The sequence below is a fragment of the Stylophora pistillata genome, chromosome 8 (assembly GCF_964205215.1).
Source record: "Stylophora pistillata chromosome 8, jaStyPist1.2, whole genome shotgun sequence".
In the NCBI taxonomy this organism is placed as follows: Eukaryota; Metazoa; Cnidaria; class Anthozoa; order Scleractinia; family Pocilloporidae; genus Stylophora; species Stylophora pistillata.
In genome coordinates, this window is record NC_142526.1 from 26029069 (window position 1) to 26148569 (window position 119501).

General features: G+C 38.4%; 8 protein-coding genes, 1 long non-coding RNA gene and 3 pseudogenes across 21 annotated transcripts; 6 read left to right on the plus strand and 6 right to left on the minus strand.

Moving 5' to 3' along the window:
* Positions 1-9639: 9639 nt before the first annotated feature.
* Positions 9640-12973, minus strand: LOC111335414 (glutathione S-transferase 1). The gene is made up of 4 exons (XM_088731012.1): positions 12861-12973; positions 11767-11885; positions 10952-11068; positions 9640-10253 (listed from the first exon to the last, which is right to left on the minus strand). Exons 1-4 carry the CDS (start codon positions 12933-12935, stop codon positions 9857-9859), a joined length of 708 nt encoding a protein of 235 aa, XP_088587138.1. The 5' UTR covers positions 12936-12973; the 3' UTR covers positions 9640-9856.
* A 3525-nt stretch (positions 12974-16498) lies between these two features.
* Positions 16499-34674, minus strand: LOC111334149 (arginyl-tRNA--protein transferase 1). Of its 4 annotated transcripts, none has more exons than XM_088729494.1 (16): positions 34518-34674; positions 34297-34360; positions 32406-32468; positions 31545-31630; positions 30866-31150; positions 30671-30774; positions 30102-30218; positions 29075-29203; positions 28578-28706; positions 27492-27524; positions 26514-26580; positions 19233-19347; positions 18785-18884; positions 18550-18667; positions 18116-18180; positions 16499-17465 (listed from the first exon to the last, which is right to left on the minus strand). In XM_088729494.1, exons 1-16 carry the CDS (start codon positions 34606-34608, stop codon positions 17358-17360), a joined length of 1674 nt encoding a protein of 557 aa, XP_088585620.1. In that variant the 5' UTR covers positions 34609-34674; the 3' UTR covers positions 16499-17357. The 4 variants fall into 4 exon arrangements, with proteins under 4 accessions (XP_088585620.1, XP_088585621.1, XP_022795585.1 ...); XM_088729495.1 differs by having other exon boundaries at positions 34277-34360; positions 34518-34602; XM_022939850.2 differs by lacking the exon at positions 29075-29203.
* On the plus strand, positions 20107-21632 carry LOC148725670 (uncharacterized). Its single transcript, XM_088729497.1, has one exon. It carries the CDS (start codon positions 20464-20466, stop codon positions 21616-21618), a length of 1155 nt encoding a protein of 384 aa, XP_088585623.1. The 5' UTR covers positions 20107-20463; the 3' UTR covers positions 21619-21632.
* Positions 21696-25369, minus strand: LOC148725671 (uncharacterized; annotated as a pseudogene). The gene is made up of 2 exons (XR_015990375.1): positions 24204-25369; positions 21696-24115 (listed from the first exon to the last, which is right to left on the minus strand). The product of XR_015990375.1 is annotated as an uncharacterized LOC148725671 (transcript).
* Positions 34675-34733: 59 nt separating the features above from the next.
* Positions 34734-38154, plus strand: LOC111334175 (mitochondrial import inner membrane translocase subunit Tim13). Its single transcript, XM_022939870.2, has 3 exons — positions 34734-34939; positions 37147-37215; positions 37517-38154. The coding sequence occupies exons 1-3, from the start codon at positions 34808-34810 to the stop codon at positions 37625-37627; spliced, it is 312 nt and encodes a 103-aa protein (XP_022795605.1). The 5' UTR covers positions 34734-34807; the 3' UTR covers positions 37628-38154.
* Positions 38155-41935: 3781 nt separating this feature from the next.
* Positions 41936-58327, plus strand: LOC111334164 (homogentisate 1,2-dioxygenase). Of its 2 annotated transcripts, none has more exons than XM_088729496.1 (15): positions 41936-42053; positions 43181-43246; positions 45115-45203; positions 46217-46322; positions 48972-49028; positions 50437-50528; positions 51754-51788; positions 52291-52370; positions 52911-53010; positions 54358-54482; positions 55102-55206; positions 55444-55570; positions 56025-56077; positions 56852-56980; positions 57322-58327. In XM_088729496.1, exons 2-15 carry the CDS (start codon positions 43184-43186, stop codon positions 57457-57459), a joined length of 1299 nt encoding a protein of 432 aa, XP_088585622.1. In that variant the 5' UTR covers positions 41936-42053; positions 43181-43183; the 3' UTR covers positions 57460-58327. The 2 variants fall into 2 exon arrangements, with proteins under 2 accessions (XP_088585622.1, XP_022795597.1); XM_022939862.2 differs by lacking the exon at positions 41936-42053 and adding an exon at positions 42955-43106.
* A 4781-nt stretch (positions 58328-63108) lies between these two features.
* Positions 63109-77516, plus strand: LOC111335045 (mitogen-activated protein kinase kinase kinase 7-interacting protein 3 homolog). 6 transcript variants are annotated; one of them, XM_088729501.1, is made up of 10 exons: positions 63109-63219; positions 67753-68068; positions 70325-70368; positions 71214-71318; positions 71749-71848; positions 72797-72865; positions 74144-74194; positions 75233-75289; positions 76306-76410; positions 77069-77516. In XM_088729501.1, the coding sequence occupies exons 2-10, from the start codon at positions 67843-67845 to the stop codon at positions 77176-77178; spliced, it is 867 nt and encodes a 288-aa protein (XP_088585627.1). In that variant the 5' UTR covers positions 63109-63219; positions 67753-67842; the 3' UTR covers positions 77179-77516. The 6 variants fall into 6 exon arrangements, with proteins under 6 accessions (XP_088585627.1, XP_022796632.1, XP_088585624.1 ...); XM_022940881.2 differs by lacking the exon at positions 63109-63219 and adding an exon at positions 65566-65844; XM_022940889.2 differs by lacking the exon at positions 63109-63219 and adding an exon at positions 65566-65844 and having other exon boundaries at positions 77072-77516.
* Positions 63348-66642, minus strand: LOC148725672 (uncharacterized). The gene is made up of 2 exons (XR_015990376.1): positions 66472-66642; positions 63348-65274 (listed from the first exon to the last, which is right to left on the minus strand). It is a non-coding gene; the product is annotated as an uncharacterized LOC148725672 (long non-coding RNA).
* Positions 77517-80543: 3027 nt separating the features above from the next.
* Positions 80544-92912, plus strand: LOC148725673 (uncharacterized; annotated as a pseudogene). The gene is made up of 8 exons (XR_015991115.1): positions 80544-80687; positions 81228-81323; positions 82064-82196; positions 82583-84282; positions 84452-84541; positions 85967-86074; positions 86794-86840; positions 88005-92912. The product of XR_015991115.1 is annotated as an uncharacterized LOC148725673 (transcript).
* Positions 92913-99267: 6355 nt separating this feature from the next.
* Positions 99268-100351, minus strand: LOC148725674 (uncharacterized; annotated as a pseudogene).
* Positions 100352-102524: 2173 nt separating this feature from the next.
* Positions 102525-104295, plus strand: LOC148725675 (ADP-ribose pyrophosphatase-like). Its single transcript, XM_088731194.1, has 3 exons — positions 102525-102683; positions 103112-103225; positions 103702-104295. The coding sequence occupies exons 1-3, from the start codon at positions 102543-102545 to the stop codon at positions 103807-103809; spliced, it is 363 nt and encodes a 120-aa protein (XP_088587320.1). The 5' UTR covers positions 102525-102542; the 3' UTR covers positions 103810-104295.
* Positions 104296-104843: 548 nt separating this feature from the next.
* LOC111346047 (uncharacterized) lies at positions 104844-115945 on the minus strand. Of its 2 annotated transcripts, none has more exons than XM_022953333.2 (3): positions 115760-115945; positions 115092-115161; positions 104844-109760 (listed from the first exon to the last, which is right to left on the minus strand). In XM_022953333.2, exon 3 carries the CDS (start codon positions 109739-109741, stop codon positions 105902-105904), a length of 3840 nt encoding a protein of 1279 aa, XP_022809068.2. In that variant the 5' UTR covers positions 109742-109760; positions 115092-115161; positions 115760-115945; the 3' UTR covers positions 104844-105901. The 2 variants fall into 2 exon arrangements, with proteins under 2 accessions (XP_022809068.2, XP_088587319.1); XM_088731193.1 differs by having other exon boundaries at positions 115786-115944.
* Positions 115946-119501: the final 3556 nt, after the last annotated feature.

Sequence of the window (119501 nt, forward strand, 5' to 3'; positions counted from 1 at the left end):
GCGTCCACCAACATGGCGGCAATGACGTAACGTGCAAACCACCTATTATTGTTATCAATGTTCCCGCTATTTTGAGAGGAGGACCCGTCAAGATACCGCTTGTTCTTTCCGATAATATGCGAAGGAAAAGAATTACGTTTTAAAGTGTCGGAAAGTTTCTTAAGATCTTTTTGAAGGCCGGAAGAGGTGTTGTTGAAAGAGGTATTATTGAAAGAACTTTCAAGCCGTTTTAGAATAATAGCCGACAAAAGGGAGTTTAAAGTAATGTGTATTACTGTCACTCAATGTTCCGGGTATTTTAAGAGGAGGACCCGTCAAGATACCGCTTGAAAGAGACCGAAAGAGAAAGAAAGAACTTTCAAGCGGTATCTTGACGGGTCCTCCACTCAAAATAGCCGGAACATTGATGACAATAATACACGTTACTTTAAACTCTCTTTAGTCGGCTATTATTCTAAAATAGCGAACCTTAAACTCCGGCAACTCACTAAGCGCTTATGTAAATCGGACCTAAATATCAAACTAGTTTTCACTTCTTTTAAAATTAAAAACATGTTCCGTGTTAAAGATCGTACTCCTGTTGCTCTAAAATCCATAGTAGTTTATCAATTTTCTTGTGCGCGATGTAATTCCCGTTATATTGGCGAAACTAGTCGCCACTTCTCTACTAGGATAAAGGAGCACACGGAAAGCGATAAAAACTCGCATATTTTTAAGCATTTCAACACATCTCCTTCTTGTAAGAACAAATACTCCCTTTCTTGTTTTAGTTTTTTGGATTCTGCTAACAACTCAATTGATTTAAAACTCAAAAAAGCTTTGTATTAAAATAAGATCAAACCTGAACTTAACAAACAATTACAGCATTATAACACTTTTCTAGCGTTTTAGTTCACACCTTTGATGTTTGGTGTCACGTTGTAATTAGTACCCACTTTTGTATTACATCATACTGTAAATATTTAAAAAAATATTTAAAAAATCGCATATTTTAAAGCATTTCAACACATCTCCTTCTTGTGAGAACAAATACTCCCTTTCTTGCTTTAGTTTTTTGGATTCTGCTAACAACTCAATTGATTTAAAACTCCAAAAAGCTTTTTATTAAAATAAGATCAAACCTGAACTTAACAAACAATTACAGCATTATAACACTTTTCTAGCGTTTTAGTTCACACCTTTGATGTTTGGTGTCACGTTGTAATTAGTACCCACTTTTGTATTACATCATACTGTAAATATTTTATTCATCTATTTATCTGTTATATAATTACTCATGTTCAGTTACTCATTGATTGAAGATGGCATAAGCATGCCGAAACATGTCTCTCAAAAACGTTGTCTACTTCTTACTATATCAATAAATAATAGTAAGTTTAGAGCCACATGTCCCGCGTGTATACAACGTCCGCGACACGTTTTCTTTTGTACATGAAATCAACCTCAGTTAAGTTCACGGTCTCTTTCGATGTTTAGAGGTTGTTCACTAGTATACCTCTTGATAAATGCATTGATCTAGCGATCACATACATTTATCAAGGTAACCCTGGTCTTAAGATAAACGTCGTTGACCTAAAAATGCTTTTTACCTTCGCAACAGCAGAGACCGGTTTCTTATTTAGGGGCGGTGTGTTTTATGATCAAATAGATGGGGTTGCCATGGGGTCCCCGCTCGCTCCAGTACTTGCAAACTTCTTTATGGGACATCATGAAAAAAACTGGCTAGATAACTATTCATCCTCTAAAGTTCTGTTCTACAGACGCTATGTTGATGACACCTTTTGTTTGTTCGATAGCGAGGAGGACGCGCTCGTGATATTTGATTTTGTCAACACCAGGCACCCACCCTGGTATTTGTTTCACAATGGACAGGGAAATTGATAAGAAATTATCGTTTCTAGATATATTGCAGGGGTTTCAATAAAATTCGGTTATCGGTGGTTTACCGCCGCCTGTTGGACCTCTTACCGCCGTCTGTTTGGATTTCATTCATGAAAATTAAAAGTGATTTTAGTGGTCACAGCCGCCTATTAAACCTTCAGTGGCCGCTTATAATTAACAATTATTCCACGAGCGCGCGTTGGATATGCGATGATAGATAGCCAACGAAGCGCTACGCGCCTCGTTGGCTATAATCATCTCATATCCAACAAGCGAGAGTGGAATAATTGTTTTATTAAAAAAACGCCCCCAAGAATCTTCTCGACTTTATTTTGTGAGAAGAAACCGGATTTAACAATGTACAGAAATTAGATTATGGTATATTGGCTCATATACCATAATGGCTGAGCCAATAAAAAGTCTTGAATTGCATTATCCAATGATCCAGTTTTTAATAATGAATGTTATTGAAACCCCTGTATTGTTATACAACAGTCATCCATCCATCGTCACCAGTGTATATCGCAAGAAGACGTTTACTGGTCTTCTTACTAATTATTTCAGCTTCGCCTCTTTGATTTACAAACTGGGCTTAGTCAGAACATTGGTTGACAGATTATATATAATCAATAATTCCTGGGCTGGTTTTCATCTGGATTTTACGAAGCTTATTTTCTTGCTACGTAAAAACTATTTTCCATCTTGGGTCATAGACGGGATCATTTACAGATATCTAGCTAAGAAAAATAATCCTTGTCTTACTGGGCAGAACGCCTCATCTGACTCCAGAAAACCTTCTTCGCACTATTAGAAACTTCCTTATGTTGGCCGGTTTTCAAAAATCGCACAGACTAAGTTAAGGCAACTACTCAAACGTTATTGTAAAGCTGATTTAGATGTTAAGTTAGTCTTCAGTACGTTCAAACTCAGAAACATGTTCAGTGTGAAAGATTCAGTACCGTTAGGTCTACGTTCGCGTGTCGTTTATAAATTTTCGTGTGCCGATAAATGGCTGTAATGCCAGTTACATTAATTGGTGAGACCACTCGCCACATTTGTACACGAGTTCGTGAGCACCTCTTGTCGGACAAGTCTTCGCATATTTATCGGCACCTGCAATCATCAAGGGCCTGTCTTGACTCTTGTGATACAGAATGTTTCACGATCTTAGATTCTGCCGCCTCAAAATTCCAAATTAAGATCAAAGAAGCATTGCATATTAAGGTGGTAAAACCCATTCTTAATCAGCAATTGAAGCATCTAGATTTGTCTCTTTCCATTTAATTATGTTGTTCCTTTTGTCTTTTATGTATTTATTTATATCATTATTATTTTTTTTTTGGTCCAGTTATGGGCGAGCTATTTTAATTTTTCGCGTATTTAATATTCAACCGTTAATATAAAACCGTTAAAAGCTCACATGCAACTGAAGATGACGTGCGAATGTCGAAACATGTCTTGTAAATTTAAATTTTCTTTTTTGAGAACAATAGTAAGGTTTTTATGAGCGCATTTAAGAATCTCAATGTGCTTACATAGCATAATAAAAATAAAATATAACAATGATACTAACAGTCAGTATTACCTACACTAACAAAAATAAAGTTAAATGGGATAAAAACCTATGTAGTGTTTCACAATACTAAAAATAAAATTTGCGGAATAGGAATATTTTAAGGGAACATTTAAAAGACAAAAGAGAAGCTGCAGATTTAAGAGAATCAGGAAGAGTATTCCATAATGTAGGTGCATGGAAGGAGAACGTACGTTCACCGTATGTCACAGAATTTATAGTGGGGGCAGTAAGAAGTGATTTGGAAGATGAACGTGGAGTACGTGGTGGATGATATTCTTGTAACAGGGACGACAAATAGACCGGAGCAAGTCCATGAAGAATCTTAAAAGTAATAAGAATAACTTTAAATATTATACGTGATTCAATTGGCAGCCAGTGTAGTTTTTGAAGAGCAGGTTTGATGTGATCATATTTTTTAGATCCGGTAATAAGACGTGCTGCAGCGTTTTGAACTCTCTGGAGTTTGTCGAGTTCCCGTTTCGGTAGACCATAGAGGATACTGTTACAGTAGTCCAGTCGTGATATTACGAGAGCATTGACTAATAGTTTAAGGTTTTCATTAGTGAGGTATCAGTACGAATGCGCCCTATGGATCTGATGGCATTAGTTCCTTTTCTGCAGGTCTCATTAATGTGGTATGTCTGTGATAGATTTTTATCTAAAATAACACCAAGATCACGGACTTTCTTAGTTAGTTCAATGACGGAACTGTCAAAAAAGAGCTTCTCAATGTTAGGTGTCTTGGTAAATCGGGAGGTGAATAAAATAAGTTCAGTCTTTTCATCATTACTTCTTAGCATATTTTGGGTATTCCATCGCATTACGTCCTCAATGCAGCCGTTTGGAGGGCAGTCATAGACGGGGCCTGATTTGCGGGATCGGTAGTAATATATAATTGAGTGTCGTCGGCGTAAAACAAAGATTCGAGATTGTGGCGAGCAATGACATCTCGCAGAGGGGCAATATACAGGGTGAAAAGTAGGGGTCCAAGTATGGGACCTTGTGGGACACCATAACGAAGAGCGCGAGGAGTGGACACTTGATCTCTAATACTGAATTATTGATTGACGACGGTTTTCAAGGTTCGATTTAAACTGAACCAGTTCAGCGTCAGTTGTGAGAAACCAAAGTAGGATTCGAGTCTTTCCACCAGGATCACATGGTCAGTGGTGTAAAAAGCCGCCGATAGATCAAGAAGGACTAATACTATATCTCGACGGCGGTCAATCGTTCTCAGAATGTCGTTCGTCAGACGGAGCAAAGTTGTCTCCGTAGAATGGTGTTTCCTATACGCAGACTGCATAGTGGGTAGCAACGGTTGTAAGATTCAAGATAGTTGTATACTTGTGTTGCTGCTACCTTCTCAGTAACTTTGCTAAGAAAGGGAATATTAGCCACCGGACGATAGTTCTTAAAATTCTCATTGTCAAGATTGTCCTTTTTCAGACGTGGACGAACATGTGACAACTTCAAGGGTGAAGGAAACTTCCCTGTCGATAGCGACTGATTGAGCTTTTTCGAGCTTGGTATGTGCTCCAAACCTATATATTGTTAAAACATTGCTCAAAAAGTAATAAAAATTGCACTAGGTTGTTAGAACCGCAAAAAAATGCTCCGAACGCCAAAAGTTGCTCAAAAGTTGCCGAGCACAATAGGGACAGGCATAAAACGGACTTTGAGAAAGTCTAACCCGGTATGTGTTTTTTTTTCTTCGTTGCATCTGTGTGCGCGCGTTTTTTTAATGAGAAGCTTCGGATTCGCCTCAAATTGCGATTTAAAAAAAAGATTCTTGTTGAGCAAGCCGCTATCACTGAAATGGCTACGAGCTTTCCGAGAAGAAAATGAAAGTGTTCAATCCTTCCTACGGCTCATCAGTTGCTACTGAGGCGTCTTTAAAAGATTCCTATGCACCTAAATGTTAATTCATCAGTCGGCATTTGCACAACTACAGGACTTTTTTTGTTGGTATCTGAATTGTTGTTGTTGCTATTACTTTTCTCGGTGTGGTTGTTTTTGTGCTGTGAATTTAAGGGTAGTAATGAAGGGGGTCTTACATATTATTGATATATACAACCGTGTCTGCACATTTCACGAACGATTCAATGCATGAGAAATCGGTTCATTCCAAATGGAAAAAAAAATTTTTGAAGAAAATTTCTTTTTCAGTGGTTAGGAAATTTATACGGCAAAGCACTGCCTTCAGTCTGCCGTCTCCTTTCTCTGACCGCCTCCAAAATCCTTTAAAAAGGGAGGCTCAGCAAAATCTTCCCTGAAGCAGAATTATCGTCGTCGAGGTATATACTCGAGAACTCAGTGCTCCGCTAAGGAAACTTCAGCAAAATGTCCACTGTTTTAATCATTGCTGAGCTCAGCAAAGCCATTGGCGAGGTTGGTAAGTCGAAGAAAGAATCATTCTCGCAAGACCAAAAGTCTGAATTGACTAACTCCAGATATTGCCTGTTCTCTCGAACTGAAAATTATTTTCAAAAGGTTTAGTTGTGGCTGCATATGGCCGGGCCGGCCGGCGGAGTTGCATACGGCCGGCCGGTGGAGCTGCATACGGCCGGCGCAGTTCAAAGTAACCAATTCAGTAAGTGTCAAAAAGAAAGAAGGTATTGGAATGGCGTTGTCGTTGTAAGGAAGTTTTAGCTACTTTATTTAGCTACTACTTTAAAGAAGTGAAATAAAAGCTGCTAGACCCGTTTCCTCTCGGCTCGAAAGAACCTCGCTGGTCCTAAACTTAAACTTTTTTCGGTTTATTTGTCAGGTCATTCGTTTACTTTTATAAACATAACAACAAGAAAGGGGCAAATAATAGCAAAGCGTGAGCAGTCGTTAATTTGCACCTCGTTTGAATGCAGTGTATAACTTACTTTTTACACCCATTCAAAAATAGGAAATGCAATAGAACGGAACAAGTTAAAAACAAGCTGAAACACTATGTAGCGTTTAAACGCAACCAGAGCTGACATTGGTCAGACCATAGCTGAGCGAGGACGAAATTTGGAGATAAGTTGCTGGTTTCAACGACCCTTCAACGAGCTACTTGCTCGGTAACGTGAGCATATAAAACTCTTGATGACGAAAAAAGTAGCGACAAACAGTACTTGACAAGCCAGGAAAATATCGTTCAAGGTCCTCGTTAAGTACCTTCAATTTTTTTACGAAAAAAGTTAATCATATCCGTGAACTTCCCCTCCTCCATCGCAAACAATGTTGAATACAGCCGCCTGATGAGGACATCAGTAACCTCTATACTGAATAGGTGGGATATTTTAGGGAAAGGGAAACAAAGACATAGGCTGTTAAGAGAAAACGTCTACGTACAATTGTAGCTCAAGTAAACCAAGCTGCGTCCCGAGGCAAAGCGCACTCTTACATCACATCTGTACATCATGTGCGCGAGTAAGAATGCCTACAGTTAACTGTTTTCCGTCAAAATATTTTACGCTCCTAGAGGGAAGTTTGCAATTCGCCAGCCTTGTCAGATATTCTGAATAATGAATAATTTTATAGGAGACCGTGACACTGAAATCTAGAATGGATGATTCTTGCCGAAGAGCTGTAAAGATTAGCCCATGAGAGGGCTAGAAAGGCACTGGACAATGGAATTTGTGTTCTATTTAGGATTATAGAGAGGAAATATCCAGATCGCCACAAAGATCACCTGTAATAGGGGAATAGGGTTCCTCTCAAGAAAAGCAAAAATATTGGCTTATTGAAGGTCAACAATAGTTATTATTAAAAACTGGATTATTGGATAATGCAATTCAAGATTTTTTATTGGCTTAGCCATTATGGTATATGAGCCAATATACCATGATCTAAAATCTGTACATTGTAACATCCGGTTCCTTCTTACAAAATAAAGTCGAGAAGATTTGTCCTATATCTTGGGGGCTTTTTTTTAATAAAACAATTACTCCACTCGTGCTTGTTGGATATGAGATGATTATAGCCAACGAGGCGCGTAGCGCCTCGTTGGCTATCTATCATCTCATATCCAGCGCGCGCTCGTGGAATAATTGTTAATTATTAAAAACTAGATCATTGGATAATGCAATTCAAGACTTTTTATTGGCTTAGCCATTATGGTATATGAGCCAATATACCATAATCTATAAACATGGTAAGCGTACGTGTCAGCTTAAAATTAAAAGAGAGCTAAAAATTTAATAAAATTTAATAATTTAATGCAGCGTTTTTAATAAAATTAACCCACTCGCGTTTGTTGGATATGAGATGATTATAGCCAACTCGGCGCTACGCGCCTCGTTGGCTATCCATCATCTCATATCCAACGCGCTCTCGTGGAATAATTGTTAATTATTAAAAACTAGATCATTGGATAATGCAATTCAAGACTTTTTATTGGCTTAGCCATTATGGTATATCAGCCAATATACCATACTCTACAAATATGGTAAGCGTACGTGTCAGCTTAAAATTAAAAGGGAGCTAAAAATTTAACAAAATTTAATAATTTAATTTAACGTTTTTAATAAAACAATTATTCCACTCGCGCTTGTTGGATATGAGATGATTATAGCCAACTCGGCGCGTAGCGCCTCGTTGGCTATCTATCATCGCATATCCAATGCGCACTCGTGGAATAATTGTTAATTATAACATAACCAAAGTAAAACGCGCGCTCTGATTGGTCAATTTAGCGTCCCCCATTTGCCCATGGGTGTACGCTGCTGACGTGAGCAAATGCAAAGACTATTTTTCCGCGCGCGCTTGTTTTTTTCTGGTCACGTAATTAGGTTTGTTAAACAAAAGGGAACTCTTTAGCTACAATGTGTTAATGTTATGTTATAAAACAAATGGTAAACACCACAGCGTACACTATTGAGTTATGGATGCACTTGGGAGGTTTGCTAAGCACTCAAGAAGCTAGAGTCGCTCTCGGCTATCGCATCGAGCGACTCTTACGCTTCTTTCGTGCTTAGCAACCTCCCGCGTGCATCCATGACTCAATAGTGTACGCTGTGGTGTTTACCATTTGTTAATTATAGAGAGGAAATATCCAGATCGCCACAACCATCACCTGCAATAGGGGAATAGGGTTCCTCTCGAGAAAAGCAAAAATATTGGGAGAGAGTAATGAAAAACTTGTGCTGCATAATCGATTACGGATCGTACACATGCCGTATAAAAGAGGCAAAGGTCTTTTGGTGGAACGTGAGCTCTTTTTAGCTGAACCAGGAAATAGGTTCTCTTTGCTGCTTTCTTGGTAATCTCAGTTATGTGAGCGTTCCATTTCAAATCTTCGGAGATGATAACACCCAAGTGTTTGGCTTGTTCATAGGCTGACTATGGCTTGTTTAACCAATTTCATGTGTTTACCATCTATTGAAACTGGATCGAAATCCCTTTGAACTGAAGGGAAACCAATTCGCAGCTCTTTGCATTTGTCTGTGTTTAGTTTAAGCCTGTTTTTCTTCGACCACCCTATTACTTGGTTCGTGGTATTTTGAGCTCCACTGGGGTGACCTTTCTTCACAACTTCTGAGGCCGTCGTATCGTCGACAAATTTCCATAGGGGGGCGTTGGTGATCGCGAACTCGTCTATCATAGTCAGGAAAAGCCAGGGACCTAATTTATTCTTTGATACCTTAAATAAAGTATGTATAATAATAATAATAATAATAATAATAATAATAATAATAATATAATAATGTTGAAGTGATAATTGTTCTTACACCTCTAACCATTCTTGAGCCCTCATTTCAAATGCAGAAATGCTATTACTAACTAATCTAGCAAAATCCTTTTCCCCCATCCCTCGAAAAAAAAAAAACCCAAGTGGAACATAGGACTACGCGAAAAAGCACAATTAAGGTTCCTTTGGGCAACTTTCATCTCGTAGTTTTAGTGACAGGGGCCGAACTCTTTCAGAGTATTATTAATCTCTGGTCGTCGCTCAAAGCAGTGCCCCTTCACTGAGTTCACACCGTAAAAATATACCGTAAAAATATTCCGCAAAAAAGATAGAATTTTCGTGCAAGATTAAAAAAATGTGAGTTCAAAGTCTTTAACTGGGTGTAAGAAATCAAACCCCTCTATCAGAAAACAAAAAAAGAATATTACCCACTAAACATGAAATTAGCCAGGATCTCTCTGCAGTTCAAGGAGTGTAAAGAGCAAGGAAATGAATAACAAGGTATGGCAAGAAGGGACCACGTTCAAACGCACCCTATCCTGTCTGCATCCTGTCCCGATCTCTTGTTACAAATCTTTTTACCACAGGAGGATGTTTCTCCCTTTTTTGTCAAGATAACAGCAGACTGCTAGTAGTTTATATTTACATTAATGAAACAACCTTTGAGGCAATAAATAAGTTCCTAATAAATGAAGTATGCTTTAAGCTGTTTGTAGAGAAATATGTTCAAGCAATTAGGTGAGATTCCCATCACCCACGGTCTTCAGATCTGAGGCACTGCCATTCAAACTATACAAACTCTTCCGAACCATTTCTTCGTGATTATAACTGACATCCACATAATCACCATTGGACTTCATACTGCACATCCATGACCTCAGCCTTGGCCAGGGTGTTAGGTCAAAACTCACCAGCTCCAACAAAGAGAGGACTACAGCAACCCAGCAATCTGCAATGGTGGATGAGTTACCACAGAGGAACTCATGGTGAGACAGATAGTGTTTTTCTAAGACATCCAGGTGAAAGATCACCTCATTCTTGCCAAATTCTACTAGAGATGAGTTTTTTCCCTTGGCCAAGGCAACTTCTGGCCAGTTTAAGCTTGGGAAGACATAATTGTTTCCAACATCCCTATGAAAAATGGTTTCATTATAGAAACAGATCAGTTGATGAAGTATTTAGTTTGTGTATTATGGTCTACACTACCTGCCCACAAGTTTGTTGCTTGCTGTTGTTTCAATTAGTCCTACAAATTTTCACGAGTAGTATTTTGATTTGTTTCATTTCATTTACTACAGGGTACCCTTTATTCAAATCTTGTTTTGCTGTTTTAGTCAAACATACCTGATCATAAGAGTCAGATAATACTAATTAAACAGATTGAACAGAACAAAGAGATCAAACAGATCAATTGGAACATTTATCTACAACATTGGAAAGGGTACTTGCTTGCCGTGCCCTCCTTCAATAACCTGGATTTGTAGTCATGTAAGCATGAAGCTTCAGTTGGTGGCAGGGGTTGCAAAAAAATGAGAGTCAAACTCTCCTTGAGCTGGTTCAGTTCTATTCTTAACCTGCATACTAATTTTCCCTAGCTACAGCCCTTTCTGCTATAAAACATATTTTTTTTGTGTTAGAAATTTCTAATGCAGGGTAAACCATTTTGGGAGGGGATCTAATTTTACACCTTGCCAATAAATTTATGGGTCACCAAAGTGAGCAAAGAGCATGACTTTGTCTTTTTTTATATAATTTTTATGTACAGAGTGGAATACATTGGACAGCTGACGATTTTAGAAAAATGAACCTCATCTAGTACTGTATAATACCTCAGTAATGTAGTGGCAGCCCAGTTAATGACCGACTCTATCAGTAGTCTTTCATTGTCTTTTCCAAAACCTGCATAGTTTGTGTATTTCTCTGCCAAGTAATAGACTATAGCTTGGCTATAAAGAGAAATAATAAAAAAAATTAAAAATTGTAAGAAATAGACAATTTTTTTGAGAGACATGTTTCGGCATGCTTATGCCATCTTCAATCAATGAGTAACAGAACGTGAGTAATCATATAACAGACAAGTGGATGAATAAAATTGTCTAAATCATATAATTACTCACATTCTGTTACTCATTGATTGAAGATGGCATAAGCATGCCAAAACATGTCTCTCAAAAAATTTGTTTATTTCTTACAATATTTATCATACTTGCTACTACTACGACTTTATGGAAAAAAAATTAAACATAAAAAGAAGGAAACATAAGACAGTGTTAAGTTGCTCCTGAAACTTGATCCTCCCAGTTCCATCACTGAATAGGAGGCCCTAATGCTCATTTGACTATGACTCCAGCTAAGCTGGCCTAAAAACATATATATTGGCAGTGTGACTGACACACACCTATAATGCTCGTGATAACTCAGGTTACTTGTGTAATTGGTTTCATTATCATTGAGTAGATTGTGTCAAAAAATTGTGATACAGTAGGAGATACATTTTCCAAGTCGAAGGTATATTTTCAATTGGTAAATATTTCTAAACCTCAGCTATTCATGGATCAAATTTTTCCCCACTGAGAATAGAGGCTCTTCAATCTAAAACCCTTCTAGCCGCCTAGTAAAGATGAGCCTTATGATAAAAGTTTACCTCCCATAAATATTATGGTCACCATCTTGCAATAATGGCACAGTGCCAAGGGGGCTTCTTCTTTCAAAATCTGAAGGCTTACTCTCATCCAAATCAACCATCATAACTGGAATTCCATTCTAAGTTAGAAAGACAATTAATAATAACCAATAAGATATAATAAAGTTTACAATGCAACCAGGTGGACAATCTGAAAAACCAATAAGTAACAAAATACACAATCCATATGATCGTCCTTGAAGCATTATGACAAAATCACTAACTAAGGCCCTGTTTACAAGCAAGGAGGGTAACCCTTGTGCTAGGGTTACCCTAGCAGGAGGGTCAAAGATAGCCCAGGTTTACAAGCAAAATTTCACAGGTAGGGTTACCCTACCACCCGGGACAACTTACCTATGTTTGGTAACCGCATGCATTGTTATCAATGTTCAAAGGGTCTGGAAACAAGTAAAAAGTTTTCCCGGGATGGCGAGTTATCCCCAGCAGAGCGTTTACGAGGCAGCTAGGGTAACCCCAGCTGCCTTGTAAACACGTCGATGAAAAAAAGAAGAAATGTGGGAGCGTTAGGGTAACCCTCCTGCCAGGGTAACCCTAGCATTAGGGTTACCCTACCTGCTTGTAAACAGGGCCTAAGTTAATTTTAACATCTTCCTAACTGTCATGTCAAAATCTTTAGCTTAGTTCATAGTTATCAATTCGTAGAAATGATATTCTATCATTTTTCTAGAAGAGGAAACTATCATTTTATATGTAGTTTTCGTTGATGTTTGTCCAAATTTTCTTAACTTGGTACATTTTACAAGGAAATTCACGGTGAGCTGGTAGCAGATAGATGAGAGAATCTATCATCAAATAAAGGAAGTTCAACGGTTGAGGTTCCAAAGTCAGTTAACCTTCTAACTGTTTCGCTATAGAAAATTCTTAATTCTAGCCATCAGAAAAGAAGTAGAGCCGTAGAAAAAGTGCCTTTATTGGAGTTTTGAGGAAAACTGTGGTTGAAAATTTGGACTGACCAAGCGATCACCCAAGAGAGCAAAACACACGTCTCTCTCGACGAGTCATTAATCTGAAGAAAACTTATTTTTGATACGCACCTGTTTTAAGTAGAGCCAGACAATGCGGCATGAGACACTGTTTCGTTTCATAAAAAACGTCGGCCTCGTCGCCATTTTGAAATGTAGTACTTCTTCCTTATTAACCCCAGATCTCGCGCAAATATCTCCGGAAAAAAGAGGGGACGGGTGAGGATTGGTAGTGAATTGAATATTGATCAAAGTTTCTTGATTGCGTGAAATTTAAAATAAATTCACAAAATAAACCCCTGCAGAAAAAAATTGAAAATTGAGCACCGGCTTTTACTGGAGCTATGCTTGGAAGGAACTCACTTTATTACAATTCAGGGTTGGCGTAGTGGTGAGAGCGCTCGCCTTCCACCAATTTTTCCCGGGGTTCGATTCCCGGACCCGGCGTCATAAGTGGATTGAGTTTGTTGGTTCTCTACTCTGCTCCGAGAGGTTTTTCTCCGGGTACTCCGGTTTTCCCTCTCCTCAAAAACCATCATCATTTGAATTTATTTAATTTAGAGTTTAATTAGATTTACACACGACCCCACAAGCTGTTCAGCTTTAAACATTATCGTGTCTAAATAAAGGTGTTATTATTATTATTATTATTATTATTATTATTATTATTATTATTATTAAGAACAACCAAGCGTCTATCAATCGGTCCGTCCTCCGTCCTCCATTCCACAAATCTATTCATCTTTGTATCCATTTCCTCCCGTGCCCAGCAATCGGACAGTTTAAACGTTTCTAATTGTCCATTTTACAGTTACATGCTTGGTTGCCAAGCCTTTGAATGGGAGTGAGGCTAAGGGTGACCTTGTTATGATACAGACGTTGCTGCTTTTCAGATGTAAATTACTTTGTTATCATGCTAAATAGCTGCTGGTCTCTATCACAGCAAGGTCACCTTCAGCCTCACTCCAAATCAAAGGCTTGGCAACCAAGCACAGAACTGTAAAATGGCCTATTCTGTGAAAGCGATGTCAATATTGTTTTTCCTATCGAAACTGTCTTTTTCACATGTTTAAACATTGTTTTGCGGTGATTCTTTCTGTAGTACTCCAGATTACAATCAACATGTATTTTCTTTCATCAAAAAAAAAAAAAAAAAAAAAAAAAAAAAAAACCACTCTGAGTTTCACTGTGCATAAATATTCATTTCCGAGAAGTCTCGTTTGAAAAGGTGAGGGAGTGACGCAACCATGCTTTGGGGTGACGGAACTTCACTGGATGCGACGTAACTTGAGGCGGTCGCACAAAGGGCGAGGTTACCTGTGACCAATAACGATATCCTGCAAAGTGTTTAAATCCCTGTTCTGCTTACAAGTGGCACAAAAGACGAATGATAAGCAAAGAAGGATCGAAAATTAAGTCGAAGACACGAGGAGCCGGCAGGAAGCCTTTCTTCAGTTTTGAAATGAGACACAGCCCCCCCCCCCCCCCCTTGCTGGTCGCGTAATTTTGCGGCAAGATCATAGTAATTCGCAACAGGAATCTCCAAGAACTCAACTTCCATGCATCTCTGTTTCCCTTGTCTTTGGGATGGCTACGGTCATCGGGAGATGTCACAATTTTGAACCCAACAAAGCGACTTTAAAAATGCCTAAATTTTTCATGGTTGGATCTAACATATTTAGACTTCTGAATAATCGTTCGCGCGTACTGTGGCTATTAAGGTCAAAGCCATATCAAACACCACTTTGCATCAACATTTGCAAAACGTCCATGTTAAGATAAGTTATACTGACTATTTCTAGCTTGTTTGTTTGTTTGTTTGTTTTTTTTGCTAAAGGTGATTCTATTTTGCATCGTGCAAACCCAAAGAAAACGTTGTTCTCATTTTGTTCCATGTTAAGGCAAGTTATACTGTTTGTAGCTTGTTTGTTTGTTTGCCAAAGGTGATTCTATTTTGCATTGAGCAAACCCAAAGAAAAAGTTGGCCTCATTTTGAGGTGAAAGGTAAATGATTGCAAAACGAATAGAAAGTGAAGAAAACAAAAACAAAACACAAAGGAATTTAGGAACAGGTTGCAAAAGAGATCTAAACCGCTCCCTGTTGGCCTTGAGGACAGAATCAACCATCTTATTAGGGAAAATCAACGACAAGCTGTCAAGCAGGATTCTGGTATGTCCGGTAGGGGTTCTCGTGCTTGGTGGTCCACTGTCAATACCATTACTGGAAGAGTCACTCAGCCCCAGTTGATCAGCTCAGTTATTCATCCAGACATCATAAATAAATATTTTTGTAGCATAAACTCTGATCCTGAATATATAGCCCCTGCACCAATTGATATTCCTGATGATGCGAGGATACCTACAATACCTCTTCACGTTGTCACACATTTTCTTTCTAAGCTTAAGAGGACTGCTTGTGGCCCGGATGAGCTCCCATACTGGCTTTTTAGAGAATTTGCCCATGATCTTGCCCCTGTTGTCACCGATGTGTTTAACAGCTGGCTGCAACAACATAAAGTACCATCCTCTTGGAAGATGGCAGACATCAAGCCTATACCTAAGGAGTCTCCATTGACTTGCTGCACCCAGCTTCGGCCAATTTCTATAACTGCTATTATCATGAGACTTTTTGAACGATTGGTCTATAGGTTTGAACTTTCCAGTATTTTCAATGATTATATTGATTTAGATCAGTTTGCCTATCGTGGTGGTCATAACTCTACTATGGCATTAATTAAATGTCAACACACATGGTTAAAGTGGCTTGATGATAACGCCGATTTTGTTAGATTTTTTTCCTTTGACTTTAGTAAGGCCTTCGACTCTGTATCACACAATTCCCTCTGTAGTAAATTAAAGCAAGTTAACATTAATCCATATATTATTAATTGGCTTATTAGTTTTTTAAATCATAGAAAGCAGAGAGTTGTTGTCGATGGTCATAGTACTGAATATGTTTCTATAAATAGGGGTGTTCCTCAAGGTACAGTCCTGGGGCCGGTCTTATTTTCTATTTTTATTAACGATATCAAAGCTGTTAATACTAATAAGAATCTTCTAGTTAAATTTGCTGATGATATAACTATTAGTTTACCAATCGAGGCAAATGTAGGCTTAGATGAATCCGAAAGGAAATCCTATCCTTTATTGAATGGTCCGAGAAGAACTGCATGAAAGTCAACTTGACGAAAACATGGGAACTTCTCTTACGAGGAAAGACTTCCAAGACGCCTCCTGAACCACTCGAGATCATAGAGAGGAAAGAAAAACTGAAACTATTGGGTGTTACCTTTGCGCAAGTGCCAGTTAATTGGGACACTCATATTGATTATCTACTTAGTAAGGCTAGCAGTAGGTTGTATATTTTGAGAATATCTAAATATTATGGCTACCCTATTGAGAATTTGGACTTACTTTTTCAAAGTTTAATTCTTTCAGTTTTTACATATGCTATTGAGGTCTGGGGGTGTGCTTTTTATTATAATAGTAAATATTTAAGTAGAATTGATAAGCTCTTTGCCAGGTGTTATAAGCTGGGTTACTGCTTAAAGCAACACAGTATCTTGGATATCCGTTGTAATAGAAATAAGAAATTATGGCAAAGGATCTCTTCCACCAACACTGCGTTGAGCGATCTCTTACCTCCCCAGAGAACACGGCAGTTGAGAACTAGGTCGCATAATTATATTTTGCCTAAGGTCCAGACAAGCCGTTTTAAATCAGTTTTTATTAATAGATGTCTTTTCAAGAGTAATTAATACCTTTCTTTTTCCTTATTCATTTCATTCATGTTATTCATGTTAATTGTAGCACGTCTGTTTGCACAATAATTCTTAATAAAGACCTTTATTATTATGATCGTATCTGTATTTTCAGGGCAAAGTAGCCAGTCTGCAAAAGCAATGAATTCGCTCTTTAACAAATCTTTCTATCCCCACATGTAAGCCCCGTTACTACCCTACCCGCACCCCGAACCCCGAAATTTTTCTCCACGCTACTTCAAATTCTCGGGAGAGCCCTGCGCCAGATTAAAGTTTAAAAATGTTACTTGTCCCGCTGGAAGTCAAGTCATTCGCAAACCACCCACCACTTGACACCTTCGTCTATGAAGTGGGTCTTACTTTGCGCAGTTTAAAATAAAAGTCAGGAAAATAGTTCTGGACTTTTAAACTATACCACGTGTACATGTTTCTCCTAAAACCAGAGTAAAAACCATGTTCGACAGTTACCTCATACACTAAACAAAAACCAGACATAAACTTCTCATCAGTTAAACAAGGCAAATCGTTCTACTAAGACAGAAGGTACTCTCCTCTCTGGTCTTATAAAGCAAACCAAGGCAAGGCTAATGCGTAACACCCCAAATCAGCTATTGTCGTTTATAGAGCGACTTTCCCTTTTGCTTGGCTGTATTTAGTTCGCAACATCTTTTCTTGAATTAAAATTGGAGGCTTCCTTAAAGGAATCCTTAGAGGCTCTCGCCTTGACGCACCATTCTCTGAACAATCGTATCCAAAATATGGCGGCAAAAGCAACCCGTGACAACCACGTCTAGAACCTAAGCACATTTTAACCGGATCTAAAGAGCAGCATCCTGGACAAAACCTCAGGTCCGACGAATTCCGCGTACTCCTGAACCTCCTCGCGATCATTCGGACTTCTAAGAGCTACATACATCTGCCAGGAGAGAAACAGCAGCGACTGTTAATGGTATTCCTTAATATTCGTATGATCATATATTCATTGTATTCCTTAATATTGTGTTACACATTCTAGTCTTCTTCGTAGCCCTTCTTAGGGATATAACGCAAGCCTCACCCGAACTAGTTCTCGTGCGGCAGCATTGCGTGAGATCCCAAAGAACGGCAGCCTAGCCCATGAAAAGGCCCTCTTTGTTGGCGCTGCAGGACGCGTGTTTGTGTGCGCGCGGGATTATCAAAGACTAGTCAGGAAGAGGTTTTCCGGGGTTCTGGCACTATTAATGACGCACCATTCTCTGAACAATCGTATCCAAAATATGGCGGCAAAAGCAACCCGTGACGACCACGTCTAGAACCTAAACCCCTTGAAGGCCTCTCGCCTCTCAAGACCTCATGCTCTCCCGCAGGCGAAGAACGCTCGAGCCGTAGCAAAATGATGTTGGTTCTGCTGGATTAAAATGAGACAACAAAAGAGTAGAGGAAGGGCCGGGAAGGAGAACGGGAGAGGGGGGGAAGGAAGGGGGAGGAAGAAACGGAGGATGAAGGGAAGGGGGAGGGGAGGGGAAGGGAAGGGGGAGGGGAAGGGAAGGGGGAGAGAAAGAGTATATATACAAGGTTGTTGATTACCTGGTATGGCATGGCTGTCCGATCAAAAAGAACACGCGCGTCTTCCGCAGTTGCTTTGGGAGGTTCTACAAAAGTTGTGAAAAAAAAACACGAATAAAGGTCAAGACAAACTAAGTGCGATGAGAAGTCTCTATTACCTTTGTTTACAAAGCAAAAAAACTAGCTCAAGTATTATACAATTGCAAACGCAAATAAGATTAGAAAAGACGAGATCGTAAGCAGGTTTGTTACAACGGGAAAATGTTTCGCTTCCGCTCTTCAGACGATTATTTTTAGGGGAGGGAGAACTCATAACAATACTAAAATTTCTCCCAATGAAAACGACATAAAAAATGTCCCTAGCCAGAGCTTCACCCCACACCTTCAAATCTATCGTTTAATAAAATACTCCTCATTCCCCTCTCCCTCCCACTCACAGATTTACCATGTCTCACCTTCGTCTGAGTCGTCGAGCCGAGAATAATTACTGTGATCGAGCTTAGGAAGACACTGTTTAATGGGAATCCAATTGAACGTCTCTGGACAGGCCAGATAGGATGGTGAGTAGTTTCCCTGGAGAAAGAAAACACCACAGCGACGTAAAGCACTTTCCGATTGACTGTCGTGAAACTTACCTCAAAAAATATAACCAAGAGCCAAGTTATTTCTGTCGTAGGTCAACGTACTCACCTTGTATCTCATTTTTGGACACGAGTGTATGTAGAAACCCATGTAGTAGTTCTGAATGGTTGGGACGATTTTCTGGAGGTGGCGAGTAAAGTGAATTTCCCTAAAAGAGAAATAGAAAGCTATTGGTTGTACATTCCAAAAGATACGCGATAGGGCGCGGTAGAAAACGTGGGACGAAGCCTGAGAAATGTTTTAAACTGTTCACATGATTTTTACGGTTGTAGAACTTGCAACGTGTTCATTTTCAACTGAAATGAAGGAATTAAGAAACTGGAACTAAAAAATGGTCTCCGGCAGAAAGTGCTAGGGAAAACGATTTGCCAAGCTGCAAATGAAAAAAATTTATTGCCGATCTAAAATTCTAGGTTGAGTGCCGAATAAGTATGGTCAGAAAAAAGGAAATTAGGGTGAGCATTTTTAAAGATAAAATTTTAAGTTTACAGATTACCTCAGAGCGGAATATACTCCCAGAGATAAATGTGAATAATCAGGATCGTAAAAGAGATACACGGATGAAACGCAGCGAGGAAGAATATCCAGCACTCCAACCGCTATCAGTTTATCTGACACAAAAGATTAACAAATTTAGTACATACCACACAAGTAAATAGTTGTGTAGTAATTGTAAGAAGTAATTGTAAGTAGTTCCATGCAAGCCAATCAGCGCGCGCTTTTCGCGCGCGCTGATTGGCTTTCATGGAAGCAACCTCGTTCCCAGTATCCTCAATTTAGGGAAAAGGCTCTTCGAACGAGGTTGGCATGGAAGTGAACAGTTAACAATTATTCCACGAGCGCGCGTTGGATATGAGATGATAGATAGCCAACGAGGCGCGTAGCGCCGAGTTGGCTATAATCATCTCATATCCAACAGGCACGAGTGGAATAATTGTTTTATTAAAAAAAAAAAAAAAAACGTCCCCAAGATATAACACAAATCTTCACGACTTTATTTTGTAAGAAGAAACCGGATGTTACAATGTACAGATATTAGATTATGGTATACTTGGCTCATATACCATAATAGACCTTATTCATAAATGGCCGCCGCGCGGGAACGGACTGGTTTCGAATGCATGAAAGCGAGGCTTGGTAGGCCAGAAAATTCTTGGAGGGCACATTTCTGACCGTATAATTTCTCAAATAATATTGTTGAAGTAGTCTAAAGGTTTTGAGGATATTGGCAGGAAAAATATTTCTTAGTCACTAAACGGGATATCCCTGAGTTAAAGAAAGATTTCCGCGTGAAGAGCCTTAGAGATGCCGACAAATTGCTGTGTCCCGCTCTGTACGAAGAAGGACAAGCGGGACAAGGAGACGGGTGAAAAAAATTTCTTTTTTCCGTTTTCCAGAGGAGGAAAACCTAAAAAAGCGATGGCTTCATGCTATAAGAAGAGATATCGGAGCGAATTTTTCCTTAAATGGGGCAACTAGAGTTTGTTCCAGGCATTTCAGGAAAGAAGATTTGCAGAGAAGTCTTAGTGGAAAAGTTAGCCCCACACCAGGAGCTGTGCCGAGTCAATTCGTGTGGAAGCGAAGTTCGCCTCGTAAACGAGCACCACCGACACCACGCTGTACGGCTACAACAGTGACAAAAAAAAAAAGCGCTTGAAGTTAGGGAGGCTGTGGATTCTTCCACCGAATGCAGCGAAATTATCAGTGAGCATGCTACATCAACAAATATGGCGGACTTAACAGTGGAAATGGAAAACACAACACAGGAGCGTGAGTGCAGCACTGATTTTGTCAAGAAATCAGAAAAAGATTCATGCATAGCTGAGCTTAAGGACAAAGTTGCCGCAGCACTAACGAATAATGAAGAACTGGAGAAAGTGGTTTCAAAACTTAAAGAAAAAGTTGTGGATCTTGAGCGGAAATACGAGAAATGTGAGGAGCGGTTGTTTTCCTTTAAAAACATCGCCTCAAATGACTCACTAGTAGCATTTTACACCGGCTTTCCAAACTACCAAACAATGATGGTCCTGTACGAATTTTTGGATCCTGGTGAGCAGGGTGAGAACATTAACTATTGGCTGTCTGGAAAAGGTTTTGATGGCACCCCCAAGTCTGTGAAAAAAGGAAGACCACGGATCTTAAAACCAGTGGACGAGTTCCTTCTCACTTTGTGTAGGTTGAGGCAAGGTTTTGCTGAGTTGCATTTAGCCCAATTATTTAATATTTCTCAGCCAACTGTTAGTCGCATCTTTATCTCCTGGATAAACTTTTTGTATTTAAAACTTGGCCATATTAATATCTGGCCATCCAGAGAACTAGTTAATGAGACAATGCCTGATGATTTCAAGGCAAAGTATCCTACCACAAGGGTAATCATTGACTGCACAGAGGTGCGCTGTGAAATGCCTAGTAGCCTCCTTTTAAATAGTGAGCTCTTTAGTTCATATAAGAACCATACCACTTTAAAGGCATTAGTGGGGATTTCACCTAAAGGGGGTTTCACATTTATTGGGCAGCTGTATACTGGAAGCATATCTGACAGGGAAATTGTAGAGCGGAGTGGCTTTTTGAATCTTCCCTTTTCGAAAGGAGACACTGTGATGGCTGACAAAGGCTTCACCATTGATGATATTCTTCCCCTAGGAGTCTCCTTAAACATCCCCCCTTTCTTGGGAATGTCTGAGCAGATGTCAGCCGAAGATGTGATTGCAACACAAGAAATTGCTAGCTTGCGAATCCATGTTGAGAGGGCCATTAACAAGGTGAAGAATTTTCGCATATTTGATGGGGTTATTCCATTCACCTATTTTGGGGTAGTAAATCAAATGTGGTGTGTGTGTGCAATGTTGTGCAATATGCATGATCCCCTCATCAGTGCTTGACCTATTAACATAAACTTAATAAATACCCCTCGTTGTTAATAAAAATAAAATTTGTGCTGTTTTTCCTATGTAAGAGATTGGTGTAAACACAACATGTATTTTAATGCCTTTCAACACTTGTATATGTTGTAGTTCAGTTTTATCCTTGGTTCAAATTTTATTTTCCTTTGTTTCCAACTCATTATCATACATAAACATGACTGAGAACAAAGGAAAATAAAATTTGAACCAAGTATAAAATTGAACTACAACATATACATTTCATTTCTTAAGTCCACATAACTTCTTCTTTCAAATTTGTTCCTATTCAATAGTTTAAGGACATTACTTGAGCAAAATTTTTCTGATCATATTTTGTGAGGAAATTTGAACTGTAACTCTTTCCAACCAATCAAGCTCTAATAAAATATTATTATAACAAATTCACCTTCTTAGGTTTATAAGAAATTATATACTGGTAGTTGTCATAAATATTTACAGCTGAGAGATTCTATCAAACACAAGTCTACCTTTGAAGATCACTCACTTTCACAATTGAGATTATAAGAAGTTTAGCTGGTAATCACTGTCATAATTGATTGGAGCTTGCAAGTCAGCTGATCTTTGATACAAAATGTGAATATTGGCAAGTTGTATCAAAGTTAGGTGTATGTGAAATACATCAATACATAATTATTCAACTTTTCATTCAAGCAACTATTTACATTGTATATACAGCACTGAAAGAAGTAGAAGTGGTAGTTAAGCATCTTGCAAACTCACTTGCTGCAATTTTAATAAAATGGTAAAGTAATATGTGCGCAGCTTTTGCTTCAGAGTTTCCCAGTAAGCAGCATCAAAGGGAATTCTTTCCACCGAAATTCCCTTTTTTGTGTAGACAATGAAGTCACACCATCTTGCCCCACTCACACCCATTTGGCCTTGCACTTGAGTATAGTAAGCATGATTCTTTTTCAGTTTGCATTGTCCATCGAAAGCTGCACAAAAGAATTTTGGGTCTTGACAGGCTTCTAGTGGAGTGACTTGAAATTTTGTTTCAGGACACTTCACTTCAGCAAGTCCAAAATGATCATAGTATCCAAAATCTACAACCCTGCCATCTGGTGAGCACCCAAGAAAAGGCATATTCAGGGAAACAACAAAACCACTCTTGAGAACCTTAACAGGTGTCTTTCGTGCAAGCATGATTTTCTCATATTCCTGGAGAGCAACCGGTTCATATTTTATACCATGCTCAACATACCTTGAGGTAAATGCTTTCGGATTGATGAGATCCATTGCAAACTTATCATGATTCCTTTGTCTTTTTGAAATGAGGTCAAACTTTGAAGCAGTGAATCAAAGCTTTCGCTCTTTCTTCCACTGTTCTGACAATGTTTGACCTCTTGTGGCTCCTTCAATCTTGTTTATCATGTTTTCATCAACAACAAGGGAACTAACAAGTGTCTCTTCAGAATGACTGAGGTTGTCAGGCCTGACAAAATCACTGCCTGAGTTTAAAGGGAACCTGGGATAGGTTAACTCTGCTTCATCCATGTCAGCTCTTGGAATAGAAGAAATGTCAAATGTAGCCACAAAGTTTGCTTCAGTAAGAGTCAAGTGGTAGCTGCAAAGTGAGCCAATTTGGCTTTCACCAAATTTGGTCATAACACAACTTTTGGGAGTGGAATCATCTTTTGCCAGAACTGCTAAACCCATTTGTGGATTTATATTTTGAAGGGCTTTTTTCAGGTTAATTTCTGCTTGGACGTCATGCACAGGGTTTGACCTTGCATCATACAGTAAGCACTTCAATCCTTCTCTCCTTTTGGTATCATCTAACCGTGTTTTTGAAATGGTAACTTCCATTACCGGTTGAGCAGATATTTTGTCCCCACGACCCTTCTTGTGCCATCTTTGAAGCTGGGATGTGCTGGCGAGATCCGGTTGTTCATCATCCTCCTGGCACAGATCTTCTGTGCTCTTGCTGTCAAATAAACTAAACTTGCACGCTTTAAACATTAAAGCAAGAATGTGGTTACAATATCCCACTTTGCCAGCTTTGCATGAACAGTTGGCATGTATGACTTGACCTGAGACAATGCACATGGCAAAACGAAGATCATGTGGAGCTTCACTTTTCCTGAAACTGTGATAACAATTCGCTTTCAAATAAAAATACCTTTGATCACTGTTCGCCTCAATTTCCTTTAGGTATTCGTCCTTCAGAAATGTTTTTGCCTTCTTTAAATTAGTTGGAATTGAGTGGTGCTCGGCATTTGCAACTCGCTTTCCAGAATTTGCCACGTGCTGGTTCATTTCGGCTCTTGTGAAACACGGCATCCTTTCAAGCGACTTTCCCCATCCATCGCTCGGGTATTTCACACTTGAGGTGACAGGAGAGACATAATCGTTTGGTAGTAAACTCGAAAACCTTGCCTTCCTTTTCGTGTAAATTTTATCTCCATCAGGGTCAACCAGCATTTTATCCCTTCCATTTTCAACATAGTCTTGGACTCTGCAATATAATAAAGCAATAATTCTCAACTGCACGTTTTCGTAAACTCTAAACTCCATGTGATATCACTCACGAACTTAGCTCTCACCGTTTTACGAGCTGTGCTTTCGTCTTAAGACCCTTGAGTGAATCGCCACGACATCTCAACCAAAACTTTAGCTCGTCATTTTTCAGTGAAGAAGGATTTCTACCAGCTAAGGAAGCTCCAGGAATATCGTCTTCTGTGAGTATCACGCGCACAGTTCCATCATAAGATCTGTGAGAAGCCATTGTGGTTTTGTTTTGATCTGTGAACCTTGGCCTACCAAGCCTCGCTTTCATGCATTCGAAACCAGGCCGTTTCCGCGCGGCGGCCATTTATGAATAAGGTCTATGGTTAAGCCAATAAAAAGTCTTGAACTGCATTATCCAATGATCCAGTTTTTAATAAAGAGTATTAGTATATTCTAAAACAGTGGATAGCGTTGAAGGCGCGCTCTGATTGGCTAGTAAAACTCCGAATATCCTTTGCTATTTACCTCCGAGCAACTCGGGAAAAAATAGCGTCCCGGTTTGCATCCGTGAAAAGCAAAGAAATCACTCAAATCAATTTTGGTGGTGTATATTATTTCACTGTTTTAGTATATACTAAAACAACTACTCACCTCAGGGAGTAGATGAGACAAAATCGCGCGTCGAGGGTTTAATTTCCGACCAATTTCGTTATATTGAATATAGGTATATACCCGGTGGATATATTTGCTCTCTGCCGTTTTGAAAGTGAACGGAGGAGGTTTCACGTTAATGAAAAATGTGAGTAAACAGTGTATTCTAACAACAACAAACATATGAAACATATGTGTGAACTGCGGTTATGAGACGTATATGAGAACGATCCTTCGCAGTAAAGCACTATTTGAGCAATAGTGAAAATCAGACCTGAAAAAAATTTCAGGCCTGTACGGGATTCGAACCACTGACCTCTGCGATACTAGTGCAGCGCTCTACCAATTGAGCTAACAAGCCAACTGGGAGCAGGCCATCAAATTAATTCGATATAAACCCGTAGATGATAAATCAAACAACAACAAACATATGAAACATATGTGTGAACTGCGGTTATGAGACGTATATGAGAACGATCCTTCGCAGTAAAGCACTATTTGAGCAATAGTGAAAATCAGACCTGAAAAAAATTTCAGGCCTGTACGGGATTCGAACCACTGACCTCTGCGATACTAGTGCAGCGCTCTACCAATTGAGCTAACAATTGGTAGAGCAATTGGTAGAGCTATTGGTAGAGCTAACAATTGGTAGAACAATTGGTAGAATTAATTTGATGGCCTGCTCCCAGTTGGCTTGTTAGCTCAATTGGTAGAGCGCTGCACTAGTATCGCAGAGGTCAGTGGTTCGAATCCCGTACAGGCCTGAAATTTTTTTCAGGTCTGATTTTCACTATTGCTCAAATAGTGCTTTACTGCGAAGGATCGTTCTCATATACGTCTCATAACCGCAGTTCACACATATGTTTCATATGTTTGTTGTTGTTTGATTTATCATCTTCGGGTTTATATCGAATTAATTTGATGGCCTGCTCCCAGTTGGCTTGTTAGCTCAATTGGTAGAGCGTTGCACTAGTATCGCAGAGGTCAGTGGTTCGAATCCCGTACAGGCCTGAAATTTTTTTCAGGTCTGATTTTCACTATTGCTCAAATAGTGCTTTACTGCGAAGGATCGTTCTCATATACGTCTCATAACCGCAGTTCACACATATGTTTCATATGTTTGTTGTTGTTTGATTTATCATCTACGGGTTTATATCGAATTAATTTGATGGCCTGCTCCCAGTTGGCTTGTTAGCTCAATTGGTAGAGCGCTGCACTAGTATCGCAGAGGTCAGTGGTTCGAATCCCGTACAGGCCTGAAATTTTTTTCAGGTCTGATTTTCACTATTGCTCAAATAGTGCTTTACTGCGAAGGATCGTTCTCATATAAGTGTATTCTAAGTATTAGCAACCGCGTACTTTGAGGCAAAGCTTCTTTACTCTTTCTCTGAGGTAAAACAACTGTATTGTATTGACTTTATATATTTTAAAACACTTTGTTAAGTGCGTGAAACTTAAGTGCAAGAAGTGAACACGGCAAACGGCAAACGTCAAGTGGCCGTTTCTCGTATGCCGTTAAACGTCATGTGCATTAGAGACATTTAGCACCGCTTTTACGTGATACGGTAAATGTGAAAAATGGCGGGAGAAATAAGGTCACGTGGTCACTCTTGTCGCTCACGTTTTACGTAGATGCGGTGCTAAATCTCTCCAATATCTCTATTACGGAACAACCGCCCGGCAACATGGAATCTCTTTGTTAAGTAAATACTATTTACATAGCTCGTACGTGAGCTCCAAACAGAATTACCTACCGTCGAGAAAATATTGTTGATGAAACGATCCAAAGCCCATCGGTGGGGCTCCTGGTCCTCTTGTGTGCTGAAAAGTATTTAAAGCACACACTTATCAGACGGAGATACTCAAAGATTTAACTTTCCTACCTTGGTAATGAACAAAAATAATGCCCAAACGACTACTTCCAGGTTTCATTGTATTTAATTTCTTTTATGATACAAAAAGTGAGTCATCTTTATCGTGAAGTTGATCATATACGTCCATTGTCCGGACGAAAGTAGTCTTGCAGGGGTTTCAATAACTTTTTTTTATTAAAAACTGGATCAGTGGATAATGCAATTCAAGACTTTTTATTGGCTTAGCCATTACGGTATATGAGCCAATATACCATAATCTAATATCTGAACATTGTAACATCCGGTTTCTTCTTACAAAATAAAGTCAAGAAGACTTGTCTAATATCTTGGGGGCGTTTTTTTTTTAATAAAACAATTATTAAAAACTAGATAATTGGATAATGCAATTCAAGACTTTTTATTGGCTTAGCCATTATGGTATATCAGCCAATATACCATAATCTACAAATAATGGTAAGCGTACGTATCAGCTTAAAATTAAAATGGAGCTAAAAATTTAATAAAATTTAATAACTTGATTTAACGTTTTTAATAAAACAATTATTCTACTCGCGCTCGTTGGATACGAGATGATTGTAGCCAACGCGGCGCTACGCGCCCCGTTGGCTATCTATTATTATCTCATATCCAACGCGTGCTCGTGGAATAATTGTTAAATATAAGTCCCAAATACGAGAGAGAGAGAGCCTGCTTGCAGGCTAAACAGAAGATAGTAAGAAGTCTTCAACCCTTTTACTCCCATAAGTGACCAAGACAGAATTTCTCATTACGATATCAGTTCAATTTCAAGCACACAATTGCTGTATTTATCATGATTTGAGTCTTGTAAGCAACGCTGTGTATACAATGCAAACATACCTCGAGAGGAGAGTCAACCAAGAATCTTTTGAACTGAAATAAAAAGAAAATTCAAAATATTCTTCTTAACTCCATACATAGTAACTTGATGAAAAATGATCTTAACCAGAAGTCCAATTTAACATCTCAGGCTTAATGCATCAAGTTCGTGTGGTTATCCTAATTATGATTATTAATAATATATCAAAATAATTTATTTCCCTCTGTAAAATATCAGCATCCCTTCTGCTGCTTGCAGTCGTTTTCTATCTTTCAAATACTGTGGAATTATTGAATATATATTTTTTGTACTAACAATTGCATTTTTATTTGTTCAACTCCCTTTAAAAGGAGTAACCTTCCCTTCCCTTTAACTTTGCTCTTCTCAGGGAAATGAAAGATATGACATAATTTGTGGAAACTTCTCACAACTGCAGCACTACCTCCTCCCTGAGACATCCATATGGTTCAATTATGGAATGAGCACATTCTACATTTGTATACATGTTTCAAAAAATTTTTTTTGCCCTGGGGTACAATCATGAGTTTTATATCAAAAGTACTGATTGGATAAGTAAACATTAATATAGTAATTAAATAGAAAAGGTTGTCAATCCAATGTGACCACACAAAATAGCACTATATTCCCCATATAATACACAAATATATATAGACATTTATTAACTCATGGAAATATATCTTAAGACTAACTTCTGGAGTTGGATGGGTGGTCACTTCAAAATCCAGTGGATGTAAATGGAATTGAATTCAAATTTCCCTTAGATGTCAATAAATTAAGATATCTCCTGCAAAATACTAAGTTTGAGGAGCTTTCTGTACAATTTAATGATGATATAGAGTACTTGTTATCTGAGTGTTGCAAAACCAAAACCAAAACCAAAACCAAACTGAATGCAACAGTCAATGAAAACAAAGAAAAGCATCACAGTGAGAGCTCACAGCTGAAGCAAAGAAATAGACCAAAGTAATTCAATTGGTTGAAAAAGTAGCACAAGTTTTGTAGACAAATTAATGAGCAGGGTAAGGAAAAACTGAAAAAGGCCTGGATGACTCACAAAAAAAATACTATTATTAGCTGCACCTAACCTGCGATTCACCACATTCACCAGGGCGGTCCTTGTGGATGGCTATTTGATATTTTGCAAAGAGAGCACAAGTCTGTTGGTATGTTGTTCTAAATTCATCACACTGCAAATTCACTCTCACCAATTTGACCTGAGAATAATAATTATTCACAAAAATGGTCACTTTTCAAATACTGACTTGAACAAATCTGATTTCTGATTTATCTGACAAACACAAAAAATTTGCAATCCTTAAGACTTAATATCAAGTTGAAATTTTATTTTCTTAATGGCATTCTTGAGATAAACCTTTGGTGAACAAAATTTTTGAGCCATATTGCATATTCACTATCCCTGAAGCTGTAATTTTGCAATGCAAATATAATTTAATTCACTCTTTCATGTGGGACATGTTTTAAAATGACTAGGTAAATTGGGAAGTGAGGTTTTCATGAAATGCATATGATGGAAAAGAAGTGACCACCCCTCCTTCTTTTAATAAAATTTTCAACTCAATACCCTTTTATCTGTGCATTTTTCAGGGGGGTCCCCATGAATAGCTTGCTGGTATTTAAAAAACAACTCTCTGGTCTCTGGCAAGGTTTCAATGAATTGCTGGCTGTTTCGATTTGATGGGATCAGCTTGATCTATGAGTAAAGTAAAGTCATGTTGACATGTTTAAATATTGAGAAAATCTTCACAAGTTGATTTTCTGGTTGTGTACTACAGGTATGACCACCTAAATGTACATAACCACATGAGCCAACCGGCAGAAGCATCTGCCTTTGTAACATAAATAGTATATTAAAGTGCTTTTTGACAGATGATGATTTTCAGTTGATAACAAAGGAATATTAATTTTGGGAAAAGAATCCAAATGGCTCTTGACAGAAGTTTTGCTTCTGATTGCTAGCTCACTAGCTACTGTCCTTTACTTTCTCAAAAAATAAAATGGCATAGCAGTAATAGTATCCCTTGATAAGAAGTCTTACCACTGACTAATGCAGGACACTTGTCATCATTGTAATAAGGTCACACAGAGTAAAAAAAGTAAATCATTCAGTGATTGAATATATCTTATTAACCAAGCACGAGGGCCATACTGGGAGAATATTGGCCTGAGGTCTTTTTTGTACGGACCGAGCTGCACTTGGTCAGTACAAAAAAGACTGAGGGCCGATATTCTTCCAGTATGGTCCCGAGCAAGCTTGGTTAATAAGAGATTTATTATACGACTGAAGTTCAAAGGGACACAAGTGCAGTATCATTTGGGACCATTCGGGACAGTGCCCGGTCCAATACTTAGAGAATATTGGACCGGCAATAGAGCATTTTGATTGGTTGATGTTAGTTATTGGCCCTCTGACTGCCCGAGTCGTGTAATAAAATCTGATAACAATCAGCATGAACTAATTTAGTACACTCCTGAATGGAATTTATGTGGGTAGATGGTATACAACAGGAAGGTGAGATATCATTATAATCAACCACAAAAAATCAGTCTGTTTATACTATCTATATTGACAAAAAGAACAACACATGTACCTGGAGATTGTGAACTGGTGATTGACTGGGCAATCTGTCAATCATTAAGTCTTCTAATGATTTAGTAACAGAGACTCTGGTATTTTGAGAACTGGATGGAGATTCTGAATCAGTTTTCTGGTCATTGAAATGAAAAACAAATCTGGGAATCAACATCTGCATTTGGAGAATCACTGATCTTCAGTGAGTCATAAACATTTGGTTCTTATATTGCCATGAGGATTTTTCTCACTTCTCCTATTTTTGTCCTCTTTCTCCACCCTCCCCATCCCAGAAACAAGTGTTCTGAAAATTTCATTTGGAATTTCTTTTTTGATTACACTGCTGTTTAAACAAATAAACAGATATTATATCTGTAGTTCTTAATTCTGTATTACAAAGGTTGTTTTTGCCTGACTTAAGAGACTATAACATTACCAGACACAGGTTTGACTGGCACCTCTCTTGGGTGTGGTCTCTGTTACCCTCCCTTCTTTGGGAGAGTAGCATGGGCTCACTTGTCCGATGACAGCTGATTATCAACTGAACCCTAAATCAAACAAAGAAAGATTTTCTAACCATGAACCAACCTGTTCCTCTTTCAACAATGCAAGTTTCTTCATTTTCCTTTCTTGACGAAGGATTTTAGCTTTGCGACAAGGAGGCTTGCTTGGATCATGTCCTTGACCAGGTGCTATGAATTTCAAGAAAAGGCTATGTGTAAGTGAAGCATGACAAAATGCCACAATACAACAAACAGAAGAAAAAATTCGAAGGAGATTCACCTGGCGTCTTGCCTTTAACTGGCTTGGTTTTCTTTGTTGATTCAAATGCTGTTTGACCTGTAGATGCTGATGCCTGTAAATCCACTGTTCCCTTTGTAGTCTTCCAATCCTTAACTCCACTTAAATTTTTCTTTCTTAATTCATCATAGCTAATATCCCTAGCCTTGACTGATTCAGATGGCTTAATTCCAGGTAGAGGTTCCACAAAAGCTGCTTCATGAGTATCATCCAATCCTCCAGAAGGGTACCCAGCTGCATCTTTGCCTTCAGCCTTGGAACTTGACTCTGAATTTTGAAAAATGTCAAAGTTAACTTTGTCATTCATGGGTAGTCTGCCTTTGTGAACCCAGACAGTTTATCCCAGTTGTAAGGAGGAGAGTTGGCTGCCGAGCATTTTGAGCAAAAATACTTGGTTTCAAAAACATCCATTTGACAACTAAAAAGTGGTATTGATGAAGAATATAAGACCCAAAGGCTTTGTGGGGAATGTTTGAAAATTTAATAATCAAAGGGTAGATCTTTTTTGGATCATACTGTTCTCTCCAGCTCTGGATAGCTTCCATCATTCACCACATGCAGAACATGTATACCCATAATGCCATTGGATCTCACTGTTCATTAATTAATGAAGCTTTTTATGTTAAACTGTTTTACAATCAACTTGTCACATTACAAATACCAGGTTTGGGAACTGTAAGGAACTTGGTCATCTTCTTAAGAACTTTTTTCTGTGATTTGCTTGGGTTGAATGACAATGCATCACATCTGCATGAAATAAAAAGATCAAGAAACTCACAATTTTAGGTAGTGTGGTGTAATGTAACACTTGTTAATTATCTGGGAAACCCTCACCAACAGTTGTGGGTGGTTAGTACTCCCCAAGACCCTCTCTCATTTTCTTAAAAATTCTTAAATGGTTGAAAATAAATATGCTATTTTTCTAGCAAGAGGAGTATAAACTAAGGAAAAAAACTGTGCCCAAGGTCTTATGGGTGGCCAAGAGGATTGAGAGCAGTAAATAAGATTTTCATTTCTTTACACTGGTTTGCTTTTTTTTTCTATTTTTCTGTGAACAGTATGAAAAAATTCTGGACCATGGTCAGAATCATAAAAAGCTGACAGAAATGATTGTGAGTGTGCAATTAGCCAATCAGGTTTGAAGATTTAAGATTCTGGCTCATTGAGACACTTCAGAAAAAAATTATGTGTGAAAATATAAGACAAAAAAGTAGTTTAATTGGTAAGAGTAACCAACTAAAATATGAGAGTGCACGCGGGTGATAGCCCTCCCAAAGCTTTAGGTTTAAAATCTGCAATTTCCATTATAGCAGTTTACCCTTGAGGATAAGGTTTATCACACAATTTCTATTATGCCAAATATATTACTCAACAACACAATCACCTTGTTGCTAAATTTCTTTTATCATCAAGACATGTATTAGTCTTACAGATCAAGGTTACTTCTATTTGCAATCACAGTATGTTTAATTTTAATAAGTACAGGTGATAAAGTGAAAATTAAATGGGAGGTTAAACCTACTTTATGGTATAAGATGGACAACACATTTTTTTCATGGTTGGCTTGTACACATATTGTCCACTCCTACAATAGACAAACAAAACAAACACAAATTAAAAAAAAAAAAAAAATCAATTGCTGTACAGTTGAGGGTTATAATTAAATATTATACTTGGTCTAACCTGTATCTTCCAAATATGATAACAGGAGGAAAGTTAAACCGTGTGGAATCATGTTTGAAAATGTAATTATCATAAAAATAAATATATCTTATTAGACATTTTGTTGTGTGGTATCGCTGAGTATTTTTACGAGTTGTGCCGTATTTTGAGGAACCCATAGGGCAAGTCAAAATACAACTAACAAGTAAAAATCCTCAGCGATACTACACAACAAATTGTTTAAAAAGAGATTTATTATCCAACAGGCCAAATTTTTATTTCAGTGCGGGCGAATTTTGCAGATATTTCTGGAGTACAAATATTATGTGATATTTATACTCATCTAGCGCGTTATTTGTACTCTACGAAGCACATTTGGATAATAATAACACATATGTTGAGGTCAGAGTTATCATTGAGGCTGTTATTCATGCATTGTGGATAAAAATTTTTAAAACCATGGCACTTCTTATTTTTCTTTGTGCCAAAGTGCTGAAAATATCAAGATAATCAAAGGTAAAGGAAAACAAATTTTATACAACTGTTTCGAAACTTACAAGGAACAATTTCAAGAACACCATAATGGGGTGATCATGATTTAAGGTGGATCGTACTAGTTTCCTCGTGCGGGGAACAGATAACTCTTGCGTCACGTGCAAGAGAACTTTGCGAAAGAAGCGCGAGATTAAAAGACGAAAATTTACAACAAAGATGGTGGCGCAAGGATTTTTTTCTACTTTTGTGAGAAGCTCACCTAAGAGTGTGTATTTGATGTGTTGAGCGGCCACTGTGAATGCAGCAGATAGAAACTAAGATAAAAAGACGATTTTCAAAGAAGTAAAGGTTGCTTTACTTCACATCTAAAAGAAATAATCAACCGATATGAAATCTTGCGACGGCGAAAAAAGAAGAACTCAAGTGAAGGATAATCTACCTGAAGTGGATGAAGACTTTGAAACTTAAAGGAAAATAATATGATATAGCCAGAAGTCGTGTGTAGGATTTTTAAGATGAGCCCAGGAGGCTGTCTTTGACAGCGCTGTTTAACAATTTTCTTAGCAGTAAACGTCTGTAAACATCTGTAAACATCAGATCGTAGGCGCTCGCGTGAGCACACGCAATTGTCAGCGGTAGCTATAACAGATCATGAGCAAATGTCGATCTTATAGAATCCAGATTTTTAAATGCGCGAGAACACGCGTGGAAATTGCTAAACTCACGAAAGCTATTGCATGAAAACAAGTCCGGTGACCCCTTCTTTTTATTGTTCCAATATGATAATAACGTCGAAAGGAATCATCAGAAAAAAAAAACTAGAAAATTCTACAGAAGGAAATTTGTGATGTGAAAAAATTACCTCTTTTCTAGATTTTCTAAAATTCCGCTCCGCAGAATTTTTTAAAAATCTTTGTGCATTTTCCTTTTCAAGTGCCAAAAGCAATCACTGAAAAAAATCACGGTCTCACGGGGTTAGTTTTAGAATTATTTAAGCCACAAGCTAAAAAATGCGTCTAAATAAGCCTATGAAAGCGTTGCCATGGAAACTGCTAGTGACGAAATGACACCTGTTTTTGGATAACCAATGATTATATAATTCAACCCCGTAAAGTGTTCAACTGGCCTTGGTCAGCCTTTCTTTTGTATTCTTTCAAAGTTACAAACCATCAAAAAGATGAAAACCGGTACGAGCCACCTTAATTAGGAATGCATAGCAGTATCAGTGATACATACATAAAATTGTTTCCACAAACCTTCTCCATCCCCTGTCGATGAGATCTTGGTAATCCAAACTAGTCATCGTGTGGGCCCACATACCTTAAAGCAAAGTGTAGGGAAATCTTTAAACTTCTCTTCACAGAGAAGTTTCGATTCTCCAACTGAAACTTTGGAGAATAGACGGACTATCGAACGTGATGTGATCGCCGCGACGAAAAATATGTTTAATCAGGTATGCGATGCATTGATTACCTACCATGTGAGTAGTTGGTATTAGAGCTTCCACAATAGCCACAACGATGACCAGAATCACCCCCAAAATATTCAACAATGCTGTGGCCCGCCATCTCTGGGTGACGAAACGTTGCGTAGCCCAAGAAAGGTTAGAATGAATGAATGAGGTATACGAAAGAGTAGGGTATATGACGTAACCGCAGTGCAACTTGCGACTCCGCGGGCCAAGTTATAGCTCATATCGTGGCTCAACTTAGCGTGCCCATGGAAAAAGCTAAGGCGTCGAGGAAGAGTGGTCTGTAAAAGCACAATATGTCGGATTTTGGCTTTTCTTCGTCATCATCTTCGAGTTCCTCAAGTGGAATGAATGGCACTCAACGAGCTGAACTGATGGATCAAGTCAAAAGTCAGCTTTTAGTAGCAACCTTACAAGAATTACTTTCGGTAAGAAACAGATTAGAGTCGTATGGAGGGAACCCTTAACGCAACATGTGCGCTGAGGCACAGCTTAATATTCTTAACGCCCATTTTACGTTTTAATTTATATCCGAAATTTCAATATATCTGAAGGTATAGTTTTTTGTTCATGGTTGCCGAGAGCAGTTGTCCGTTTCAAAGGGTCATTGAAAGATGACGAAACTTGGGGTCTTTTGACTGCTACTCCAAAGTACATGAAAATTGTTGGTATAAAACTTTCCAGTGAAAGACATGACTGAATAGAGAAGCGCAAAGGAGAAATAAGTTGTCTTGTATTCTTTAGTTGCTCTGGAATAAAAGCACTGTTAAAATCAGGGCTTATTACGTGACGTCACAAAATACGCTGAATTATTGACTGACACATCTTGATTAGTCCTGACTCACGAACTATTGTAGAAAAGATGCCCAGATGACCTGGCCATACACAACTTTTATTTCCTTACTTCATAAAACAAATAAGTTCTATGTTGCTGTGTGGCTGTCCCTGAACAGATCACATACATTGTGTAATGTTAAAATGAGTTGGAACATCAGTGACACCTGTGGCTGCACTTAATGTGCGACAATTTGTTCTTATCACATTTTGGCCTCATCAGTAATATCTATTAATATTTAAAAGACTCACAGTAACCTGAAATCTACAGTGTCTTTGTGCATAAGATCACATCTACTAACCCTGTGGTTAGTTGACCCTTTAATCCTGAACTAGAAGGGGCTAATGTAGATGCATGTTACTTCAGATTCTGATGGAAAAATTCAAATAGTACATCCACTCTTGCAAAAAAATTCCAACTATTATCACAGTATACACTTTTGAATGCTTCAGAAGTGTATTATTATTATTATTATTATTATTATTATTATTATTATTCAGGGTTCGACACTTGGCTACCTGCATTACTAGCCACCAGGGCTAGTGATTTCTAAAATTTACTAGCCCGAAACACAACTTGGTAGCCCCGATCAATTTCCCCTAAGGTCTACCTCAACCCCAAACATGCAAACCTTCCTCTAAACTTATTGGCAAAGTCTTTCAAAATGATAAAGAATGGTGTTTTTTCTTTCGTTGTGATAACATAATGTGCTATTTAAGGATAAAGCTAAGTAAATTTCAAGTGCGAGGCAATGTGCAACATTGGTAGGGAGAAGACTGGGGAAGACACTGACCATCAAGTGCAGAGTCTGGGATCTAGTGATGTTTACAATCGACACGCAAGACAAAAAAAGATGCCAGAAGATGAAAGATTTATGCCTTCCTATTTAAATTCAAGGGTGGGTGTGCAGCTCCAACTAGGAGCCCGAGTATTTAATGCTGTCCGACAAAGTTACACAGAGTAGTAAACAACTAGTCATCACCTCTCGGGCTAAAATGTTTTGTGTGCCACTGCCTGATATGAACACCCAAAAAACCCAATGGGTAAAATGGGAACATATTCCCCATCCAAATGCAGGCGCACTGACCTCTGGGGGTTAGAGGTAAAACAGCTTAATTACATGCAAGATAAAATTTAACATAAAACTAGAAAAGTTCGAGAGCTGAGATGAATACATCACAATTGTCAAACCTTAAGTACGCCATACAACAAAAGACTCAATTAACACCATAGCGACCCACGTGCTAACATACCAATAGGAAAATATTTACATTTTTTGTCACTGCCATTTACAGTTTAGCTCTGCCGAATGTAAATACATTTCTTTATTGTTATTATCATTACAATTTAAACTTTGTTGATTTTTTTTTTAATCAACTGTGAGCTTCAAGTAAACTAATTACACATAATTTCTTTCAATTTTTCTACTAGCCAGCGGGCTATTAAATGAGGTTTTTTACTAGCCCGACCAAATTTTTACTAGCCTCATTATCATCATTTTACCATAAAAATGCTAGCGGGCTAGCGGAGATGTGGAACCCTGTTATTATTATGACTATTATTATTATTTGGGAGGATCAGGAGATATGATCTATGTTTTGGAGACTTGTTGGGCAATCTGCCCATTTTGTGCTTCTGTTTTGCTAGGCAACAAGGCTGGTCTTGGTTTATCAAGAATTGTCTTATTCCTTTCATATAAGAAATTTCTGCACAGAAACTGAACATCTTGGATCTGATGGCTATAAAATTTACTTATTGGAAGGCTGTTCATATCTGATTTTTCTGTTTGTCTTTTATTAGAAAATGTCAGAAAAATGCTTCAAAAAGTGCATTTACAAACCAGGAGCAAAGCTTGATAATTCTGAACAGGTAAGGGAAACTTTATGTTTAGCATTAGATAACTGAAATAACTACCCCTTAGCAAACAACATGAGCTGCAGTTACATTTGACCACTTGACAACTGTCAAGTACAAGGTTTGTGAGGAAAAATATTAATAGTAATTAACATTTTTCCTCACATTATCATCATCATTGTTTTTACAGAATGATATTTTACCAGAAGAATGCCATAATACTTACAATACATGCCCTGAAAATGTGTTCTATTGCTTAAATATTGCAACTGGGAACCAAGTGAAAGTTAAATGGATCTCTGTTTTTACCTTTCAGAAATGTATATCTTCATGTATGGATCGATACATGGATGCTTGGAATATTGTGTCAAAAACCTACCAGAACAGACTAATGAAGGAACATTCCAATGCAGGAAATTTTAATTGAAGAGACTTGCCTGACCTTATTTACTTGTACTGCTTGGAATATTGTGTCAAAAATCTACCAGAATAGATTAATGAAGGAATATCCCCATGCAGAAAATTTTGAGTTAAAAAAACGTACCTGACCTGACCCTATTTACTTGTACTGATTTACCTTGTTAGTTGTTACTGAACTCATATGATGCATATTGCATCAACTAATTTTTTTTTTTTCATATTCAAGTTGGATCAGCTGTCATTTAACTTATGAAGCATTGCTAACTCAGACACTATGGGAGGAATTAAGACAAATTTTTCATGGGGAAGATAGTTTATTATGGTATTGTTAGTTTATGCACAAAGTCAAAAGCTAAAACAATGTTTTAATCAAACCAACAGTATACCTAGAGGTGGTGAAAACCCCAAACTGTGTCCTTCCTCTTTCTTGAGGATATACTGTACGAGTATACTACCTCTTTATAAAGAAACCAGACCTTATTGGGTTCAAAGCTTAATAGGTCACTTAATAGAGATAGCATTCATCTTAAGTTCCACAGGTTTTTACCTCAATGTGTTTGAGCAAATATTTTCTCCATTCACCCTTGCATGTACATAAACCTTGAAAAGACAACACCTACATCTTATAGCATTAGCCTTCTGTGAGATGTTATTTTCTCTTGTCTCAGAATCTTAGACCAAGTGAAAAGCTTATAAAGAATGTCTATATGGAAGGCTATGTCATTCTGCCAAGATGTCAGATTCTGTTCTGCTAACTGAGGGGGACATGGGGGGTTCTGAATACTGCAACACCACAAACAAAATAGAACAGTCACTTGTGAAGGTGTAGTCTGATCGTCCGGGTGAGTGTAGTCCTGAGAAGGACTGTTGTCGGTGGTAGTGACTGACGTTTCGACAACCTGTGCGGAAGTCATCATCAGAGTCAAGTGAATGATTGTTGTCAGTAGAATGTTCTTATTGTAGTTCGTGTGAAATGATCGGTTGGATTTGCCATGATGTTATTGGCTGTAAGACTCAAGTGACGTAAGTCGGTCGTGATTGGTCTGTTTCGATCTGTCGGTAAAGTTAGGTCGTTCTTTTTCGGTCGTTTGTGATGCTTATGTCGTGAATGAGTCGTTTGTATGGAGCGGGTAGTTGTTGACATCTGTTTAGGGGAGTCTGTTCTAAGTTAATAAACCAGCTTTCCAGAGTCAGTCGTTGAAAATAGTCAGTGCTGTAGGTTAGGCATTGCGCAGAGTCCCAGTCAATGTTGTGGTTGGTAAGTCGATGGTGTTCAGCAATGTGATTGCTGACATCACCTTTCCTCGTCGCCCGTCTGTGTTCAGTCAGTCTTTTTGTGAGGTTTCTGCCAGTCTCACCGATGTAGGAGGCTTGGCAGTCGGAACAATCATCCTATAAATCGTTCCCTGTCTGTTCCTCGGTTCGTCTTTGTCTTCCCGTTGGTTAGTAACTGACGTAGTGTGGTGATGGGTTTGTGGGCGACGCGGATATTGAAAGGTAGTAAGATGCGCGAGATGTTTTCAGACATGCCTTTTATGTACGGTATGGTTGCTGTAGTCGTAGGGGTTGCGGTGTCGTTTGTTTCGGTAGTGGTAGTGGGTCGGTGAGTGTTTCGTCGGATGAAGTCGTTGTTGTAGTTGTTCTTCGTAAAAACACGGTGAAGGTATTTGTTCTCGTCGGATAAGCTGTCTGTCGAGTCGCATACTAGTTGTGCGCGTCGTGTTAGAGTTCTGATAGTTGTGGCTTTGTGTGATGTAGGGTTGTAGGATGACTCGTCTAGTAATCTGTCGGTTTCCTGTAAACCCTTCTTCACGCAAAGGTGGCTCGTACCAGTTTCCTCGCGCGGGGAACACGTCACTCTTGCGTGACGCGCGCGAGAGAAACGTGCGAAAGAAGCGCGAGATCAAAAGATGAAAATTCAAAACAAAGACGGCGGTGCGTGGAATTTTTTCTTCTTTTGTGAGAAGTTTACCTAAGAGCTTGTATTTGATGTGTAGAACGGCCACTGGGAATGCAGGAGATAGAAACTAAGATAACGAAGACGATTTTCGGAGAAGTAAAGGTTGCTTCTCTTCACATTTAAAAGAAATATTCAACCGATATGAAATCTTGCGACGGCGAAAAAAGAAGAACTCAAGTGAAGGATAATCTACCCGAAGTGGAAGAAGACTTTGAAACTTCAAGGAAAATAATATGATATAGCCAGAAGTCATGTGTAGGATTTTTAAGATGAGCTCGGGAGGCTGTTTTTTACGGCTGTTTAATGATTTTCTTAGAAGTAAACGTCTGTAAACATCAGATCGTAGGTGCTCGCGCGAGCACACGCAATTGTCAGCGGTAGCTATAACAGATCATGAGCAAATGTCGATCTTATAGAATCCAGATTTTTAAATGCGCAAGAACGCGCGTGGAAATTGCTAAACTCACGAAAGCTATTGCATGAAAACAAGTCCGGTGACCCCTTCTTTTTATTGTTCCAATATGATAATAACGTCGAAAGGAATCATCAGAAAAAAAACTAGAAAATTCTACGGAAGGAAATTTGTGATGTGTGAAATTTGCCCTTTTTGTCGATTTTCTGAAATTCCGCTCCGTAGAATTTTTTAAAAATCTTTGTGCATTTTCCTTTTCAAGTGCCAAAAGCAATCACCGAAAAAAATCAGGGGGGTCACCGGGTTAGTTTTCGAATTATTTAAGCCACAAGCTAAAAAATGCGTCTGAATAAGCCTATGAAAGCGTTGCCATGGAAACTGCTAGTGACGAAATGACACTTATTTTTGGATAACCAATGATTATGTAATTCAACCCCGTAAAAGTGTTGAACTGGCCTTGGTCAGTCTTTCTGTTGTATTCTTTCAAAGTTACAAACCATCAAAAATATGAAAGCCGGTACGAGCCACCTTAAAGCTCTCTATTAACGAACGATCTACTCGGACGTGCCCTCGACTTCGCGTCTAACTACACGAACATCTCCCCAGATGATCGCCAAATCGTCCTACTTGCTAAAGAATCACTACTATTTAGCAATGAGACCCCTTGGCAGAAGAAAAATTCCAACGGCCTTTTCGACGTCACCATGGGAGGTTATGATGGAGCGGAGACATGTGAACTAGTCGGCTGCTACCTCCTATCACAGCTTGCGACTATACCAGAAATTAACATCGGACTTTACCGTGAGGACTGCCTTGCAGTTATAAACCAGACGCCCCCAAAGAGTGGAGAGAATTAAGAAACAGATTTGCACGATATTTGCCCAAAACAACCTTAGAATTACCATCGAGGCAAACAAGAAAATCATCAACTTTCTCGATGTAACGCTTGACCTGACTACCAGCAGATTCGGACCCTATTCAAAACCAGCAACTACCCCTCTATACGTACACAGCAAGTCTAACCACCCACCTTGCATACTACGAAACATCCCCGAAGTAGTCAATAAAAGACTTTCTGAAATCTCTTCTGACGAAAAAATGTTTAACAAAGCCGCACCTCCCTACCAAGACGCGTTACACACTGAGTGGCTACACATACAAGCTGTACTTCACTGAACCGGAACCGCACCGACCGCAATACCAAACCAAAAGGCGAAGAAACATAATTTTGTTTAAACCACCATTTAACAGAAACGTCCAGACCAACATTGGCAGAGCGTTTATTAACCTTATTGACAAGTGCTTTCCAGTCACCCACAAACTGAGGAAAATTTTCAATAGAAACACCATTAAACTGAGCTACTCATGCACACCCAATATGAAATAGATCATAGACGGGCATAACAAAACCACAATCAGGAACGCAAAAATGTCCGAAGAAAGCCGCCCCCAAAGATTGTGCAACTGCAGGAACGAAAACGACTGCCCTTTAGGAGGGAAATGTTTGCAAAGCTAGGTTGTCTACCAAGCCACAGTCACTACCAGGAAAGAAACTGAAACGTACGTTGGCCTCACAGCGACAGATTTTAAGACTAGATGGCGCAACCACCGAATGTCGTTCAACCACGAGAGACGGCGAAATGACACAAAGCTGAGCAAGTACCTGTGGAAACTCAAGGAGAAGTGGGAAGACTATTCGATTTCATGGAAAATTATTGCTAGGGCTAGAGCATATTCCAATGCCACAAAACGTTGCAATTTATGCCTCACTGAGAAATTTTTTATCTTGTCTTATCCACACGAAGCCTCTTTAAACAAGCGAAGTGAAATAATACCCAATTGTAGACATCGGCGAAAATATATTCTCAAGTGTTCTTAACGCTATTATCGGCGCGCGCACGGTTTTCAAGATTTCAATTTTTTAAACAATGTCATGTGATCACGTTGCTGAGTTAGAGTTAACCGTCACGATGCCTCAGTGTGTATGGAGTTTGACTGATGAGTGGATCAACTTTTGTTGGTCTACGAAACAGGCTGTATTAAAATCCATATGTGCGTAACGTGAGTAGTCCATTTGCTTATATATCTATATATATATATATATTTAACAATTATTCGCCGAAGGCGAGGTGAATGTCGTCGAATAATCCCCGAGACGAAGTCGAGGGGATTATTCGACAATATTCACCGAACCTGAGGCGAATAATTGTTTTAGTATAATTTCAGAGCTGAACAACAGAGAAATTTCTAAAATTATAACATTTTAGTAACATTTATTAACATTTTAGTTTAACATTTTATATAAACCGCGCGGAGCGGTTTATATAGCGTCATATAAGGAACCACTCAAACAATCAGATTGCTGGAAACTCTTTGTTCAGCTCTGAAATTATACTAAATATATATATAGGTATATGTGAATTGTAGCCAGTGCTGGCTACAATTCACAATTAGTATATATATATAATTTTTTTAATTTTTCTCTTCAAACTACCGGTAACAGCAAAGTAACAGTACACTGCCTTGAGCAAAAATTTATCCAAGCTTTTGCTGAGGTCATGATTTCTTATTCTCGTATATCTTAAGGAACGATTCATAATGATTTCAGAAAGAGGAAAGACTGCTGCAAAATACTTCATTGAATTCAGGGTTGAATGTTGAAAATATATTTTGCGTTTGTTGAACACATGTCAAGAAGTGATACCTCTCACTTTTGAAAGACGATTTCTTTCTTGATAATAGATGCTTTAGGGTAAAGGAGAAGCAATTTCTTTATGTAATTTTTCTTCCACGAATTAATTCTAAAAAAATTTACGAATAGCTGATTATTAAACAAAAATAAAGGAAAAATTGGAAAGAGGGATTTTTTTTCGAAGAATATCATATTTTATTAAAATTCTCAAACCTAAATCGTTGAGTAGCAATCTCGTCAGCAATCTCTACCTCGAACAGCTGTCATCGTGACACCGTAGGTGAAGGACTGGGAAGGGGAGAGGGGAGTGTTCGTAGGAGTGAACAGAATTCACCAATCAGGAAACACATAAACACGTGGCTGATGGCTTTTATCTAAAGTTCCATAGCTTCAGTTCCGAAAACAAAATGGCGGAACTAAAGGTAACAATTTCTGAAATGATATTCACGATTGTCAGTCTAAAGAAAGTACTAATAATGTGTGTTATTCTGCTAAGTACATGTCAGGTTTTGGTAATGAGTTTGCCTCTGAAGCCGTGCTGGATGCGCTTCCGAAAGGACAGGTAAGTCCCTATGTGCAAGCCTCAGTCAATTTCTAGTTATTCTGCGAATCAAAATGATCAAATTTGGCAAGGTTCTCGTTACAACCTCGGAAACGCGTCTATCCGTGGTTCTGAAAGAGTTTAAGATAGTTAGCTTAACCATTATGTCCTTTTACAACTGTTCGTTTATCTCGTGGCCAAAAATAATTGTTGTCATGTAATTCTCATATCCTTTTGATCTAATCAAAAGTCTGATTCATGAAGGTAACCTATTGGTCTCCTAATTTGTTTCTTTATTTTTATTTATTTATTTTTTTCTTTCAACAAAGAACTGCATGTATAATATCATGGGTTTATAAGGAAATCTGGCCTCGTAATCTTTCGGAGAGTGAAAAATTATTATGCTAAGACGCAGGACTGTGTTGGTTATCAGAACCCACTCTTTTGTCTGTTAAAGTGTATGGAGCTTTTTTTAGACAGATTGAGGTTATTGAAGCATTGTGAACCAAATAGTTGAAATGATGTAATCCTGACCTTTAAGGTTACCGTGCACCTTCAGGGTTGTCTCGCGTGCAAGCGATGTAGCGCGTCCGGTTTAAACTGTAGATATCTAAACCCCTACATCAAATTAAAGCTTATAGGACTGGCTATCAGTCTATACCAAAAATTTTGAAAAAAATGAATTGTCGAATTTTTCTCGACTTCTAAATGCGAGCGCCCGAATCACCTTTTGAACGTTACATGTCAAAGCGAATTTTGTTTTTCGCTTATTTAAAGTGCACCTAAACCCTAAAAATTTTTTTCGCTTAACGAAATAAGCGTATTTTTTGGAGTATTTCTGTGCGAAAATTTTTTTATTTGCTCAAATCTTCAACTTTCTGTGCCCAGTCAAAATACGGAAAATTGGCCGCCATCTTGCCCCACGACCGAGTTTAAAGAGGAATGGCTCTAGCGGGTAATGTGACGTCAAATCGAGAACACGAAAGTCTGCATTTCACACATTTTCACTTGTTTGGGAAGGTTGTAGTCAATATTGTCCAAAAATATGCCGACTAAGTGTGTTGTAGAAGGATGTAGCAATGGGCGAAATTTGCAGGAGGGTATCGCGCTTCATACTTTCCTCATACAACACACCTACTCGGCATATTTCGGACAATATCGATGACAACCTTCCCAAACAAGTGAAAATGTGTGAAATGCAGACTTTCGTGTTCTTGATTTGACGTCACATTACCCGCCAGAGCCATTCCTCTTTAAACTCGGTCGTGGGTCAAGATGGCGGCTGATTTTCTGTATTTTGACTGGGCACAGAAAATTAAAGATTTGAGCAAATTAAAAAATTTTTGCTCAGAAATACTCCAAAAAATAAGTTTATTTCGTTAAGCGAAAAAACATTTTTGGGTTTAGGTGCACTTAATTGTGTTGCTCCGGGGTCCAAAGTGCTAAAAAAACGTGTCTGCAATTTGCCACATTCAATTTAAGTGAAAAGTTACAGAACATTTTTGAAACAGGATTAAAGAAATGTGGAGTGATTGTATAAAAATCGCTCTTGAAAAAAAAAGGATTTAGAAATAAAAAATTCGGAGACACATTTTTGTTGTTTGTTTGTAAAACTAGCTACTGTCAAAATTTGAGAGCAATCGAACAAATTCCGTCTGACTTGTAGCTCTTAAAAGGTGATTCGGGTGCTTGGATTTAGAAGTCGTGAAAAATTAGACAATTCATTTTTTTCAAAATTTTTGATATAGCCTGATAGCCAGTCTTATAAGCTTTAATTAGATATAGGGGTTTAGATATCTACAGTTTAAACCGGACGCACTACATCGCTTGCATGCGAGACACCCTTGGAGGCGCATGGTAACCTTAGTTAACTTGTTGTCTATTTTCAGAATGCTCCTCAAAAATGCCCATATGGTTTATATGCTGAGCAACTCTCTGGGACAGCTTTCACTGCCACAAGAGAATATAACTGCAGAAGGTATGATTTATTATGTATCAAATAATTCTCAATCCAGACGAGTATGATAATCGATTTTCCTCTTGATAGTGCTGATATGATAGAGATTGGTTAAAATTAACATAATGCTGATATTATAGGGATCCTTCAGTACCAGGTTTGATTCAAAGTCTCTCGTGAGCTACATGTAAATATGATTGAGCCAAGGGAAAGAGTACCATATAACCCCATACATTAATTATGCATTCCACTTCATTGTCTATCACAACAAAACTTTAAAAGCAAAGTCTACTAGTCTGAATGCATAAGTAATGTATGGGGTTATATGGTACTCTTGCCAAGCCAAGATTTTATTCAATTGAATGAGTGGAGGAATTGGGAGAGATTTCTGTTTTACCCTATGCTGTTCTCAAACAAAGCTGTAGTCCTAAAGGTGATCTATTGTTTTGCCATAGTTTTTTTTTTTTTATCCAAGAACTGCATGAATAATGAAGTATGGTGCTGTGCAGAAATGTTGCCATGGATTGCTGCTGTGAATAGTCAAAACCCAAAAAAGCATGTCTGAACACTGAATGCATGCAATGGAACCAACCTCCTGTGCTTAGTTTCTCTTTAGGATCCATGTAGTAGATAATTATTTTTAAGGTAGCATGATTGTATGATTGTGTTTGTATACTAAGTAGTGTAGAGTAATGTAATGTAAAATTTTGATGCAAGACTTATTTGAGATGCACAGAAAATGAAAATATAAGTATGAAAACTATTTAAATACAAAAAGAAATTCTGAACTCTAGCTGGAATTATTTTTTTGATGTGAGTATATGAAGAAGCAGAAGCTGGTCAGATGTGAGATCAAGAGCACATCTTTATGCAGAAGCAGCAACAGTTCCTGGTGTTTTTAAGTTAGTACATTCACATGTCATGATCTCCAGTGTGATTGGTTCTTACCAACTGTTAAACAATCCTGAAAATATCTAAGACATTCACATTTTCTAAGTTTGAAATTTATTTCAGGTTCTTTTTAATCACTTTAGCTGGTTATACCGCATCAGACCATCAGCTGTGCACAAGCCTTTTGAGAAGATAGCTCAGGGAGATCTGACACATTCCTGGGATGATTGTGACCCTAATCCTAATCAGGTTGGCTTTTAGAATAAATTTTATACATTGACTTTTTTAATTTAACCAATTGCTATGAAAAGCAAATTGTTTTCCATGTAAAGTTTTCTAAGAAAATTAGCAATAAAGAAATATTGTTTGAAGATTGTTTTAATTGTTCAAATAGTCAAGCCTGATTTAGCACCAGTAATGTAAGCAAAATACAAGTTTTGTTTGGACAATGAACTGCTGGTGTTGGTGAATTTTATTTTACACTCTGCTATACTGAGAGAGGGGTAATTTTTGTGTTGTAGTTTGTGGATCAGCAGGGTTTTCCTTTTCAAAGAAAGTTGAAGTCGGATGAAAGGGAAGCAGGCGGAGACAATTTGGGCGAGTAGCGCCCAACCTGAGTGGCGAAGGCGCGAACAACTAGGGGGGTCCGGGGCATGCCCCCCCCCCCGGGAAATTTTAAACATTTGAGCGCTCTGAGATGCAATCTGGTGCATTTTGGGTGCTTAAATTAAGGAAATGAACAGGCTTAACAACACAAGAAATGACAATGTATTTTATAAAATCCAGCCCTTTTCTAGCACGTTGATTGGCAATACCGGGCACATTGCTTATAAATATTAATGTAAAACAACACTCGAATCGACCTGGAAGAATTTCACATAAAGATATACTGACACAGAAATCAAAGGTAAACAAAAATACGAACACCACAGAAAATATTTCGCAATTAATTGCATCCCACACGATCGCCTGAGACTTACTTTACTTCGGACTTGGCCCAAGATAATATTTGTGATGCTTTGGCTTAGTGAGAATAAGTAGTTCCTAGTTAAAGTATATCTGTTCTAACTAAAACAGTTAAAAGCGGATAAATCAAGAAGATAATCGACCTTTCAAATAGTAATTTATTTAAATGCAAAAATTGAATAATTTACGTATCTTTAAGCTTGAAGGGATGCCAGTGATACATGACTTGACCGCGCAAACTTGTACTGAATGTCACGTACCAGTACACGCGCAAAAATTCTACTTCGTTTTTTGCTGAAATATGTACTTTTTATCGATTTCCGTTTCTTATACGTCATTGTCAGACAACATACAAAGTGTTTATTATTTATCTAAAATATTTTAAATTATATAACAGCAAGGACTCTTTTAGTCGCCGGCGACGGAGCCGTTCGCAGGCGGCGAAAATCGCCGGTCGCCGGCCGAAAAGGAAAACCCTGGATCAGCAGTCTTATATTTACTTAAAGTTAAGATTGTATGACTTGTTTGTGTTCTGGTTGTCATCATTGTCATTTTCATTATCATTATAATGATTACAATCATCATCAATATCATGATCATCATCACCTCCACTCACATTAAATGGGAATAGTGAGGGTAAGTCTGTACTCAAGTTAAGTGGCTCACCCAGCTGGAGCTTATCCCATTTTCCCTGACATGAACAACGAATATTACCATCCCCCCTTCCCTCTCCCCATGCGAGGTTACCCCCCCCCAGCATTTCTTCAGTCTTCCTTGACAATTCACTAGTATGCGTTTATACTCGTGCATGGTGAGAGCCACTGCTAGAGCAAAGTGTTTTGCATAAAACACAACACATTGACCTGGTCAGGCCTAGAACCTGAACCTATAATAATAATAATAATAATAATAATTCAACATTTTTATAGCGTAAACTATTATATAGATAATCAGTCGCACTTTACAATCAGTTAAGGTGAGATCAGATGTCAGAATTCATCAGCCGCAATATGCAGCCACTTTAGTCCATGTATTGATCTCACCTTCCCTCCCCAATTCACCCTAGATTAGACACTACCCAAAGATAGACCACAACACCGGGCACTATGTGCCCTACTCTTTTCGAAGAGTGTGTGGGTTCTTTAACGTCCTACAGTTTTTATCACATATAAGGGCTTGTGAGACGGGACCTCCATTTATTGTCCCTATCCGAGAAGACTAGAAAGTCTAACCATTTACAGATATTATTACAAAGACAGCACTTTCTTCTCAGTTATTTAAAGACCCTGAGTGTTGGTCCGGCTGGAGTCGAACTCTCGACCTCCCGCACAACAGTCCAGCGCTATACCAATTGAGCTAACCGGGAGGCGGTTACCTATCCACCCTATCTGCCTAACATTCAAAACGTGAGCTTTTTGACTCTTTACTGTGGCTGCAGTGTCGTCATTCAGACACGAAGAGACTGTTACTCTTTCATTGTCAAAGGCTAACTGAACTTTATTAACAAACATATTACATAATTATATAGAAGTATATGAGTTTACTGACTTGTAGTAATTTTACAGCATGCAGGTATTTCCAGTATAGTAGGATTACTGTGTGTAGTACATTTACTGAATTAAAGTTCAAAGTGCTCACCTTACAACCCATACTAGGTTGTTGTCAATAATTAATATAGGTACATGTATAATCAATACACTACAGTGGCCAATTTACAATTTCAACTTAGTTGACGTAACCAAATTACCTTGTTGTCCCCACTGATGCAGCACCACAGTTTCTTTAGAAACTTATCCCCTTTATTCATTTTTCCACCTAAAGCTAAGCGCACTAATCATTTAATGAACAACTTAAAACACTGCATTAATTAACACTTTGACAAACCTGCAACTGACAGAACTTTTCATACTGTGGTCTTTCTCTTTGCCTCAGTTGCGATGGAAACCATTTGATATCCCTCCTGAAGGAAGCAATATTGACTTCACGCAAGTATGTGAATTAAGGTGTTTATTATATATCAAGTATAACTCTGACCTAAACAAAATTTGTGTCTGGTGTTGCTACAATTCACTACTTTTAAATCCAGATAAAACTAAACTATTAGTGGTAGGCGTGCCGCAATTGCTACACCAGTTACCTGATTTTACGATAACGCTTTGTGGTAAACAAATATCACAGGTCTATACCTGTGGCAAAGGATCTTGGAGTGTTCTTTGACCAGTGTCTCTCTTATGATGAACATGTACGTAAAACTGTTGCTAGCTGTATGAATAGACTGATTCAAATCAATAGAATTAAGCATTTACTTGATAGGGAAATGCTGTTGTTAATTATTAATAGTTTTGTTTTTAGTAGGCTGTTTTACTGCTCCTCAGTGTGGAGCAATACTTCTGCGACTAATATTCATATGCTTCAACTTGTTCAAAATTTCACAGCCAGGATTATCTTGGGACTCCGCAAATATGATCATATCTCTCCAGGTTTAAGATCGCTTCGATGGCTAAATTTCAAACAAAGACTTATGGTCAATGATGCAGTTATGATGCACAAATGTCTCAAAGGACGGTCACCTTGTTATCTGTCAAATAAATTTTCAACTAGAGCTACTATTCATGATAGACAGACGAGATATAGAGATAGTTTAAATATTCCATCTAGTAGAATCAATTCTGGCCAACGCGCCTTTTATTATCGTGGCGTAAAAGTATGGAATAATTTAAGTAAAGATTTAAGGCAAATCATGAGTACTAAGGTCTTAAAGAGACGTTTAATTAATGAACTGATTTGTAACATGAACGATCTTTGATGATAATTGTTGTTGTTTGCATATTGTAATTAAGTAATATATAAGTAATATGAAAGTATATAGTTATTAAGTTATTTATTTAGTTTTTACTATTTTTAATATTGATGCTGAAAAGCCCTTTCCAGGGATGCTCAATAAAGCGTATATATGTATGTATGTAGGTATGTATGTGAGTAATATACAGTGAATCAAGGGAAGTCTCCATAGAGGACTTCACTGAAAAAAAAAAAACAAGGTTAAAAAGTGACCAGTCTAATTAATGCTATAAAGCAGAACAAAGCTACTCAGTGAAAACCTGGGAACAATGTGTTTCATTCTTGAAATATGGCCCCTCACTGCATCCTTTCATATGCTCACCCTTTTCTTGAAAATGAAGCATAAGTAACCAAAAAATCTGAATAAAAACATGGAGCAGTGTTTTTTTTTTTGTAAGATATAACTGTTCAGGCAAGAATTTTGGCAATAACAGAAACTAGACATGTTGTTGTAACCCTTCAATATTTTTAGTGGTGATTGATCAAAGTGATTCAGATTTTGATTAGCCTCAGTCTTTCTTTATTTGGAAATTGTGTAATTTATTTTCATTCTTAGGGTTTGCACACAATATGTGGAGCAGGGGATCCTCACACAAGGCATGGTGTTGCAATCCATGTCTATGGCTGTGATATCTCTATGAAAGACAAGTGAGAAACACAGAATGGATTTGATATGTCTTTAGTTAATTGTCACTAATTACTGGTATTGATGATAATAACTCTGGGCTCAACTTTTTTCAAAAGCACCACTTGGTTACCCAAAATGGTAAGATGTATGCCACAAATAAAATTATCAGTTGCCCGAAAAAAAGAGGCAGAAAAAAATGCAGTTTCTGCAAAATTACTTGGTCAATGGCTGACCACATGGCTTGTCTTTGGAGTAAACAGCTTACATTCTTTTTTTGGCAATTCACACAACATTTCAAGGCTTAATACTTTTCCACTAAGAAAAAAGAGGCAAAATTTTGCAGAAGAATACAACAAGACATTGAGTATTATTTTATGAGGATGTTTATCTCACTTTGAATACAGACCATGTTAGATTACCTGTAGGTTATGAAATCTTTCAACTTGCTACATGAACCCCAAACACATAGACTTGGGTTGCTAGTTCAGTTGGAATTCCAAATGTATCTTTGTTGTGACTCTGATCTTTGATCCCTAACCCTTTATTAACTCCCTGAAGTGATTAACCTGTTACTTCTACCTATAATATCCATACCTGATTGAGCAAACAAATAATGAGAATGCTCAAACTTATCAAGTAGAAGTTGTTACCTTGACTGAACACCAAATTCTCGTAACTAATTTACAAGGAAATGTGCAGCAGCTAGAGGGGAGAATTCATATTCAGATCTTGGGAGTTAAAGGGTTAAGGGTGTCTAGCATCTACACTGTATTTTTCTCTTACAATATCAACCCTGTCAATCACACAGAAAGAAACTCGCAAGAAAAAAGTGATTACCCACTAAAGAGGCTCTCTCCTTCTCAGCAAGTCAGGAAATGTATACAGAGCAGTATGGAGATATGCATACTGATGTTAGGGGGTAAAGGGTCAAAGAAGTCTGTTCATTTAAACTAACTGCATTTAAAAATCAAGTCAGAGTCCTTGACCTATCAAATGTTATATTGAAAAATAATTGTGAAAATTGTGAGTAATGTAAAACCTAATTTTATCAATTTTAAATTGTTTGTATATAGTTTTTCTTCTCATTATTATTATAATTATTAGTTTAGTTTACGTAGTAGGTGTCCCCAATTAGTTTTTACTTGTAAAAACTAGAACGATTGACATGTTAATAAAGTTATTCATTCATTCATTCATTCATTCATTCAGTAAATATGTTTTCATGATAGTTATAATTTATTTCAGGTGTTTCTATAATGCTGATGGGGATTTCCTTATAGGTGAATATTTCTTTCTCTACTTACTAGATAACTCTTGCTGGTGCAGATAGTGCTTTTCTGAAGTTATCCTTCTGTGGCTGTGTTTCATTTAACCCTGTAACATCCTAAAATTCCATCTACTTTTATCTACAAAACATGCTATACAGCATCATTTTATTTCATTCCATCTCATCCAAACCAATCCTGTCCAGTCTCCCCTCCCATTCGATATGATACAAGCCTGTCCCATCTCATCTTATTATCCATCCCATGCATTTCATTTAATCTCATATTAATTGCATTATGTCAAACAAATTGCATTGCTTGAATTACAAAGAAGCCCTTTGAATCCAATAAACCATCTGATTGTTTATTTATTGAATAAATGAGATCACTTAATATATTCTTTTGGTATCCCACAGTGTACAACATCACTAATCTCAACACTCACTGTCTGAGTGCTCTAGATGGTAACTGTTAAATACATATTTAGTTTCTTTACATAATTCTTTGTCTGTTGCAGTTCCACAAAAGGGGACCTTGATGATAACAACAGAATTTGGCAAAATGGAAGTGAAACCAAATGAAATTTGTATAATCCAGGTAACTGCACTTTCACCATCTTCTCTTCGCTTTTTTTTCTGTTTTTATTATTATTATAATAATTACTATTTTTTTTAACCTGTGGCTTTCAGCCCATCAGTCCTATGAGCTGTGATTATCAGTTTATATAAAAGATATTATTAAATATATATTGATTATAAATTTGCCTTGCTATTTCTATGAGCTGTGGGGTAGATGGGCAATTCCTTGAGAACAGAGGAAATTGTCACCTAAGTTCAGCTATGTGGATATAACACCAAATCAAGTTTACAAGAATTGAGCCAACAACAAAATCTTTTGTCATCTTAAATTGGAATCCATTAGCTTCCAGACTGGTGCTAGTGAAAGAAGACAGTGTTTAATTTTCTTCAAGGTTCAGTACTTAAACTCATTCGATAGGTTGTATAATTGTTTGTGTTTTAAGATTGTCATCGAATCTTTTAAATTGAATCTTTTCTAAATTAAAATTTAGTTTGAACCACATTACATAATTATTTTAACAATATTTTCTTTGAATATGATCTTTCATTCATTTTGCAGCAAGGAATTAGATATTCAGTGGAGATCAGTGAACCCTCGAGGGGATATATTCTGGAGGTGTTTGATGCCCACTTTGTGTTGCCAAATTTGGGACCAATAGGTACTGTAATTATGGAGCTTTAGAAGAGATATTCAGTTCAAGATATGCTCTAGGTAGCAGATTGTTAATGGCTGTTTTGTTACTAGGGAGGGAGGGGTAGGGACATGTTAGACACTATATTTCAGTTTTGAGGGGGAAGGAGGAAGGGGCTTAAATTGTAAGAGCTAAATTGTAAGTATGTGATTTAATGATGAAAAGTTAATTTCTGATAGTGTGATGATTTGGATCCATAAAGTTAACGACTTCACCCATTAATAACCCTTTAACTCCTAGAAGTGATAAAAATGTAACTTCTCCCTGTAATGGCTGGACATTATTCAGCACAGGTAATGAGAATACTTGAACTTATCAGGTAGAAGTTTTTCTCTTGATCTTGCACCAAATTCTTATCACTTATTTACAGGGAGAGGTGCATTGGTGATTAGATCTTGGAATGTAAAGGGTTAACCCATGAGTGACCAAAACAGTATTTCCCATCACGTTATCAATACAATATCAAGCAGACAAGTGATGAGAATAGAGAATAATTAATATTAGTATATATTAAAACAGTGGATAGCGTTGAAGGCACGCTCTGATTGGCTAGTCAAACTCTGACTATCCTTTGCTATTCACCTCCGAGCAACTCGGGAAAAAATGGTGTCCCAGTTTGCATACATGACAAGTGAAGAAATCACTCAAATTAATTTTTGGTGGTGTATATTATCTCACTGTTTTAGTATATACTAAAACAACAATTCACCTCAGTGTTGGTGGTTAGTGATGGATTTTTACCTCGTCGCTTTGTGGCTCAGTAAATATCCACCACTAACCACCTCCACTTTGGTGAATAGTTATTAAATATCAATTAGGTGATTATAAATTGATCCAAGACCAAATTCTCCAAATTAACCACATAAGGATTGTAGAGCAGATGGTAAGGAAAATATCACTAATTGTTCTTGAGAGGGAAAGTGTGAACAGCATGTTTTATTGTTGAAATGATAACTGTTATTTATATAAGAAGAAAAAATCAGAAGAAAAACTCTTTAGGTAAAGTAAGTGGTAAATTTACTATTTATTAAAAAGCATAATTATTAAGTATTGTGTGTTTGACTAAGTTATGGAGTGCTTGTCTTTTAAAATGTGGATCACTCTTTGAAGCTAACCATTCAACAAAATGTGGATTGCTCATTGAAGCTAGCCATTCAACTGCAAACTCAAATGACCGTTTGGGCTTTGAGACAAATCATATTATCAGTATTATTTTCCTTCAAGCTCTACTGCCAGCACCCACTTTCACATTGAAACTTCCAGTGAAAAAATATAAGTACTGTGTGACTGACTAAGTTATTGTGTACTTGTCAGGTGCAAATGGACTGGCTAACCCCCGGGACTTCTTGACACCAGTAGCATGGTATGAGGACAGAGATGTGGAATCTGGTTTCTCTGTGATCAGCAAGTACCAAGGAAAGCTATTCAAAGCTATACAGGTATTGCTATTTGTATCTAAAACAGCAAATGGTTAAGATTCCTGTATCACTGAAGTTTCATTTAAATCTTACTTGTGAGGAGGGAAATGAAACTCCACTTTTTTGGTTAAGGAGGAGAGTTGAACAATTTTGAGCTTAGTTTTGAAATGAAGCAAAATTAGTTTAATTTTTGAATATTTAGAAACTCAGCTGTCGCAGCAAGGGACATTGTTACTTGATGAAAGTTGAACCAAAAAAAAAAAAACACTGCAAAACAGTTGGTCTTGTTAGGATTTTATCATCCTACGATAGACGGACAAGAAAGAATAACTAGACAACATTAAAAGTCAACTATTTTCCTAAGGATCACTTTACATGTAAAAGGATATGCTATCAATTGAAGGTGGCCTTTATCTTACCAAATTTCCTCAATCATACCTCTTGTTTGACAAACGTGAACATGAGTGCCATTCCTAGAGTCATCTGTTCTTAAATGATGAAACTCAAGTCAGTAGAGGATATCCCACAAGTTGTGCCCTCATAAGAATTTGTGGAGTAAGAGTAAGATATCATTGGTAAGAGTTTTTTGAAATGGTGCAATCTCATTTCCTAAATTTCGAACGTTTATGGAATTTTTCAGGGTCATTCTGCATTTGATGTTGTAGCTTGGCATGGCAATTATGCTCCATACAAATATGATCTCAACTGTTTTAACGTCGTGAACACGGTCTCTTTCGACCACATTGTAAGTATAGTCCCAATTTCGCATTAAATGTAATAATAATTGATCATAATTTATTATTTATAATGTGCAAATTAACACTGGGATATGATCAAATGGGCATTTCAATGTTTTGCAGGGGACTTAAACAGACTGCTCGCAGCAAATGTAACCCACTGTTTCAAGTATTACGCACTGTGTATTACTCTGGAATTTGTTTTAGATGCTGGAATTTATTATCCAATGTACTTTTGTTTCCAGGATCCTTCTGTCTTCACTGTTCTGACTTGTCCCAGTCTAAGACCAGGAACTGCAATTGCAGACTTTGTTATATTTCCACCAAGGTGGAGTGTGGCTGAAAACACATTTAGACCTCCTTATTATCACCGTAAGTTACTACGCTGGGGTCTCTCAACGATTTCATACGTAAAATTTATGTAATGTTATCCTCAGTGGTAGATATTTGACGCGAACGCGAAAGAACGGACAGGTGACTTCTCGCTCGTGATCACCCCGTGGCAAGTTGAAGAAAAAACGAAAAGTTGAGAACTCTAACGAGTTTTGATAAAAAAGCACTAGCGTTAACTCACAGAAATGCATTTACCTGCTGGATTTAACAATAGATGTTTGAAGCAATTGGGCTTGCAGGGGGGGAATGGATGCAGGGGGGGAATGGATGCAGGGGGGGAATGGATGCAGGGGGGGAATGGATGCAGGGTAGAAAACGGTCTCAATCTTCTATGGGATTTATTGCTATCAGAGAAAATGTTCACCGTGCAGAAAGTCTTCAACGCCTTTACGTTGTTATTGATGTTGAGTGTTTTATACTATTCCTTACCCAGGCAACTGCATGAGTGAGTTTATGGGCTTGATTTTTGGTAAATATGAAGCGAAGGTAGGTCAGGAATTTTAATATTTGTTTGACAGCAGCAAGCCGTTTTCTGTCCCTTGTTAAAAAATTTAGAGAACCAGGTTTGAAATAGAAGCGGTTCTATGTTTATAAAGGTGCTGATTGTTTCAGTGTTGAAACAAATGACTCGTAAGGAATAAAGGAGAGGAACAGTTGCAAGTCCCCCCCCCCCCTACCTCCCCCTCACTGAAATAATGGGTGAGTCAACGGCTGCGAAATCAGAACTTCAAAAGAATCGTTCTTCTTCATACTTAGGACATTTTTTCCATTGAGTAGCGTTACCAAAATCAAAGGTCAACACTCATGTAGGAGTCGAAGAGAATTAAAGTTGACTCCTGTGAACGGCAAGGGATCAAATCCTGATTGGGTTTCGTTTGACTTTATTCTGACTTTATTCTGAGTAACTTTAGACTGATGTCTTTAAGATGGCCATTTCACATTATCATTTTAGTTGGTAAAACCGAATTATCTTGAAACTCCTTCCCCCTGCCACTCCACCCCTCCATTGATGCAGCACCACAGTAACTTTAGAAACTGACCCCCCTTGACTGGTCACTTTCCAAGAGCAATTACAGAGTGAAGTTAGGCAAAACCAAAGCTATACATAATTACTATTAAAGACGTCAAGTTGAAAAATTACTTTTTGTCCATCTTACCCCAGGTTGGAAAGATAAATGAATTCGTATGTTTTACGGGGCAAGGTTCGCAGGTTGACAAATACATTAGCCATGCCAACAATCTCTTACTCTTGCATTTCAGGAAGAAGGATTTGCTCCAGGGGGTGCTAGTCTGCATAGTATGATGACCCCCCACGGACCTGATAGAGATTGTTTTGAGAAGGCGACAGAAGCAGACTTGAAACCTCAACGAGTCGCAGATGGTACTATGGTATGTACAACAAACACTACAGCGACCTTTAACTGTACCAATGAACGTCGATCAACGCACTGAGGAGTTCTCACGAATGCAAACATTACTTAGAATCCCTGAAAATGTGAAGTAAAGTCGGAAGTGTTAAACAGTTGAAAACATGACATAAGTCAGTGGTATAGTCAGGGGGTGTACCCAAGGATGGTAGAGAAACCCCTCTTTAAATCGAGAGTGACTAATGTTTTTTGCAATAGGGTTTGTCGTGATTAATATTTTGCATTCGATTGGTTGAGTAGATTATAGCGAACGTAAATGCACTAATCAGATTCCTTCACCAGTGTGCTTATTTCTCTTGCCAGGCGTTCATGTTTGAAAGTAGCATGAGCATGGCGCTCACTAATTGGGGAAATGAGACTTGCCAGAAGGTGGATCATGATTATTACAAAGTGTGGCAGCCATTACAGAAACACTTCGACCCCAACAGGAAAACACCTTGATGGACAACAAACTATCTTAATGGTCGTAATATTGCATCGGGTTCTGACTGACTAATTTATGCGCATTCGTTTAGACATAACATAGTCACATTGGAAGCCAAATGACGATAGGAAAACATTATGAAGGATCACAGGTTCTCTGAGTGTCGCATCGGTTCTTGCCCGACTTATCTTTAAATACACTTAGACTCAATATAATCGCAGTATTTAACTTTTACACAAGAATAAGGGAACGTAGACTGACAAAGGAAAAATCGGAGTGAAGAGAATCAAACAAATGGCAATGCAAGTGGAACTGGTATCTTTGACGTCATGAAGTGAGATGTTGTTTAGATAAATTACTATTATGATCATTGTGCCCGCAAAGAGGGCAAGTTTGCATACAAATGTACGACCGACTTTTTAATATTTTAAACCATACAATCTCTTTGACGGCGCTAGAGTAATAAGCGTGTTACACATATGTAGTAGAATGTCCTTATAGTGAAGAATTTCTGCATCTCAGGTTGTAAATTTGATCTGATCCGTGAAACTAGAATGAGATATGGGTGGAAGTGCTTTGTAGTTTTCCTTAGGTCGTGATAGTCACTTGGTCACTTTCGTGCGGAAGTGCCCTCTTCTCTTCCCCTCCCCCCCTTCCCCATACCCTTGAACGTTGACTTCACTGTAGAATTCCAACTTGATGTTCCAACTAAACGAGAAACACTTTGGAAAATGGATTGGACAGCTGTAGCCAAAAAGACAGGTTTAATGGTTGAGGTAGTTTAATGTGCCGTTTGCTGGTGTGATTTTAAGAGCATTATAAGACTATTTATCAAAGTTGATGTGTATTGATACGACGAATAAAGGTTGATAGTTTTTAAAGAAACTGTTTGGGGCTGCGTCGGTGGGAGTAACGGTACGGTGGCCCACAAGTGCACACCGAATTCTAAATCTCCACACCGAATTCGAAATCTCCACGCCGAATTCGAAATCTCCACGCCGAATTCGAAATCTCCACGCCAATTCTAAATCTCCACGCCGAATTCTAAATCTCCGCACCGAATTCTAAATCTCCACGCCGAATTCAAATTGCTCACACCGAATTCCAAAGATCTGGGAGACTGGACCGAGTATTGTTTCATCAAATTGGCATTGCTTTGGCCCAGGGCGTTTAGTAGCCCATCTGCCGTTAGAATGTCTTTTGAAATTTTCTGTAGGTAGTCAGGCAAGACCGCGGTTTCGATCCTAATCTTGTGGATCTCGTCAGTTGCCGATTAACTAAATAGACTGGTAGAGATTCGTTCTCGGTATCAGTCACACTTGAGTTGTTTCACAACCATTTCGTACTTGCTTTGTTTCTATTGACTCTTACTTTTGGCAAATTGTATCCATGATCCTTTCCGTTGGGGCATATGTTGTGTTCTTCGTATAGGCTAAGATGCAATATTTTGAGCAGATACTGCAATGTTTTTGCGGGGAGAGAGTTTCCTGCATTGGTTTAGTGTTGGTCTTCAATGATTACTCTGTTTTTGGGGTAATATATTGCTTAGTTTTAAGTGAAATTGATGTTTTTGTAGTTAATTGCTCAATGTTATTCGTTAATGTGGATTCCATGGTACTTTTGCCAAAAACACAAAATACCTTCATACTCGTATCCCCTCATTAAAGTAATGCTTTATCGGTAGCTTTTCGAGATCAAGCTCGATACCGCAGTTGGAGCAAAATCGGTTAATCGATATCGTTGCGCCACAGTCATCACATTTTAACGCTACTGTTCTAGTCACCATTTTCTTTTCCCCATAATTCAATTCGATGAAACAATACTCGGTCCAGTCTCCCAAATCTTTGGAATTCGGTGTGAGCAACTTGAATTCGGCGTTGAGATTTAGAATTCGGTCTGGAGATTTAGAATTCGGTGTGCACTTGTGGGCCACCGTAGTAACGAAATAATTTGAATATATCAACAAAGTTGAAATGGTAAATTACACAACCCACAATTCCCCTATTCGGTCCGACGAAGGGCTAACCCTCGAAACGTCAGCTTTTATAATCGTAACGGTGGCCAATTTACCATTTCAACTTTATTGTTACGACGGCATAGCTCTCCATGGAATATCGAGTTCAGAATTGAAAAGGTCTCAGTTACTGCTCCTTTAATTTTGAAGTTTTGCATGAAGTGCTGCTTTATCCCTTTAAACCCTAAGAATGACCAGCATTTAATTTCTCCTTACAGTAACACAGCTGAGTCATTCATCAAGATCACGAGAATGTAGGCAATGATCACCAACCCAGAGAACTTTGATTGGAGTGACCAACATCTGATTTCTCTTTACAGTAACACAGCTGAGTCATTCATCAAGATCACGAGAATGTAGACAATGATCACCAACCCAGAGAACTTTTTTTTTTTTTCTTTTTTTTATTTTATTTTATTTTATTTTTTTTTTAATACAGCATTGTTTATTACACTTACACATGTACTTACACTATAATTACTTTTTACACCATGTTTAAACTACATTAACTTACACTACTTACAATACATATATAACAATACAGTTACACTAGTCAAATTTAATTACAGTTGATCTATTTACCACATTATTGTTTGCATGTTAATTGTCGAGTAACTACAGAAAAAATTTCCATTTGTTCCTGAACTCCTTCTCGTTATTACAAGTGACAGCAATATATTTTTCTAGATAAATTTTGTCGCGCACAAGTGAGACGAAATCATCGAAACGGCAATTTATGGTATTTAAAGCGTTAACATATAAAAAATATTTGCCTAGAATAATGAGATGGTTGAGGGCTAAACAGTAGGTGTGACAGAGAACTTTGATTGGAGTGACCAACATCTGATTTCTCTTTACAGTAACACAGCTGAGTCATTCATCAAGATCACGAGAATGTAGGCAATGATCACCAACCCAGAGAACTTTGATTGGAGTGACCAACATCTGATTTCTCTTTACAGTAACCCAGCTGAGTCATTCATCAAGATCACGAGAATGTAGACAATGATCACCAACCCAGAGAACTTTGATTGGAGTGACCAACATCTGATTTCTCTTTACAGTAACCCAGCTGAGTCATTCATCAAGATCACGAGAATGTAGACAATGATCACCAACCCAGAGAACTTTGATTGGAGTGACCAACATCTGATTTCTCTTTACAGTAACACAGCTGAGTCATTCATCAAGATCACGAGAATGTAGGAAATGATCACCAACCCAGAGAACTTTGATTGGAGTGACCAACATCTGATTTCTCTTTACAGTAACACAGCTGAGTCATTCATTAAGATCACGAGAATGTAGGAAATGATCACCAACCCAGAGAACTTTGATTGGAGTGACCAACATCTGATTTCTCTTTACAGTAACACAGCTGAGTCATTCATTAAGATCACGAGAATGTAGGAAATGATCACCAACCCAGAGAACTTTGATTGGAGTGACCAACATCTGATTTCTCTTTACAGTAACACAGCTGAGTCATTCATTAAGATCACGAGAATGTAGGAAATGATCGCCAACCCAGAGAACTTTGATTGGAGTGACCAACATCTTATTTCTCTTTACAGTAACACAGCTGAGTCATTCATCAAGATCAGGAGAATGTAGGAAATGATCGCCAATCCAGAGAACTTTGATTGGAGTGACCAACATCTGATTTCTCTTTACAGTAACACAGCTGAGTCATACATCAAGATCACGAGAATGTAGGAAATGTTCGCCAAACCAGAGAACTTTGATTGGAAAACAAATTCTCCTTGCCAGTACCGAAAGAAATGGATTCTGATGTTAGGGTGCACGGTAGTTAAAGGTGATGAGGATTTGAATCGCAGATTTCGACTTGCAAAACTACTTTCAACGTAAAGGAGATCATTAAGAAAGAAAAAAGCTTGTCAATGTGAAAAAAAAAAAATAAAATGGAGAATAGAAATAAAAAATTGACCGATTGTGGATTGTTTAAGCTGGCAAATATTGGTACAGATTGCAGTTAATGAATCTGAATTTTTTGGGGGGTAATTCTTCCTCGGACATAAACCATGACGTGGCTCTTTTAATTTATCTTTATATTAACTCTGATAATCATTCAAGTGTGTTTCTTTAGCGCCTATGAATCAAAACAGTTCATCTAGGTGATAAATATGTTTTTCAAGGCAATCCTAGTAATCGCGTTAAATTTTCTCCCTCGCGTATCTCAAAATAAAGGTTGGAATTTTACAATCACAACATAAACAAGGATGAACTTAAAGATCCCTCAGTATTTTGGCAGTAAAGTTGAACCTCTATCAAGCGTACACCCTTGGGGACCGCTTATATACAACTTGACCGCTTAATGCAGGTTCCATACAAGACGGGCTTTATAGAAAACGACACAACTCCATTTTACGCCATAATGGAGCACTTCATGCCCATAATCTTGCTAAAAATTACTACTTACTTAGATTTTGGAAGAGAAACATGGCTTAAGAATTACTTGAAAGATTATTCTTAGTTTTATTAGAGTAGTTCGGCTTCAAGTGTCCGTTCGATACGGGTGAAAGAAAATACAACGAGGCTTCTGGGATTATATTAAGGGTGACCGCGACCTCTTAATGGCGGTGACTGCTTAGAATAGCTGAAATTTAAAGTGATTAGGGGGAAACCAATTCGGAACTTTAGCAACCTGCTACTTCAATTCATACAGGGTGACCGCTTCATACAGGTTAGAATTGTATCATTGAATAAAATCTCGCATTCTGATTGGTTAACGAAGCGAGGTATTTAACGTCGAATTGCGAGTTGAAAACGAAACTAAATGATATTGTTTCGCTTCTACGTGTACATAATAACTTTGAATAAAGCTTATTTTTTTTCTCATTTCTATTTAATTATGCGATTCAAGGATTCATTACTTGACTCATGAATTCCGCGTTAAATTGTACTTGAAAACCGATATCGCACGAATCGCTTCGCTCGGTTTTCGCGTGCGCGCAATTGAATGCGGAATTCCCCTTGTCAAGTAATGAATTTTCCTATAGACTGTAGTCAGGACAAGGTAGAAAGCTAAGTGATAAGGTGCAACATATACATTTGGAGGGCTATCGTTTCTTGTCTACTGATCAGTGATATGGCCCTAGATCGTTAACATCGTTATCTGCAATAACAATACAGGTGGAACGAGTATTGCAATATTTTGACTGTACAATAACGCCTTATATCAGTAACATTATTTACTACAATCGCACAATTGGAACGAGTGTTGCGGTAACGTTTATTGGTTATTTTTAACTTCAGGACGCTAGAAGAAAATAATTAGAAATATTGATTGTTGCCAAACCTATTTTCCGAGGAGTAAATATAGAAAGTGATGTATGCCGGAATTATATACTGAACTAAGTAACGTGAATCATTGTTGGTATCCCGCCGACTAAGAGGTCTGAAAAAAACACGAGGCACCGACTAACTCCACAAAAGATGCCGAAATTGTGAAGGATAGTGAGGCTTTTACCTTATTTGAGAGTACAATCGTCGTACGCGTGTACAGCTCTGACCAGTTTCTGAAACGGCGATGACGCAGTAGCATGACGTGGCTCTGGCCGGAAAAAGGGCGGAACTAATCACGTGAGAGCACTGCATTCATAAGCAGGACGTATAGAAACTAGTACATACAGTCAGTTGAGATAAAAGTACCTTTATTATAATCATGGTTCAACAAGAGATTAGCCGCAATTTGCAATAACGTAACAAGAATCAAAACTTACAGCTGGAAAAGGCAGTTTTGGTATGGTAGTCATTTGTAAATCTAAATTAAACATAAATCTCCTTTTGACGAAGTTGCAAATGTAAGAAACACTGAAGTCAGAGAAATTAGGTACGATGGAATCAACGAATACGATTGGCCAAACTCCATGCTTTAAGGCTAGATCAGGGCATCTTAAAACCAGCTATAATCAGCTTTATTATTTTTTTCATTTGGTTAATCTAGCGGGCTGTATTTCATTGTGCAGCCCGATAAATTCAAAAGCTTGTTTGAAATTAAAATCCTCACCCTCTATTTGAACCCGGAGATATAACAAATATCTTTCTTTAAAACTCGTTACCTCAGTCCGTACTGTTAGTTATATTATGGAATCTCAGCTTTCCGTTACGTTCGGATTAATAATCCACGCCGCTTCACGGTACGGTTGTGGCCATAAATGTAAGCGGAAAAACTCTGAGCCTTTGAATTATAGTACAGACCGAGAAACCAAGGTCAGTAAGAGGTATTTCTTTTTTTAGCGCATGATATATATGACAAAGTATGATTTTAAAAGGTGGCATCCGATACTTGAAAATGTAGAATCTTTTTGTTGGCATTTTCAAGTATAACATGGTAGTATTATGGAAGAGGATATCATGGGCTAAAGTTCACCTGGCTACGTCAGGGAACCGAGATAAAGAAGCGAAAAATAAATTTGCAATGAGTTAGATCCAGGCTAAGCTATTAAAAATAAGATAAGTATTTAACTGCTTTTGCATTCATCTACGAATCAGGAAAATCCTTCTTTAAATCACTGTCGTTTCTTGCTCAGTTTTCAAGGTTGTTGTTATTGTCCTTTTGACGGTCTGGGTTTACTTTTTCCGTTTTTGGAGGAGATCAGGTGACTTGAAGTGATAAGGTAAAAAACAGGAAGTTCAGAAAGTGGTCATTATTGAGTCATTTGAGAATGAGAAAATCGTTAAATATAAAGCTAGAGCTAACCTGATTATTTACAATGAGGCTGGTGTCCCTCAGGGTTTGTTTTTCTTTTTTCGTTGTTCCACAGACACTTTTGTATTTTCATAACACTTACAGCAAAAACTTCCATCGCAGGTAGAGCTGTTCAACTGCTGTAAAAACTGCCTAAAAACTGAAGAAGCTCTTTGTAGCAGGAAAATTTTCTTTGCAGTTACGATTATAAGAGTTACTAAGGTTGCGGAATCAAAACCAGCGGTAACCAGGACATTGGATTCGCTTCGTGATCGATGGCCACCCTCTGTGAAGCTAGACGCGCGCGGAACTGTTGATCATGTGTTCGTTTTTCTTTTCGGCTGGCGAGGTATCCTACTATGATACGTACAAATGTGTATGCAGCTAAGGCTTTCCAGAGGCGATATTGAAAATAAAATATACATATCATCTAGTAAAATGAAAAATTCTTACAACTCCTTTCGTTAAAAAAGTGCCTACAGAAGAAATCTAAAGTCGCAAGATTGACTTGCATGTGAGTTTAAGGGCGCTTTCCATTTGACCAAATTTTTCGAGATTTCCGGTCTGAAATCGAATGGAACGGGAAAAGTTCGGGGATAAGTTTTCGAAAATTTAGGAATACGGTTTGAGTGTGCCCTCTTGGATACGGTTGGACGCGTTCTATTCGGCCAGCGAAAATACCGACATTTTGAACCCGTGATTTTTGTTGAATGGAAAGCGCCGCAAGAGTCCTTTCCAAAGAATTTTTCAGAATTTCCGCTTCCCGAGAAGCAACAGCGCGCCGGCTGAAGCGTTCTTATAGTTAAGGGATGTTCAGATCTTGATTTTATCACATGAGATAACTTGGTTCTCGAAGTTTCTTTGTGCAAAATTTCCTCTATCCCAAATAAATCGTAGAGTTAGCATATCCGATCCGGTGGATTTGTTGAATGGTTTGGAAGGAATAAAATCAGTTATGGTCAGACGCTTGTCTTGTTTATTGCTTTTACATTTGTGTCGTTGTCACGGTGTGCGTGGTTTTTAGCTTCGTTCCCTAATGTTAATTCTGCTCAGGCTTTATCTGTGCCACAGTTAAGTCACGTCACTGAAGTAATTACTAGAACAGGTCTAGAAAAAAAAAGTAAAGATTGTATGAAAGTATTGGTCGTGGTTGAAAGAGGAAAATATCATATTGCTTTTTCCAACACTGACTAAACATTTAATATCGATGCAAAATCGTTTTTACATGGCTTTTTTAACCCTTGTAAATTATACGGAAACTAACAATATATTTACCTTTCTATTTTTTTTTAATTTTGGTTTCTTTTTGTTCTTTTCACTAAGAAAATATCCTATTGTTCTTTCAATATCGACTTATTATCGATCGGCACCTGATCATCGGAAGATGTCACGTGCCATAATGTTATGCGCAGTACGTGTTGAATCTGACGTTGACCGAAAAGGGTTTGTGAAAGTTCCATTGGAGATACTTCCTCCCTAACTTATCCTTTGCTTTTCTTTGCTTAAATCATATAAGAGACGTTGTAGAAGGGAACAAAAAAAGCCTTGTACATGGTGGACGCGAAAATTTTTATGGCAACGGAGAGAAACGGGCACAACGGGCAAATATTCGAGGCCCTTAGAAGTCGCTTTCCCGAGATTCCGGAACAAGTTATTTCTAACACTCTGCAGGCTGAGGTAGGAAGATTTCTCATCCCCATGTTGGGCCGTATTTGGACAGTATTTGGTTACTTCTATCAGGAATTTTACGGAGAAATAATGTGTGTTAATTTAAATGCTTTTGACTTTGAACTTTTTCCGAAGACCCTCTGTTTCCTTTCCTTCCGTCGGCTATTTATGTGGAGGTGTTGTCTTGTAAACATCGCGTGTTCGCCCGACAATATAAACATCCTTGGGTAGTGTATTTTCGGGTTTGTTCCTTCTTTTGTCCCGTAAGGCTTCCTTAAGCTCAGTTATAACGATCATTCTAAATTTGCCGTGTCGACTTTTACAACATTGATTGAATTTACCCCGTATGGCTTGTAAACAAACTCGAAATCGCTTCATTCGCTTGCATCAGAAACTTCTTTGGTTCGATCGAATGGTATAATCAGACAGAGAATTAATTCGTGAAATACAAATCTTAGCTGAATGTAGCGTTCGGCATTTCTTTCCTTAAAATCACTAAATAGAAATCTTAGTGAATCAATTTCAACTTGCCAAAATCAGTGGTCGTGTGCAGTGCGTATCTAAATAGACTGTGCTTCTGGTTATCTAAAAGAGATAAAATCGAAAGGAAAAGAACTTACCGTACAGAATACTTACATTAACCTTGCCTAATTCGATCAAGGATTCCTGGTTTTCTGCAGATAATCTGCCAGCGGAAGAAGGCGGACATGGTGTAGGGATCATGTGCTGTATTGGTCACTCCTTTAAATTTTTATCTGAATCATCATCGCTCTTGCAACTTCCACAACTCGGATGATACTCATAAATCATGTGCTCGTTGTAAATATCATCGTGTGTTCGTAAATACTTCCTCTTTTAGATTGTAAAGATCATTAATTTTGAGCCATAGATATAAAATACTGTAATTCTTGGTATAATCTTGTAATTTTCATCTAAATAGTGATCAGATAGTTTAATCTGGTATGGATAAATTTGGATATACGAGAGCTTACATAATTCCAGATCGACTCCCCTACTGGAAATTTTTGCATGGCAGAACCCATGATGCTGGTATGATAATACCTTTTATAGGTATCTGTTATGATGAATTCTTTCTTTGCTTTCCATTAATAGTCCTCCCTTTAGTGAATACTTATCGAGGTTAAGTTTTATAAATTACCGTTCAGAGTTGTATTCTCCTTCTGGTTAAAATAATCTAAGTGTACTTTCTGGCTAAATAATTCAATCAATTCCAACTGCATACAGGTAAGTATCTGGAGTTTTCTTTTCAAGGGTGATGTTCTTCTTTTATAAACAGGGAGAAACTATAAATTTTTTTCACATGAGGAATAGTTCACCACAATAAATGTTACTGTTTCTTTATGGAAAAGTTTTTGACACGAAAATTTTATGGTGCCTTCAACATGCTTGCAAGATTAGTAGTAAACAAATATAACCAGAAGGCTAGAGTAAATTTGTTTGATGGAGATGGTTACAAGTTTGTGATTATCAGTACTGATGCTTACGTATAAAGCACTTTATGTGTTTGTGAAAGTTCTCAATTTGCTAATTTGCAAATGTTAAGTATACTGAAACAAAGGAGCTCTTTTCCATGTGCACATTGCAAGCTTTGATTCTTTAACTTCAAAGTTTTATTGTAATTAGCCAAAAAAAAAATATTAGGCAGTTCTGGCTGAAACCGTGATTCTTAAGAAATTTTAATCATTGTGAAAGTTCTCAATTTGCTAATTTGTAAATGTTAAGTATACTGAAACAAAGGAGCTCTCTTCCATGTGTACATAGCAAGCTTTGAGTCTTTAATTTTAAAGTTGTATTGTACTTAGCAAAAAAAAGAAACATTTAGCAGTTCTGGCAGAAACCTTGATTCTTAAGAAATTTTAATCATTGATTTAAATTTTTTGCCTTCTTATTTTTCAGCATGGCAATCCGGAGCGTATCTTGAGTATTTTAGGAGCAGAGAGTGATAGATTTTTGTATGGCGGTAATATTGAAGTAATAGACAGCCCGATGCCTGTTCAACCATCTTCACAAAGCACACCTATTGATGAACCAATATCAATCACAATTCCCCAATCAACCAATCCACCATACCTCCCAAACAGAACAGAACCTCCAGCTTTACAGCCCATGACAAGACCAATGACAGTAGCACAGCCCAGTTCTGCTGCAGGTTATGTTTCGTCTTGTACTGGAGAGAGACAAATGCCATCTACGGTTGCAAGTTATGATCAAAGTAAGTGATGGGTTGTGACTTGCAGTGGAGAGGAAATAATAGTTGATTGTGTTGTTCTATCACCAACTTTTGATAAGTTTTGTGGAAAGCGGTTCTTTTTGGGGTTCCTCTCACCTACATGAACAGACTTCATGATCAAGTGATACTCTTGGGTTTAAACAATCTCATTTGTATCTTAGAGAAAAGGAAATGTTATCTTTTATCCTTTAATTCCCATGTTCTGATTTTCAATTCTCTGTTCTCAGTGCTTTCAATAAGATTTGAAATAGGTGGCTACCTTGGTACAGCACCTGCCAGAGAGTGACTTGAGTGTGACTTGAGTGTGACTTGAGCATGGTGGCAGCGACTTGAGTACAGTGAACTATACCCGGCGACTTACAACAGATACCTGCTGGAGCTCCAGCAGGTGCTGGGTCTTATTGAAAGCACTGCCTTCTAGCTGCAACACAATTCCTTATAATTTAGATATCATACTTTGGGTCAGATTAAGGTAATAACTTCTATAAGATTGAAAATTTCAATTGCTGGTGTTTGCTGGATACTGTATAGATATCATAGACAGAAGATACATGTTAATCACTTCTGGTAGGGAAAGGGTTAAGTGTAATTACAGTACTTTAGTTAGATGATTAAAGTACTAATAATATACATGAAAAAAATTACTCTTTTCTGGTCGGTTAAGACAAATGCAGTTTTCAGGTAATTCAGTACAGAAGAGGGTTAATTCAGTGCAAAGAAAGTTACAAACCAGACATTCTGATTGGTCAGAATGATTGGTCAATGTTAAGGTCAATGTCACTTGCAGGGTTGGAATAAATTATTTTTGCCCATGATGCGAGCACTTTTCTTCTGCATAATTATGATATGCTACCTCGTATTGTTTCATGTATATTATTAGTACATAATCATATGATTTTTCTTGTGCAATTTGGAATAAATAAGCAATTATAAATTTTTTCAAAGACCACAAATTGCACTCGCCCTACGGGCTCATGCAATTTTGTTAGTCTTTAAAAAATTTTATTTGTGCTTATTCATTCCAAATTGCACTAGAAATCATGTGATTACTTGTACATATACTTGCCTGATGTTAAGGTTTTGTTTAATTTAGGGCTGCATCAATGTTAGTATGTTAATACCAGCTCATTGTAGATATGCATGGTATCAGGTGATAGTTATATGATTGTACATATCATTTCATATGTTTATAGACCAAAACAATATTTTTTGCTCTTGTACACTGCCATTACAGACTATTGCTCTGGACACTGAATTTCCCCTTGACCGGTGTCCTTATTAACAGGAACTGACTGTATTTTGATCATCTGGTAGCATCTCGGAAAAATTCGTTTCTATAAGCTACTCTTAAATTCGAGAAAAATAAAGTTTATGTGTGTGTGTTTGTATGTATGTATTATGTATGTATGTATTAAAGTGATTAACATGTAACTTCTCCCTATGATATCTGTACAGTATCCAGCAAATACTGGCAATGAAAATACTAATCTTATCAAGTAGAATTGACCTTGTTGAATGCCAAATTATCATTATGATAACTAATTTAAGAGGGAATTTGTGGCACATCTGTACAGCACATCTCAGTGTAATACACTCTTTATCTTTAGTGTTAGAGCATTACATTGAAAAATCAAATAGTCTGAGGTTCCAACCCTTGTGGGAGACTCAGAATTTTTCTCTGTCCTAAGCTTGGGATAGTTATTCAACATTGTTCAATGACTATACTATTTAAAGTGATGGTTTTGGCATATACATACCATGAATCAAAATATGGTGTCCAATTTGAATTACCATTGTTCTGGACTTACTAGCTTCTCGCACATGTGATGATCCTTTTGTGTTTACAAGTAAAGACAAGGCTAGTAAGTCCAGAACATTGGCGATTCAAATTGGAGGCCATATTTCAAGTTGGTATATATACATTGTACTTCAATGTCAAACGGTATCGATTGGTGCATTTTATCCCTGTCACCATCTTTACGGTAAAAGTGGTAAATCTCTTCACACTTAACTGTGATACAACTGCACTGTCCATCTCCCGGTCAGTGAACTGTAATCATAAAGAGCAAAGGGCATTTATTTATTAGTTTTTCAGGAAAGGCTATCACAGTGCAGACATGGGAGATAACTTGGAATGGGTATATTCCATGATATTACAATCTCATTAGCAATGCCTCAACTTCAAATAACTATTTTGTATTTTTCCACAATATTTGTTTGCATTCCTTATTTCTACAGCACTACTTTGTCATCAACAGCGAAGGTTAGAGACACTGAAAAAGGTATGTGTTTTGGTTTATTTGTTATCATTGGTTGATTAAAGAACTTGCAACTTTACTTTATAGGCTCTGTGGTACACTGTACTTACTATTATGAATACAAAATGTACCTACTGTCACACCCACTCATTCAAACAATCACACTTAGCAAACTTAAGATAAAATCATGCATTGAATAGTGAACAATCGCAAGTAGCAAAGTAACCGCAATTTGAAAAAAAAATTCGAGGACATGTAGCCTTAACATTAATTTAGCTTCACTTTCCAGGAGTTTTCATTATCTTTCTCTCAGAGCCCATAGTGAGCTTCTGCAATACACAACAGGGAAACTTTTTTTGAATTTTTGAATGAAGCCAATCTACAAATGTATTAGTGTTGCTTTCACAAAGACACTCTTTGGCAAGTGTTGGCTTCCACTCTGTTCTCTGGAACATAATATATATCTTATCAGATGTTTTGGTGTTGGGTATTGCCAAGTACTTTTACAAGCTGGGCCATGTTTTGACAAGCCTGCAGGGTGAGTCAAAATACAAACAATGAGTGAATATACTGAGTGATAAAACACACCAAAACATCTGATTAGCTACATGTATGTATTACCCAACCATTCTGTATTATATGCATGTCTTAAAAGGCATGAAAGGGAAGTAGGTAGAGAAGGGTAGCACATGCAGCTGCCTAGTTGAACAGTTGTTTTTTACAGCACAACAGAACCAACTATCCATCATTGCATGAAATTTGTACCCAATTTTGGCATTAATTGTACTCTTCTTAGTGCAGTTGGATAAATAAAGGTGGTTAATAGTTGACCTTTTGGATCTCTCACTCAAACTTTTCTCTCTTTAAAGGAAATGTACAGTGAGCAGCGCAAATTGATGAGATTGAGGGATGACTTGCAAGAAAAAGAAACCGAAAGGGTCAACAATAAATTTCGTGTTGCTGCTAATCCCACTGTAAGTAGTTTAACTCTTGACACCCTAACATCATTATGCAAATTCTCCACACTGTTCTCTCTACATTTCCCAAGGTGCTGACAAGGCGAATTTGTCTAACAATCCAGAGCTTCTTTAGTTGGTGATCATTTCCTTTGCTATTGTGATCTTACTGTGTGAATTAGGGGTGATATTGTAAGGAGAAATAACATCTTGGTTACTCATAGGGGTCAGTTTGTTGTAGTTTGTCTATTGAGGGATTATGTATCATGTTTCTCTATGTTGGAGCTTCATTGCTTGTCCTTTGTATCATGGTATTTGCATCTGTTTCATACTATGAAAAATTTGTCTTTATTTGATGTGTACTTAAATACAGGATTGTACATAACTACAACTAAAGTTAACATACCTGTAAATTTAGATTTTTAGTGAACATTTTGCATCAATCTAGTCCACAGATGTAAAACATTTACGCGATGAAAATCGGGTGCTGAGGGAAGAAATTGAACAGATGACTCGTGAAATTGATGGACTCAGCAATGGTAGAGATGGTAAGGAAATATTTCACTGTGGAAGCAATTCATAATTGCAACAACAAAATTTCTCAAAGAGTGGATAAGAACATTTTCCAAGAACAAGTTTTGTGAAAACCATTTATTCACCTATGACCCATCTGGCCCTGTGCGCATGCAATCCTGTGAAAAAACTATAATAGTGAAAGCTGAAGCATGAAGGGTTGTATGGGCCATTTTGGAAAAAGCTATCCTACATTCACATATCTTTGTTGCAAAAATTTTAAGGAAAATAGAAATGAGAAAAAAATAGCATTTTTTTGGTGAATTGTTAGTTTCTTGTTCTGACTCGAAAAAAAGAATAATGCAAAAATGTTTCCCATAGACTGAATCTTTTTTGTGGTTGTCTCTTCCATCACATCTTACATAGGTTCCATCACATCTTACATAGGTTGAAGCAAAATATTTTGAAATTTCAAAACTTAGTGCTCACATGGCAAAATGTTTATTGACTGAAATTGGTAGGGTTGAACAGAAAATATTTGGCTTTTGGTTGTGATGCACAGAGCTGGCTGCACTGAAATCATATAGGCATGAATGTAAAATCTCAAGATGTAGTGCCAGTTCAATTTGAAGTCAAAAGGATGATGCACCTCAAACAAAGTTTCATTAATACTTGATCACATGTACTTTAAAGTCACCCACATAGATCACCTAATTACAGGATTGTGGTAAGAAAAGGAGAAGAAAAAAACAGATGATCAATTTGAGAAAAAAATTTCACCAATAAAATGAGAAATCTGACATCTGATTGTATGTTTGTATGTTTTCCATACTCTTTAGCAATGAAAAAGGTACAATTTACTACTAATACTAGTGCAATTTGAAGTTACATTTCCCAGCTGAACTCCTGTGAAATTACAACAATCACCACTGATTTCCAAATAAATTTTTTCATTAAGTATACTGTCTTTGATTGTCTTGCAGTTTTAATTGGAAATACAGGTAATAATCCAGCAATAACACAACCACCACCACCTTATCAACCTCCACCAGGTATGCCTAGTCTGAGATTTAGTAACCAAATTATCTTTAACTGGTTATTTTTTAAATGTGATAAGTGTTGGTTATTATTATAATTGAGTATTTTGCAGACAATACTGATAAACATACAGCAGTATATCAAAATCATTCATTTATTTGAAAAAGATTGATATTTTATTTGTAAGTACATGTACCTGTACTTTAAGGTGGCTGAACACAGTTTTCATGCACGCTTTTGCTGATGCGATTCAGTGCATGCACAAGGATTGCAAAAAACAATGCCATCAATAGAGTGGTCATTTTATTTACTCAACACTATCTACATTATCTGTGCTATTTTTCTCTATAGTTGGTGCAGTGTATTGAGGGCTTTAATCTTTTATTACAAAGACATGTTAGAAAAGTTAATGGTACAAAGAACCCAGCAATTCTTAGCTTTTTTGTCATTACCAAAAGAACCCAGTTTAATGCAGGGCCAAGGGCAAGGGAATCGAGCAACCATTTTACGTCATCACCCCAGAGAGCCTTGCACGGCGATCAAAATGGCGACTGCGGGACATTCGAACTGGTCCTGAAGGCCTCTTTTGAGAGGCCAAAACAAAAAGTCTAAGGGGAGAGAACATTTTTCTGTCCAAAATATCTACTTGTGGACACTTAAAGAGCATTTTAAGTGATATTTTCAAAAACAGTGGAGGATCCCTTTAAAGATCTCTCTGTTAAATTGTTAGCAAAATGCTGTTAACTTGTGAGTATCATTACAAGCTTGCTGCATGTAAATTATAAAGAAAATCTAATGACTAGATTTTCTACAAATAAACAAAACCAATTTTAAAGGCCTCTTTATATTTATTCATGTCGCCATTGCGATGGCAAATATATCAGCTTAACTATCATAAAGACAAAGTTTGTGTTGTTAACTTGCTTGCTGCTAGTTTTGGCGACCGAGAGATCAAGGGTTTTAGAGAAAATGGTGAAAGAACACACAGGTATCAAAAACTGTGTTAAGCCACCTTAAATGAACTGCCATTCATGTGCACACATGTTGTTCTGTGCTTTCATGACTAATGTGTTGGTCAAAGTGATTTGAAACATTTTGATATGTATTTTCCTCTATTTGGGGTAATTTTTTGGTACTCTTAGAGGTAGAAACTACTTGTAATATAGAAAGGTACAAATCATCCTACCAGTGATTATTTAATGATTTAACCAGTATCAAATAACCTTCTTTGAATCCTTCCTTCAAGGTAATATTGAGCTTGTTATTTCTTTTTTTTTTTTTTTTTTTTGCAGTAAGAAGAGTTGAAAGTTTTCCATCAAGTCGACCTCACAGTGGAGCAAATGGTAAGTATGATGTTGCTTGTAAGCGAAAACTTCAGTTTAAGTAGTCATCATGCTTTATGCCACATTCACAATTAGAAATTTTGTCTTGGCAAGATTAACTGTATGGTCAATGATTGTGTTTACCTAAAATTTTTAGTACAGAAAACATTTCAACTAAAAAAATTATTCAAGTGAGAACCCAAAAAACCAACTACTTGTAGTACAATTACCTTGGCAAAAATGCCCTTTTCAAGTCATTTGTAGCAAGAAAATTCATCTTTACACCTTTTCACTCCCAAAGATCTGAACTTTATGATGGTGAACTTTATGATTAGTTTGTGAAATCATATATGCATACCTAGGAGTTTCAATTATAGTAGATGAGTTGAGGGTACATCTACGGGTAGCCACCTGTAAAGCAAAGGCTACCAACTCAAGGCCTTTGAATGAACGCCATTGTTAGTACCACTAACATACATGTACATTATTAATTGCCTTCAAATTGGCTGACACCTACATGTAAGAACAACAAAGCAACCTAAATCTGAATTGACTAAACAGTGCAGGAAAATACAACATGTACAAGTCTAAAGTTTGGATATGCAGTATCTTAGAACTTCACAGAAAAGCAGGCCCTCAGACCTACCAAGCTACCTGAAGCTATCCTAAACTACCTGCTTGTATCTGATTTTTATTGAAACTGCTCACCAATGCTTGTTCCTAGACACCAAGGCATAGAAATAAAAGTAAATTGTATTTATAATCAAAACATGATCATAGCATAGAATAAGAGGATAGTTGATGCCATTTAATGAAGCTTCATAAAGTGAATCACACTTAAACTTGCAGTGTGGCATTAGATTTTGTTACAGGGAAACAAGAGACATAGTATTAAATCTTTCATAGTAACAAATATACAGTCATCTTAGTTTATCACATCATATTCTGCTTAGAGTGACTGCTACTTGTAATTCTAATACAGTAAGAGCAGAGCAAGGAGAGTCTAATCTAAGGTCACCTTGGATTGCTTCTTATAAACAAGTGATCTTTTATTCATAGGTCATGGTTCTTCACTGACTCGATTCTGTTCAATGTTTGGAAGAATACCCACTCATGGTATTACGTTTAATTATTAATAACTTTTAATTGTGTTAACGTGGCTGGTTTTAGTACAATTAAGGCTGTGATAATTGAAGAACTGTTGTAAAATTAAACAAGTGCCCGGCATTGGCTGATTAGAAATCATGAAAAGAACTACCCCAGAATTGTTCTGATAATTGATAATTATAATCAAAATGCTAACAAATTGCAAGGCTATTATAATCTGTGGTAACCAACTGTTTGGAACAGTCAAAAAGAGCAGGAGTGCAGACTGATGAATTAAGTTGGCCGAAAATAGTTTTGTTATCTTCCAACACAATTTCTCGAATGGATTGATCTTGACACTTTTTGGTTTTTTACCTTCTTGTCTTTCTCACTGATATTTTCCTCAGCAATTAGTAGTTAAGGTAGTCAATACTTTTTTAATACTAGATTGAAAAAAGCATATTTAAGATCAAGCTTTCCGTCAAGTCTTTTTTGCCAAACAAAGTAAATAAAATATTAAATAAAACGTAGGATGTACTGTAGCTTCAGAGCCACTGCACCTTTTTTGCCCGAAAGTTAGCTCTCAAGAGAAGGGAAGGGAAGAGTAGGGACATAATTTGGAAAAGGTATAGAGGAGTGCTATTTTTTTTAAGCACACACTGTAAAATTACCAGAGCATTTTACGAGATTTATTTTAATTTGAAATGTACATACACTGTGATTTTCTCATTTTACCATTCACACGATGTAGCAGAATACACTGATTATCAATGAAAGTAAACTGATTTTGTGAATATACAAAGGGGTTGGGGGTTGTTGTTAGTGGTGTATTATGATAACAAGCTATTCTTAGTCAACTCTCAATTCATCTTTATTTCTTCTTTACTTGAGAGTGTTGAGATGGGGGGAATAATTGAAATGGGAGTTGAATTACAGTGAGACACTAGAGCAGCAGAAAGGGAAACTAACTTTGCTTTGAATGTACAATTCAACAGGCTGATCATACTTTGTTAAGCTATAACTTGAATATTTTTTGTTTCATTTAGAAGAGGAAGGTTCTTCCAGTCTTAGTCCCCCTCCTCCGGACGGAAGCTTAACAAACGAATGGGTGTTGCTACCGAGCTATCCGCAAGCAGTGCGCGAAAGACCAGGTAAGACATAAAGAGCAGTAAGCTGCCACTGATGCAGGGGTACAACTGAAAATTATATCACAGCTTCTGGTTCCAGAAGTGCTGGTGCAAATGGTTACTGTGTTGTAGAGGCAGCTAAACCCAATGTATAAAGGAATACAAAAGGCTGGAAATTGTACAGAAGATATACTGTCACAATATACCATACATTTCGGTTGATTTTAGGTCTGTTATCCTCTACTTTGCGGTTGACATTTTCTTTTCTTCTCAATACCTGTCTGTGTGAAGATGTTTTGACAATTTAAGATGAAATTCATTGAGTGCCCCTTTTTGCAGCAAACGGGTCAAAGACGTGTTGATATCTGTCTCGAGTGTCTAACTTGGATACAGAAGGCTTGTTCGTTAGCTAAGACGTATGCTCTTTTTGCTGCCTCTTTATTTAGTTTGTTCCTTAAAGAGACTCCTCAATAGAGTAAGAGTGTTTATATTTGCTATTTGCTTCGACAAAGGCTTTCCTTTGGGTATTGTAGTCAATAGAGTTGTGAGGTGTTAGGGTTAAGAAATTGGATGAAACTTGAACGTTTTGACTTTTCTTTTTAGTATGGTAATTGTTTGAAACTGCACCTCGTGATCTTGATTTTATTTGGGTTGTAATTTTTTTCACTTGTTCGTGTTTCAGAAGAACCCACCTGGACATGCCCAGTTTGCACATTTGCAAATCACGAAGCCTTAGAAGTGTGTGAAATGTGTGAGGTGCCAAGAAACCGTGCCTTAGAGGCTCGAGCGTGACATCAGCGTAACACTTCGGCCAGAAAACTTTGGCAGGATCAGAGTTCAACACAGCATCTTTATAAATTAATGACAACATATGAACAACAGCATGAAGTGTTTTCATAAGTTATTTTCAACGTTTGAAGTATTGGAAAATCGAAATGGCGTCGACGTATAGGTTATTATTGATACAAAAGACAACTCTCTTTACATCCGGTAGCCCTTGGTTCGTAACGACAATGAAACTAAGAAAGTATCGAAAATATGTGATTTATTTTTCACGCGCGCAATGACTTGTTGCATTTTCGTCACTGCGATGACAGAGAAGTGTTTAAGTAAAACTATTGAAATTTTGAGCGATTTGTTTTTAATGTTGGCTTGTCTTCCACGAAATGGGGTGCGGATTAATTGACCCGAACCCCACGATCCGATTGCAATGCCTAATTGGTACACGAGTCTACGGTGCTCCTTGTCTTCACACTGGGTCTCTAATATCCTCTTAAGAGGGTCAAATATCATCTTAAAACGCTCATTTGTCTTGAAATGGACTTTCTTAAGCGCCGCTTTTAATTAAAAGGTCCCTTAAATACAGAGTAAACCCACACAGAGTTCATTTTGCAAAGCTAAAGGTGATGTAGCTGGAAGCAAACGAGGATGGTATGACTCAAGAAACCGGTGATGCGGCTATGACATGTTACAATTTCATTGAAACTGGAAAAAGCTATTAGAACAAGGCATAGCCTAGGTAAATCGTTCATTTAATTAATGCTATGATAAAGGTGACGATTGAGCAACTAAAATCAAAACCACTACTTCCTTGTTGAAATTGAGCTCGACTCTCAGACAAGCACCCTCATGTGAGTAACCGTGAAAGTGAGAGGGGTTGTGAGCCATTGAACTCTGAAAATGAGTTGAGAAGGGATGAAGTTGTATATGGAAGCTTTTTGGTCTACTCCCGATCCTCAAATTACATTTGCATACTTGGCGGATTGCACTGTGCTTCTCCCGTTAAGCGAATTCCAGGCGGTAGCAAGTTTTCATTTTTCTTTTTTTTTTTTTTTCCTTTTTCTTTGTCAATGTATTCTTCGAAAGCATATGTTTTTTCTCTTTACATCCAGAACGTCACCTGAAGCTGATTTTCGAAGCACAGCGTTTGCCTTTCCTTTTCCGCATTTGAAAAAAGGAGAGATTTTAACCATTCAAGAGTAAAGTCAGTTGTTGATGTTGTGGGTTTTTTTTTTGGCGATTGAGTAATCAAACTCAGGATCATCGAGGGTTAGGAACAAGGCCTACCAGAACAGAAATATTAGACGGCTTGTCGCCCTTGAAAGTATAGTTACCCGAGCGCCTCGTTTGTCCAAGATTTGTTTAAACTATGGTTAAAAATTTGACCAATTCTTAGTTATTAGTCGAGCCTCATGCAGGAACTGAACATGCGGACTAACCAAAACGTCCACAGGAGTGTAAAGAAGGAATGGAAAGAGAGTGATGGATGTAAAAGGGTGAATTTTGGGTCATAACAACTCGGAAATTTGCTTTCAGCCATTTTCCCGATGACGTTTGCATATGTAAAGTCCCTTTTGAATGATGCTTGGGCGCACAATAAGAAGGAGTGCACGTTGTCTTGAGCATCCTAAACTCAATAAATATGCGTTATTAACCTAGGTCAAGATGGCTGGATATTGGCCGAGTTCTTTTTTTGCAATTTTTTTTTTTAACTTCTCTACCTCGACCACCTCTCGACAGCAGCAAAGGCCACAAAATCGTGTCCGCTTTTAATATTTTTGAAGAGAAAAATAAGTGCTATTCAGGAATGTTTAACAGCGCTTGTGGAAGGCTTGGTTTGAAACGCTTGCCACTTAGGAGGCACTCCACACGACTCTCAAAAATTATGAAAGAAATGTGATTGTCGGAGAAGCCTGCGCTTGGTAGTAGACTCTTTGCACCATCCGAAATTATCTTGATTCCTCCTAGAACTTTCATCTTCTATCAAATTCATTACGTGATGCTGAGTCTCTAAATCTTGGCATGATCCGTGCAGTTGAAGAGCTACGAAGGTCCTTAGGCTCCGTGTCGTTTGATTTCATTCTACTTTTTTTTAACCGAGATCACTGGAAGCGGCACAAGGCTGGGTCTACGTTATTTGAATTTCCGTCAAAATTTTTCAAATTGTTTGATAGAAGTAGAAATAAAGAAAAAGAGGTTTTGGTTTACAGTGCGAATACAATACATCCATTGTAACCTCCCCTCCCCTCCCCCTCCCTTCCCTCCCCTCCGGATGAAGTCACGATTATTTTGAAAAGTCACGCTATTTTATCAGGTTGGGGTGCAAGGCGCATGCTCGTTTCCAATTGAGCGAATCACTGAGTGAAAGAATTCTCAGAATTATCAGTTTGCTTTTCTAAGCAAAGACACGCAAGTTCGTCATTTTTCAGGAGAAGTAAATTGTATTTCAATTCATCAGCTTGGCGATGAATTATTCATTCTTCAGTGAAGTCTCAACGTAGGTCTTAACTATCTTCAAGTTTTTGGCCGTAAACGACATCTCACCAGGTAAGAAGAATTGATAAGTTCGGATTTAATGAAAAGCGACTGAAGTAATATGAGATTGCCACTCGAAACCTTGTTACCCAATGAGATCGTGAATAAACAGAATAGAAAGTCACTCTCGCACCTATACTACAGCTGTTGCACTTCAGAGTTTTTTACAGCTCGGACTTACAGATCCTGTAAGAGCGCACGAGTTAAGCTCTCAAAATTCTGCATACTTTTCTAGGAAATTAGCATGTAGATCACGAACATTTTATTGATATTCTCATTTTGATCGATAGCTTTGCAAAATCGAAATTATCAGTTTACGATTGAAAGGGACAAAATGTAAGAATTAAGCAACACTCTGGCGACGGACTGAATCAAGAGGAAGATTTAAAATATCAAATCACTTCTGTGTAATATAAAGTTATGGCAAGGAAGTAGAAATTTTGCATAACAAAAGCTTTATTCGATTTTATTATGAAGAGATTGAGGTTTGACGACGCTGAACATAAATTATTGTTGTTCTGGTAAGATAAAAAAAAACTTTTTTAATTGTCCCAAATCGGCCGTTTCGATCCGTGACAAACCTCAAAGTGGATCAAACTGGGTACTGGAGAACCGCTAGAAATTCGATCTTCGCAGCTTTTAAAATCATAGCTTCTTGGGAAAGAGGAACACCAAGATTAAAATATCAATGTCGGAATAAAGCAAAGATAAAAGACGATGGTTAAAGATGGAGAATATTGAAACAGACTGAAAATACCGAACTCGAACAATCTAGATTCATAGAATTCAACGTAAGTTTCTTCTGTTAGTTCACAAGAGGTATATTCCTCCCACTACAGTAATATTTGAACCTTCTTGAAGATGAGCACCGGAAAGGAACTGCCTCAAGGAAACTGCCTACCTCCAGATTCGTGCGGTTGGAGCAAGAGGGAAACTGACTCCACTTTCACTGCCCACGGACAGATTGTAAATTTTCTGCAACAAAGGTACGCGTTGAAGAAGTTAAAAACCTAAACTGGAGCAAATATAGGGCTGATGTTCGTTTTGCACGAAATATAAAACGACCTCAAAGCTGACATCCTCTGCTCGATCTCAGTGAGGAATTTCTTAAAAATGCTAAACCAAGGCATACATAGTCTTATAATATCTGTTGAGATCAAGCTGTTAAATCCAGCCACATTCCCTACACCTGAGAGATATATTTTTAAAATTTCTGCAAGTCACCTTTAAAACGGATCAGTAAGGTTTTTTGGTAGCAATCAGTTTCCCAATCCAAGCTGTTGGTACAAATACGGTTTATCTTTTTTACCTTCTTGCTTCTGCATCGGTTGGTAACTTTCAGCTAGTCGTCCAACTGTCAAACAGACCTCGGGCACCATATTAGTTAGGTCGGTTATCATATGGGTAGTTTGGGAGTAATATGGATTGGGGGGACAGAAATGATAACTGTGACTTCAAACTAAACTGAGAAATCCAACATTGTGGAAACTTACCGACAATTCTCCTATATCTTCATTTCACTTCAGCGTAAGAAGGTTTCCGCACACATCCAATCCAAACATACAGCGATGAATACCACGCCTTCTAGCTCAGAAGGCCTCCCTACAAAACCAGGCGGAGAGGTATAATTGACAGTTTCAGAGCTCATTAAGTTTACTTTGAGGCTTTAGCCCTTTCACTTCCAAGATCTCATTGATAATCCTATTTACTGTCTGCCATACAATTCTTATAATGTATGTTTGAATAATTTTCTTTTAGATCAAATAATAATCCCCCGATTTTCTTTTTCTTTATTCTCATTACTAATCTGCTTGATATTGTATGGATATTGTAAGGAGAAATTATGTCATGGTCACTCCGGCATGGGAGTGAAAGGATTAACTTAAGGTTGAATTTACAAATTCATGGGGTGTCCAAAGTGCGACACGCAATTGTCGAAATCTGGGGAATGTAAACCAAGATGAGTACCTTGAAAATAGCATAAAGAGAAATTTCAATCAAGTGCCAATGTTTTGATGTTCCTATGATCATATCAGTGTTTTAGACATGTTGTGTTTTAGGTTGTAATGTTACAATGGAATCCTAATAGTTAGAGGAATGGTCACAATTTGTTGAGAGATAATTCTTGGAAATTCTAGGGGATAAAAAAACGTCGTCTAGAGGCTAAGATCCATCAAGAAATTATTGTTTCAAACTGTTAAAACTATTTTAAGCCACCTTAAGGTAGCCGTGTGGTTGTCGGATAAAGCATCTTTACAAACATCACGTGTTTGATAGTCGCGAGTTTGATATATTGACCAAGATAAAAACCGGTCAACAGCGAAGTCTGAGGTCAACTGATGCTAAGCGCTTTTTCTTGAAGGAGGGGCAACCTATAAACACTATTGACGATCAGAAGACTGCTCCTGCAAGAAGTGAAAAGAAAAAGAAAAAAAAATAAGAATAAAAAGAGGTCGAAGAAGGTACATGGCGATGACGAGACTGCCAAGCAATCAGTGAGTAGCTCATGCAGATTTATCTATGAGTTAACAGCACAAAGCCTCAGCGCGAAACATTCTATCGTAATTCATAGATCGCTGTTTTCTGGCAAGCAAAAATCTCGCTTTTTGTTATGATTATTTTATATCCTTTTACTCCAAAAAGCAAAAGGATGCTATTTCATTTAAGATTACCTCCGGTGTTTCCTCAGCCTCCACAGTTCGCTATAGCCATTTGTATCATCTTCGATATAACTTCTTTTGAAAGATCACACGATAGCATGCAGCTTCATCCAGGGCTCAAACTAGTTTTATTTCGATTCGGAGCTAGGCGCTATCAGACCAAAGGGTCTCCAGGGAAATCTTTGATATATGGTTTATCTGATTGCTGCTTTGGTTTATAGGTGGCCAATGAAAAAGGTCCTTCGCCAGAAAGAAAACCTTCGCTATCAAGTGTTACAAAAGACGATGACGAAGCACGACATAGTGAGTTTTCCATCCGAATACCATGGTCTGAGTTTCAATTTCAATTCCTAAATCCTTTCGTGTTTCCAAGCAAACAATCTTAGTTCCATGGTGATAGAATGATTTCTTGACTAGGCTTAGTTCCTTATCCAGGAGACAGTAATTACGACCAGAAGACAAAGGAGAAGAGAAAGAAAAGGTCGGAGAAGGTAGATGGCAATGACGAGACGATTAGCCCAACAATAAATGGGTTGGATGTAAGCGACCTTTATAAATGAGTAACACGGTTCCAAAAATTAGTTCAGGGTCCATCAATTATTTGGAAAGCAAAAATGTTTATGTCTTTTCATGATTTTTATTACTTTTAGCCCTTTTGCTGTAAGGATCTAAAGAATACTGTTCCATCGCGGCATATTACCAATATTTCCTCAGCTTCCGTGGTTCGCTGGCAACCATTTAGATCACCCTAGATATGTCCTGTTCAAAGACCGCAACATAGCGACTTTATCCAAGGCTCGAACTAGGATTTTCATTTGGATTTGGAGCTGGGTGCTATCAGAGTAAGGTCTCTCCAACGAGATCATTTACCTGTGGGTTATCAATCAATCAATCAATCAATTTATTTAACGTGGTCAGAACGCTTAGGTAAAAGCTAGTTTACAGGTACGCCACGAAATAAAAAGAGAAAAGGAAGTTATAAAGCCTTGTGAAGGTATATAAATTTAAATAAATTGAGATTAAGAACTAGCTAATATTAAAATATAAGAATTTAACAATGTAGTCACCGAGTTGAATATATAAAATGTAATCATTAAAAGCAGGAAATATAATTAAGGATAGATCCTCACCGCGCTGGAGTTCCGTGAGATCTAATGTTTTTAAGTAATTTTTAAAAGTAGTAAATGTTTGTATCCTTCGAGACTCGTCTGGTAAAGCGTTCCATAGTTTCGATGCAGCATATCTCCATGATCTTAACCCGAAAGTTGTTGATTTTACTTTTGGGAGGTCCAGTATTGTGGTGCCCCTAAGGCTATAAGTGGAGCACCTAACTGTTATAAGATCACGTAAGCTTTTTGGTCCTGCATCACTGGTTAATATCTTAAAGACAGTGGACAATATTTTCGCTAATCGCTGTTCACGAAGACTTGAGAGACCGATACGCTTACAAAGTTCCTCATAGGGCGAGGACTTATCTCTAAAAGCAAAACGGAGCGCACGTTTGTTCACCAACTCTAACTTGTCAGCTGACTTCTTATTACAGAAGTGCCACGTTTCGGAGCAGTAATTAAAGTGTGCTAAAATGAAGGCTTTGTAAAGATCCCTTCTAGTCTCAAAAGACAACATTTTCTGCATCCTTTTTAACACAGCCACCTGTTGACTGACTTTTCTACATATTTTAGCAATGTGCTTTTCAAAATTTAATTTATCATCGATTGTCATGCCAAGAAGTTCCATTGTGTTGGATATGGGAAGTTGTGACTCCTCACACTTAAACACTGGTTCATCAGTTCCTTCGTGTTTTTCCTGATTTTTGCATTGGTTTGTAGGTAGTCAATGAAGAATGTCTGAAAATACCATTACAAGATGGAAACCCTTCGTCATCAAGTGTTGCAAAAGATGACGAAAGAAGCACCACACAGTGAGTTATCCATCTGAACGCTGTCGGATGATGTTTTTATTCCGATTCCTTAATCCTTTTGTATTTCTAAGAAAATAACAAATTCCACAACGCGAGAGTAATGTTTTAGTTTAATTATTTCACGAGCATTTTAAGCCTAGGTTTTCGTTAATGGTGTGCTCCTTTTCAGGAAGTACTAATGAAGATGGGTTTACCGCTAACCAGGACCAAGTCGCTTGGTCTTTGTGTGACCTGGCTGAAGATTTAAACTCACAACCAGGTACGTAATATACACAACGTTGGTATCGATAATTCAATCGACGTTGTTTATCTCTGCACTAACAGTGAAACGCTCTCTCATCTTGATTTAAATCTAAATAGGATACTTAAATGGTATCGGGCTTTAAGTTTGAAATCAGGGAATTTCACTGAAGAAATATCACCGGACATTCCTTACACTCCACATAAAACTAACTTCCTTTCTAAATTAGAGTCGTATTCTGCTGACTGAGGACGCGCTTTGAAATAGCAAAGGACTGTATCTTATGTTGCTGCTCATTACGAACTAAGTTCACAATTTTTTCTTTCACTTGCCATACTCTTCATCTGCGATTAAACCCCTTTCGTGGTTTGCAGCCGTGGAATGTAAGAGCTCCTTTTTCGAGCAATTATCTCCTCGATTCATGTGAATTGTAGCGCTGGACAACTTATCTCGTATCTGGTTCTCTGCGTGATCATCATAATCAAAATCTTTAACGACTTCCCTTCATTTCGTTACGCATTGAGCCTTGGTTTCACCATAGCGTTGTTCCATAATTTAGTCGAAAGATTTGTTGCTGACAACTCTAATTTATCTTCGGAATAAAGTAATCATGTAGGGCTTTCACTTCTTTGTCATAATCTTTGATTCCACCCGTGTCGGTCAACGTTTCGAATATAAAGAATGAAGACTGAAGTATTTAGAGCTCTTCTGAAGACTTTGTTGTCATCTTTGTCTGCTACCATGATCAGGTTCTTTCTGTCTACATACAAGGAAAAACTCTTCATCCATCGCTGCCATCTTCTTCTTTACTGCACTCTGTAGGTTATCTCTGTCAATTGATGCCATACACATAATTCAGTTAATAGAGGTTTTAGTAAAATCCCCTACGCCAGATGTCGTATTCCAACGCCATATTTAGACCGAGGAGATCGATGGGATTATTGTGCGCAAAGAACACACATTGCATTCCCCACCTAAAACACTCATACGCCATACCGAAATTTACTTCACAGACATAAGAGTGTCGCAGGATAAATCAATCGACCTTGTTTATCACTTTCTTGTCTCAAACTCTCTCTTTTTGCAATCTCAGTCTTGATTTATGTCATGAATGTATCCTGTGAAACATGTTCAGAGGATGAAAATTCCAGTGAAAATACAACTTGTGGAGTTGATTACAAGATACAGAAAAAGCTCGATTTTTCGAAGGGCTCGATAAGTCTCTTTTTTCTCTTCTTTCTTCTCTTCCATCTGCTTTAGGATTATCAACAAGGGAGTGATCCAAACTTGTTTTGAAAATAATTTTGAAAAGAAAGAGCTCTGGATATTTAAAGTACTTTACTGAAAACTAAGCTTCGTTTACAATGCCAAAATTTACATTTCATATTACCATTTTCTCCCGAATATTTGCAATTTCAGTGTTTCTTCTTTTTCTACCTTTAGACATTTTCGATAACGACGAGGCCTTTCACCGTGACATTGACCGCGACATTGATTGGTTTCATCCAAGCATCGCCTCCAACTCTGTCTGGCCATCTAACCATGAATCCTGTAAGTGCTTTAAAAAGCGTGTAGTCTATACAAACGATAGCTTCCATTTGGCGCAAAAATAAGCTCGAATATTTGTCTCCGGACATCATCTGTTGCGAACGAAGTTCGAGTAGGGCTGCGAGGTGCGAGGAACAAATTTTGTCCAAGGGCAATTATAACAGTATATTTTTCGCGAGGAGTGGAGGCTACTGTGCTTATTATCCTTATTATCCGCGCCAAAAAAGAAATCTTTACGAACAGGTTACCATTTGCAGCCTGGGATGTTTCTCTGGTACGACTTTATGAACTAACAAATATGTCCCTTTCTCTGTGACAACAGCAAAACGCTCTCTCATCTTACATTAAATCTAAAGTGGAGACTTGAATCTTTTTGGACCTGGGGTATAATATTGGGTAATATCATTTGGGGAATATTACCGGTCATTCCCTAAATTCCACATAAAACTACAACTTCATTCAGTTCAGAATGAGCCGCGTGTGCTGTTGACAGAGGACGTACCTTTAAACGGCAGAGGACTGTATCTTTGAACCAATCGAACCATGACCCTTGATTCTGTCTTTCTTCGGTCTTCCGATATCAATGCTGAAAGCGTCAGTTTATCTACTACGACAATAACTCTGTCGTGTGATAAATGACGAATACTGATGAACCACACCCATTTCTGATGATGCCGTTTGCATTACATTTTTAACTTAAAGATAAAATGTTTTGATTGCAGATGAAGCTGAAAGTGAGCATTACTTTTTTAGCTCCGACGAAGAAATAGTAAGTATACGTAGATTCGAAGATTCTACAATAGTTACTGTTGCGTTTTGTTATACATTTAGTAGACGTACTACCAAAAATCTGATTGGTCGAGAGCATTCAATCAATGAACAAGTTGACATGATAACCCAATATCTGCAGTTGATTTTGCAGTTATCATATCGAGTGTTAAGTCTGCCTAGTTTCCAAGCGCCTCGTCTGTGTAATTTTTCTAAAACTATTGCAAACTTAGAGAGCTCTTTCCCTAGAGATTGTTTTTCAAAAAATAATCAACCTCATCCAATAATAGCTTACCGTAGCTCAATCCCTTATGATGTATAGAGTGAGGATGCATCTAGATAAGACCTGAATGCACGGGATGCAAGTTTCGTACGTGTCGCGTGACAACTGACGAAATTCAAAATCGCCATTGACTTTGTAGAAAACCATAAGCAAGAAAACCGATTTTTTCCACCTACTCGGCCGAGTGGCTCTCTTTTTATTCCTAAGATATTTATTAAGTATACCTATACAGGTGTCTGGTATATTTGTCGGCTGATAATTTCCGCGGCTGAGGTATTATCTAAAAAAAAATGAGCATTGGGCCGAGAAGCAAAGTTTCGAGGGCAAATGTGAAATTTTGAGGACAATCTCTCAGCTAAGGTCATTGTCAGCCGAAATACCAACAAGCCAGAAGGGGTTTTATCTGTTTTATAACCCTCCAATTGATTTTCGTATACTGCGGTGACAGCGATTCCACCAGCAGTGGACTCCACAAAACGAGTTCGTTTTTCTCCCACGTAAAGTGAGAGAGTTGAAAAAGTGAAACTTAATTCTGAGGTGGCTTTTTCCTCTGGCTTTGTTTCTTTTCTACAGAAATAATTGAAGGACAAAGATCGACGTAAACGTACCACGTGACCCAAAGTAGCCAATAGAATCGCGCAAAAATTGATAAGTGGGTAGTAATCGTTCAGATCCCGTTTTGAGGTATATGCAATTGAAAAAATTTCACGTGTCAAGAGCGTGATAAATGATATCGTTGTTGATGCCATATCTGTCACTCACTCGTACACTTGCTCGTTCGCGAATGTTGTAACAACCAGGTGTGCACTTTGCAATTGATCTCAGCAAACACGTCTCTCAAAGCTGATACTTTTTCTTATTATTTTTTTCATTCTTTCTCAGGAAATCGGTTGCCAGTCCATCATAATACTTGATCAATTGTTGTTGTACATCTTTAAAGTATTCGGTGAACAGTCAATGGAGGTCGAATGTCTGGAAATAGAAGTATTTGACAGGACAGGTTGCAATTTTAGCACTTTACATGATAAGGTGAAAGAAACCGAGCTGGGATCACACGGTGTGGAAGATTTTATCGAGAACGATTCCAAGTATTTTGTGCTAATAGAATCCCGAGTGTATGCTACCTTTTATGTCTCCCCTTATCGGCTTCACGAGGAAAACGATCTTGATATTTCGAACTCTTCTATATCTTCTTATCGAAGCTTAGTAATCAAGTGCCAAGAAGCAAGAAACAAGGAATGCTCGCATCATTTTTCTCAGAAATAGTATCGTGGAGGACGAATTCTGGCCATTTGGAGTTCTGGATCTTCTACTTTGGTTTTGTCCTCTTCTCCAGCAGGTGGATCTCACGGGATGTTGGAGGTCGTCTAGGTCCCATCTCACCAACGCTCGCAATTATCAAGTAGTAGGCTACCTAGATCCTTCTTTCATTTTAATTTCCTCCAATCCCGCTGAAGGAATTAGTGGCATGCTCAGTTCAGGTCACTCGTTTCCGTTAAAAGTAGGTGGCTGGTCTATTCTTCATAGTGCAGTTTTGATTGGAAGCAAAGAACTGGTAGAGGAAATCCTTGCTTATGAAGAAAATATTGGTTTTTCATCTGATGAAAACACCCACATCAACAGTGATTATCAGTTTCAAACTTCGCTAGAGCTTGCAATCGTGCTCCACCGCTGCGATATCATAGACCTGTTTAAAGAGAAAATCCACTTTATCAAAAGCATAAGTCCCTCAAGGCTCATTCAGCTCTGTTTTTTGCCACAACATGGTATCAGAAGTTTCGACCACCCTATCGAAATCTTAACTTCGGATAAAGATACATTACAAGTAATAAGGAATTTGCACGATCATCAGGATTGCAGTTTGATAGAACTTCTTCAGATATTCCTGAGGGAATTCGACATAGACTATACGAAAGAACTTCTTAAAAGCTTTCTACAGCATTTGGAAGAATGTGCAGGACTCTCGTCGTGCTTTTTTTTGCTGGAATGAAAAAGAAATTTCTGAGGCAATGCAGACTTTGTTCAAAGAAACTGGGAGTTCAATTAAGGGGAAAATTGATGGATTTCCATACCTAATGTTCTCCATGCCAAATGTACAACTAGCAAAATTTTTCATTCAAGAAGGAGCCCAAGTTGACGAAAAAGATCAGCAAGGACGCACTTGTCTTTTTCACGCTATAGAAAAAGCGCTGCAAAGTGCTTCACCTAAGAGTTGGAACGTGTTTGTTTATCTCCTGCTTCAAAACGGAGCCAACATTAACTCCAGGAACGACTTAAGTGAAACTCCTCTTCCGTATAGTTTGTCCTTCCGATGTAGCCGATGTGATCTTCATGATGCTCTTTTCCCCATATCTTGCGATGCTTCCGGGATTCAAGTTATTGAAATCTGGCGTATTCTCTTGGAGGCTAAGGCGAGACCTAATGTTAAAGACGAAAAGGACAGGTCTCTTCTGCATTTTCTCCTATTCCTTTTACAAAAGAAATATTTGGGAGTATCAGAGGGGTTCCAGATAGTTTGCAATGGCACTTCCACCTTGAAAGGATTTGAAATCAACTCCAGAGATACGGAAGGGAACACTGCTTTACATATGTGGGCAAACCTAATGCGCGTGGCAGTCAGTGATGAAACGATTAAAATTGGGATTGAAATCGTTTCCCATGGTGGAGCTGCCAATTCAAGAAACGACAAGGGAGATACGCCTTTCCACGTATTGATTGAGGGAACCGTCTTTGCTGGAAGACTTGGTCGAATCCGATCAATTTAGTCAAATTCTAGCCTTGGGAATGAATCCTTGGATTGCAGATTGTGATGGAAAGAGCCCATTTGAAGTCCTTGTAGAAAACGAGTCTTTTGGAAGTGCACTCACTCTTCTTAAGGCAGTTTTCGAAAACGACAAAAATCGGGACATGGCTGAATCTGCGAGGCGTTACAGAGATCAGCGTGGAAACTCTCTTCTTCATATGTTATGTATTGTTAACAATGAAAGAGTCCTAGAAATCTGTGACTATTTGCTTGACAATGGATGTAACGTTAATGCGCAAAATGAGTGCAGACAAACACCTCTGCACTTGCTATGTAGCAACATAAGTGAGGCGGGACCCTCGATTTCCAAAGAAGCAATCAATTTCATTCAACTTCTTCGAAAATACAATGCTGATGAGACCCTCTATGATGTTCGTGGGAATACTTGCAAGGATTTGCTATCTAAATTTCAAACCTTTCGCAAAAAGATTAAATGGATTTCTGAATCTATCCAACATAAGGATGCACTGTCGGAGGCGGTGCGTGGTGAGAATTCTCAAAAAGTTGAAAATTATCATTATTACAATAAACCAATTGGAAAAGGTACATTTTCTTGCGTGTTTCCTGCTGTCGATGGAAGGGATGGCCGAGAGGTAGCACTGAAACGTCTAGAAAAGGCAAGACTAGAGAAGAGGGGAGATATGCTACAGAGAGAAGTAAGGTGCCTCTTAAAATTGACAAGTTGTTCTTATGTTGTTAATTACATCGCTTGCACAAGAGATTCCAACTTTGAATACATAGTTGTAGAACCGATGGAGGGTTCTTTAGACAAGTATCTCAGTTACAATGAAGAATGCAGTCAGGCCTCCACAATCTGCTCACAGATTGCTGGTGGCTTGGAATTTTTACACCAAAGCGATGTTCTCCACAGGGATCTTAAACTTCAAAACATTTTGTATCGGAGAAAGCCACATTTTATTGTAAAAATTAGTGATTTTGGACTCAGTAAATTCCTGCAGCAAAAGAGTGGCAGCGAATCTGTAATGCATTCAAAGGCGGGAACGCGTCGTTGGATGGCCCCTGAGCTTTTGGTAGAGAACACTAAAGAGCACAGTAAAGCCACCGACATTTACAGCTGTGGTCTTCTTTATTACTATGTCGGTACGGGAAAGAAGCATCCTTTTTACAGCTCTGATGAGTTGCTAATGTCAAATTTTCAAGAAATAGAGAAAAGCATTCAAAGGAACAAAATATGTTGGTGCTCCTCTCTTTCTTCAGAGGCCGTCTACCTCATAACGGAAATGCTTTCAGAAGATCCAGAAAGACGACCAGCAGCTTCCTCCTTACTGAAATTTCCTTTCTTCTGGTCTGATCGTACGAAAGTGGACTTTCTGAAATTAGTAGGAAATCAGAAAGAATTTGAAAAGCCAAGAATTCTGGTACGTCAATTAAGTGGAGTGGAAGGAGATCTCGAAATGCTTTGCCATAGTCATTTTCGCGCAACCTCCATTGATTGGGTAGATAAAATCAGACATATTTATGATAATGTTACATCTAGACACCCCGAACGACGGTACAATACCCGATCTGCTGTTGAACTTGTACGGTTTATCCGAAATTCGCACTGCCACGCTTATGACCTTTCACCGAAAAACAGAAAAGACCTTTTACATAATTTTATTGTTCTTAAGCGCTTTCCGTATCTCGTCACAGAACTTTATAAAGCCGTAAAGGGTTATAGTTCATGGACAAATAGGAAAGACCTGTGTCATTTTTTCAAAAAATGAAGATGCGGAAGAAGTTACGAGTGAAATGTTACACTAGCATCAGCAGTGAAGTGTTACACCAGCAGTAGTGGAGTGTTACAACAGCAGCAACAGCAGAGTGTTACACCATCAGCAGTAGTGGAGTGTTACGCCTGCAGCAGCAGTGGAGTGTTACACCGGTAATTTTGACGCACATGGTAGTCGGGTTACCCAGTCTGCCGGGTAGTGTAACCCTGTTAGCCGAGGTGACAATTTGCCATGACAGAACAGAAAAGTTACCATAATACTGACACATCCTCTGGGAAACGCCTGATTTTTGCGCGAAGCTTTCTCGAAGTCTATTTTGGTTATGCTACTTTATCAAAAGAAATCAATCAACATATCGAGGCGGGAATTCCTGCATAGTTTAAAAAAATTCATAGAGTAGGGTCAGGATCACCTTCAGGCGTAAATAAAAGCGAAAACCGTCACCTAACCTAAAGCAAAAAATCAGAGGTGGTTTGAAGATTTTTTACCGTCGTTGTGGTGACTTGGAGAGTCAAAAGCTGAACATTTCATTAGCAAACCCATTTTGCCGTGAACCATTGTAAAGTAGCAGCATCGTGAGTTCAATTCGATCACACGACGAGAAGTGACCAAAACACTTTGAGATTACGAATTTTTACCACCATCGCTATGCTTCTTATTATGTACGATGGTGAACAATAGCGATTTGAAACCTATAAGCGTCAAACGGGAAGGACTGAGTGCGAAAACTCACGGTGTGACCTTATGTCATACCCCACTGCTGGACTCTGATGGTAAAAGTGAGTGAGTAAATGTGTTTTAGAACAATAATAATTAACATTTCAGAAGAGTTTCTTAACCTTAAAGAAATTAACCGTCAGCCATTAAATGACCAAAATTAGCCGTATAAAAGCCCTAAACCCAATGAGACGCTCCGATTTACCACACCAACGTCACAGTGTTTTTAATCCATTTTTAGCTCTCTCCGGCTTTCTCTCACGGAATGAGCGTGAGTAAGGCGGAAATCACACAAGGGCATGATCCTGATTTATTTTGTCTTTGCTCTCGCCTCATTGCGGGATTCCTGCTTGACCAAAGACAAGACCGCCACGCAGGCTAGAGCCCCACAGAAAGGCATTCTTCTTTTACCTGATAAGTGGTAATGGGTATTCTCATTTCCAGTTTGAAGGATAATGTATAAATAATATAGGGAGAAGTTACTTGTTAATCACTTCTGGGAGTTAAAAGGTTAACTGATGGCGTCCATAATTGATCTGTTAAGTTCCTCTTTAGACTAACAATGTGGTAAAAAGACAATGTTTTTTTTTTCGGTAGCGGAAATATATGTCACATAGTTCCGAAGCACACTTCTCTATTAATTATGAGCCCTTTCGTTCTCAGCTATGGCTTCCGTTTTCAGTGATCCGATTTCATCTAAGAAATAGCCTACAGGACAGGCGTGATTTTTTGCGTTTTACTGGCGAATGGAGACTCGAGCCAACTCGCGCTTGACCTCCGTTGGACAGAAAAACGCAGAAAAATTACGCATGTTCTGAAGGCCATCCACCAAACACTGACCAAAAGCCTGGTATCTAATTTGCTTTTATCGTTACCAGTCTGCAGTGATCCGAAACGTTACTATCATTTTCGTTTTTAAGACCACATGATTTTGGGTGCGAAGAGAAAAAGAACGAAAAATGGAATCAAAATAGAATATTTTCGAGGATTCGCAATGAAAAAAAAAATCGCATTTTCTGTTTGCATTTTTTCTGAATTACAGAGACTGTCCTTTTGTCCATTGTTTGCATGAAGCTACAGCATCATAATGTCCACTTCCTGATCGAATATATGCTGCATGAATAGGGATGGTTGATAATATTTCTATCTGTGGTACAAGTGGAAGTTTTGGGCAATCAATGACTGATGTAAATAGCACAATGGGACATTTAAGTACATTACAAAGTGCAAGAGGTACACTGTTCCGAGGTACACTGTTCCGAAGTTCACAGTAAAAAAATCCAGACTCAAGAAAATTCTTTGCCATATCTTCAAATAAACTTTGTTCTGTGTTTGTAAGAAAGCTGGTATACTCATGACTGTTGTCCCCATCGATTAATCGCGCGGATGCGAACTCGTCCTCGCGAAAATGAGCCTGTGAGTCAGCGGTATAGTTAAAAACGCCTGACCGGATATAAAAGTGTAAGCTGGAATTGCAAAAACCAGAAATAAACCATGCTAAGTTGATGAACTAATATCTTGAAAATTAGTTCGGTGACCTACCCTGATTTTTTGTATACAAATTATTTACATCATTACGCATTTCTAAAGAAAATTTGAAAAAAATTTATCTGGTGGAAATTTTTTTACATTTTAAAACAGCATTTTCCTAAATAATTCAAGTTCTACTAGGTAGGTTTTTTTTTATATCACGTATACAGGTAGAGAATGTGATGACGTTTAAGAAATTTGAAAAAAAAAACTAGGTCACCGACTTGGTTTTTGAGATATCTTTCAAAAACTGAGTTTTAGAGGGTCTTTTAGCACTACTGTACTGTTGCCATGGCAACAGATAATGCTTGACGAACCCCCTTAAAAGATTGCCCTAACATAGTGTTATGCATATCCTGATGATAAGTTTGACAGTCCTGATATTTTTTACTGATTGGGGCTTGCTGTTCATTGTTGAAAACTCTTTCGAGCCTCCTTAAGAGGAACAAATTATTAAAAAATTTCTAATGTACAGCTCTAATCAGAAGTTTCGATCGGATAGTTATCGAACAACATCTACCACTTTGATTTCAACAGATAAGGCGTGGCTTAAGAATAAGAGGCTAAAAATGAATTTAAGGAATGACGAACAAATCTTTTTCTGTGCTACTGACGAAAACTTTTTTTCTAAGTGATTTAATCATTTGCAACGATCGTGTTGCCCTATATACGATTCCGAAATAAATTCCGGGCCACAACATTTTCCTCTACCACTCTCCTGCCACTATTTGGGTTCTAGCATAAATTATGCAAATTACATACTTCACAACCTGATAAAGATCTTAACAATAGATTTGTGCACCACAACGCTAGCGCTGGCGGTTGGTGGTTATTTTAACATTTTTTACACTTCCTCCCTTCAATTTCTACGCATCGTTGCTCGTAATATGTAAATTTAGCAAGACGTAAGGCTTTGCATAGGCAAAAGTCTAGGTATTGCTCTTTTGCCAGACCGATGAATCAAAGATCAAACGCTTTTATTTGCGAGCGTTTACAATTTTGGTGCTCCACTTGTGCAGTTTATATTGCCTAATTGGTAGTTATGTCGGACGATATTTATATCGATGTAAACTACCTTACTGAATCAGAAAGGGTGCCATTCTTCAAGTACTTGCCAAGGACGAGGAACTTCGAAAACAAGAAAAACGTCGTATTAGGTAAACTTTGATAAAATCAATGTTTGGTTTACATCTTACAGGCCGCACACTTGCATCCTTTACTAATGTTTTCATGTATAAACGCAATATCGCTCTAAAGTTATTCAGTGCAGTGCCCTAAGATAACTTTTTGTTGTTGATATAGCACGAATCGTTATTTCTTGTAGTGTGTTGAAGAATAAACTTGATGAAATGAAGAAGAAGGGAGCTAGTAAAGAGGAACTCGAGTCATCTCGTGTTTTTGCAAGATGTCGAGTACCGCTTGGTTTTATTTTGAACTGTGGAGCACTATCACACAGTAATCTCGTGTGTGGGAAATTAACGTCTCCTACCCCAACCCTGCAGGAGACGGGAACTCCATTTACTCGTCCCTATCCGAGAAGACTAGAATATCTAACCATTTCTTGATGTTATAGAAAGGTAGCAAATTCTTCTCAATTATTTTAAGACCCTGAGTGTTGGTCCGGCCGGGGCTCGAACCCTCGACCTCCCGCACAACAGTCCAGCGCTCTATCCATTGAGCTAACCGGGAGGCGGTTAAGTAGTAGTTGTAATAACAGGTACAAGCAAACGTACCAAAGACAAATAATGGAGATCTACAATCGATTAATATCAATGAAGACTTAATTCAAGATAAATTGTAAATGAACCAATCATGTTGGACGGTCTCAAATACTAACAAATCACAATTTCTTCGATTTCCACTCCCTTTGTAAACATCACCATTATTATGAGCTTAAGTCAGGCGTTATTCTGTTAAAGAGAGATAACTTGTTGATAAAACTGCAAGTATATGAAATGAACAAATGTTTTCATATTTTAATTTGGATATATCAACAAAGTTGAAATGGTAAATTGGCAACCGTAACGATTACAAAAGCTGACGTTTCGAGCCTTACGGACACCCGTTCTTAAAGGCACAGAAAATCAGAAAGGTGGAATGGCGAAAAATCAGTTTAGAAAAGTAAAATTCTCAACCAAGCGAATGATTTCCAAAATGAAAAGGCACCGCACGTCGGCGCAAAGTGAGTGTTGTTATAGTGTTAATGAACTAGGATTTAATTTATGTTATTCTTTGTTTGCACGTGACGTCGGCATAAATTAAAAAACCGGGGTCAGCCATGTTGGTGGATAACCACGCGTTACAATCCCTGTAACATAACTGTCTGAAGTGTAAGTTGAAGGTGTTACGCATATACTTGTCGATGTCATGCATTCTAAATAGCTGTCAATACTTGTAATTAGGCATGGGAATGTAGACTATTTGAAGACTTGTGCTGTAGTTTGGATTGCAATACCTTTATTTTGTGTGAATGGTAAATTTTTTTTGTTGGATACTACACCACCCACGTGCTTTGCGGAAGCCGGTATGATCGTTTTACAGTTTTAGTTTCCCCTCTTATCATGCCACAACTCTGTGTTGTCTTTGGTTGTTTTGAATTTGGTTGTGTTACAGGTATGAACAAGCAAGCAATTGAAAAGTGGTTATTGTTTAAGCTTTCAAGGCTGTGTGTTTCTTATGTAATAAAAATTTTCCAAACTTGGCGCATTCGTATATAGTTAAGTTTGAGATTCAGATAATTACTGATACTTGTGGGATTGATGCTGTGTTTTCTAAATAGTGATAATAACAACACAAACTGGGGGATAACCACCCACCTACTTTGCGGAAGCCAGTATTGTCTCGTTGGTAAAGACAAAACCAGGTGAGTCTCTGGCTCCTATCGGCAAAGCTGCCATAGTGTGCTATGTAGTCACCAATTTATCAGATTCCATGCATTGTACCATTTGATCGAGGTGAACTTACAACCTGTTTCATTCCAGGTAATTCATGTAAATTTTTTCATATAAAGGGTGTAGTTAAGGCTAGCCAGAATCTGTCATTAAAGAACTTCAGTAATTCTCAAGTTGACAAAAACACAGCTTTAAGGTACACCATCGACAAGCAACATTTGTTTAGTTTGTGTCACAGATGCTAGTCGTTAATAGATACCTATACGACAAACAACCGTAAAGTTCAGTTAGCATTTTGACAAAGAAAGGAGCACCCTCAAAGTAATATTTTGGTGGTCGTGGTACAATTGAATAACCTTGACATTTCAATCATGATTGCTCAGTTAATTTTTTCTATAAAAAGTTGCACAGATCTAGTTTCCTAAAGGCTCTTCTTTCAACTTGAAACATGACATATGATACCATTTTATCTTGCACAAATCATTGTCACAGCCAGTTAATGTGCTGCCCTCCAAATCTTGTTGACAATAGCACCACAGCCTTTCCTCTTCTTCATCACTAAATGATGTTGAAGAAGATGCAATGGCTACAGCTTCATACCCTGGGCATTTATATTACTTCACTACAATTTCAGGCAAAATGCACTTGCTTAAGAAATCAGGAAACAGAGCATGCATTTTCCCAAAACTCTGTCAGGAAGAATTTCTGCACAAAGCGATCTATAGTTGTTCACACCACAAAATCACAATATTCAAGCTCACAGATAAAGATCTGGGCCTGAACTTGGTAGTAGGCATGACTTTTGTCAAGATGAACTTTACCAAACCCATCTTTCTTTAAACAAAAGTTGGTTTGGCCAGCAACCTCAGCGATTGTGGAATCCTTGTGTGCATATGGACATTTTATTCACACACACCCATCCCACAGCATTTGCAGTTAATAATCCCATCAGGTAAAGCTATGAAGTATGGTCACCTTCGATCAATATTGAGACCACTGTCAGATATCGTCAAAGACTCGTGGTCAGAAATTGTCAAAGACTCATGGTCAGAAATTGTCAGACTGGTAAGCTTTGTGAGCCCTACCCTCGTTTTCTCAACCCCACCTCGTGGCCGCAGTTAAAAACTTGTGGGCTTCAGGGTAGGATATGGACTTAAACAAGACTCTTAGCAGGTTTAGCTGTATTTGTTTTGCAAGCAGTTTTTAGATTGGAAGCAGTAATACGACCTGCCAGCCTGCCATTTGGTACCAAACTTTATATTGTGACTGCTTTCTAGTTGAAGCTTCTATTGCTCCACACTCATCAGGTGTAATCTCAAGCAATATTTGTTGACACTGCTGCAACAACTCTATGTACCAGTAATCTAACTGCAAACACTCTTCTCTAAAAAAAAAAGCTATTGGGCAAGGGCTTGGGTACATTAACAATTTCTTTACAAGTATACTGCTCATTTAAAGGTGCGACAAGGGACAAGACTTCTGGATTTACTGTACAGCCAGAAATACTTCTAAAAATAGTTTTCTGCTCTTCTGGGGTTGGGTTACCGTATTTATTCGTCTATAAGCCGATCTCGGCTATAAGCCGAGACCCTAAACTGCGGTCTGTTTTAATCGGGAAGGTTCTTAAAACATGTAAATTGAAAATACTCGGCTATAAGCCGAGACCATATTCTGAGAATTCCATTCTCGAACAAACTGAAATGAACGCAAAAGTTTCGAAACAGAACAGAGTTTTAATGCAGTATTGCCGTCGAAAACAATTTCAAGATAACCAGAGAGTAAGTCATCAGTGAGTCGCTTAAGGAAAGATCAAGAGAATCTCTTTAATGGAGAGCTCGAGATGTCAGCGAAACGCACAACGATGGGCTGTTATACTCCGAAATATTCGCGGCTGGATGAGAGATTACTTTAGTGGTTTACTGAGCAGAGAAGCCAAGGTAAGTTTTCTTTTTACGTGATCGCAAATTACAACACCGTAACATGTGACGAGTTTGTTTACCAGTTGTGGGAATGGGCAATTCTGATTGGTCAGTTTCGAAATTCTTAAATCAACTCCGCAAGATCTATACACTCGTTCAAAACCTGCAGAATCTTAAATACTCCAGACTGCATGGAAGATGAAGAAATCTACTCGGAAGAAACGGCAGAACTAGCGGATGAGGAGGAGATGGACGGCGAATTCCACGCCAACACTGAGGACGAACAGTAGGCCGTATTTACTAGGCGCCGAAAACAACAAACCGCTCCTTTTGCGCAACCACCTAAATAAACGTAATGACCAACTTCAACTTGTTTTGCTATTTACTTTTGCATGCAATATCTCGGCTTATAAACGAATATATCTATGTTTCCTTTGAATTTGCTGTCTCCAACAAATTATGTTTGGAAAAGTACTCGGCTATAAGCCGAGAACCCTTCTCTAGCACAAATTTTCGAGATTTTGGTAAAATTTTGTGAAAAAATCGCTAGGCTTATAGATGAATAAATACGGTAGGTGTCCTGATCCCAGGGTTAGATCTAGTAGCCATAGGACTAACCAGTGTTTCTCCACCATCAATTCATGCTTCCTTCAGGCAGAGGTAAAATCCATCTCACTTATAGGTAATGGGGATTTCTTTCATATGACTAGAGAGAAGCCATTTGTTCTTTTCCTGTGTGCATGTGGTAGAATCTCTAATACTAACGCCAGCCTCCACAGCAAAGAGCTCTGCCCCAACATGAGACCACCCTTCACAGAACCCTGCTATGCAATAGCAGTGGGAAGCAATTACAGTTCCAAATTTTTATGCCCGAAACCATGTTCAAAGTGGGATGCCCCGGGCTCTCTGTGAGCCATTCACCACGTGAGAGTACACAAAACGTCTTAACTCTAAATCCAAAATTTAGATCCTTGAAATATGCCATATCGCTCGCTAATGTGAGTACTATGAGTGATATGTCTTTTGAATTTGCAGCTGTCGTGTCAAGATCGACTAGATCGCTCTGAAAAAGGGCTAACGCTCGAAACGTCAGCTTTTTAACACTTAACGATGGCCAATTTACAATTTCAACTTAGTTGAAGTAAGCAAATTACCTAGTAAAACAAGAGTTGTTAGCCGAAGTCGATAAAAAATTAGTCCTTTATTTTGCTCTGTTTGCTTCTCTCCGAGATCATCACAAAAAAAATACACTACCGTGACTAACTCTGGGGAACACAACAACTTCATTTGGGTCTTTGTAAGTAGTTCACAATATCTGGATATTGAACGTCCAGAAGGAGCTCGATGTTTTCGGAGACATCACTTTTTCTCAACGCATATCGGTCGAAGCCTTAAACAGTTATTTGTTCGTGGTACCTTGACTTCGTAGGACCCTCTACACCCGCAAAGTAATCCGAATAGTGAAGGTTCACATCAGGCACGCCTTCAGAAGAAGCCGTTTTGAAAGCTTAGTTATCCCCCAACATGGCGGCCGCGTATGACGTAGCAAATTTTTGTCACGTGGTTGAAAACAAAGAATAGTGTTAATGAATTAGGATTCAATGGGAACCATCACTAGGTGTAAGATACATGACATGAGAGGTCCCAGGGAATAAACATATATAGCTAAGTTGCATGCATATTGAGGTTGTGATATATTGTGTAACTGTAGTTTAGGTAGTGATTATTAAAGTTCGGTCGGCCGTTTTAACCAAGGATTGGCGTCACTTTTCTGCAGTAAGACGCAACAAGTGTGAATATTTCACAACTCAATAATTACTTGTATCGCTTCATGCTAATAACACTTAAAAATCCAACCAGTCTTCAGACTCGCTGGAAAATTTTCTTACAGAACTAATCTCTTGCTTTGTCTGGATAACTATCGCTGTGTATGACAATTCTGAAGGCGAGGGCGACTGACGAACCACGATCGCACTTCGTAACGACGGCCAGCTTAAGTCAGCAAACAGCACAAAACTCCAAACAAAATGACTCCCCTGTACCGCTATTTGTTAAGACGTGGTTTTAGTATTAAAAACCCATTCAAAGGATCAACCATAATAAACAAGGAGAAATATCATGGATATTGTCCGACTTAAAACCATGCAAAAGGCCGATGTTTTCATCGAACTCAGTCCACAAACACATGGAAGCGACACCGCGGAAATACGTTTTCGTGACGTCACAGTAACTGGTCAGTGGTCATCAACTTTAGGCTGCCAAGCGGTTCCATATGTTCCATATGAAGACATCAGCTTTGTGCGTGGTTTTAAGTTGGAAAATATGCATGATACTTCTCCTTGTTTGTTATATTTGATCCTTTGAATTAGTTTTTAATACTAAAACCACGTCTTAGCAACTAGCGGTATAGGGGAGTAATTTTGTTTGGAGTTGTGTGCTGTTTGCTGACTTAGGCTTGCCGTCCAGTTACGAAGCGCGATCTTGGTTCTTCAGTCGCCCTCGCCTTCAGAATTGCCAAAAACAGCGATAGTTATCCAGACAAAGCAGGAGATTAGTTCTGTAAGATACTTTACCAGCGAGTCTGAAGACTGGTTGGATTTTTAAGTGTTATTAGCATGAAGCGATACAGATAATTATTGTGTTTTGAAAATATTCATACACTCACTTACCGCCGACGTGCGGTGCCTTTTCATTTTGGTAATTATTCGCTTGGATGAGAATTTTACCTTTGTGAAGGTGTAGTCTGATCGTCCGGGTGAGTGTAGTCCTGAGAAGGACTGTTGTCGGTGGCAGTGACTGACGTTTCGACAACCTGTGCGGAAGTCATCATCAGAGTCAAGTGAATGATTGTTGTCAGTAGAATGTTCTTATTCCAGTTCGTGTGAAATGATCGGTTGGTTTTGCCGTGATGTTATTGGCTGTAAGACTCAAGTGACGTAAGTCGGTCGTGATTGGTCTGTTTCGGTCTGTCGGTAAAGCTAGGTTGTTCTTTTTCGGTCGTTTGTGATGTTTATGTCGTGAATGAGTCGTTTGTATGGGGCGGGTAGTTGTTGACATCTGTTTAGGGGAGTCTGTTCTAAGTTAGTAAACCAGCTTTCCAGAGTCAGTCGTTGAAAATAGTCAGTGCTGTAGGTTAGGCATTGCGCAGAGTCCCAGTCAATGTTGTGGTTGGTAAGTCGATGGTGTTCAGCAATGTGATTGCTGACATCACCTTTCCTCGTCGCCCGTCTGTGTTCAGTCAGTCTTGTTGTGAGGTTTCTGCCAGTCTCACCGATGTAGGAGGCTTGGCAGTCGGAACAATTGATCTTATAAATCGTTCCCTGTCTGTTCCTCGGTTCGTCTTTGTCTTTAACGTTGGTTAGTAACTGACGTAGTGTGGTGATGGGTTTGTGGGCGACGCGGATATTCAAAAAAATGTTTTGGAATTCGTCGCAAATAAAAACCCGGAGAGCTTGGAATGGGAAATACCCGGGATATAATTTTCTTCAACTTACGACGATAATTACATATATATGTATATTAGGGAGTCAAAAGTAATCCTGTATTGCATTAGTACTCCTTTTCCACACATTCCGATTGTGCAACAAAACCAAGCCACTTCCTCAATCAATCAAATGGAAAATTAAACGAATCGGTCGCAAGCATTTTCCCGCACTTTACGGGGCCATCCACGTTTCTTTACTTCGCCTTCTCATTGACGTCTCTTTATGGTAGAACTCGAATAGCGGGCAGCTATTTCTTTCTTTTTCTTCGTCTTTCTGTATACGTTTTTTTCAATCCCTGTACTATTTTAATCGTTTTGAATGGCCTAAAATTTTCAGGAACTGATGGAAACTGGCGATTCAGGGTTGTGTACTATGAAAAGGGTTTTTACCAACAAAATCATTGCGGTTCTCAAGTCTGATAACAACGAGGGAAAGGAAAACTTGGGAAAAAGTATGGATACGATTGTTCAAAATGCTACGGAGGTATGTTTTAGTATGCGATGGTTTTTAAGGGTACTAGTTATAGCTTCCTTAATAAAAGATTTCCCCTATAATGTTTCATTAAACTTACAATAGAAAAAGAAATCTATTTACGTGCGGGCTCTGTAACCTGATAAAGCATCCGCTTGGAAACTAAACTGAACTATCAGACAATGCGTTCTATGTTCCTTTTGCTTTAATTCCCCTTTGGAGTGATTTCCTTCAGCGCTAGGTAATGTCCTTTTTGTACCTTGCCAGGGCATGGAAAGACAATTTAAGGATTGCGAAGTGTTTTTTGCATTTGGCGCACAAAATTAAATGGGCCAGTTTTGATATGATTGATATGATTACCCTTAACTTCAGTTCTCTAAAAGAACGTGGACATCTTTTGCCATATCTCTTATCACCTTGATCAACTCGTAAACTTGTAGGTCTACAGAGGATACGTCGATGACGTCAGAAATACAGATAACGCTTGGTTGGAAACAACGACAATGCTTTTCCGTGACAATAAGAGGGAAATGCTGGGTGACATCGAATTTGAGGTATATAGGCACATGATACAATACTGATTGAACAGGCCCTTCAGGATTTTTGCATAAGTTTTTTTATTCCGCTTGGCCTTTAAGTAAGAAAAAGACAACTTATCAATGCCTTAAAAGTTATCATTTAAAAGGAAGAGTCAAAGGTTCATGTTAACAACTCCTTCCGAATAATTAACGAATCGACAGTGGTTTAGCGTAGTCTGTACTTTTATCGACAACGATATTCGTCATCATGGTGGTCAAAATGTTGCGGACTCACGAGGCGCAGCCAGGTGAGTCTGCAACTTAACGCTAGACCACTGCCGATTTGTTTTTTTACCACCACACCGACGTCAAGTAAATCGATTCTTTCAGTACGTGACAGGTTGACGTAAGCAGCGTTGTCTCTTATCTTATCGACAAATTGGTGAATCAGATTGCGACATAACTGCCAGTTGTGGTAACATTTTGTTTTCATCTTTCCACTCATAATTTAGGTTGATTCCAGTTTGTGCTGGCAAGAGGTCAGCGGTCACACCAAAATTCATGACAGTCATGCGCATATTTTGAGCAAAGTGGCCGCGTTGGGAATGGCAAGTTTTTAAACAACAGAACAACGGAACTGGTTGTCTGGTTGAGAATAGAAAAGGATGATATGCTTTATCAAGAATGTATAGTTGTGGAATACAGGGACCCGTGTAGCAACGTCCATGGCCATCGAGCCGTAGCTAGTGTTAGCCATTAGCTCAGTGCTTTGAGGAAGCAAAGACCATTTGACGATTTTAGACGAAGATAAAGACCAACGAAAGAGTTGAAATGAACTGTATAGAAAACTCAGTTGTGTTAGATCTTGGTCTTCGATCTAATATGATTTTCCACCAACGCTAGTTATCACGACAAAATAGAAGAATGGATATCGTTTAAAAAAAATAGAAGTTAGCTTGCGAATTCTAACGTTAAAGCAAACCTCGCCTTGAATCTTGAATTTTTGTGGTTGGATGCCTCATCTTCATAATCATAAACTTTATTTCATCTCGAATTTTAGAGTAGCTTGTTGGAGCTAATATCTTCGAGAAAACATAAAATGGAGATTATCTATATAGTAGCCTATATATATTCTATGGAAAAATTTACTGCCTGACGAGTGAATTCCACGTTAAATTTCACGCGAAAAACTGATATCGCACGAATCGCGAAGCGATTTCAACTCACGGGAAATTTGGCATTTTCAGGTTTCCAAATGTCAATCTCCCCACACTTGGGTCTCCATTGTGAGTCAAATTCCCACCCCTGGGGACCACAGACCTTCATGGGCAGACTATACACAGACCTTTGTGGATGTCAAAATCCCCACCCACGTGCGCTTTACGACATCTAATTCCCATGGGTTGCTCAGCGCCCCCATCCTGGGGCAAACCATTGATAGGTGCATTATTGCAAACAACACTCATCGCTTTGGTCTTTGACGTAGGATCAAGTGCAATCCAGGCCTTAAATTTTTCATCTGCTCTCCACTTTCCGTTAAAGACACACTTCCCCATTATCACGAAGCAAAAGAAAAGCCAGAGAAGAACAACTGCTAGTGCATGAACGCGAACAAACATTACTTCCCTCGCTCGACTAACGCGGGAAACAAATAAACCATACACCGAATGCAAATATGGCGTCCAATTTGAATTGCCATTGTTCTGGACTGACTAGCCTCGTCTTCAAGTGGAAACACAAAAGGATTATTACATGTGTGAGAGGCTAGTCAGTCCAGAACAATGGCAATTCAAATTGGACACCATATTTGCATTCGGTGTATAACGCATTGCAAACACAATGAACCACAATGAAATGCAAGGCATTGGAGACTGGGCTCTCGGACTTGAAACAATCTCCTTCTCCGACCGTACCGCCTCTTATCATAAAGTGTTTTGCCGTTTGCCAAGTTAATTCAAGTGAAATCAACTACTTTGCAAAGATTTCAGCTAGCTTTTAAACACCTGTTGTTCCTTCAGAAAAATTCCAGACTTAATCCCATTTTTCAAGACTTTGCCTTTAATTTCCGTACTTTTTCCAGGTTTGGAAAAGTAGTTCGCAAATTTCCAGACTTTTTCAAGAATTCAAGACTTTGTACGAACCCTGTAATTAAAATCGGCGTTGTGGGCCAACCTCAACGAAAAGAAAACTTTGCTGCCAACTTGTTATACAGTTGTATTCGTAAATTATTCACAGGAAAAATACTTGAAAAAAACTTAAAGGCACCAACAAAGGCAAAAAGACAACTGGAGAAACTGAAACCTAGAAGGGCACTGACGAAGACGAACTTAAATACGAGACCAACGTTGTAGTGAAAATCAACACCTAAAAAACACGCAAAGAAACTGCATGAGAAAGAGCAAAACAAACTCGGTCGCTGACACGGGATTATCGAAACGTAAAGAAATGATGCACTTAGATCTTAAAAGAGATGTTTGCTTGAATGTCAAAAGTTTTTGTAAAACTTGTGTTGATTTCTAGTCAACGAAATAACTTATAACTTGGCCTACATTGCTATGTTTTCGACACCCAAGTGTCGCTAGTCACTAGGTTAATTTGAGTTCTCTTGAGAAAACTGAAACAGTTGTTTGCTTTTTTCTGTTCTCTTCTTTGAGGACGGAAGGACAGTTGTTATCATTGTTTGGCAATCCATCACAGCAGGGTTCAGTGCATTTAACCATTGAAAACCTTGGAAATTTCTGCTCGGGAGTCATGCCAATTTCCATGCTTTACTGCGTTAAACACTATCATAAAAAGTTTCGGCAATGTCGTTAAAAATATTCGATCCGTCAGTAACTGTTTTTGAAATTCAGTTGAACGGGTTCGATCAGACACATGAGCGTAGGCATTCCTCATGAATCTGATCAGATGTACTCCTGATTTTGTGTCGTACCTTCTTCCTCTGCCGCTCGATGTCAATTCGGCATATAGTGTCGGGAATAATCGATCCCATTTACTGGAGAGCATGGTCCCTACTTTACGTTCAATTTCTTTTTCAACAAGAGATGGGGCTGCTCTGCCGTACTCGCCAATTTCCTTTTGATTGGCCACGGCAGTAATAAATGCAATCTTTGTCTCATCAATCCAAAAAAGCGGATGCTTTAGGGCCGCTAAGGCATTCGGTCGCTCATCTCTGTTGCCTGTTAACACCATTTCCAGGAGGTCCTTGCCTTCGTCGGAAAGATCCGGACTTAAGGTCAAGCGGCCAGTTGTGATGTTGGTCTCCACGATGTTGCACTCAGCTAATGAATTTGGGAGGCCACTTGCCCCTATGGTGAATGGATGACGCTTGTTAGCGAGAATAAAATGCAACACAAGACCGAGAGAGAAGATGTCCGACGCAAAACTGTGTTGGGGATGTCCACTAGACGACAATAGCTCTGGGGCCATCCAAACTCTGGTGCCAGCATTGCTATGGAGAACGCTGGATCCCTCTCCACCATCAACCCTCTTACTCAGTCCAAAGTCGCTGATTTTCAGACGAAGCCTAGGCTTAGTGGTGTACAGGACGTTACCCGGCTTTAGGTCTCGATGTAGGATGTTGTTTCTATGAAGGTACTCCATTCCTTGCAAAACATCCTTGCTGAGTTTAGTCAGGGGAGAATTTAATAAAGACAGGTCATTAAGTGTGCCTTCCATCAGCTCTAAAACGATCCAAGTAAAGTCTGTCTCCAAAATGATGTTGAAATACTGAACAATATGATCCGAATTGGATAATTGCAACAGACTGTTCATTTCTCTATCGGCTTGCCTCGTTGTTGGGCTGCGCGTCTCAATTCTCTTTAGGGCGACTTCTCTACCGTCAAGAACATTGATGGCCGCAAACACCATACTTGACGCACCAGAGCCAATAGGACCACTGTAAGAGTAGTTGTCAATCTTACGAACATCCTGCCCTCTTGCGACCATAGAGAGTCGTTCTTTATGGTTGCTGGACTGTGAAACCCATGGATACATATGTAAAGGTTGTTTTCGCTGTCTATCATTTTTCAGCATTGCAAGCAATCGTTTGTTCAACCACACCAAGTTTCTAGCAGAGGTATTTTTTTTGTTTTTCAAGTCACTACGCGCTCCATACGCAAGAACCCTAAGAATGACCCTCTTATGAACAGAAATGTTTCCTTTGCGTAGAGGAAGGTGCATTTCTTTTCTGCAAGCAATGTGGAGCCCCGTGTCTCCTTCTTTGTTCTGAGCATCCACTTTAACTCCAAACTTCAGAACAAGGTCAATCAGAGGTAGTACTCTGGAGTTGTTGCAATTACATAAAAGATGCAAAAGGGTATTACCCCTGTTGTCCGTTCGGAAAATGCTTTCTCTGTTAGTGTTAATGGCCACATCAATAAAACGTTCTAAATCGAGGAAACAACTGTTCTTTATCAAAACTTTGAAAACGTTCTGGCCAACCTTGTCCTCCTTCCACGGGTCCATTCCAAGGTTTATACCTTGTGCCCATGAGCTGACCTCTTCCAATCTCGGTGATGGTTCCTGGTTAGCTTCGATACATTTGCATAGTAAGGGAGTGCGGTCGTTATAGTCAGTGACGTTGGGCTTAGATCTCTGTTTCAGAAGAAATTCAGCCACGCTCCACAATTTAGCTAAGTGTAAGGGAGTCTTTCCTTGGTGATTCCTCACTTTGACATTGCTGCCCACTTCAATAAGAGCTTGTCCAATAGCTTCCATCTCAGGGGCGTGACGAGAATAATGACCAGCCCATAGGTGAAGAGCAGTATTTCCAGACATATCCAATGACATCAACAGCTTTTCATCATGTTCTGAAACAAACTTGATTATTTGAACGCACCAGTTGGCGGCACAGCGTGGTTCTATAATTCCTGGATCTGAACGGCCTTGATATTTTTCCAAGTACTCTTTTGAGTGCTCTACGGCAAGATGTAACAGAGATTTGCGGTCCTCAGTGTTTGTGGTAGTGAGTTTAGCTCCTGATTGGATAAGAAGATTCCAAATAGGCAATTTATACCCAGAAAAAAACTCTTCAAGCTGCTTGTTTGACCTTTCTTTGGAGGCATCGAATAGAATAGAGGTCTGTCCGTGTTTGTTTATAACATTTGGTTCAGCCTTGTTTTCCAGAAGGAGTTTGGTAGTTTCGATGTGTTCGTTTCTTGTTTCAACCGTTGCATCAGCTACGGCGTAAAACAACGCTGTGTTACCCATTTCGTCAGTGGCATGGATATCGGCTCCAAGATCTACCAGGGTCTTCAACAAAACTGGGCTCGACACTGTGCACATTAGCGGAGTCTTCCTACCAAGATCTTTAATGGGTACATTCAGCGAACAGCCCGCAGAAACCAAATGCTTTAGCATCTCCGCCAAGTACTCTTCCGTCCAACACGTTTTTTCTCTAAGTTCCCTTGGTGTTATTATTTGGAATTCTATGATAATCTGGATGAGGAACGTCGTCTTGAATTCCAAGGTTTTAGTTTCATCTAAAAACAGCCCTGCAACTTGAAGTGGATTACACTCATGATGATGTCTTTCACGTACACCACGTTCGTTTACCTTTGGAAACTGTTCTGAGAAACAGATACACGCAAGCCAAGCAGGATCAACAACATCAGTTGCGCCTAACAGCTCTGCCACAATAGCTTCATTGTGACAGCGTATCGCAACTTCTAAGGCTGTTGGCCTAGTAGAGTTTTTCAGGCGAAATTTGAAACTGCTACTTCTTTTGAGCAGCCAGCTCACTAAGTCTTTATCGCCAATAACTACGGCAGTATGTAGCAGAGACCAGCCATCAAAGGTTATGTTGGCTGGAACGCCCTCCTGAACCAGCGCTTTTATTCTGTTGGCAATATCAGCCACTTCCCTTTTGGCAAGTAAAGGATCAAGGAGTTCCTTTACCTCAGGTTTTGTTTCTAGAAGGTCTTCCACCTTCACACCAAATGCACTTGGGTGAGCATTCTTCCCATTCTGAAAAAGCTCTTCGTAAACGGCTTGGGAGCAACCAGTTGTTTCTACTTTTTTAAGAGCCGGACAATACCACTTAATCCTCTCAATTAGTGAAAATGCCAGTGGTTCCTTGCTACCAGGCTGAATTTGGATATCGTTGAGAATGAGGTGCCTCAACATTCTTGCAGGCTTGCATGTTTCCAACAGCTCATTCGATGAAACACAGCGCCTTGAAAGATCGAGTGTTGTGGTGCCTTTGTTGACCATTTCTAAAGATACATCCGATTCAGCGCAGCAGTTAACTATTTGTTCCACGCGTTTGACAGATAACAAACGGTTTTCAAGGCTGACTATCAAGGAGCTCTGAGGAGAAAGATTACTCTGTATACATTCCAGGACATCTCTTTCACCACAATCCACCAAGGTTGATATGGTGTGACCTGTGCGTTGACACACAATCCGGTCTAGGAGTTCCAAAGGCAGTTCTCCTCCCCCTCCTATATCCTGGACAATTTGTAAAAGAAGTTCCTCGACGTCTCTCGTGTGATGTCCGTTGCCCCTAACGGTCAAGTCGATACTACTTGTATTTGCAATGGTTTCCTCCATAATTTGAATTTCTGCAAGCCTATGAATAAGACGACATCGTCAGTAATTTTTAAGAACTAATAGTTTGCTCGAGCTTATTGTCTTTTAGACTGGCTAATCGCCATCCAAAAAAAACAAACTGAAACTTCTGGAGCTCACTTCTGGTAACCATAGAATATGCAGCTCACGAAAAACAATATACTTTTGTTTAAATAAAGAAGAATTGATGCAACAACACAAAACAGAAAAGACATGGATCAAAGTAAATTTTTGTTAAAACTTTGGAATTGCTCGCCCCTACATCACTCTACCGATATACAAGTATTGAGGACATAAATGGGAGTTTTTCGTTAGTTTGAATCAGTGGTTACTGCAGATGAAAACCCCATAACAATTTAATTCGATGTGCACATTTACCACGACAGAAAACGAGGCAAGGAGGGGGGGGGGGGAGGGGGGAGAAGGGGTAGAGGAGGTATATAATATATTTAATTAGCAATAAAATAGGTTTTTAGAATACAAATTTATTTCAAGTTCATCCAGTCAGTTTTCATTCTTCCCCGGCCTACATTTTGGTGCCATTCAGATGATTAAAAGCATAGGTAAATAATGGTTCCGAGAAAGTTATTAGTTCTAAAATACGTGTATAGCGAAATTTTGTCACTTGGAGAAGCTATGACATACAGCAATAATTCCTTAGCTTATGCATTCTCATTTTGATCAACTCAGACATTTTTACGTTTATAAAATTACAAAAACAAATCCTGAAATTTTTTTGTCCTACAATGCTCTGCGACTAATGAAGGTGGCACTTTTTAGGTGAATATGGCATCTATTTTCCGTAGTGTAATCCAACTCCAAGCCCATAGCTTTAAGAACAACATATTGCTTTTACCAGCCACTACTTTCGTTCTTATTTGTCTTCTAACTCATAATTACTCTTGCTTAGTGAAAATATGTATTTAACTAAGACGTTTTATCTGTATTTAGTGTCAAAATTCTATGAGGTCTATCCAAATAAACGGTGCGCAAGTAATTTGTAAATCGCAGGAAATAATTATGCTTCTTCAAAAATTAAATACATGGCTTAACTGAGAACCCCTCATAATAGAGTCATACCGACTGCTATAAATTTTCATTGGTCAACGAATGAAAAATATGGGGCAACAAATTCCAAGCTCGTTATTGCAAGTATGGAAAACCTTCAAGGTCACTGTTCACACACCTTCATATGTTAATTAAGAATTTGGGGTTTTCAAAGCTCGTGTATCTTTAACAGGGAACACTGAGGTCTCATGCAAATAAATATAATTGGTACCTTAAAATAATTTATGTTTAAATTTGAAACAAGGAAAAGGGTCCTGCTGTTTGTTTATGAGTGGGTGGACACTGTGTTTACTACTTAATTATTAATTCATCTTCCTTGAGTTGTGTTGTTTTATAGTTCTATAGGTAAACGGCAGTCGTGTTTCAACACTTCACCCCAGACAATGTATGAAAACGCTGAAAAAAGCCAAGTCATTAACACATCAAATGTGAGGCTAACACTCAGTCTATTGTCTTATCCGTGATCAACTAGGTACCTTTCTGCCTAACCACTAAAAATTGGTCATATTGTTTTTTCTTCTAATCTATCAAGATAGTTAAAAATGCAAATGAAGAAGCATCGAATAATATTTTGATGACAACATTAATATCAAAGTTTACGAAAGTAGTGTCGCTTGCATCAGATTTCGTGGCTTTAACAAATCAAATTGCTCTCAGTATGTTGCTTGCACCAATCAGATTGATATTGGTGTGCTGCTCTTACCAATCAGATTGTTTAGGGTATGTTGCACTCACCAATCACTTTGCTAATCAGTACCAATCATATTCTAAGAAAAGGATTGTTGCTTGTACCATCCAGACTGCAGCATAGGGGTTTGCGTATTTTGATCAGTATTCAAATTAACAGGTTGGGATTACCACTAACATAATCCTGCCCCATGAAAAAGTCCATTTTACTATGCATTCTAAGTGCAGAAGGCAAAGTCCAGTTATATTAGGCAACAGTCAATCAAAGAGTGCACATTTGTTTGTCCACATGGAAAACTATGACACTTGTTTCCTTTTCCCTTGGATTCCAAGTTTTTCCACTTATTCAGAGACAAGGTAAGCAAAATATATTTGCTTAGGGTTTCTTGGGAGTGGTGTTTTGATTTTTTTTTCTTGCAGTAAATGGATATGGTAGGGTGAAAAAAGTTGTGTAAAAGTTAGTGTCCTGTGCACCAGTCCAATGCACACATAAAAAACTCTTGTATAAGCAACCTGCGCATACGTTTGTTCTCTATTAGATGTTAATACCACCTAAATGTTTATCTATTTCTGTAATATTTTAAAGTTTTACAACATAAAAAAAAAAGAAGTCTTAGATAAGAAAATTGGGCAAAGAAAACAAATTAGTAATTGGTGGAGTTCATGTGTAAGGTACCAAGCAAATAGCCATTTGCTTAGATTATATGCTTTTAAGAAAAGAACAAGAAAAGAATCCTTCATTGAGTGACTAACATTACTATGATGGACAAATGATGCGGTGCGACTCAGTGTGATAAAAATTTGAATTATTTCAATTCCATTTCAATTTACCGAACACAAAAAGCATGAACTATTCAGGATTTCAAGAATACTCCCTTAACAGCCTTTCCATAACTTTTAAACAACACGTATTATTGTGTAAATTTTCTTGCCGCTTTTCGTAAACTTAATTCAAAATTGTTGAACAATTTTTTATTGACAGATATTTATGCAAGAACAGAAAAAAGACTTTTAAGTTTACAGTTAGTAATATTAACATTTTAAATTTGCTGTTTAAAAGAAAAAGATCCCTTAATACAAAAATGGTTGCCACAGCAACTGTCAGATTTTGGAATTCCCTTACAGATGGACAGCTGCAGTAATGTGTCCTTTCTGAACCTCTCACTCCTTCAGAAGAATGACTGAAGCATGTTTGAGCAATTTTCAAATACAAAAATTAGTCTTGAGGGACTGTCCATTCAGTTGAAGGGACGAGATGGCTGAATTCTGAGAAGCAGGGGCAGAAAGCAGGAATGCAGGAAGCATAGGTTAAAAAGGCAATTGCTAGTTGTGTAACAGTACTTTATATCCAAGTAAACACAAATTTCTTTCTGGCTGAAAGAACAGCATTCATAGCAATGAAATTAAAATAAATGTTCAAAAATGCAAATGGAAGGTTTGACAATTTATGTTTGGTGACATGAATCATCTGTTGAAGCCACACTACCAGACATAATTGAGGACACTTCTCCCAAACAACATCTATGATGTTCTTTCACCTGTTTTCCTCAATCAATGATAATTTCCAAATGAACGTTTTGAGTGGAGCAGAGGAGGCAATATGTTCCAACAAATGTGTCTGGGGTGCAACTTTAAAAAGCTCACAACTAGGGCTACTTACAATAAAAATCAATAAGTATATGTGATTATGGATATGCAGTTAGATAAATTAAAAGATGGAAACGAGACACAAATGTTATGTCTGGCTCTTTGATTTCTTTTCTGAATGGCATTATTCTGGTAATTTCTGCTTTCCTTTTAGCATGTGAATACACATTTGAAACTGAATTAGCTATTATAACTATTACATAAAGCACTGTCAGCTGAAACTTTTATCTCAGTCTATAGTGAGATGACAGAAAGATGGCCAAACTGTGATACCAGTTTTGTGAAAACTTAGTGAAAACTGTTCATATCAAGCACATTACTAGTCTGCACTCCTCTCCTAGTTAAAAAAAACAAACACACACATTTTGCCCCAGTTGCAAGTTAAACCTAGGTTTCTGATCTTTTTTTTATTAACCAGAAGACAGGAGTAAAATAATCTAGGGCATGCTAAACAGAACGATTTCTTACTTCCTTTCTCCTGTTCTTAACTGACAAAAAGCAAATACCTCAAAACCATAATTCTACTTTTCACCTTAGTGATGATTGGTTTTATCTAAGAAGAATGCTTGAACAGTGTTTTTGAACTGTGGTTTGGTCAGCACAAGTGATAAAACATTCAAAACTATTAATGAAATTTAACACCAAAGAATTTCTGCTAATACAAATGCAAGACACCCTGGCGTCAGGTTGACTATGGTACCTTATAGTTCACCACTAAATTTTCTGCGGTTCTTATTGGTTTAAATTGATCACGTGATGCAATAGTGTTCATCTGTGGAGAGTCACTATCAGCCTATAGTGCCCGCCTGCAGAAAATACCCGGATGGATAGTGCCCGTCCGCGGAAAATACCTGGATTGATAGTATTCATCCGTGAAAAGTTTTGAATAGTTTGACGGCCGCAAAGTTAGGCAGATCGGAAAAACAGTGACTTTTCAATTCTGACAGGAATAACATATTATTTAGCCAATGTATGGTTGCGAATTATTGACATTTGTGACAAGCTGTAGGTGCGGAAGAAAATTTAGTGGTGAACAATAAAAACAATAAAGTGTTTATGTCTCGGAACTATCGGTCTGATAGTTGCCCTTCGGAAATTTGATGTTCTTAAAACCAGCATATTTGTTTTAAGAACATCAAATTTCCGCGGGGTAACTATCAGCCGATAGTTCCTCAACAGAAACACTCTATTGTTTAAATGGTGTCTGACCATGATTACATTTAGCTACTGACCAAGGTTCACATTCAACCATGGTCAGACCAAAAACATTCACTATCAAAAGTATCTGATTATATAGTATAAAGGCTGATGTGCTTGAGAAAAGTAAAATAAATTTAAGTGATCTATCAATTGGTAAGTATCACCAAAATAATAACAACTGCTTACCATGGAACACCATGTCCAGTGTAATAATGGCACTTAAAACCTCAATGTGTCAGAAAAAAGATCAATTTATGAGGAATATTAAATTTAATTTTCACTGATTTTATGTTGCATTCGGAACCTTTATTTTAGCAAAAAGAATACATTGAGAATCACTTTTTCCCAGATATGGAATAACTTGTAAGACAGTTTTTCTATTTTTAATTAATTTTTTGTTCTTTTGTCTCTGCGCTCATGGAAATTTACAGCTCTTTTCATCTTGTCGAGTGTAAAACTGAAACTTATTGGCCGATTTACGCTGTAAGCTGAAACAACAGGCAGCAATTTAGGTGCATCCAAACATTTTTTTTACCTAGTAACTTGCGCAGATTATTTTTATTATTTAACGATCCATTTTCAAAGATCTAAGTTTCGTCATACATTGAGGTAGATGATATTCATGGTGAAACTGCTCTCGTTATAAGTAGATTGAACTTTATAAGGATCTTAAATGTATGGCACTTTTAATTTAATGCCAAATAAAAAGATAAAGCTTCTCCTTCTTTACCTGTCTTGTCAATCCCTCACAACTGAGACTACCAGCTTCAAAGTGATATTTCTTGGGTACGAGTCTTTCTCTATGATAGAAAGTTGTCTATTGGTTTCTGAAAGTCGATATTGCGTCAAATTATAAGGAAATCAACATGAACAATTTAATTCAGAACCGTAAGGATCGAAAATTCATGGTGAGAAGCGTGCAGGAGAAGCAAATTTACTCGGTAAAGGCTCACGGAATCAATCGTGCATTCTTTTACCCTCATGGATTGATCATGATACCCCGTTCGAAGATCGAAAACACTTAAGATCGTTAATCGGACTAAATATAGCGTCATCTCAGGTGGCTCATACGTTTTTGCGATCAATGTTTTCATACGGATGGGCTTGGTACAACTATAGATATGATAATATGGAAGAGAAATTCAAGAAAGATAATTATGGCCACCTGATCTTGGTCTTCGGTCGATAATCCTTCAGGGTCTATTTTGTCAGCAATAAGCGACTTTAAATTCGAAAGTTTTGCAAGCTTAACCATTGATCAGGCATTTTTCATCTCCTCTCAGAGGAATCCTTTCAAAACTTCGAATATTTCTAATATGAAACAACAAAGAAAGTACGAATAAATGCTTAACTTGGCGAGATATGAGCTATGCTGAAGCGAGGAAGGGAGTAGGTTACCTCTCGTTTTTTCCACAGATTCTCACCGTAAATCCAGTTATTCCACGTCAAATGTCTCCGAAGTCTGAGTGATTCCAAAATTTGGACGGGGATATATATACAATTGACTCGAACTCGAAATCCCAGGAGAAATTCTTTAGCTCGAGCCGTTAGAGCTTTCCCGCCTAAACAGATATTCTCTGCGCGCAGCTAACTACATGGTGTAGGCAATCATGTGGTGGTCCGCATCGTCCGCATGTAGTGGTCCAGGAGTAGAGGTCTGGTACTACTTATTCCCAGTCCTCCGTTGTAGTACTTAAATATCCCCAAGCCATCCTTAACCATACTTAAAAATCCCCAGCAATCCTTAGCCGTACTTAAGCATCCCAAGTCATCCTTAGCCGTACCAGGAGCCCATTATTAATGGGCTTCTGGCCGTACTTAGGCATCCCAAGCCATCCTTAGCCCTACTTAAGCATCCCCAGCCATCCATAGCCGTACTTAAGCAGCCCCAACCACTCGTAGCCGTACTTAGGCATGGCATCCCTTACAATATGTAGCTGTACTAAAGCATCCTTAACCATCCTTAGCCGTACTTAGGCATCCCTACCCATCCTTTGTCGTACTTAGGCATCCCAAGCCATCCTTACTGAGCTATACTTAGGTATCCCCAGCCATCCTTAGCCGTCCTTAGGTGTCCCTAGCTATCCTTTGCTGCACAAAGGCATCCCAAGCCATCCTTAGCCGTGCTTAGGCATCCCTAGCCATCTTTTGCTGTACTTGGGCATCCCAAGCCATCCTTTGCCGTACTTAGGCATTTCCATGTTCCAGTCCTCCGTAACAGTCTTTTCCTCAGGCAAGTGGGAACCGGGGAAAGGCATGAGACAGATAGATGGATAGATAGATAGTTTATTAATAATCGATTTGCAACCAAAAGTTGAATGATACGATTATTTACAAGTTTCAAACATTGATAATTACGTTAGACTAAATGTATTAAAACAGCAACAAGAACACTAAATATATGTTCTAAAAAAAACAAAAAAAAACGGTTGTATAAAACCGTTCAAGCCTTAAGGGCATTGAAGGTAATAAAACTATTACGAAACCTGTTCGTCTTAAAAACTGGCTTAAATTTCCGCATATTTCTTAGGTTAAAGGTACATGTGTTGCGAGTAGGAAGAAGTTCATGGAGCTTGTTCTGTTCATTCTGTAAAACATACTTAAATAGTTTATCAACTAGTTTCTGGCGGCGATCTGAAAGTTTAGTCAGGCCTGATTCAGCCAAGGCCTCATTATATGAGTAAAGAGGAAAAATAATGCGCGTAGCCCGCTTTTGTATTTCTTCAAGTTCGTTGGAGAGGTACACGGGAAGGCCGTCATGGAAGACAGGACGTGCACACTCTGTAATCGGACGAATACAAGTGCAGAAAAACTGGACTAACTCACGGGTACCAAGACCAGAGCGTTTAAGCTGAGATAAGCAATACAAGCGCTTTTTAGCTTTCTTAATAGTAGAGTTAATGTGACAATTCCATTTCAAATCATTAGAGATGTTAAGGCCTAGTATTTTGGCACTAATAGTTAGGTCAATGGGCTTGCCATTAACAACAACTGGATCGAAAGAAGAAGGGTTGTTAGTGTTAAAGTTTATTAGCAGTTATTTGCATTTCGTCTCGTTTAATTGAAACTTATCCTCGGTCGCACTGCTTGCTAGGGTGTCAACAGCAGCTTGAATGCGACTGTGTTGGTTCTTGCTTATCGTCTCCGAAATGGTGGTATCGTCAACATACTTCCAGAGATCGATGCCAGGAACATCCAGCTCGTTGATAATGATAATAAACAGCCACGGCCCCAGTTTTGTACCTTGAGGAACCCCCGCTGGTACCGCGCCCATTCTGAGAAGCAGTCGTGGCCGAGTTTAACACGCTGTTTGCGCGAGGTGAGAAAGTCGATAATCCATGAGATGACAGCATTGGAGATGTTATATGTACCCAGCTTCTTGACCAAAATATGGTGGTCGATTAGGTCAAAGGCTTTTTTAAAATCGAAGAGAATCACCCTCACAGACGCCCTGTTACCGTCAGTAGCACTGTACCAGGCATGAGTCAAACTAATTAGGGCTTCGGTGGTGCTTGAACCGGGAACAGTGCCAAACTGCCGAGGGTCGACCTTAGCGAGTACAGCTGGTTTAACATAACGATCAACCACGAAGTCCTCAGCCAACTTGGAAAAAACAGGTGTAAGTGAAATTGGTCTCAGGTGTTTGTTAACGTCATAAACAGGGGTCTGCTTAGGAATAGGGACGACGTTGGCGAGCGTCCAGGACTGGGGGACACGAGGCTCCAAGTAGGAGCTATTAAGAATATCAGTAACAACAGGAGCCAATAGGTTCGCGTTCTCTTTCAAAAGCCAGGCGGGCACGAAGTAAGGCCCAGAAGCTTTGGCAGGATTAAGAGCGACGAGCTTCTTCAAGACACTGAACTCAGTAACCGTTGGCGTTTCGGTGTATTGCACAGACAGACAGACAGACAGACATCTATATTTATACAGGATAGCCCCTTCAGTGTAGTGAACACTAGTATCAACGGGGGTCCTGTTACCCACCTAACCCACCCCAGGGAGGACATCCATCACACAGTAATCTCGTGCGTGGGAAATTAACGTCTCCTACCCCAACCCTGCAGGAGACGGGACCTCCATTTATTCGTCCCTATCCGAGAAGACTAGAATATCTAACCATTTCTTGATGTTAAAGAAAGGAAGCATATTCTTCTCAGTTAATTTTAAGACCCTGAGTGTTGGTCCGGCCGGTATTGAACTCTCGACCTCCCGCACAGCAGTCCGGTGCTCTCCCAATTGAGCTAACCAGGCGGCGGTTAGCAAACGAGACTCCAGAATCCAGTGGAGTAAAAGAGTTCATTGGAGCAAGAAAGGCATTGTTAATGACGTTAGCCATGGCCGTACGACTAGAGTCAGGCCCTGTATCAATATGCTTCAGGACAGAGGTAGGATCTGTGCGCGTAGCTGATTGCATCCCGCCAAGTGATTTAACTTCTTTCCACCACCTACGCGGTTCGTAGTCCCTCAGATGTTCGACTTTGGACTCATAGTATTTAGCGCGACAAGACTTCCGCAAGCGATTAACGCGGTTCCGAAGGCGGCGGAAGCAATCTTTATCGCCACGAGCAAGGGCTATTTGACACTCGTGAATTAAAGATTTCAATTGTTTGCTAATCCATGGTGGCTCGTTGGCAATGATCGTCTTGGATTTAAGGGGGAGAACGGAATCCAAGCCCGTCTTGATTATGGTTTCAAGCGCGAGTGTTTTCTCTTCGCATGACTCTTTGCATCTTACCGGACGATCAAGGTCGACTTCATCGAGGTAAGTCCGCATGGCCAGACGACTTGTTGTCCGTAAGTCTCTGGATTTCAGCAGGATTTTGTTCCTCGGACCATGCCATCTAGCCAGAGGCTGTACTTCCACAGTATCGTGGTCGGAGAGCCCAAAAGGAGGCAACCTTTTGGGCACATCGTAAAAGGCGCCGAGATTGGGGAAGACTAGATCTAATTTACTTTGCCCACGAGTTGGAAAAGGGACAATTTGGCGGAGATCCAAGGCGTTCCTTATACGAGAGCAATTTAACTTGTTAAAATTCCCCAAAAGAAAGAGGCCACAGTCAGGAAAAATGGCTTCGATTTTTGATAGTGACTCGTACAAGTAATTTAAAATCAAGTAGTCGGTTGCACTCGGCGGATGGTA

What these genes read in the sequence shown, in the direction of transcription:
- LOC111334175 (XM_022939870.2), top strand. Translation starts at nt 34,808, where the DNA reads ATGTCGGATTTTGGCTTTTCTTCGTCATCATCTTCGAGTTCCTCAAGT. An exon ending in CCTTACAAGAATTACTTTCG is followed by an intron (nt 34,940 to 37,146) that starts GTAAGAAACAGA and finishes GTCTTTTATTAG; the next exon opens with AAAATGTCAGAAAAATGCTT. An exon ending in AGCTTGATAATTCTGAACAG is followed by an intron (nt 37,216 to 37,516) that starts GTAAGGGAAACT and finishes TTTACCTTTCAG; the next exon opens with AAATGTATATCTTCATGTAT.
- LOC111335414 (XM_088731012.1), bottom strand. Translation starts at nt 12,935, where the DNA reads ATGGCGACGAGGCCGACGTTTTTTATGAAACGAAACAGTGTCTCATGC. An exon ending in TCTGGCTCTACTTAAAACAG is followed by an intron (nt 11,886 to 12,860) that starts GTGCGTATCAAA and finishes TTTCTAACTTAG; the next exon opens with AATGGAATTCCAGTTATGAT. An exon ending in GCTGCCACTACATTACTGAG is followed by an intron (nt 10,254 to 10,951) that starts GTATTATACAGT and finishes CATTTTTCATAG; the next exon opens with GGATGTTGGAAACAATTATG.
- LOC148725670 (XM_088729497.1), top strand. Translation starts at nt 20,464, where the DNA reads ATGGCGGACTTAACAGTGGAAATGGAAAACACAACACAGGAGCGTGAG.
- LOC111334164 (XM_022939862.2), top strand. An exon ending in GTGACCCTAATCCTAATCAG is followed by an intron (nt 46,323 to 48,971) that starts GTTGGCTTTTAG and finishes TCTTTGCCTCAG; the next exon opens with TTGCGATGGAAACCATTTGA. An exon ending in CGGTCTCTTTCGACCACATT is followed by an intron (nt 55,207 to 55,443) that starts GTAAGTATAGTC and finishes TTTTGTTTCCAG; the next exon opens with GATCCTTCTGTCTTCACTGT.
- LOC111335045 (XM_022940881.2), top strand. Translation starts at nt 65,719, where the DNA reads ATGGTGGACGCGAAAATTTTTATGGCAACGGAGAGAAACGGGCACAAC. An exon ending in GGTTGCAAGTTATGATCAAA is followed by an intron (nt 68,069 to 70,324) that starts GTAAGTGATGGG and finishes TTATTTCTACAG; the next exon opens with CACTACTTTGTCATCAACAG. An exon ending in GTGTTGCTGCTAATCCCACT is followed by an intron (nt 71,319 to 71,748) that starts GTAAGTAGTTTA and finishes GCATCAATCTAG; the next exon opens with TCCACAGATGTAAAACATTT.
- LOC148725675 (XM_088731194.1), top strand. Translation starts at nt 102,543, where the DNA reads ATGGAAACTGGCGATTCAGGGTTGTGTACTATGAAAAGGGTTTTTACC. An exon ending in TTGTTCAAAATGCTACGGAG is followed by an intron (nt 102,684 to 103,111) that starts GTATGTTTTAGT and finishes GTAAACTTGTAG; the next exon opens with GTCTACAGAGGATACGTCGA. An exon ending in TGGGTGACATCGAATTTGAG is followed by an intron (nt 103,226 to 103,701) that starts GTATATAGGCAC and finishes CTCATAATTTAG; the next exon opens with GTTGATTCCAGTTTGTGCTG.
- LOC111346047 (XM_022953333.2), bottom strand. Translation starts at nt 109,741, where the DNA reads ATGGAGGAAACCATTGCAAATACAAGTAGTATCGACTTGACCGTTAGG.
- LOC111334149 (XM_088729494.1), bottom strand. Translation starts at nt 34,608, where the DNA reads ATGGCGGGCCACAGCATTGTTGAATATTTTGGGGGTGATTCTGGTCAT. An exon ending in ATCGACAGGGGATGGAGAAG is followed by an intron (nt 32,469 to 34,296) that starts GTTTGTGGAAAC and finishes TGTCTATTGTAG; the next exon opens with GAGTGGACAATATGTGTACA. An exon ending in CACCAGTTCACAATCTCCAG is followed by an intron (nt 29,204 to 30,101) that starts GTACATGTGTTG and finishes CTTTACTCATAG; the next exon opens with ATCAAGCTGATCCCATCAAA.